This window comes from Cricetulus griseus (genome assembly GCF_003668045.3).
Source record: "Cricetulus griseus strain 17A/GY chromosome 1 unlocalized genomic scaffold, alternate assembly CriGri-PICRH-1.0 chr1_0, whole genome shotgun sequence".
NCBI lineage: Eukaryota > Metazoa > Chordata > Mammalia > Rodentia > Cricetidae > Cricetulus > Cricetulus griseus.
In genome coordinates this window covers 59206643-59326198 of record NW_023276806.1, presented here as the reverse complement: position 1 = coordinate 59326198, position 119556 = coordinate 59206643, and the positions used below count along the sequence as shown (strand labels likewise).

The following is a 119556-nucleotide window of genomic DNA, read 5'->3' as shown; positions in this document are numbered from 1 at the left end:
CTCAGGCACTAGCACGCGACTGGGCCCAGTTTGAGAACTCATCATCCAGCAGCTAAGACTCCACAGCTCTGGGTGCGCAGCGGAAAGCAAGTGCTTAGATCTCGGATTGATTTGTGGGGCTGGGTAGGCGTCTCCAGGGGAAGTCACTCCCCAGGAAGCTGGGGAGCTTCTGTGTGGGAAGTGAGAAAAATGAAAGCCCCTGGAAGCGTGTTAAAGAAGAGAAATAAACACAGGCTCCCCAGAGGCTTTAATAGAAAGAGCTTCCGCCGTGGTAAATAAATAAACGCAATCTTGAAAACGTAAATTCACACTAATTAATTGAACACTGGATAACAGAGAGATTTGTAAGTTGGGTGCCCTCACCTGCACTCCAGCCGCGGTAACAAGAGACAGGAGAAGCTGGTTTAGCTAATGCAGGGGGTTGCTTCCCCCTGCATTAAAATCCTCACAGAGCCTCACAGATGGCCCAGCTGCCCCTCCACCACTGAGCACCAGCCCGGCAAAGAGCTGCACCTTCCTTTCCCAGTAGGACTCTAACCTGGCGTTGACACTGTAGGGCATCTCATAATTGCTTGGGGCCCTGAAGGAGCATTTTGCAAGGGACACCTGTTCTTTTGTGTTTGGTGAAATGACTGAGCTTTCCCAAGCTTTAGATATGCGCAAGGCGTAGCTTCGGAGCCATCCAGGCTCACAGATCAGCGCGCCTTCTTTCTCTAGCAGTGCCTGCGGGTTGCCAAGCACAGTTAAGCATTGAGCCAGAAAGCTGAGAGCTGACGTGGTCACCTACACAGAAGCGGGAAACACTCCCGTTTAACAGGAGGCTTTTTATCATGATCCTTCTAGTGTATCTCCCTTGTAACTTTATTTTCCCGTTTAGCTCCCTCCAATAGAAATGTTGTCTACAAACTGGATTTTGTGTATTATCTTTTTAAAGATTTATTTATTATGTACACATTGTTCTGTCTGCATGACAGAAGAGGGCACCAAGTCTCTTTGTGAGCTACCATGTGGTTGCTGGGAATTGAACTCAGGACCTCTGGAAGAACAGTCAGTGCTCCTAACCTCCGAGCCATCTCTCTAGCCCATGGATTTTGTGTATTGTTAATGATCTGCTTTAAATGTGTCATTATGAGTCTACCAACAAGTTAAGATTCTATTACTTTCCTTAAAAATACGGGTTTATGACTTTGAAAAAATTACAGAAAAACTAAATACAAGAAAGGGACAGTACGGTTGAAGAACTTGGGAAATAGGATTTTTTTTTTCAGAAGAGATAAGTTTAAGGATTTTATAGAATAAGCAGGTTTACCGTCTTCCAGGTCTCTCTTCCCACCCAGCTTTATATTCTTCCTAAGCCAATCCAATCACCTGATTTCCTGGCCTAAAACTTATTTATGGTGCTGGGTGTCAAACCCTAGCCTTGTGTAGTCAATTAACTTTAGAGCAATACTCCCAAGCCCTCCTTTCCTTAAAACTTTAAGCTCCAAGTACGAGAAGGCCACACCAGGGTCCAAATGATCCAGCCCTTCCCTGTGAGCATTTTTCCCACATCTGCCTTCCTTAAAAGAGTCCCTTGCTGTTTGCTTTCTTCCACCATCTTCCAGGAAACCTCCAGTTAGTTCAAAGATCACTTTTCCTTTGAAGAAACTTCCTTTCCGACGGCTTGTTCCTTTTCTGTTTGCACTTTCTCTGCAGCAGTCACCATGCTGTATTGTAACAGATTTACACTGTTTCTTTATCTTGGAGTCGGGCAATTCTTGACACACAGTAGGTGCTCTGCCAAGTAAATAAGTCCTCAGGTTAAGGCTAACTTCGTTTTCCTTTCAGCACTTTAAAAGCCCGCAGAAAAGAGAAATGAGGAGCACAGCAGCCATCTTTTCCAGGGTGCCCCTGCCTGCCGGCTAAGCATCAAGGGAGCAGACCCCAGCATCGCTTAGTTACACCCTCCACCCTCCACCGTGAGCTAAATAATATGTGGAGGCCAGGGAAAAATGGAAACATGGGAACTCTATGCTAACAATGCTAAAGTAATACTCCCACCCCACCCTCCCCCCCAACTATGCTGGGGTCCCGTCTACCTGCACAGACAATACAGCCCAGAAGCCAACCCTCAATGTTGTTGAACTGCATTTACAACATTAAGAGGTGGAGATGTGGAAGGCTGGGAGAAATAGATCAATTGTTTTAAAAGCAACTTCAAACATTGAGGCTGTTTAAGCATTAGCTTTAGGCTGGGGTATACAGCTCAGTGGAAGATCACCTGTATAGCAGGTGAGGTCTTGGGGTTCAATCCCTTTGCACGCACAGGTATTTAATTTTCTCATGCCACACCCTACATTAGATGACTACAATTATGTATTTGTCTATTTTCATTTATAGCAGCAGGCTTGTTTTATATCACATTATTTTAGAGAAAATGCTACATAGTCCTTATCGGCCCCTAAAAACTGCTAAGACCCGTCCTGAAGCAAGCTATGATTTCATTTTCTTCATTAAAACCCAAACTGTTTGGGTGGAGAAACCAGCTGAGCCTTTACTACATCACTATCCATCTTTGCCACTGTTTTTTTTTTTTTAAAAAACAAAACAAAAACCCTGCATATTAAGTTTTCCAAGAACCTACATGCAGTTTCTTATTAGTGTGGTTTTATAATAAGCCTAGAAAGTTAGAATTCACACCTAATCCCACATAAACTTGGCTTATCAAAGCTAGCTGTGATGAAGTGTGGCTGGGGCATGCTGATGAGAAACAAGGGTTTACTTCTTTATGAAGTGCTCAGCATCTGAAATGGGGACCCAGACCTGCACCACTCCAAGTTTTCCAGCAGGGGCTGCAAGAGAGCACCACCACACCCACGGTCCCCCCCCCCCCAAGGCTGTGGCTGCCTCCACACCCGGAGACCCATCTCTTGCTGCCCCTCCACCCTCCAAGTGAACATCTGCTTTTAGATCAGCCTCCTGCTTGGGATAGTAGCCATGGGACCAAATTCCACTAGTGACTGCAATACTAGAATACAGTAAGGAGTGGAGCTGCCCCCTTACATCAGACTAGCTGACCAGTGTCTCTTGGGGATTTCATCTCATGGTCCCCATGCTTATTGCCCTGTGCTCCACTATGTAATTCAGGGCAGAGACATCGAGCTCACAAATCATGGTCATTCCCAGCCTCATGTTTCTACAACATAAAATGTACTCCCCAACACAACAGATCAGATCAGGTCACTTGTTAAACTCGTGGGTTCAATTGCCCCATCTATAAAGATGATTAGGATGTATTTCATAGGCTGTCTTCAAACTCAAAAGCAAGCACACACTGAGCAGACCAGCAGTATGGACTCCTCAGTGTTCACATCCACTTTTTGTTGCTTGGGGCTCCTGTGTTCCTGAGCACAGACACTACAGCTGAAGACGAAAGCAGCTCTCAGAAGCTCTTGTCAGAGAGAGCAGCATTGACCGCCAGAGTGAAATACCATCGAAGTCTCATTTGTACAGGTCTGTCTGCAGCTAACTCTACACCAGCTGCTCCTGGCTCAGCTTCTCTCACCTGAGAACTCTCTCTCTCTGAGCTCCAGGTGCTTTCAACTCAAAAGAAATACACACACCTGAACAAAATCACCCATACAGGAATACCATAGTGAATTCCAAGTGTACCTTGCAGGATACACACCCAGGTCAGGCCCTCTTGGCAGGAAGTGGATTGTGCATAGACTGTGTTCAGTCGGCAGAAGGTACCAGGGGCAGGCTGCAGGAGGATGGGCAGAAGGGACCACACAATCTTGTGGATAGTCAAAACGCAGGATGTGTAGGTGTGGTGATATTTTACCTCAGGAAGATCCAGCAAGGGCTCAGAACTTATTTAAATAACTAAGATAAACCTTGGCCTGCCTAATTTATCTACATCATTTTGCTGGCTCTTGCTCAGGACCCTAGGGAGGGCTAGTTCTTGCTCTAGAGGGAAAGGTCAGCTGTGAGGACAAGGTTGCTCTTCTGCTATGACTGGATTTCCTGAGAACAGAGCAGGATAAATGGCCACAAGGAACAGTCGTTGACAGCAAGGTGTACTCCTTCTGAGAGGGCCCCTTTTTCCTTCACCAATATGAGGACTCTGGTTGTATGGCAACCAAAACATGTGCTACTAAAGGAACAGGAATCCAAATGCACAAAAAAGCAGTTCAGTTTTGTAAGAAACAATATATTTATTTTTCTGACACCACAGCTCTGGCAAGTGGTTTTGTACCAAATTTAATGAAGATTACACAGAACGTTTCACGCATGGGAAGAGGGAGGAAAGGGAAGGAACACAAAATTTAAAACAAAAAACAAAATCCTGGATAGCTTTTAGCATTGGTTCCATTCCCACTTTAATAAAATTCACTTGGGAATTCCTAAGAAAAGGAGAACAAGAAACAAGGTGGGCAGGAACAGCACAGCAGGGGGGTAGGCTAGGAGGGAAGAGAGGCCAGTGGGCATGGGAGGCAGAGGCCAGGCCTCCCTAGAGTCCCCCAGAGAACCTGGGTATTGCAGCTGCCAAGGGGAAGAGGACAGGGGGAAGCCCAGGGTCACCAGTGGGGTCACAGGGAAGGAGACACACTTAACCAAGGAACTGGAGGAATACAGGAGAGGAGGGGAGAGAGCCGTGAGGGTGGGTTTGTATACCGGGAGACAGGCCGCGCTGAGCGCACGGGAACTGAAAAACAAATGTCCCAAGCGTCAGTATTTTTAAAAAGAAAATTTCCCCCCTCCCCCCACCCCTCACTGAACTTAGCTCCTTTTTTTGTGCTTTTCATTAATACTCTGCTCTGAGGTCGTAGTTTGGTTTTTCTATACACTGGAGTTGAAAGAAAATAGTCCAAGGTCTGAAGATGGATTCTCCATCCAAAGTAAACAGCCCAGCACTCCTGTTCTCCTCTTGCCCCAAAGACTAAAGTCTCTGCTAAAATCCCTTTTACAATATAGTACAGTACACACACACACACACACACACACACACACACACACACACACACACACTGAGAGAAAAAAAATAAAGCCCAAATCAAAAGTCAAAAACAGAAAAGAATCCTGGGAGAAGCCAGTTCAAAGGACGTAAACACACAAGAGAATGGTGCAACACGTGACGATGGCGATTCTCAAAGCACGGCTACAGAGTCCCCAAAGTAGGTGCCATCACGGGATCCCCAAGTCCACAAAAATAATTTTTAAAAAATAAATCTTAAAAAAAACACACCTGCTGATTAAATGAATAATTTGTTTTCCGGTAAATCCATACATTCTCGGTTCCCTATTCCCCCACAGCAGCCCCGGGTCGCTCTTCTCCTATTGCATGACCAACAGTGAGGACTCCTGGAACTCCATCAGAGCAGCTCGCAGGGCCTGGAATCTCATGTTGACAAGGATCGGCACATCCAATCGTAGCAGCTTAAAACATCATGTTTCCTGGGTTGCCAGGTCCTTGGCTAAATCCACCCATGCCCACATCCGCAGCCATGCCCCGGGGCCTCATCTGTGGTGGGATCATGATGTTCTGTTGAGGTCCCATCATGCCCTGCATGGACATCATCATGCCTGGAGAACCCACAGGCCCCGGGTGGGTATAGAGCCCAGCGGGCCCCCGATCCTTGCCAGGAATCATGCCCACAGCAGCAGCTGGATTGGTCATCAGCGCGGCCTGGCCGGGCATTGTAGATTGTGCTGGTGACATCATCCGGTGATGAGGTCCCATCATGCCTTGCTGGAGAAAGGCTGGTGGTCTCATTGGGTTGTGGCCTGGCATGGATGGAGATGTACCAAGAGGAATGTCTGGAGTTCCTACTGGCCCGGGGCCTCCCATGCCAGGTAATGCTAGTCCCATTCTAGGGGCTTGATCGCTCATCATCCCCTGCATGTGTGAAAACCCAGGTCCAGGACCCTGTGGCTGTTTGCGGCCTGGGACTTCCCCTCGAGGGAAATACTGCAGTGTCTGGCTGGGCTTCTCTGAAGGGATAATTCGGGAAAGATCAAACTCAGGTATTCCGGTGGCTCCAGGTCGGATTACCTCCTGCAGATCTGGGTCTGTAAACACCGAAGGCATGCTGTTCCCCAGGACAGTGAAGGAGTCGGGAGCCCCTGGGCCTCCAGGCTTGCAAAGTGCTGCATCTGCTGTACTTTGGGGCAGGTTGCTGGGGCGACCAAGGGGGCCTTCTCCTGGGAATCCTATCCCTCCTGGGAAGTTGCCTTGTCCCCCAGCGGGGCCATTGTGAGGGAATGGAACCTGCTGAGGAGGGGACTGTACTGGAGGGAAGCCCTGGGGGAAGCCCATCCGTCCTTGAGGTACCATTGGAGGTTCCTGGGACCCATGCCCCATGATAGGATTGTGTGACATCAAGCCAGGCCCCATTGGGACCCCATGAGGAGGTATGCTGGGTCCCATGGCATTAGGAGAGGGCATCTGATTGGAGTGAGAAAGTGGCTGGGTCATTCCCATCGGGCTGAGGGTTGGCATCGGAACCACGGGGTTTGGACCTGAAATTCGAGGATTCTGTGTATTAATGCCCATTCCTAGAAAAATAAAGATATCAAAGGAATCAACTCAACCAAAAGCAACTTGTAAAAGCTGTAACAAATTACACTAACAAAAAATTATGTATCCAATGTTCATTGTGCTGGGAAAATACATAATCCCTGTTACCACAAGTTGGTAACACTCTTGGAGGCACACAGACAGAAGCACCAGGAACAGACAACATGTGATCAAGCCTTTCACTGTGCGACTAAAGACAACACGGAAGACATGCTCTCTGGAAAGATCTAAGTTAACTTTCAAATGAGCATGGTCTTCTTCACTGGAGCCTGGGAGGCTCAAGTATTGTCCGTGTGGAGAAAGGGCGCATCAGTCTCTAAGTTCAGGTAGTACAACTATCAGCAAGAAAGCCATGCAGTTTTTTTTTTTTTTTTTCAATTGCAATTTAGTATTGTTTTGTACTGTCATCAAGATGGTATTAAAAGCCCAGGTTATAAACTGTTACAGAAACAGTAACTTATGGACGAAGAACACTGCTGCAGACTCAGGGATATATATTATTTGTTCTCTATGGAATAAAAATCAAATATGGTAGTGCTGTTGCTAGTGACACTAACAGAGATGTCCCAACCTGGTTAATTACAATTACTGATGAATAAACAGCATGCCTAAGAATCAGGATGAAACTGGAACCAGATACTCATGGTGGAAAGTCATGGCTTCCTGCTGATCAGAGTCACCATTCCAGGTCTCTTCCCGTCAGCAAAGCTGGCAGGAATGAGCACGGGAGGAAAAGCATACACAATGAGAAGCTAGGACTGGGGTCTGACGCTGCCTTCCCAGAAAAACAGCTTGGAAATGAATGACAGTGCAGTCACAAGTTAAAAAGAGGCTCTTTGGTACTGCTGCAACAGAACCCAACCAAAATGCACCCTCACACAAGATCACCACTACAAAGCAGACCACACCCACCTTTCCTTCTCATAAGCTCAGAGCCAACCACACTGACCCAGCATCATCCCCCTAGTTAAGGCACTTCAGCTTTACAGAAATTGAGAGGGCATATCTTTTCAGCTTATCAAACTTCCATCTATGTAGGTGTTCAGCTGTTGAAAGATCACTTTATGAAGTTGCTGCTTTACTCAAGGCCAGCTCCAGCTCCATGTCTTACCTGGCATATTATTCATTGATGGCAAGTTGGGTGAACGAGCTGGAGGGGAGTCATCATCAGAGCTGGCCACAGTCTTGATGGCGTCGTGGTACAGTGGGGTGGAACTGGGCATTGCAAACTTGGACATTCTCGACATCATAATTGAGAGTGGGTTCTGGGAAAGGGTTGGCTCTGGAGGCATGGTGTAAGGTGTGCTTGAGGGAAGACTTCCTGGGATGTTTACAGAGGCAGGCTGGCTGGCTGTAGGAGGTGGGGGACCACCTAAGACAACAAAGGAAAATAAGGCAAAAGTAGACATGGAATCAGATGCATCTTAAAGGGTGCTGGGCACTACGGCTATGACCCAGCAAGGCTGAGAACAGAACAGATGAACAGGACAGTGCTATTAGAGCCAGGGCAGGAATCATCAGTCTTTCCATCAAGCTCTGTGCAGAGGAGACCACAGCATGATGTAGAGGTGACAGATCAGCAGACGTGGAGACAAACATGCCAGGAATGTGCCAGAAATATTAGTTCAAACTTGGGGAAAACATAGCTTACAGACAACTGTTTCAGGAAGGGTGTGAAATAATTGGATTTCTTTCCCTGGCCAATCGAAATTTAGAAAATTCAACTCAGGAATTTGCATGCCAAGAAGATAGGATTGTACTCTAATCTCAGGTACTAACCTTAGCACTCTGCACAACTCTTGACTAATTTCCACGAAAACCATGTCTGAGGTAGCTGACTGTTCCACCCAACTGTGCTAGTGAACTGCTACCCCACAGAGAGGTATTTTAGCTTTGCTATGGTAAATCGCCTGGCTTATTCTGATTCTAGTGTTTCACAAGTGGAGATGGCACCAACCTAGTAGTTAACACCCCAGGGCTACTTCACTGGTCACCTCGGTCCCATTTGGCAAACTATCATCATCAGCCAGATCCTCTCCTATGAAGAAAACCCTGTAACAAACTGTAGCTGATGTGTGACTATAGCGGTTTACCAAGAACATTTCACAGTTGATACACACGTCCTAGGTCTTAGAGCAGCACCCTCACTCTGATTGGGCTTATATTCATTCTTTTGATCGGACAGTAAGCCCCTGAAGTGAGTGGCTTCGGTACTTTAGGAAGCCACATTCAACCACTGTTTACATTCTATTTCACCATCATGTATTCATGTGCAAATGTAAATTATTCAGGGAACAAACACATTTACCATCTTCCTGCCTCTCAACTGTCCCTCATACACACTCTTCGCCAGGAATGGATGCCTGTGAATAACTCTATGGAAGTATTGACAATCATGCACCTTAGAACAAATTTTGACAAAGGCCACACACACTACCTTTGACTATACGATCAAGACCTAAGTTTTCTTAAAACACAAACTTGGGTTCTAGCAACCTCCAGCTACAAGGGTGAGGATATAGGCACACTCACCTGACTCTACACTTCCCAGCATGGCTGGGGAGGCCATGGTGAGGGGCGTTTTGTGGTTTGGAGGGATCCCAGGACTCTGAAGGGGAGGTTTTGGAGAGGAGGTCCATCCAGGGGATGGGGCAGGAAGTGATGGAGACTTGAGGTGAACAGGCGAAGCAGCAGCAGACCCCAAGACAGGAGGGGACTTAATGGAAGCAGCAGCAGCTGGGCCTGCCAGCATGCCTGCCAGCTGTGATGGAGTCTGAGGGGACTTGAGGTTCCCAGAGGGTGAGCCCAGCATCGGAGACTGGACTTGGTGCATTGTAGGAGACTTCAGGGGGTTAATACCCGGGGAATGCACCTGGCTGCCTGCCACAGATATATCCAAAGGCTTCCGCCCCAGGCCACGCTGAGCTGGAGGAGCTGTGTTGAGGCTAGTGGGGTTACTGGAAGGGTTGAGAGGTAGTGGTGGCATGTGACTGAGCCGGCTGTTAGTCCTTTGGTCGGGCCCAATTGGTTCTCTGAGATTCCGCAAGCCACTGTTGCTGCCTGGACCCTGAGACATGGGAAGGAATGGCCTGGGGCCCACACCATACTCCTGCGGAGGGTGCTCACCAAATGGCAGGGGCACCATTTTCTGCTGGGCAGGCAGCATGTCTGAGCTACCAGGGCGTAATTTCATCATCTCCTCAGGGCCTGCCCCAGCCTCTCTCATCTTCTGAGGTATCATCTGAGAGCTGGATCCCATGCTGACGTTTAGACTGACATCTCCCTTCATCCCACCAGGAACCATCCCAAACTCAAGTTCCCGACCAGGGCCTATCTGTGGAGGCATTCCTTTTGGAAAGTCACCCCTGGAAGGGCTCAGAGGGCCCTCGACTGGTATCCGAGGGAAAATGGGGTTACTTCCCGGCTCCATGTGGCGCTGGGAGCCTGGAATCATCCTGTTCATTTCCATGCCAGGCCTGATGGCCTCCATGCTCATCCCTGGGGGAAGAGCCAGCTGCTTCTCTGCCAGCTGCTGTTGAAACATCTCTTCAGAGAGGCCTTGGGGGTTTGGGAACCGTTCCCCTCGGCCAGGACCACTGAAGACACCCTGGCTAGGAGGGAAATTTCGACCATCTGGGATTTTTGGCACATCATCTGGCCAACTGACTCCAGAAAGACCTGGTCTGGATGCCGGGTTGGGCACATTTGGCCCCTCCATTTCAGAATTTATCATTCCTGCAAACCCAGGAAGGCGCATCTGGCTCCCTGGCATGTTGGGGTGGGGAGCCATGCCCCTTGGGGGCAGAGAATGTGAAATGTTGATACCATCAGGAAATGGCTCTGCCCCAGGTGCCCAGCCTTCACTAGGGGCCATCTGGTATGGAGGGGGAGGCCCTCGGACCACTCCCCGGGGCCCATGCTGATGGACCATCATGTCCTGGAGCGAGCACTGCTGGACAACCACCTGTTCCTGCTTCCTCCTCTTCTCTTCGTAAAACTCCTGCTGAAGCTTCAGCCATGCTATCTGCTCAGGGGTCATATGGTCCAGGTGGTCCGGTCCGATGGGCCCAGGCTGGGAGTTCATAGAGGGTGGAACCATTTCATCTGGAGAAAAGGGCACATCTCTATGTCCTTGAGGGCCAAATGGAGCTCCCACATCTGTCCGGGGCCCAGGTCCCTTACCTAGGCTTTGGGATTGAGACATCATGGCCTGTATTGGCCCTTCTGGTTTTTTCTGAGGTCCATCTAAAACCCCAGTGTTTGGCTGGGGACCCCCTGTTTGTCCTGCTGTGAATTCTTTCTCATCAGGGAAAAGCATACGCTGGATATCTCGCAGAGTTTGTAAGGAGCGTTCCCGGTGCTCCAGCTGCTCCTGAGATAGGCCGTCAGGGTTCTCTCCCAGCGTTGGGGGCTCACCACTGGACACTGGTGGAGGTGGGGGGGCTTTGGGATCTGCTGAAGAGCTATTGCTCCCCTGGGAGACAGGGGTCACTGCTCGATTGTTGGGTGTTGAGTTTGGCCCAGTACCATCTGGGGGCAGTGGAGTGGAGCTGGCAGGACTGCCCACAGAAGGAATCAGTTTGTTTTCTACCCCAGGACTGTCTCGGTCCAGGGAACGTGGGGCTGCAGCAGGCTTGGGTGCTGGTGCCTGAATGGGCGGAGTTGGCTGCAGTCTGGCATTCTGCGAAGAGTTCTGGTCCTGGTTGGTGGGCGCTGGAGGCTGCTGGGGCAGAGGTTTTGGATCATTCCGAAGGGTAGGTATCTGTGTGTTCTGAAGACAAATAAGATGCTTTGTGTCATATAATGGTGAACTGAACAGAAGCACAATTAAAGAAATAAGATATAAAAGCTGTGTCCCAATAACATAAATGCATACTGATATCACCTTTCAGACTGTTCACAGATAACCCATTTTTGGACATGGAAATATGTTTCTTTTGTTGTTTGTTTTGTTTTTTTATTTTCTTCCCCCTTCTTAAGCCTTATGCTAAATAGCACCCTTTTCCTTCCTGAAAATTAGGCTTCAATACTCATACATGTGACAGGCAAGAGCTACTCTACTGAATACCTAAGATCACACGCCTACCATGGGCTTCTGATTTAGGGAATGACTTGTTTCTTGGTTATGTGGGTGGTTATACCCAACACCTCTCCCCTTTTCCATGGTTATATAATATAGACTTGTCGCTATCAATCAAAAGGTCTGATGTTTCCAACAGAAAGAGAAACTAAAAGTCACTGTGGCTTTGTGCTCAAACTCCATGTCAACATCTCCTCTGGCAGAGTGACAACCAACTTACTTCCTCCTTGAGTTTCCATGGGCCTGGTGTCTCTGGTTTCTGTTTTCAGTTTGTGATCACTGATTCCATATTTGATAAGTTTGTATATTGGCTGCAGTAAGATAATCTGCAGGCAGGAAGTGTCTGTGGAGAAACCTGAGACTATCTAGCTCAGTGTCTCTGGATCTGTTGTTTCCAATCGATAAGGCTGCCCCATTTAACAGGTTGGAAGACTGCTTATCATTTATTGAGGACCACTGCTACACTACATCCTAGGTAAAAGCATGCTCTCCGACAACATGCACACTGTTTGGAAGATGTCCATTTTCTTGCTCAACTGAGCTGGAATGTTTGCCTGTGTGCAAATTGTACCTATGCATATGAATAGTTTATGCTTCATATATAAGTGCATACTTACAAGTGTCTATTTGTGATCTGAATATGTCTTTGAATGATCAAAAGCATACATATCCCATGTTTGTGATTCCACAGGGGAGGTCACCTTTGCTCAGCTGCTATTTCAGGTTTGGCTTTGCTGGCCAGTTTTGATGAGTTTGCTGTAGGTGTGTACTGGCTTCATAAAGCAACTCCAGCAGAGGAGACCATTCAGTCTTTACCAATCCCTCCTCAACTCCTATTTCAATGACATTTTAGTACCAGATAAGGTAGAGGTGACAGTTGTATTAGGAAATGTGGAAGTCAGTGAAGCAGTAGACTGCACTGCAATATACCCAGTGCACAGGACAAGGGGCTGTTACCCATCCTCTGCCACTGCGTAGTAGAGGGGCAGGGGTGTGAAGGGGCTTCCTTGAGCTTAGGAAAGCCCAGATGCTGCTGTACCCTGGAGATGGAGCCTCTTCGATACACAAACTAGACAAGAAGCCATCTTTTCTATCCTGAATTATAACTGATCACTTATTGTCATTCAACTTTTTTTCATGTTTAAGACTCATCCCAGGATTGGACTCTATGCTCTTTGAAAGCAGGGACTGTGTCTAGAACTTTTAAATCTCCACCCAACCCCAGGATCTGATACAGTGCCTCTTTACAACAAATAGATTTTGATTTCACATGGAAATCTATATGACTACAAGAAACACTGCATATTTTCTGCATATTTTCTCTAATGTAGTTTATACTGGGTGCTTAAAATCCAGGTAGGAAACAGGCTTATTATAATCTCGAAATTATCAAGCAATTAAAAAGCACTTGGTTCAGTGATTAAGAGTACTTGTTCATGGAAAAGACCTAGGTTCAATTCCCTGCATCCACATGGAGGTTCTCCACCTCCTTGGGTACCAGGCAGGCATGTGGTACACAGACACACATGCAAACAAAACACTCAAACACACAAAATAATAAAATAAATTTTATAAAAGCACTCAATGGGCCTCAATTTGAAACAAATAAGATCCATTTGGAGAGTCACCAGACTCCAATTATGGTGCCATTAGGTTGCAAAGTCACTTTCTACCATGTTCTTTAGCCTCTTCTGGTAGAAGAGACTAACTAGGCAGATGATATGCATAAGATCCTACAGTTAAATATTCAGACTGCTGTTTGTGCCACCAATTTAATTTACCACCTCTTTTCAGGCATTGCAGAACCTCAATGCCATTTATTCCAATTCTAAACAACATACCAGGGGAGCTGTGCTTCTCTCTGTCTTGCTGTTGGAGATGTTCTGGATATGGAAAGAGACGATAGTTTCGACCTGGCCCTTCAGTACAGCTTCTGCAGCCCTGCAAAGACGTAAGAGACAATGCATTAGCACTTGTTTCTGTTCTGTGAGCTGCACGTGATTCTAGACATGCCAACCATGAACTGGGCTTCCAAGGCTCTGGGTGGAGTATACAGAACCATTAGGAACATTGAATGAGAAGAAATCAAAGGAAACATACTTCATTATTTATGTTTATCGTTTGCCATCAAATATCTGAGGTTAGAAGATGGCCAGGAGTGAATTCCCACAGAGGCATTTAAAAAACAACAACAAAACACTAGGAAGCTGAAGATCTTCAATTCAGTCCAAGCCACTTAGTTGATTTACAAAGCATCCTCATTCAAACACCAGCTAGAAGGGCGAACATGGGATCCCAAACACCTAGAGACAGGGCAGGCCTGTGAAGACCCACTTGTGAGAGGAGAGGTGAAGTGTATGAAGGTATTCTTGATAAGCAAACAAAAACTGTGTCTTCTAGAAACTTGAAACATACAGAGCAAAATGTTCACAGTAGCTACTTTTTGGTGAATTCAGAGATTTTTCTCCTTATAATCTCATTATTCTAGTATAGACATTTACTGTGTGTGTGTGTGTGTGTGTGTGTGTGTGTGTGTGTGTGTGTGTTTTTAAAGAACATACAGGTTGCAGAAAAGTGTATATGGTGCACTCAACCTGTGTTTCACATATCCTCACTCTCTCCCAACATAGCCAAGGAGGCACTGTCAGGGGCTGCCCCTGCACAGTGCAGTAGAAAAAGAACTCTGGTTTCAACACACACACACACACACACACACACACACACACACACACACACACACACACACACACACACACACGAGGCACACTCAACACTAAGACATGGCACCAACTTACTTATTTGCCATCTCAGTAGAAAACACATACACCACTTTGGCTGGAGTCTTCTGAGCAGGTATGGGGTCTGGGGCAGTAGTTTGGCCATGAGAGGGAGTGGAAGACGTGGGGGCTGTAGCAGTTGATGGTGTCATGGAGTGTGGTGTGTGCTGGGAATCCTGGGACTTGATGTGGTCTGCAGAATTACATTCTAAAAGAATGGAAGACTCGCTGTCATAGAGAGAATAAACTGCCCTGCCCCCAGTCTTTCCCACCAGAGCATCACAACACAAATCTATCTTGAAAACTCGAAGAGCAAGTTCCTTGCTAAAAGAAAACATCTCTTCTACTCAAACACTCTTTTCCCTAAACAACTCACTCTATAGCACTCCTCCGTCCTCTAAAGTCTATAGTGCACATATGAGCATATGTCCATAGTACACATATTAGCCTATGTCTATAGTACACAAATTAGCATATGTCTATAGTACACACACATTACCATAAATGACCTTCCTTCCTGGCAACCTTTCTGAACAGTCTTAAACATGACAGGAAGGCCCTGTTAATCAAACTCATAGCCCCCTTCCAGTATTTTGGCATTTATCATATTTCATACTGATGGTCTAATGATTGCTTTCTATGAACTCCAACTCTGAAGGATGACAACTATTTGTCCTGCTGCCTGCACCCGTCAGTACCCAGGAGAGTGCTGGGGTTTGTAATGGGATTCCCAAGAACAGTTCAGGGAAGAAGAGGAAAAAAGAGAGGGAGCAAGTACTCAGGTTTTCACTTTCATTTCGGGCTGGGGAAATCTCACTTTCACTTCTTAAATAGAACTTCACATTCTGGCCTACTCCTAAGATTTTTTTTTTCTTCTTCTTAGTTTTACTATAGGAAGAAAAAAGCCTAAAGCTCCACACCAATACCCTTTCCTGGCTCATTACACTGTGGTGCCTGCCAAATTTCTACCACATCTGGTAGCCACTCATTCCTGCCACACTGAAATCAGCTGTGACAACTCTGGACTACTGCCAGGGTCATTAAGGCTTCCCCCTGTGTCTATGAGTCTGGTAAAGTGGCAACTAGCAAGCACAAAACCCAAGTCATTGAGGATTTCTCCAAAAGGAGGGAATGCCAGAAAACCTGCTCCAGTGTGGGCCACAGACACAGCCGAACTGCAGCTACTGGCTTGACTGAAGACAATAGCACATAGGCCAGAAATATGCCCATGAACATGGCCTAAGCCTGTAAAACATCTGGTCAAACTACATGGACCTTCAAGTGCAAGAACTTCTCACTCAGCAAGGTGTTCTAGACTCTTCTTCAATGAGGAGAAAAATGAGAAGCAATGGTCCCTCCTAGGCTGTGACGGTTCCTGACTCTGCCACCACCTCTCCCACTTCATCGACAGCAGCCTCTGGCCTCTAGTAAATGTCAGAAGCCTTCCCCAGGGAACAACTACTTCCCTCTGAGTCTCAAAGAGCTTATAGACATACCTTTAATGTCAGAGTCATCGTTTGGAGTCCCAGGATCTCTCTGATCAAAGGAGTCGGCGGAAATACTTCGCTCCCTTTTCCCCTTGCCCTTGGCACCATTTCCAGCCCCATTCTTCAGCCCCATGCTCCCACCTGGGCCAGGGAGTGCTTTAGGGGTATGGCCCCCACTCTTGGAGTCACAGGGGGATGGCTGGGATTGGCTGGCTGAGCCCCCCGGTTTACCCTGATTGGAGAATTTGGAATCCAGCTGGGGGTTTCCAGATGGGGACATCACTGTAGGGGGACGGACCATCACCTCCTGCTTTGACTTAGGGCTACTAAAAGAAGCAAATAACAGAGAGATCAGATATCAGATATGGTCAGTACAAATTAGAGTTTCTACAATGGGTTAAGGAGACCCTGCATGCTAAATAACCACCCCACATTGCACCTTGCCCACATGCTTGTCCCTGCCACCCTGGCCCCCATCTTGGAGCTATCAACAGAGAGCAGGATCAAACAGAATGGCCTCCAGGGCTCAGGAACACTAGAGTCACATGGGGACTTATCTCTAGGGCTTCTGTCAATAAAGGACAACCGTTTCTATGTACATAGAAAAGTGACTCTCACACTAAGACTAGCTCAGAGTAAACAAACAGACATCGTTAAGATGAAAATACTCCCACCCCCCAGGCTGATGACAAGGAACAGCTGTAATGAAAGCCTGGCTCTTCTGTTGAACAAGCAAGCAGGCCCAGGAGGGCAGAAGGAAAACCCACTGTACCATGAGGCTAGGGAAATCCTCCAGCATCCAGACTCTTGCCAACAGCAGCACAGCACTAAAGTAGGGTGAGCTAACTATGGCCCCCAGGGAAGACAGAAAACATTCTTTTAAATAACTGTCTGAGTACTTAGAAACCCAGCAAAGGCTCTGGGTGGTATTTTAGTTCTAAGATCTAATCACTCTATGCCTCAGTTTCCTCAAATGGTACTGCCTGGTCTTTAGAGTCCTTCTGTTTGTCCTTTGCAAGGGCTAGGGAAGTGGTAAAGGTGGGAAATATGGGAATGGCAGCTGAGAGAGCAACCCAGAAAACTGTAGCATCAGGGTTGGCTACCAGCTGTTACTAATCCATTAGTTTCCTCCTCCTTTCCCACTTGGGACTATGCTGTTTCTAATCCTACACATTGATCCACCAACGGGTGTTCTCGGTGTCCCTGAGGGGGTGGCAGTGAGACCTGGGCCTTTACCTCTGTGTGTTTCCTGATGGAGAGCTCCTCACTTTAGGGTTACTGGAATGCATTGATTGGAATCCTGAGCTTTCGGTCACTAACTGGGACGGGCTCCCCGAGTTCCTCTCGGGCTGCAGCAGAAGTAGCTGCTGGGGGCACAGGTAGGTGCCCACTGCTTGATTTGTATGTCCCTTAGTGCTGGCTGCCGGTTTGCCTTTTTCCTCTTCGTTTTTCTCTGCTGTGGAAGTGGGTCCTTCCCCCTTGACGTTCCAGCATTCTCTGAGTGTGTGCCTTCTGCTGCCAAAGGAAAATCTCGCATCTCCAGGGCACACTACAGGAAAAGGACATAGAAGGAAAAAGGTGAGCATCAAAACAAAGACAGAAAACACCTTCAAACAAGATCAACGCAACAAGAAACATCTGGGCCATGCTTCAGTTCCCACTGGATAAAGGGAAAGGTAACAGCCACGTCATAGGCACTGGCTCTGGTAATAAAGCAAGTGAAGAGGACTACGAATCTCTCATCAGCACTCAGGCCTCCCATCCAAGCAGCCTTTGCTTGAAAGAGAGAAAAAGATTCATTTTTAGCCATTTATTCTCCCTTGTGTTTATTTCTGAATATAAAAGTCTCAATGGGTTTGAGTTGTCTCCCTCCTCCTTCAAATAATGCTTTCAAATCAGAAGGTATTGACCTCTGGTGTTTGGGCTATGGTGGCAAACAATGCCAGAGAGGTATAACAAACCCACCCCAATTTCAAACCATGGAGCAAATCATGGATGCTTTTACTCTGCAGGCAGACTTGAGGGTGATGGGGCACTGAAGGAGACACTTATGAAAACAAACATTAAGCTAATACCAATACAATCAGTTCTGCCCCCTGATTTCCATGACTCCTCTATTAAATTATGTAGATTTTGTGCTTGTGTTCTCACCTTAATGACAGGGACATGGGCAAGCATGGCAATGAGCCACAGTTTTGAAGGTAAAAGAAGATCTTTGAAGGCTAAGATATTTTTGAGCCAATTTGCAAGGCTAATTTGAAGCATAAAGGTCAATAAAATATTCCCAAACCTAGCTATGGAACAAAAGAAAAGGCCCTTTATTTAGGGAAGCCCAGAGAGTGGAGGAGGGAACCACGGTATACACTCTACTTCACGGGTTCCTCCTAGGGTACCCACTGTGACCCGCTCTTCTCTCTCCTCTACCTGCTGACCAAGTATGGGACTGCAGGGGTCGGAGTGTCAGGTGAGGATTAATGGCTACAAATGAAAAGGAGCTGGAAGCAGCTCAGGTGCTACAGCTTACACTTATTTCAGGAGTCTCAAAGACTTGAATAAAATCAGGAGAATCCTTAGTTACATTTAAGTCATGGTGGTATGATAATGGCCAAGCGAAAAATTCTTTCAATTAGGCATTTCCAATAGTTCCCACTATTTTACCTGGACCAGTGAAGGGAATTTATGGAAGTTTTGAGTGGAGGAGACAGGAAGAAGAACTAGGAAAAGATATTCTGGAGTGGTTCTATGCAGGCATCGAGAAGCAAAATGTCAAAGAACACACTGATCATATTACATTTAAAGTCATATTTCTATCTCCTAATACATTCTGTCTTTTTTTCTTTTACAGTTTAAACCACAGGATGGACTGTGGTTGTCAAATGCGATCAGTTAAGATCATAAACCATTTTTTTACATTCTCTTTCAAGAATACGAATCACTGGTAAAGTAGAAGTAGCAAATGAATTCTGAGTGGACAAGGTCTACGTCAGCCAAGGAAAGCGGGTATCCAAACTTTCAGTACTGTCTGCATCACAGTCTAGTGCCCAGCCCCTGGTACTAAGCAATCCTTTGTGTCTATTTGCTCCCTGTGAAGAGCGTGTTCTTTGAAGACAAGAACCTTATTATAAGTTCTCTGGTTTCTCCATAATACTCAGTATGATGTACTAAGGATACAGTTGGGTCCTCCGTGGCTTACCAGCTTCTCAGAAAACAGAAACACCTGGCATTTGTGCTGCACTTCTCTTCCCAAGAAATGCAAAATACATCACAAATATCAAATTGCTTCATTAATCTGCCAGGCATTTATGATGAGCTGGTAGCAAAGATTATTTCTAATAATGATGCCATGAACATAAAACATTTTTATTTTCGAAGTACTTCTACATACAATTTGTTATTCTCACAATTTGCCCGACCTTGATGGGCAGGTATTTTCCACCTGAATGAACCAGAATGCACAGGCACAAATGGCTTCTCCAGCCAATCAGCGTTCTCAGACCCTGGCTCTCCATCCTAACCCACTTTCCTCAACTTTAGTTTGTGGATGGACAGACAGAACAGAGACTGAAAGGGACAGGAGGCCGTATGCAAGGACTAAGAATGAAGTCCAGGCTTCTAATTCCTAACCTGAGAGGTGTTCAAAGACATCATGCCTAGCTTTAGCCTGCCTCTGAGACTAAGAACAACTGAGCAAATGTCTTATGACAGGCACAAAAGAAGATGAGGCTCTCCAACAGGTGAAGGACTGGGAAAGATGGTACACAGACTCATCAGAGCCCAAGATGGACTGCCCTCTAGGACGAAGACTTCTCCCTCCTCAGGTCTGCTTCCATGCTTCTCCCTTCTCTTTTTCAGAAACCCATCATGTTTTACTAAGTCCCAGACATTGTTCTAAGACTTCATACATGTACCAGCTCACTCACAGCTACCCCATAAGACAGCTATTACTACACCATCTTAACAATGAAGAAATTGCTGCTCACTGTATTAGTGGTAGAGCTGGCATCTGGCCCAAGCTCCTGGGCCTGAGGTGGGTATTCTTCACACTGTAGTGCCGAGTACTGGCAAGTCCTCCAGCAGTGCTTCACTAACTCTCACTGTGACTAGTACCTCACTGCGCCTTCTGCCAGGCACCACTCCATGCTTTCTCCACATGCTCCCATCTATCTGCCCTCCTCTCTCCCTCCCTCCCTCCCTCCCTCCCTCCTCCCTCCCTCCTCCCTCCTCCCTCCCTCCCTCCCCTCCCTCCCTTCCCCTCTCTCTCCCTCTCTAACCCTAGTTTGTGGGATACTGGTTTTTGTAGCTGTCATTGTTGTTTTGTTTTGTATTAAGACAGTGTCTCACTCTGGCTGCCCTGGAACTTGCACACATCCTCCTGCCCCCACAGCCTGAGGGCTGAGATTCCTGCCTGTGGTCTTGGCTAGTACTTACCAGGAAGATGTTTTACCCAGTGGGACATCCCCACACTAACCCATGCTGGTTTGCTTCACTGTATTCAAAACAAACAACAAAACCAGCCACTTTCACCAAAGTTCAGTCCACCAACAGGTGGTCTGGCTCATGCCTTGGGTTACTCTGCCTGCTGGGGGCTCTTACTCTTGTTCTCCCTTCTTCCTCCTATGCCCATCAGATCTTGCCAGCTAGCATTCAGACCTACTATGGTATCCTTCTAGAACCAAAAAATTGAAGAGGGCCAGTGAGATTGCTCAACAGGCACTTGCCACCAAGCCTTACAACTTGAGTTTGATCCCTGGGACCCACATGCTGGAAGGAGAGAACCAGTTCCTGAGGGTTGTTCTCTGACTTCCACAGATGAGCCATGTTACACATGTGCCCACATACAGCCACACACAGAGCGAATAGATAAATGTACAGAAAAAAATAAAAATAAATAGAGCAAACCAAAACCCAATCTAGCCTTCTACTCCCCTTAGAACCAAATTTCTCTGTGGGCGTGACACAAGACACATGTTTTCTTGTCATTCACCTTTCACCATATGGAATTAATGTCCATCCCCAGATCACAGGGCCACTATTTCTGTTGGGGCTGTCCCAGCTCTGGTCTAACATCTCACCCCATCATCTATCAGGTGTGTACATGGTAGCTATAAATGTGGCACAATACAAAAATGAAAAGCTTACTACTTAAAACATTACACAACTCTTTGTTCAATCAGAAAAACACTCAATTATGTGCTTCTCAAGCATGGACTCTACAGATGACAACATTGTAAACCTGGCAGCAAAAGGCTGGCCACCCCAGCTCATACTGTAAGCAATTCCTTCCTTCTGGAATCTGCACTTTCCTCTTGCTTCTTCAGCTACTCCTGATATGTGTGCATCCCGAGTCCCTTCTCAACCCGCTCTAACACTCTTGAGTCCCACAAAACTGGGTTCTCTTCTTCTTCAATGAGTTCCTGCCATGTCAACAGCTCCCAGGTTCACACATCTGGCTTGGCTTGTACTCTGTAAACCTGTAAGCCCAACTGCTAGACACTTCCCCGAAAGCTCAAAACTGACAGTATTGAACACAAATTAATTCACCTTAGTTTAGCCTTCCTTCCAAAACTATTTCCCTCATCTCAATAAATGCCTCTTCCATCACCTAGCATGGAGTCACAGGTTAAATATTTCTTCTTCGGAGAAGGACCCCTGAAAACAGTGGTTCTCAACCTTGGAGGTTGATGAACTTTACTCTTTCTTTCTTTCTTTCTTTCTTTCTTTCTTTCTTTCTTTCTTTCTTTCTTTTTTTTGGTTTTTCGAGACAGGGTTTCTCTGCGGCTTTGGGGACTGTCCTGGAACTAGCTCTTGTAGACCAGACTGGTCTCAAACTCAGAGATCCGCCTGCCTCTGCTTCCCGAGTGCTGGGATTAAAGGCCACCAATGCCCTGTGGTTGATGACCTTTTCACAGGGGTTGCCTAAGACCATCAGAAAACACAGATATTTATATTACATTTCATAACAGTAGCAAAATCAGGTTATAAAGTAGCAAAGTAATTTTACGGTTAGGGGTCCCCACAACATGAGGAACATATTAAAGAGTCAAAGTGTTAGGAAGGTTGAGAACCACTGCCTTAAAATCACCTACCTACATGAAATCATCCATCACAGTTTTCAGAGCATCCTGGGTTTTCCCCACAGAATTCTCTCCATGTTTCCTAATCGTATAGATCACTATGTGATCAGCTGTCAACATTCATCTCCCCACTAAACTATAAGCTCCATGAAGGTAGGGACCAAGACTAACAATATTCATCCTTCCAATTCTACACTTACTATGGAGCCCAGAGCATTAGGCATTTGTTCAAAACTACTATTCAAAACAAGAAAATGAGTATGTCCAAGAGGTATCTTCACAGCAGAATTCTTTTGTTTTGTTTTTTGTTGTTGTTTTTTATTTGAGACTGGGTATTACTGTATAGCCCTGGCTGGCCTAAAGCTATATAATATCGAGTCTATCCTAAGCTCAGACAGATCCACCTGCCTCTGCCTCCCCAAGGCTGGGATTAAATGTATGAGCCACTAGATCCTGTCAATTCCTAACAGCAGCTAAGATACAGAAGCTATCTAAGCAGCTATCAATGGATGAATACATTTAAAAAATATGACAGACTCCCTCCTCCCAGACTGGGACTATTTGGCCTTAAAAAACATTATAATCCAGTCATTTATAACATAGATGAATTTAGAAGACATTAAATAAAATCAGCCAGGCACAGAAAGTCAAACACCATATGATTTCAGACACATTTAACAAGTTGAACTCAGAAGTAGGTAACAGAATGGCAGTTACCAGAGATGAGGGGTAGGTAGAGCAGCAGAGCTGAATGATGAAAAGAAAAAGTATCAACTATTGAGAGAAAGCTAAAGGATTCTACCGAGATCATCACATTCCTAAGGCAGGCGCATGTCTTTGTGCTACCAGCCAAGTGTACTCACCAGAACCCCAAGGGTCAGGACACTGCAGAGTTCATCCTGGGGGTGAGGAGTTGGGAGCCCCTTCCTCAAAGATGACCCTCACCTAGAAGAGAATAAAGTGGGTGATAGTCCCCAAGTAGATCTGAAAAACATCAACAATACCATGTGACAATGGTGGAGTAACAAGAGAAAAACAGGCTTCCTGTTTCCTCCAGGATTCTAAAAAGGAGCGCGCCATCTCCCATGTACACAGAATCAACTTCCAACTGTTAGGTTTATACAGAACCTGTAGATATTTTAAGGCCCTTGGGCTTTTCTTTCCTTCCCAATTACACATTGTTTCCAGAGACTGGAGAGACACTAAGTGCAGATAAAATCACCTTTTCTACTTTGAAATTTCCAGGCATTTAATGGAAAAAAGAAAGAAAAAGAAAGCTCACTTTTTTTTTTTTTTTTTGCTTCTAGCACTTCTTACTAGTATAGAGACTGAACTGTGAAGGTGCAAACAGACAAAACACCAAGGGGGCTTCTGAATCTACAACCCGAGGCTCACACAGCTACTCTCTCTGCATAGCTGCAACTCTATGTGGCAGCAGCTAGGAAGAAAATGTATTTGAATACTTTGGTAGGAACTTAGGACTGAACAAACTTGCTTTTTTATTCAATGCCTACTGTGTGCAAAGTGATGAGATGAACAAAGGAAAGCTGGCAACCTGAACGATTTCCAACGGCGGTCTCTGAAGACTAGAATTATAACACTTTACCCAAAATCTATAGTTTAAAGAAATTGTACTTACTTTAATTGTAAATTAAATTGTAAATTGTAAATTTAATTGTAAATTAAAGTAAATTGTACTTACTTACTTTAGTATGTATATGCATGCGTGCATAAGTGTGCTATGGTGCATGTGTGGAGGTCCAAGGAAAATTTGTGGGAGGCAATTCTCTCCTTCCACCATATGGGTTCTGGTCTTGGGGATTCAACTCAGATTGTCAGACTTGACACAGGCACCTCCACTGGCTAAGCCATCTCACTGAAGAAGCTACAGTGTTGTGATTGCAAGGAGAACAAAGTTCTAGAAGGTTTTAGAGCCAAATTATTTAGGGATCTTAAAAAGAGCACTCTATAGGATTAGTAAAGTTTTAAGTAAATCCACAAATTAATTTGACTGAGCTCAGAAGCAAAATTCCAACTTCAATTCTTCCAGTGACGCTTTCCTACTTCCCTGCTCTACAAAGTCAAGTTTATTAGAACTATGTCATGTTTAACAAATTTCATTTCTATGCTATGACCACTACTCCATAAAAGGCATAGTGTCATACTTAGAATGTGGAACTAAAAGGCCTTAAGATTCCATTCCTAGCTCATTCTTAACTTCTGGCTTGCCAACAACAAAACGGCTTCTTCAAGCACACAAAAGGAAGAGCGATCTCTCTCCAGAATGTAGAGAAAAACAAATGGTTCAGTGGGCACATGCAGAAAACCTCAGTTCACACGAAATATTACTGTGTTTTAGTGTTCATGGGGCAGAATGCATCTATTGTCCTTCAATGGCTACTAAACTTTAAGGGAACAAATAAAATTCATATCAAGCTAAAGAATTCTGACGAAATTCAAGTTTCAATGTAAATTCTAACCACCATCCTTAGGAGTAATGGCTACCTATATCCCTTGTCTGTGAAATTTTCTTAGCTTGCCAGATACCCCTGTATGTCCTCCAGGGCACTCTAGTATTCATATTTCACATTATTTAACTCTTTGAAAACAGTATCACTGTTCTAGTTAGACAGGGAACTCCCCGAGGACAGTGTCAATCATCGTCTCAGCAAAAAAACAACAACTGATGGTTGAACGACATTACAGTGAGTTTGGTACTCTTAGCTCACATTCACGAAAACCTAAGTGGAAATATATGCACTAGCCTCCACTTCTCACTGTCTTTCTCCTTAGCTTTCTGAGGTGAGTCATGCACCAGGCCCTGGATCACACAAAGCACAGTGTAATGGCATCTGTAGTTGTGACTTGCATCTAATTTAACGAGTTTCACTTTGGGAGACTTCTAGATAGAGAGCAGCCCAGTTTTACAAGAAACTCCAAAAAGACAAAAATCTAATGGTGAGGTTTTTACCTTTCACGTTGTCTATGTTGCTTTGTCTTCTACATTGGGGCAGGGAGGAACTTACAGAGAAGGAGAACTGTCACCCCACCACATAGGAGTTTTTAGGTCAATTTGAAGCGACACCAGTTAGTTCCACATCCAGTCCTATGATGACAAGAAGAAAGGAAAAGTTCACACTCAAATTCACACCGACTCCAAGGAAAACTACCCATTCCCTAATGGAGGAAGAACACAAACCCAAGAAAACTTTATATACAAGTCAGAGAAAGGGACTGCAATTCTACCCTGTGGGGGAACGACGTATGCTAATGGGGACTATGGAACTTGGAAAAGTAAAACCTACCAAGCACAAAAGTGCCCTTTCAATTCTTGTTTTTAACCTTTTCTACAACCAAGAATGGCCATCACAGGTTGCAAAATGGTCTTTGGCTTCTCATGTGTTCTGTATGCCTCTGTTCTTAGCATGATGGAGATAATTAAAAATATCACAAAACTCAAAATGTAAGTGGCCTTAAGCTAACTTTCAAAAATCACAGGGAAAAACAAAAAACAAAAGCAGAATCAGTTGGTCTAGGGTAGTTCTTAACTCCATGATTCACAGCTCCCACGGAGTCTGTGCACAGACCTAGGAGAGAGATGGCTTGGATCCTTCAGGGAATAGATAACACAGATCTTCATTTTGACTAATCTCTAAGTAATGAAGTTAGCACAGCCTTCAACAGTGGGTGCAGCATTAGCAATACTGTGACTGTGCCACCAACAGTACCACCACACATTTTCACGTCACATTAGTTGTTGAAGATACGCTGACATAATGACACATACTTTTCTCCCATCACTACTTCAAAATCACATTCTCATTAGACATTATTCAGCGTGTTACAAAGCAGCAGACACATTACCATATCACCATGAACATTTTGACAACTCATTTGTACTTACTTCTATGTATTTTATTTCCTGCATTTAAGAAACACTCTCAGGTGGGGCCCTATAACACTTGATTGCCAGAGTACTGGGGTATACAAACACTAAGATCCCTGGAGTTAGAACAAGAAAAGCTTCCACAGACTCTCCCATCATATTCATGAAGGCAAAGAGAGAAGTTATTTTTCCCACACTATCTCATGGCTGAGGAGGACTAGCCAAGAAACCAAGGAATATGCCTTAGGCCACAACACCAGGCTCCTGTAGCCTAAGCCAACATCACAGCATCTATCTTCTTACTCACCACACTTGCTGACTTTTGCTCACATAATTTAGAATTGCCATCAAAATTACTATCTTGCCATTGAAAACTAGAAGGAGGTACTATCTTTCAAAATCAATATAAATCCCTAAATTCAGACAACAGACCAAAACATGTATACAAAATACCCCCTTTTGTTCTTTGATTAAATATATTACTATAATTGTACAAAAGTTGAATTTGAGAGAGACAGTCAAAATAGGATTTTAAAAAAAGTTGTGCTACATAATCTCTCATCCTCAGAAGTGTTCAAAGAACTTTTTGGACAGGCATTAACTTGCTAGGCTGAAAGGCAGCTCCGAGTGTTCAGAGAAGCAGCACCACTTCACAGGCAGGAAAACCAGAAAACCAGAGATCTGTCCAAAGTTGAAAGTAAGACAGCCAGAGAGCTAACATCTTGATTCCAAGTTCAGGGATTTTTACCATTGTACCAGGTCACTGTGATCCAATATCCCTGGCTGGTTACAATGCCTGTGAAAGCTCTGGGTCTTTCCCCCTACAAACTGTACAGCATTTCCCTTTGGTTCACATGAGCAGACATTGCTGAAGGTCAAGGGGAAAGCACCCATAGAAGAAATTCCAACATATATAAGTACTTTTTTGCTTGTGTTGGTTAACTAGAATCCAGAACAAAACATTCCTTTTGCTCAAGAACCAGTTCCATGGTACTTGCCCTACAAAAAGAAAACTATACAAACTTCGTGCTTTCATCTTTAGGCCAATGACTTTCCTATCCATCTATCATATACTTTGAAACAATTATACTCAGCACATTGATTACAAAGACTTTCGCGGCTCAATATTAAACTTCTAGGTCACAAAACTATCAAATGTCATACACACACCTCCACAATTCTTCAACTTATCCAAACCACCAGTTAATGGAGCTCTCAATCCTCCAAACACATTTGTAACACCTAACCAACAGATCCTTTTTAGTTTGTTTGTTTGTTTTCCGAAACAGGGTTTCTCTGTGTAGCTTTGAAGCTGGTACTGGAACTCCATCTGTAGACCAGACTGGCCTTGAACTCACAGAGATCGGCCTGCCTCTGCCTGTGGTTGTGCTGGGTTAAGGGCGTGAGTCACATGCCTGTAGGAGTCAGGCCTGTGCTGTGGGAGTCAGAGCGCTTGGCTGCCTAACTTCACTTAGCTAAAGAATGGAATGCCTGCCGGCCAGACCCTCCTCTTCTTTTTTAAAAAATTTTTTTATTAGTTCAAATTAGGAACAAGCTTGTTTCACATGTCAATCCCTTCTCCCTCTCCCTCCCCTCACCCCCACCCCGACCTACCTCCCACCCCATCCACCCTCCACTCCCCAGGCAGGGTAGGGCCCTCAACAGGGGCTCTGCAAAGTCCACCCCATCATCCTGGGCTGGGCCTAGGCCCTTCCCCTTGTGTCCAGGGCCAGAGTGCATCCCTTCACGTGGGATGGGCTCTCAAAGTCCCTTCTTACACCAGGGAAAAATACTAACCACTACCATGGGTTCCCCCCCTGACTCCTCATTGACATCCATGTTCAAGGCAGACCCTCTTCTTAATCCCTCTCTATCAACAGAAGAAAGAGGACTTTGTTACTGGCCCCCAGGACTATCGGATTTGTACACAAACACTTCTTCAACGCTAAACTTCCCGATGACTAGTGTCCAGTCAAAAACTTGTAAACCAACAAGACAACCATATTGAACAACATCCAGTCACAGGGTCTAACAACTCTTACCCCTCCCTCCATCACCCTTTGGTACCACTTCTCAACTATTTCACTTACTCTTGTTACCTGCGAATAACTAATTCATCACTCGTTCCTACACAAGAGCCCAAATCTCTGTTACCCAAACAAGCATTTAATTCCATAATATATCAAATGCTAACAAATACTCCATCAAACTGACTTTTTACATGGCCACTTGATCATTTTCCTACTGAAGTCACTGCTAGGGGTTGACTTGTGTTCGCCTTAACTAAAGTCTAACTTTGTATCAACTGCATCCTGCCTTGGAGACTATCTCCACAGACACTTACTTCCCTTCATTTCTCTACCCTATCTAATGACTTTATCAAATCACCACCCGACTCCAACCTTAGCCTCAGAATCACTCTTAACACTTATAAAAACACCTTCCTTACCTCCCGCAGACCAAAGCTCTTGGGGAACAGATTTCAAGACTTCTTTCTCATCCCTAGCAACCTTAAGGTCCCCAGCAATACAGGCCTTGCCCTTCCCTCCCGACTAACAACCAACTCTCAGGCTATCTCCATTTCACCAAGCTCACCCAACACTTACCAGTGACATCTTAATAGTCTTTGCAACTTTCAAAGGCCAGTCAGCGTCTAGGGCTCCACTTTGAAAATCACTGGTGTGTTCTACGACCCCCACAATGACTCAGTGACCTAGACATAGCCAACTCACCTGCTGGAACCCTTTACAGCTCAGACATTCCTCTAGGCTTTTCACCTCCCCCAACCCCTCAACAAGTCACTGGCCTGCAAAGTCCCCTTTCTCCCTACGCATCTCCGGGGTCTTACAGACCCCACCAAACTCAACCAGAAATCCCTAGTTTCGCGCTCCGTCTCCGCTCCATCGCCCCTCTATCCCAGGACCCCGAGGCGGTCCTCTCCCCTCAGGTAACCTCTCCAAGCACAGCTTTGGGACACAATCTCCAAAACCCCGAGAGATGCCCCGGTCTTTCCCACAGCTCCCGCGGCTTCCCTGCCTCCCCCAACAGGTTCCTCCAGACTCAACTCGCCAAGCCAGCGCCCCGACCCCCGGAGGCCCCCGGCCACACGCGCACGCGGACCCGGCCCCCGCCGCGCCGGCCCGCCCCTCCCCCTCCCGGGCCACTTACCCCGGGCCGGAGCCTGGGAGGGGCAGGCGCGGGCGGGGGCTACGGTCCCGGGCTGCTGCACTCAGCCCCGGGGGCCGGGGCAGGGGCCAGCGGCAGCGGCGGCGCAGCGTCTCCCCCAGGCGGCGGCGGCAGCGGCGGCGCCGTCCACCTCCGCAGGCACACATAGGCTCCATTGTCCGCCGGCGCCTCCCCTTTCCGGCTCCCTCCCGGGCCCGCCCCTTCCCCTCCCCTCGGCCCTCCCCCGCACCGCGCCACGAAAGGTACCGCGGCCCCGCCTCGGACGCGAGCGGAGGCCGCCCCTCCCCCCGCCCCGCGGGGAATGGGGCCCTGGCCCCGCCGCCGCAGGGCCCGCCCCCTCCGGGGGAATGGCACCCGTCCCCCTCCCCGAACGTGCTCGATGGTACCAGCCCGCCGCGGCCTCCACCCCCGTCCCGCGCCTGGCCAGAGAGAAGCCGCCCTCGCCCCGCCCACCAGGAGGCCCCGCCTCCGCTCCAGCGCTACACGAGAGCCCGCCCTGCCGGCACCGCCTCCTGCTTTGCATAACCCCGCCCCCACACACCCCGCCCCAGCTAGTCACCGGGTCCCGGCGGTGACGCCCACTCCCCCGCTTTAAAGCCGCAGAGCCCTCTTTCTCAACTAAAAGATCCTCCCGCAGGACCCGCGGGGCGGGTGGTGTGGCGGCGAGGTTCTCTCCCTTCCCTGACCCTCCTCCGGACGCTCACTCAACCGGACTCCCCACGGCCTCCAGCAGCACTGGGAGCCAGAGGACTAGAAAAGGCGCGGAAGGGGGAAGGGCAAAGTGGAATTTGGCCATCTTTGACAGAAACTAATTGGGAGCTGCTAAAGGAACCGGTCTTCCCTCACTCTCTCCCGCCGCTCAGGTCCAGGCCTAGCCCCCAGTCTTCATGCCACCTCCTCACACCCCGATGCGGCGATTCCGCCCTGCTTCTACCAGCCCTCCCAGCCGCCTCTCGGTGTCTGCTCTCTACCTTGCCAGTGCCGCTTTCTTCCCTCTGGAGAGCAGACCCCCTCGGCTTGCACTCTCCTCCCGCTTTCCAGAGCAGACGGGGGTCTTGCAGGCGCGGTGGCTAGTGCAAGGTCTCCTTCACCTCGGGCCCTGCCCCGCCCAGCCCTGCCAGGCCATCACGACCGAGGGTCCCCAGAGGGTACCTCTGCCCGGGCCCCCAGGTCTTCTTCTCCCAATCGCAGCATTACTCCCTTAATGTTTCGGAAGAGCTTTGTTGTAAAAATTCGAAGCCGGTGCTTCAGCACTGTCCCCAGTGAAGTGATTGTTAGCCCATTAGATTGCACTTTTTCACATCATGGCTTGACGCTCAGATTCCTGTTACTCCTATTTTGTGGGGCCGGTGTTACTACCGTGACCAGCCATCATTACTGTCTCCCCTCCCTACAAAGCCCTACTAATCTTCGAGTTTGTACTTTGCGGAGTTAAAGATGTTGCTGCAACTCTGTGCACTGGTCCAAAGCTTTTCTAACATGGTTGGATGGATTCTTTCTATCTGAGAAGGTGCACAATCTCCCTGAAGGTGGATGCAAGCAACACAGCCAAAAAGACCTACATCTATTCTTCTATTGCCCATGTATTTTACCAGGGCAGCCCACAAAATAGGGAGCCTTCCTTGTAGTGCTCTTTTAAGGAAGAATGCCGTTGTAAAGGGTGGTATAAGAGAACCCTAAAAGACAAAGTTCATTCACCGCTTTCCAAACTATTCAAAACTCATGACTGGCCATGTGGGTTTCCATACAGTTTCTCCCTGGGCTTAGAATCTGAACAACTGTGGCAGGATATTTTCTCTCTGTGTTCTGTTGAGACTGAGTTTATAAATTTTTTAAAGAGTCTGGTAGATCTAAACAAAATAAACCCAAGAGCAAATGGAGTCTAAATAAGAAATTAATTGGAGAGGGGAAGCTGTCAACATTTGACTTTAGAAATTAGACTCTACATAGCTAAAAACCTATGTAAAAGAGGCACAAGATAAGGTCAGGTATGACTATGAGAAAAGACAACCAAACCAGAAATATATGAGACATTTGGGATTGCTAATGTAAATAAAAGGGTATCATAATATAGATTGTATTCCTAAAACAAAATCACTGCCAAAAGACTTCTTTTCCTAGTTAGGGTTATACTGCTGTAATGAAACACATGACCAAAGCAACCTAGGGAGAAAGGGGTTTATGTGGCTTACACTTCCACAGCACTGAATTCAGGAACTCAGGAAGGAATTCAGGAACTCAAATTGAGCAAGAATCTAGAGGCAGAAGCCGGTCAGAGGTCATGGCCATGGCGGGGTGTTGGTTACTCACTTGGCCCACATGGCTTGCTCAGCCTGCTTTCTTACAGAACTCAGGACCACCAGCCCAGGGTCGGTACCACCCACAATGGGCTGGGCCCTCTCCCATCAATCACTTATTAAGAAAATGCCCTTCATCCAGATCTTATGAAGACATTTTCTCAATTGAAGGTTTTCCTCCTTTAAGATAACTGTAACTGGTGTCAACTTGGTTTAAAACTAGACAGCACAACTAGGATATTCCAGTTTAGGTCACTGCTAGTCAGCAAGCTAAACAGCAAACAATGACAATAATGTAATTAAAAGAGAGAGAGATACTTAACTGCTTTTTGCTAGGTATCAGTCTCTCATGCAGCCATGTGTTAAAGTTCAGAATTACTTATTGAACCAGAAGGAAAATGAAGATGAGGATCACACACACAACACTGGGGTAAAGGCAATAGCATCAAGACGTTAAGCATGCTAAAAAGCAGGAAATGTAAAGGTTAGCTTCACAGTAATGTTAGTTTAGCTACATTGCACAAAGGATAGAAGTGTACCTTAAAATATCATTTATTCTGCTCAATAGTTTCTTTTACTGGAGCAGTTGCTCTCCGAGTTTTCTGACCTCCACACATCTCCTCTCATGGGACAAGACTTGCCTTTGTTGTAGAGAGGACTTCACACACTGGATATGCATAAAGGCTAATGGATAATGGAGACATCCTTCCAAAAGTATCTTGTAAACAGAGGTCTCTCAGGGTGTTTCTGCTACTCTAGCAACTCTTTGAAATCCTTCTTCCTCTCAATGGTAAAACTGCTAAAAAGAAAGGCATTTTATAACCTGGATTTGACGTTTCTCACTGAATCTTGCTTCTCATAAGGACAATAAACACGCAGTGGCCTCCAAGCTGGGATGATGCAAGTCTGACTTCTTAATTCTCCAACAGATCACAGAATTTACAGTATTATTTAAGTTTACCCCCAGGCTCTCTGAGCAACTATTTTTTTTTTCTCTCTCTCTTTTTGTTGTTGCTGTTCTTGAAACAGGTTTTTCTGTGTAGCCCTGGCTGTCCTGGAACTCACTCTGTAGACCAGGCTGGTCTCAAACTCAGAGACCCACCTGCCTCTGCCTCCTGAGTGCTGGGATTAAAAGCATGGGCCACCACCACCCAGCCGTAGACACCTATTTTCAAGTTAGAGGGACAAGTGTTCCTGTTTCTTCAGTTCTTGATAAGCATACCCAAAAACTATAATTGAAAAGAATCCATCTTGTTTCTCAGATGACAGGTTCTTAATATTTTTAAAAAATTTAAAAAAAAATGTGTGTGTGTGTGTGTGTGTGTGTGTGTGTGTTTTACCTACATATATGTCTGTGCATCACGTGTGTGCAGTGCCTACAGAGTCCAGAAGAGGGTGTCTGTCAGATCCCCTGGAACTGGAGTTATAAAAAACTGAGAGCCACCATGTGAGTGCTAGGAATTGAACTTGGGTCCTCTGGGAGAACAAGTCAGTGCTCTTAACTCCTGAGCCATCTCTCCAGCCTCTTGGGTGATAGTTTTACATGGAAACTTAATGCTTTGCAAAGATTGTACTCACTGTGAGGGACTAGGATTTGAACCCAGTGCTCCACTGTCCCAATATCTAGGAACTGCTCATTCCCAACAGTATTTATGAGTGACAACTGTAGGGGATGACAGGCAATTACCTTAGGAGTCATGGAATTAAAACTAAGAAAGCTTGAGTCACTCAGCCAGCTGGTGGAGGGTTACTGGAGTTTCCTAATAAACTCTTGCCATGGTCAAGACCCTCAGTGTGCCCATAGGTTCTTATTGCCAGTGTTCGTTCACTTCCAACCCATCCTCTTCACTAAAACTGGTGACTTTCAATGCTAAGGGAATGCCACTGAGGGTCACACTGACCTAAAAATGCAGGATTAGATAAGAATGGCATCTTGTCACTTGCACAGCGCTGTGGTGAGGTAGCCCAGAGACCACTTCTTAAACTGCCATGAAAGAGAAACAGCTCTCCATGAAAGTTCATGGAAGAATCTCAGAGCTTCATCCTTGCCTGAAAAATGAAGGACTAACACTTTTTCATGAAGTAGGAGTCTGTGTTCCCAACCCCCTCCCTTCTGCCCCTTCCCCAGTGCCACCAGCACTCTGCAGAGACTGGTCATCACATCATCCTAAATGTGAAGCTCTTGTGGACGTGACATGCAGATCCCGCAAGAAAGTACCACCCACCCTGCTTATTCCATGTGCCAACCTGTATGGTTGTGTCTCTTACCTCATCATCCTACCCCCTAAAATTCTGACTGTGTGACATTCAACGCTCTAAGTGGCTGGCACAGTGCTGATGGTCTCTCCCACCTTTCCCAATCTGACTGTAGCCCACATGGTCTAACAAGCGGCAATCTAAGGGCTTCATGTGCTTCAGCGTCTTCTGCCCAAAGCCCCTCATCTTCATACATAAAAGCAAACAACAAAAGCTGTGTGTATGGATATTTAGCCTGCATGTATATCTATGCACCATGTGTGCCTGGTGCCCTCAGAGGCCAGAAGAGTTGAATCCCCTTGAGAGGGAATTAAACAGGATCTTAAGACACCATGTGGGTGCTGGGGATTAACTGCTGAGCCATCCCTGCATTGCCCAGTATTAATCCTGGGGACCGATGCATGCCAACAGGTGCTTTACCGCTGAGCTACAACCTCAGTTTTCTTACCAGTTCCTCAAATCTGTCCTTAGAGCCCCACTTCCTCTCCCTTGTTAATTCCCACTAATTTGTAATTCCACATTTTTGTTTTGAACTGCTTCCCCAAGCAACGATTCTAGACGCTTCCCCTATTCTCATTTGATTACCTTCCAGACATTTTCTTAGGAATCTTGTCCTTGTCCTTGCTCTTGGGTCCTTCCCATTTCACTCAAACAATGTCTTCTCAGTTTCTCTGGAACTTCTGCCCAATCATTTCAGCTTGATTTTTCACTACCATGGTTTGCATGCAGGTTGCCATCCTTAGCCAGGCAGCCTCCCGTGAGCCCTTGACCACCCATCATTCATTCCAGCAGTGAAAGTCCCCACTGCCTGCGTGTACCTGTACTTTGTTTCTACATTTGGGCTGCCAGACAGCACTAGCACAATCTTAAGCCAGAAAGTGGATCCAAGTGAAATTCAGACAACAAAACATAAACTGAATTTCGTCACTTACTATCTAGTGATCCTTTTATATGTTCTCATCGATGTCTGTGCCATTTCCCTAGAAACCATTCCAATTTTGATCTGTACTGCTCCCATGTTGCAAGGCCAGTTTTGTCTCATCCCATGTTGGGAGAACCGTGAAGTTTTTTGTTTGTTTGTTTTGCCTTTTATCACTTTTCTTCAGTAAAATCTTGAAGTAATGTCCTCTTCCCCTTTCTTTTAGTCCAAGGCCATTAAAAAGGCGAGGAGAGATGGCTTAGCAGTTTAGAGCACCGGCTGCTCTTCCAGAGGTCCTGAGTTCAATTCCCAGCAACCACATGGTGGCTCACAACCATCTATAATGAGACCTGGTGCCCTCTTCTGGCCTGCAGGGACACATGCAGGCAGAATGCTGTGCACATAATAAACAAACAAATCTTAAAAAAAAAAAAAAAAAGCCGAGTGGTTTCCTAGTTTGTAAATACTCCAGCCAGGTTACTGAAACAACCTCCCAATACAGCCAAACCCAGCTGTCAAATCCACCACCACTGATTTCCCCACCTCAGCCTTTTCCTCCAGTTCTCAGTTCCCAAGGGACTGCTATTCTGGGTTTGTCTTCTTTATTGACTTAAGCTCGGCTGCCTGTCCTTCATTTCGGTTACTTCCAAAGGTCCTTGATTCTTTGATCTTCTTCCCTCTCATGCTCTCCCAAGCTAATCCATCCTCTCTTTGAATAGGATCAGCAAACCCAAGGTCTAGTTCAGGCCTCACTTGAATTTGATGCTGCATTTCTCAGCTTCTCTCTGTGAAGAGGTCAAAACTGAATTCACCATCTTTCAAAACCAATTCACCCTTTTCAATTCCCTGTATTTTCACTTAGGCTCCAAACTTTGGGGGTAATCCTGACTCTACCTCTCCTGCTCCATATATTCCTAGTCACCAGTGTTCACAAGTTCCTCCTTTAAACAGTTTATTGGTTTTGTTTTTTTTTTTTGTTTTTTTTTTTTCTGTTTCTAAGATTGGACTGTTGGACAGACAATCCTGGTCAGTGTCTTCCTTTGTCGGTCAGTTACATACTCTTTCCTAACAGAACTTCCTAAAGATGTCTATACATACTCTAGTTTGTGCAATGCCCATTCTTCTAGCCCAGTCTCATTGCAGAGGTCACCTTGGTTCTTTGGTGCCCATCTACTCTAAGAACTTAACAATATGGTATAACAGCAATAATACTGACTTTAGAGCTTCGTCAACCTGAATATTGAAGTTTGAATATTGAACTACACTTTTTAGCCAAGAAACTTCAGGTAACATCCTCACCCCCCTTTTATTTCTTTCTCACTCATCACAGCTCTTTATATCACCAATTTGAAAACACGCCTAAATACGCAGCTTTGAATACCACCAACCTCTTACTGTACATCCCTGTTCCCCACCCCCAAACCTGAGAGCAGACGCTTATGCCTGTTTTGTTTTTGAATCATTTATCATTGCTATATTTATCAAGAATCTACTAAATGCAGGACATATTAGGGTATCAAAAAAAAAAAAAGGATTTAGATGTGCAATCCTGTGTTTGAGACTCATCAGACTTGGAGAATTCATTCATTTAAAAATTAAAATGTGAGTAAGTGCCCATTATGTGCCTCATGAAAAATACTAAAGAATTTTTAGTATTTTTTACTAAATACTAAAATAGAAAAGGAAATACAAGTCATTTCTTTCCTGATGTTGGGATCCGGGGGTCTACCTAGTTAACAATACTGATAAGTAAACATTTATAATCAATTATAATAATTGATACGTATAAACACCGGGTGCCGAATGCAAGCAAAAGAGATGTATCTAGGTAGACAGGAGACTTAATGTAAAAACACCCAAGCGCACTCTTAAGGTCTGCATAGGAGTCAGCTAAGCCAAGGACTCAGCAATGGGCTAGGGCTCAGCTGTGTGACAATGTATATAAATAGCCACAGAGCAAGAAAGGAGGTGATAAATAAATAGCAGAGCTGAGGCAAAAAAGCAAAATGGCAATCAGAATAGATCTGTTATTTGAAGGGGGGGAAGAGCTAAGTAAACCTTACTTCATTGAGGTGTAGGTATTTGAGCAAACTGAAGGTCGGGTTGGTTCAGACAGGCAGTGTCCTGACTAACAGAGGGACAGCACCTTGTTTGCTATGATGACATCTACGTTTTCCTCTGCTTTCCCCAATGTGTATCTGGAGAGGGCCACTTCTGGGTGGAGGGGCTCTCGTTCAGACTGCCTGAATTGGACTCCCAGCTCTGCTACCAGTAAGTAAGCTGTGACCTTAGAAAAAGAACTTGACAATGGCAGACCTCATGGCATGGAGTAATGATATTTTTCTTCCTCAAGCATTGTGGGAATAAATGACTATGAGTGGCTTCATACAAATAGTGCCTGAGACAAAATAATTACTCAATAGATGTCAGTTATTTTTATGTTTGGTTATCTCCAGATTGTCCAAAGTGGGATGAGCTGGAGGGAGAGCTTGTAGGGGCACCAAGAAATCTCCCACAATGTCCCCTTCATGCTCCTACCCAGTCTCACTCATTGATATCTCCTTAATTAATGCTCCTGGCACATTAGAAATTCATACCTTTGCATACAAGGTACCACTTCCCCAAGCCTTTTCGGGGAACACAATAAAGGGTTAACTCTGCTTTATTCTAAGAAGTTATTTGGCCATAGTCATCTCCTCCATTGCTGCAGACTGCACCAAAGTAATATTACGGGAAGAAAGAAAAGGCTAACTCTGAAGCCTGGAGGTCCTTCTTCAGAAATTGAAGCCAGGCAGATGCTCAGAGGGCTTTCTGAGGGCAGCCCTTCTGGGATCAGAGGAAGGAGTTGAAATTGCAGAGAGACGCCAAGAAGTCAGAGGAAAATAAAAACAAGGTTTTTAGTGCCTAGAAAGGCAGGCTTTGCCAACTTAAGCAGCTCTGATCTTGATTTGGGGAGTCTTCATCAACCCTCTTTCTCTACTCTGTGCTGCCTGAGAATAAGTAATTTTGGTCAGCATCAGTCTTGACTCATAGGAACTGAGGGCACTATACAGATAACCAAAGCCCTTATTTTAAATTTTTTTTATTACTTTACATGTTTGATCTTTTACCATTGATCATTTGTGTTAAATTAAGCATGAGTGGGGGGAGAGCGGAGTAGAAGCTGAAGAAATCTTATAGTTCAATTGAGGAAACAACAATAAAAAAATATTTAATAACAGTTAAGATCTTAATTGAATTAAAGGCATGCTAAAAACCACAGGCTTCCAGAGAAAAGAAAAGCAGACCATGAGTCAAGAGTCTGGGGAAAAGAGTGACAATTTCTCGAAGGGCCAAAGGTTAAAACGGCCTTGTAAGACTGTGACTTGGTGGGTTCAGGAGGAAAGGACAGTCAGGAGGGACAGACAAGGTGCCTTGTCAGACTCTGGGAAAGAACACAGTAGATGTGTAGCTGTGAATTATAAAACAGGAACAGCAAAATGTATTAGATATGATCAGAGTGACAGCTGCTGTTTACAGAGCAGTTAGCACCGGCCAACCACAGCCTAAACAATTTATTTTATCTTATTTAATACACAGAAAACCCCATGAGAGTTGAAGCGCTTTATGGGAAAAAAGGGCCTTTCTTATTCAGAAAGGTAAGAGACTGTTCTAGAGCCTGTAGCTTAAGTGTGGAGTTGAGGTGAAAACCAGTCAGGTTGAGGTGGAACTGGCTCTGTCTGAACTGAAGCCTCTCTCTGTACACAAATAGAGTCACTGGGGAGTACAGTTGGGTAAATAGAATGGGAATTGGAGCTGCAGAGGTGGCTCAGCAGCTAGGTGGAGGACCCAGGTCTGGCTCTTAGCATTCACTTCAGGTTTCTCACAACCACCTGCAACTCTAGCTTCAGGAGATCTTATGGCATTCTTCTGGCCTCCAAGGGCAAGGGCACACAAGGACACATACATCCTCAAAGGCTTATACATGTACACATAAAAGAAAAAACTCAAAAATCTTTTAAAGATGAAGTGAGAATTAATTAAGACAAATCTAGGGAAAACATATAAAAAGATACATTGTTAATTTAAAAAAGAAATGAAAAGGTTACAGTTGACTCAACACTGCAACAACCTCCTTCTTACAGCACGCAATTGTGTACCCATTTTACAGATGAGCAAACCAATGTGGAGATGGTAAATTTGCTCAGGTCTCACAGCTGTTAAATAGTCCAGAGGTTCAGACCTAAATGTGAGGCTAGTGGCAAAACCAGTGTTGTAGCTGCCTTCCCTTGAGCAAGGGAAATCCATGTAGCTGCCATTCTCGTGGTATTCGTCAAAGTATTTCCACATTCACAGCCGTGTGTGATCCTTATGCAAGCCATGTGACAGGACCAGGGAGTGGCTAGTTCATAAGAAGCGATAATAATACAGTCATTAGCACTCTAAGCCAACACTGATTTTGAGTGCTCTCCCTGTACCTGGCATCATGCTAAGAGCTTTCTAAGCTAATTCTATTAGAGAACAACTCTATAACTCAGCTTCTATTATTAGCTCACTTTGCTCAAGAGAAAACGGGGGCTCAGGGAGGTTAATGAAGGAACTGGGCTTTGAGAAGTTTCAGGACTAGCTCATAGCCACGTGATGGGGAAGGTTGCTGCTGAGGATGTGCAGAGTTCCCTGGTGTCACACCCATACCTGCCCTTGCTTTGCATGTTGCTCGTCTAACTGTTAACCTGCAGCTTCGGGAAGTGAGGTTTGCAGAGTGAGCAACTGGCAAGGAAAGTAGCTAGACAATACATCTGGCGTTAGATACCTGGGTATGAGATGACGCAGACCCTGAGAGGAAAAGGGGCACACTACAGCAAGGAGCAAAGCTGTAGCAGTTCTCTTCTGCAGTGTATCAGCGGGGGGTGGGGTGGGGTGAGGTGGGGGGCAGGACAAGCATAAACTGTATTTCTAGCTTAGAACCTGGTTGAAAAGGGCCGCTGTGGTCAGAAAAGGAAGGGTTGAAAAATTCCCTGATCTGCAGTGAGATACCAAAACATACCAACCAGAGATGGCTACAATGAAAAGCAGATAATACCAATGTTGGTGAGGACAGACCCCATAAAACACTCTCTCTCTCTCTCTCTCTCTCTCTCTCTCTCTCTCTCTCTCTCTCTCCCTTTATCGCTGTCTCCTGTATAGGGATGTAAAATAATGCAGACAAATTTGACTACAGTTTACTTGTTTCTTAAAAAGTTAAGCCTGTCTGGATGGTGGTGGAACATGTCTCTGAATTTGAGGCCAGTCTGGTCTACAGTGTGAGTTCCAGGACTGCCAGGGCTACACAAAGTTAAACCTGAGTTTTGTTTTCCATGTGCCCCAACAATTCAACATCTAGGTTTCTACCTAGGAGAAGTAAGAACATACTACACAAAAACCTTGCCTGTGAGGGCCACAGTCTCATTAGTCTTAGTCAAAAAGTAGAAACAACCTAAATGCTCAGTGGATGTATGTATAAACCAAATGTGACATCTCTGTACAATGGAATAGTATTTATCAGAAAGAAAAAAAAAACTGACACATTGGAGTGTAAATGTATCTCAAAATCACTATACTAAATGAAAGATGTGAGGTACAAAAACCAAAACAAACCCCTGCGTGTTACTTGATTTCACTAATGTGAAATGCCTTGAAAAAATTCATACAGGAAGTGATTGGTTGGGAATGAGGACTGACCACAATAGGGATTTTGGGGGTGGGTAGTGTGGAGATTAAACGCTGGGCCTTGTGTGCTGTGTGTGAATCATCTATTGAGTTACATCTTCTACCTACAAACAGGCAGAAATCATATGAAGCAAATGTTCTAGAGCCTCATGATGACAGTGGTGGCTAATTTGCCAAAAGTATATAAATGATAGAACAAGGAACTGGCCATTTTAGGAAAGTGAAGGTCATTTAGGAAGAAGTAGAGTTAAAATTTAGAATTATGAGTGACATGGAAGAGGAGAGACCCACACACACACACACACACACACACACCTGGAGATGATAGCAGAAGCTGGCAGAAAAGGCATGCAAAAGACTAAGAAGATGCCACATGCAACACCTCAGTGTCACTATCTTTAAGAGGATGATTGAAGGCCTGGGGAGATGGCTCAGTAGTTAAGAGCACTTTCTGCCCAAACATGAGGACCAGAGTCCAGATCCCAATACCCACATAACAAGCCAGTGTTCTGGTGGTCCCGTGCCACCTGTAACCTCAGCTCTGTAGTGGGGGGGGGAGACAGAAGACCTCTGGGGTGTGCTGATTTCCAGCCCAGCTGAGAAAACACAAGCTCCAGGTTCAGTGAGAGAGCCTGCCTCAAAGGAATAGCTGGTGAGTGACAGAGGATACTCAATGCCCTCTTCTTGTCTCTGTATGCATACGCAGGCACAGGCTACTGTACACACATGTACACATATACCAAACATATAACACATACATACATAAATAAAATCTTTAACAAGCATTTTAGGAAGACAATGTCAACATCTTGGTAACAATGTGCCCAGCTCCTATTACACCCTTAAAGCCCTGGATGCTTAAACTGTGAGCTATGGCATAGCTGGAAGGTAGGGAGAGAGGGGTATCACAAAACATTGGCAACAGTGAAAGGCTTCTAAATGCACAACAATCAAAAGTACTTCAAAAATCAAATGCATAACGAGCCCAAGTTGGGCACAAAACATGCTCCATCTGCCCCACTCATATCAAATGATACCAATAAAGGGTGCTTGAAAAACCTCAGCTCACCATTGAGACTATCTTATGCTATGCAATTCTGAACTGCAGTGGTTTTGCTCAAACACACAAAGATTTCTGATCTTGGAGGAACATAATGGCTTATGGAAAACAAAGACTATTCATATTTTCCTACTGTCCTTCATCAGCATGTAAATATCAAATTAGTGTAACTTTGAGCAGTATAATATTAGTGTGCTTGGTTTAGAAATTCCTTACATGCCCTGAGTTTCACCCATATTTAGTAAGATCATATCTGTTTTGCTTACATGAGAGGTAGAACTGTACAGATTAGCTGTTGCTTTTAGTGGGGAACATTTAGAAAAAGTCATTTGTGTATAGTACAAAGACATGTGAATGCACATACCTGTTTTCATTCCATTTTGGAGTCTGTTAAAGTTATAGCCTCAAGATTTTAGTTTGAGTAGCTTTTTGTTGTTGTTTCTTGAAACAGGGTTTCTCTGTGCAGTCCTGGCTACCCTGGGACTTGCTCTGTAGACCAGGCTGGCCTCAAACTCAGAGATTTGACTGCCCCTGCCTCCTGAGTGCTGGGATTAAAGGTGTGTGATGATGCTGATGCTGCCACTGACAGCCACCACCACCACCTAGCTAATTTGAATAACTAAATCTGTCAGACTTTGAAAAGTGGAGTTTGCTGTTCTCTTGGAAAACTAATTTGGAAAAAAAATGTGGCTCTAGTTGATTGTCATCTTGGACATCTGTCTGGCAGCAGCTTAGTAACTGATGTGGTTTCTTCCTAAACAGCATAGTGCTTGTCAAGGTGCCTGGTAAAACTGGAAGAGAACCATTGCTGTGTTTGTTTCTTCTGTGTATTGAGTTCAAACAAAAGTCTACCACTCTCCAAAAAACCTGTCTGAGGGGCTCAAGTTTCATAAAAGCCATTAAATGAATTTTGATTTGGGATTCGGACAGAATTTCCAAAATGGCCTTAAACATACTTCTGTCATTATATACTGAATATTTAAAGGATGCGGCATTCTCGACATTGACAATCATAAAATCAAAAATATCGACCAACACTGAAAAACACTGGAGAGGCTCCTCATCCTGCAGTATCAAGTATTCAACCAGGATTTAATTCTTTATATAAAAATAAACAAGCACATCCATCTCATTCATATGCAAATTTGCTTTCATCTTTAATAAATGGTAAAATATATGCATATCAAAGAACTCTTGAAATATATTTTTATGATAAATTATCAGTAAATGCTTGAGCTGTTTGACTATTTTATAGACCTATATATCCAGGGTGCCATACAAACGTGTCAGATGAAAAGAGGTCACAAATAGAGAAGGTTTAAGAAGCCATAATTCTTCATTCACTGAGAACAGAGTATGTGCCCACCTCTGGTCCTGCCCCAAATCCCAGGCTAAATCTGCCTGGGGAAAATCACCTCTGAGTGACTGAAAATACAGGGCAACTTGAAATGGATTGAAAACTCTTCTCTGCGCTTTGTTGTTAAAAAGAGAACTATTAGACTACCCCCAGCAACGGAATGAGAGGCCCTCTCAGTCTTCAACCACCAAGATGGCTGCCTGTGGTATCACCCTGGGATCAAGCTGTTTGCCCCAGTACTGAACTCTGAAACCAGAAGGAACGCAGAGAAGGTGAGGTGAATTGTGTAAGCAACTCATTTCCTTCAGTCATGGCTATGTAAAGGAGCTGGAGCTATGTCTCAGTGGCAAAGGGATGGCTGAGCATGCTTAACGCTGTGGTTGGATTCCCAGCACCCCCATCCCCCACCCCAGATCAATAACCGCAGAACAAGGTAATATGAGCAGTCTAGAATTTTGTTTTGGCCAATAAAGTCACAGATAATCCAAATACCATAACTAGTCATCACTATGACAATATTACAGTAGTTATTGGACCTACTCATAGACTTTATTAATGCCTTAATAAGAAACATAAATATTGTTATATTGCTAATTTTGTTTGTCTATTTAGACCATTGTATTTCATTACAACTAGTTTTTAATCGTATGTATTTAATTTTATGTACTTAAAATAATTCTGTTCAAAAGCTTTACAAGACTGGGGTCCCATTGCACATAAGCCCTCAATGACCCTGGGGTAGAGGAACTTTCCTGGTTCCCATCTTGAACCACAAAAAAAAAAAAAAGGAAGAAAGAAAAAAGCCTTTCCCAACGCCTGAGATCCCACCATTAGAGAACATTCCCTTTGGGTTTTTAAGATTCCCATTAAAATGCAAATGCCCCCGAAGGAGAAGAACTTCTCTGAGTGTTATTAGTTAACCCCTTAAATGGGGTTGTTTAGCAGCTAGCTGAGCACAGCATCCTACAATTCAATTAAACAAGCGTTTATTGACCTGCGGCCACGGGGAAGGATCCAGGCTTGGGGATAGGGAGCCCATCGATCCTCCTCTGTTCCTCCCCTCAAGGATGTTTGCAGTCTAGCAGGGGAAATAGAACAGGTTCAAAAGAGACAGAGCAGAAAAACCCGCTTTCCGAGACTTGCAAAGAGCAAAGTCAGCTCTGCGGGAGAGATGGCTGAGAAGACAAGGCAAGAATTTGTGTGTGTGTTGGGGGGGGGGGTGTTCTGGAAGGACTGAGTATGGACTAGGTGCTAGGCCCGTGCTAGGTCCTCAGAATGCAAGCCTTCCAAATTCACTAGGGTTGAGGATGAACAGGTAACCGCAAGTTAGTTGTTGTGGGCTATTGGGAAGGAACCGTCCAGGGGAACACACAGCAGGAGTGACTTAGGGCTTCCGGGACTAAAGAGAAGACTCTAGCACGGTGATAAACAAGTGAGCTGAGTCCTGTAAAGTTCCTGAAGGCGCAAGAAGGGCCTATGCTGAGGATGCTGGGGGTTGTCGGGTGAGTGGGGGAATGGGACAGGGGGTGGACTAGATGTAGGACCACACTGTACCGAGGAAAGACCCGACACCAACGTGAGGAGGAGGTGCTTACCCTTTCCAGACAATCAGAAAGCTCTTACAGGAGCAGGAGATACTTGATTTTTCCTTAAATTTAGAGTGAGAAAAATGTCAGCAAGTGGGGACAAGGCTGGGAGAAAGAGTTTCCTGGCTTGATGAGCGAGGTACGAACCGAACCTCGAACCGAACCACAGAGCACTGTGGGGTCCCGACAACACAGAGTGGGTGGTCCACCTAAAAGCTTCGTGACTGTGAAGGTGGGGGCCACAGAGTAGATCTGTTGATGCAGACCAACTGTGGGCAAAGTGGGCTTGCCTAACTCCACTGGTGTTCTCGTTGCTCTGTGCCTGGAAGAAGGTCGAGAAGAAAGGTGGGCTGGAAAGGAAGGGAGCACTTCTAACACAAGGGGGGTGGGGGCGACGGAACCGGAAGGATCACAGCCATGATGTGACTTAGGGGGGTGGCTAATTTAGGATGCTGCGTGTGGAGACTCAGCTCAGGACTATTCCACGGGGCCCACGTAAGGGTAAAGGGGGCTGGATTGTGGAAATGGCAGAGGAAGGGAAGGGAAAGGACAGATGGAGCTAATATCCGGGTGGCGAGCTTTCTTTCCATGCCTCACTGGGCAGTGAAGTGGGAAACAAAGCTGAGTCACACACAGAGTTGAGATGGGAAGGAAAGCTGAGTCACAGCTGAGATGGATGTTGGGAATACCTGGGGCTTCTCTGAGGAAAGCAGGGGACTAAGATGCTTCGGGAGGAAGATGATGTGTGTCAGATAGGAACTGTTCATCGAAGAGAACCCACTAAGTCATAGTTTTGATTTGGGGTGAGCATCCCGCTGTAAATTAGCGGAATGCAGGATGGAGCGCAGGTGTTATAATGACACCGGACACAAGCTGAACTTATTACCATTTTGTCAAGGGGCCCCTAACAGGAGGGCAGACAGGAAGGCTGTAAACCCCCCCCCCCCCCCGCCACTTTCCGTCTCAGGAGCTCCTGGTCTGTTTTCTTGTTGCAAAAACCAGGCAATGATAAAACTTATCACCCACTCATCTCTTGGGAGTGCTGCAAAAAGCAACCGATAGACGTACATAAATAAGTTTAAAGCTCTCAGAGAGAACGAAGTGTGCTAGAACTGCTAAACAATAATAAATTCAGCCACCCCTTCACCAAGATAGTAAACAAGGTGTCTTTTTAAAGAGCAAATGTAGTTAACCAGGTACTAACTTTGAGTTATATGGCCTCTAATAACAGGTAATTAAATCTAAACTCCTGATTTGAGTTCTCTTGTTAGACGGTCTCAGAGTGACCCTAATACCTTCATCAGACTGAGCCCTAGACTATATAGCAATTAATTAACATGAACATTACTTTACCATTCCTTTCCTTTCTTAGTATCCAGCTATGCCACTAATGTCAACAGACACACAACAGGCAGTCCCCACCTCCAAGCTGCACTCTTTGTCACACCCCTGAGGTCCATTCTTGGCAGAATGGTGCCATAGAAAATATTCAGACCCTAGGTAGAATGCATGCAGGCTACAAGGGGAGATGGCTGTCAGACGATAACATAGGGAAAGGAAAGAATGCAAACCCAAAAGGATCCGCTGCTAAAAATGACAAAGACAGCAAATCTAGTTTTAAAGTAAGGAGCATGTCTCTAATTATAAGTTCCACGCATAGCAAAACTCTTCTAATAAATCCCACCACAAGCTCGGCTTCCCTGAAGAGCAGAACTGGTAGGTAATAACTCCCCTTCTCGGTGGTAAAATCCAATTTTCACACCTGGTAAATGAAATAACTCCACTGCGAACCAAGGGCAGGTTGGGGTGAGCTGCTAACAGAAGGTTAGGGGCTCTGCATCCTGTAACTGCTCTTCTGGGAGCCCCTTCCTGAGATTTGCTCTTTTTATGCTGGTTGATGCTATTTGGCCAGAAAACCTCTAACCTGTGAGGTTATGAAGCATAAGCCTTTATCGCCTGGAGTGGTTATGAATGAGCCCTGTGGCTTCTGGTTCAACTATGTGAGGACCTGGCCCTTGCTCTGTCTCTGGGTTGGTAGAAGTGCTCATGATACTTTGTGTACTTTTCATAGATAAACTTATTCGACATTTCTGACTTACAGACCATGAGAAGGGATGTTGCTGCCAAAACTCACAATTCACAGTGGACGAGTGAGAATCAAGACCCACTCAACAGGCAATTCCACCCACATGGGAAGAACAGAAAAATAAAACATAAATCCAAAATTCTAGCCAAAGTATGTGTTTTGTGTTGGCCAAAGGAAGAAAAACAAAGTGGATGTCACAAGGAATTAGCAATGACTCTGTACACACACACACACACACACACACACACTTGACAATAATTAGAATGTGGACCAGACACATATCTTAGGACAGTAGGAATTCAGCAGAGGTGATGTAAATGAAGAAAAGTTATTCCTCAACAAATAATATTGGAACAATTGTTCTCCTGTTCAGGAGTAAATTTAAGATCTCATCTCATACAGTGCAAAACTCCAGAGCTGAAGACATAGCATGCACAGAAATCAATCTGTTAAAATAAAAGGAAGAGAATGCAGGTATCTAGTTACATAAACTTGGCCACAGGAATAGATGGACATTCTTAGAATAAACTCAAAGAAAAGAAATAATTGGATTTTATTTCATATGAATAACAAATTCTGTAAGTGAAAGTATCACAAAATTAGAAGGCAGACAACCTGATGGGAACAAAGCATTTCCAACAACCGTGACTGAAAATTAATTGATATTTTAGTATATAAAGGACTGTTGGGCTGGTGAGATAGCTCAGCATGTAAAAAAGCACCTGCTGGTCGCTGGGCGTTGGTGGCGCACGCCTTTAATCCCATCAGAGGCAGAGGCTGGCTGATCTCTGTATGTTTGAGACCAGCCTGGTCTACAGTTCCAGGACAGACTCCAAAGCTACACAGAGAAACCCTATCTTGAAAAAAACCAAAACAACAACAACAACAAAAAAGCAAAAAAAAAAAAAAAAAAAAAAAAAAAAAAGAACAAAAAAAAACTAAAAAAATGAAAATTAAAAATGGCCTGGGTCCAATCTTAACATTTCATACTGAATATTAGCAGAAAAACATCACTTAAACTTATGAAAAAACTTATAACTAATAATCAAGAAAATATACCCATGTTTTATTTTTCATGCGGACTTGGCACATGGTAAATATTTGTTTGTTTCTTCAGATACCATCTTGGGTAGTACAGGCTGGCCTCGAATACAATGTATTGAAGGGACCAGCCCCCCATTTCTGCGGCCATGACAGTAACATGTGCTCGCTATGACCTTGCCTTAGTCACTAGAGGTTAGGTGCCTTCCTTGTGACAAGGAACCAATCAGAAGTTAGCTGGTGGCGCTATGCTTTATGACTCTGGGTGTGCTTTAGGACAAGCCCACAGCAATGACTATGCGGAGCATAGCAACCACCCTGGGAGAGCCTATGGGCCATAACAACCAGTTGGCCAATCAACACAAGGCAAGCCCTCCAAGCCTGGAGGCACACCAATCCTGAGCCTGTGCGTACCCCTAAACACTCCCCTTACACTGCCCTGCAAGATCACTATGCAGCCCCTAGGAGCTGTCTTTGCCATGGCTGGTGGATGAAAGACCCGAGCTAACATGGGGTTAGCTCGTTAAATTACATTAAAGCCTCAATGAGTTTGCATCAAGCTCTCGAATCCGCCTGGTGATTGGGGTGGCCGAGGTCGTGGCCTGGGATCCCGGATACCTGAGTTTTTCCGGGGGGTCTAACAGTATAGCTGAAGATGACGCTGAACCTCACTCTCTATGTCTGTTTCCCCAGAGCATTAAGACTGGAACAAAAGCCTCCACACTCAGTTTATACCATGCTAAGGGGTTGAGTGCAGGGCTGCGAACATTCAAGGCCACCACTCTATGTGTTATCAAATGGACATGTTCATAAGCGGTGTTGAAGATTGTATACTTGGGCACAAATCAGTAAGCTGCTTTCTGTAGAGAGTTGATAGTAATTATTTTTGGGCTTTCAGGTCACACAGTCTTTGTGGTAAAACAACCATAGATGGTACGTAAATACAGAACTATGGCTGAGCTTCAAATATACTGCATTCATGGACATTCTAACATGAATTTCACACCACTCTTATGTGTTCTGGAATGCTACTTTCTTTTTGTACTTCGCTAAGCATATAAACAGGTGAAAGAACATTTGTAGCTCCTGAGGTGTACACACACAAACAGGGGACAGATATGGTCCTCAGGCTTCTTTTGACAACCTCTGTACCAAAGCAGTCACCAGAGCCCTTAAAGTTGGCGCTATCTACAAGACAGGCTTCCAAAAGGCCATTCTCAGGTTTGTTGGCAATAAAGTGATTGGGTACAAACATTATTTAAAATAAAAAGTTCAAGTTCATCTTCCTTCTCTTAATTGCTGTAATAATTCTTTTTCTGGGGATAATTTATAAGCCAAAAGGAAATAGGAAATGCAGTCAGAATTTTATGCAAAGGTATCTAGAATCATTAAACCTCAGTACATTCATATGATAAAATATTATACAGATATAAATCTTTATGGTATGCAAGAAAATGCACAGGACAAAAAAAAAAACTACCTGAAAAAAATCAGGATAGGAATATATACTCATCTTTCTATGCCAGTTTGCAAACATGTATGCATTTAACGTACTCGGATAGGGTTGTTTTCTTCCATTTCCTTTTCAATTCAGGTTATTTGTAATTTTTGTCTTTTCAGGAGTTCTTTTTAAAAAGTTCTTCTTAAATTCAACTTACTTAATTACCATTCTGATTCTCTACTGTGAATGCCTTTAATTTTTTTGTGATCAGGGAAATATACAAATATTACATCTTAAAAAAAAAAGATCTGGAGAAACATCCAGGTTTGGAAGTTGGTATAGAATATTCAAGGAAGAAAAAAAAGAAAAGCTTTTCAAATTCAACCTAGATGTACAATCCTGATAAAACTGCAATGAAAACCAGACCCAGGCAACTGAGAGTCACCAGGGTCTACAACTCAAGCAAAATCACCACAGAAGTGGTGGCGGCGGCGGGGGTGGGGTGGAGGTCTGATCAAAAGCAGCTGAGGCCTGGAATCTGCAACTGGCCTCCGGTGAACGCATCCAGAAAAAGCAACCTGAGACTAAAGGCTTCTTGAGGGTCCAGGGTCTGGTGCACAGGGAGGCAAGCGGACTTAGAAGCCGCCTTTCCCTACTCCTCCAATACCGGAACAATAGAACCCAAACAACCCCCCTTTAAGACTCAGAGGAATGGAATTCAGCAGCCAACTCTTTTGTTTTGTAGTTGAGAAGCATGGCTGTCTTCCTGGGGTTAACAGTCCTTTGGACCTTGATGAGTGGGAGTACAGGGGGGTTATGGAATGGAGGGCTCTCCTAAGCAATTCAGCATTTCAGTCTCGTTCAGGTGAACAGGTTTTGGTACCATTTGGGGGGAGCTCACCATACAACAGGCAACATGACCCTTGTGCATCTGCCACTTCATTCAGTTCTAAAAGTCTCCCATAAAGAAGCTTAAGTGGTTATCATACCAGGCAGACATAACACATCACCTGCCGCTTAAAGGGTTCAATAGTTAGCCTCTGGTCATCTTTGTAATTATTCACCTTTGAAAGTGGAATTTCACGGGTGTGACACTGATGCCTGAAATACTTCTAAAGCTAGATTTGAAAGTGGCAAAATACACCTGAAGTACAAAGTTAAAGATCACAGGGTGACTTACTGGCTTTTTTTTTTTTTTTTTGGCTTCAATTTCTCACCTATAAAAAAACAGGAGCAGTAATAACACCCACACCTCAGAAGTAATACAAGAAAACAACAAACCCACAGCACACAATAGCCTTCAATAAAGGACCAGAACTACTAACAACCTTTGCTAAGTAAAAACAGTCACAAGGTCTCTATTAAGAAACAAAGACGAGGTTGGGCGTTGGTGGCGCACGCCTTTAATGCCAGCACAGAGATTCACAGAGGCAGGCAGATCTCTGTGAGTTCAAGGCCAGCCTGGTCTCCAGAGCGAGTGCCAGGATAGGCTCCAAAGCTACACAGAGAAACCCTGTCTCGAAAAACAAACAAACAAACAAAAAAGAGTTGACATGAAGGAGGGCAACTGTTGGGGGGGGGGGCGTGACGTACTTTCCTCCCCCTTCATTCCCAAGCCTTACAAGTCATTCGTTTTCTCTTTTAGGACAGCAGGTGAGGAAAAGGGTACACTTTATGGCTTGTTTATCCTTTTAAAACCCAGTCTAAACTTTGTAAGACCACAGGCAGCTGGGTGTGGTGCCTGTGGAGCTGGATAGGGGTGAGCAGCTTTTCCTAGAGGCAGCCTGAATCTCACAGAGCCCCAGAGATGGCCAAAGGACAGTCTGGAAAGTGGTAACGTCCTTCATTTCCTTTGCGGTTTAAACCTAAACCACAGCTCCTCCCTGGTCCGTCCGAGTGTGTGTTTTATATACATTGAGATGTGAGTTGGGCTTTCTTCCCTCTACTGTCCCTTGCTTCCCCACCACATGGAGGAAGGCGCGCATCTCGTCCCGGGGGGGGGGGGGAGCTCCAGCACACAGCAGCGGTTTTGAGCAGTTCTCCCCGCTCATCTATTTTATGCACAGCTGCCGGCAGGAGCGTCTTCTTCAGAGTGATTTCAATACCCAGGCCGGGGGCACCGAGGCAAGAGGATGAATAAGCGGATTGTGCATCATTTAGTGAAAAGAGGAAACACATTCTGCTCTGAAATGAATGAGAACATCGGGATTTCTAGGTAGAGACGAACGGAGGAAATGGGATGTGCTGTGTTTGCTTCTTAAGAGAAAGAAGGATGAATGAAAGGAGAAATGAATTCAATGCTCCAGCCAAGAAAAGGAAAACCAGAGAACACCCCAAAGTGACAAGGTAGCAAGCTTGTCCCCTGATGGCTGCTGCCTGCGCTCTCCAGTTAATATCTGCCAGACTTAGCATTCCTGAGAGTGCTGTTGGGATAATGGGCCCCACTCAACATCACGTGAGTTCTCCATCTCAGGCCAGGGACAGGATTTCAACCATATCACACACAGCTCTCATTACTTGCAAGTAATGATCTTACTGAGGAAGGCAGCACAAACCATAACGCAACCGCTTAGGAAGGCAAAGCTCTTAGGTGTGCCCCTGTGCAAGTAAGTCACTCTGGAGGCTTCAGCTGCCCAGCATTTCCCAGACTGGATCTGAGAGGCCCTTTGGGAAGCAGGGGCTGTAAGAGGCCCATCCTCGGGTGTAACTGCCTCACTCCAGGGGTGGAACATGGGTCAGACCTGAAGAATCTACTAAACAGCATCTACGTAAAGAGCATTTCTCTTTCAACTGGCAGAAAAGGAAGTCTGCTTCTGGGAGGTTTATGACCTCTTCAGGGAACCAATACACCCTAAGTCAGAATTTTCCCTGCAGCTGTACTAGGGACCGAACCAAAAATCAGAATTTTCAAGTCCAGAGAGGGCCTAAGGCATATTGGTCCACCCCAGCCCAGTCTTTCCTTCCATCTTTCAGATGAAAACTTGAAAACTTGAACCTAACGGAGTTGAATGACTATCCCCCATTCACAGTAACTTAGTAGAGATGGAACCATATGCCCCGATTCCAAGTCTTGGTGTCCTTCCCTTATACTTGGGATGGAATAAGTAGAACAAATAAGAAAATAAGTATGCTTGCCGTGAGTGGGACACAAACCATGTGTGCAGAAACATAGCAGAATGAGAGAGGTCTCAAGTGAGTTCTTCCAGAAAGATTTCTTCAGCTGAAAGCCTAAAAAAAAGTAATGAGTACGGACTTTCAGACACTCTCTTCAGCCCAACAGACATCTTTGGAATGCCTACTATACGCAAAGCATATGACACAAGGAGAGGAAAGCCAGGAAACCTCACTGCAAGGCCCTGCCTAATGACAGCTGTGCCAAATTTATCAGCCAAGGGAGTAACTGAAGTCATGCAGTCATTTGCCAACAAGAGGGAAAAGCTGACCCTTGAGAGCGGATAGAACTAGCTGGACTGAGATGGAGCCAGAGCCAGAGTTGGGGCTGAAGTTCAGAGTGCATGCCTTTAATCCCGGCACTCAGAGGGCAGAGGCAGGCAGATCTCTTAGTTCCAGGCAACCAGGGCTACAGAGACCCTGCTCAACAACCACACCACAACCACAACAACTGCCTGGGAATGTTGAGGGAATATAACCTGAGAGAAAGAATTCAAATGGTATTAAGGCAGCAGTTCTCGACCTCTGGGTTGCAAACCTCCACAGTGTTTGCATATCGCATATTTACATTGTGATTCATAACAGTAGCAAAATTACACTTATGAAGTAAGAACCAGATAATTTTATGGTTGGGGGTCACCACAACACGGGGAACTGTATGAAAGGGTGGCAGCATTAGGCTGAGAATCACCGGATTAAGTCCTCAGAGGGGCAAGCTTTTCAGGTTTGAGTGAAGGTGGGAGTGTGTGGTGTGGGGGAACCAACTCACATTTTTAAAATACTTGGCTGTGGGGGCTGATATTGGTCATCAACTGGACTGTGTCTGGAATCAGCTACAACACAAGTGGCTGGACACTCTTTCCCGGGGATTTTCTGAATCGGTGTGTTTGATACCATGAAGACCCATCCTAAATGCAGGCGGCAGTGACAGCTTAGACAGAGGGTCATGGGAGAAGGAAACTGTATTTGGCCTACTTGCCCTCACTCTCACTGACAAATTCATCTATCCTGCTGCCACAGCACTCTGTCACCGATATTAGAATTAACTTCTTCAGGGTTCAGACAGAAGGAAGTACGGACAGAAGGCCAACAGAATCCTGCAGGCCTCTAACACCTGATCTGGACATCTGAGACATCCAGCCTTGTAGAATGAGCAACTACTGGATTCTAGACTTCTCCGGTGGGAGGCAGCCAATGTTGGGCTACCTGGAACTACATCCGATGAACCAATATAATAAGCCACTGTTTAAATACATATTTACACTCTCAGTTCTGTTCCTTTAGAGAACTTTGACTAATGCAGTCCCTACAGGTATGATTTTATTCATCATGTTGGTCATAGTCATTTTTAGAACTGGAGAATCATGAAGACATTTAAATGCACATACACAGCACACACAATACATATCTCTTTAAAAAGCTCAGATGCTAGGCTCAGAAAACTCTGGAAGTTGGTCCAGCATTTCAATACAAACAGAAAATTCAAGATCTAGAGCTAGGAGCGATGGCACATGCCTTAATTTCCAGGACTGGCTCAAGAGGCAGAGGCAGGCAGGTCTCTGATTTTGAGGCCAGTGTGGCCTACAAAGAGAGTTCCAGGACAGCCAGGGTTACACAGAGAAACCCTGTCTCAATAAAACCAAAACAGAAATCAAGGTTTGCATAACAAAGCAAAAACTTTGCCTTTTTGAAGTTTTTTGTTAAAGACAAAAAAGTGTTTGGCCAAAACCCAGTACCACACCATTCCAGCCATCAGATACATTTTTGAAGCCAAAAATGAAAGCACAAAATGAAGTTGTGCACACACTGGTACAGAATATTTAAAATAAAGATTAAGTGTTACAACAGTCTGAGATAATGTTTTCAGAATGTTCTGCTGCACTCACCCCCTTCCCTCCTCATAAGGGGGATCGCACTTGGCTCAGTCATGAGAGCCTTCTGTAGCTACGAAAGAAATACCGGACTCTAGAGTCAGATTCCTTCCACGGAGAGCCACTGGTGAAACGAAAAGCCACAGATAGCAGAAAGGATATTTGATAAATACAGTGAGACAGAAATAACTTGGGACCACCAGACCACACCAGCTTTCTCCAGGGCTAGCATCTACAGGACTCAATAAATCCTAAATATAACTGTAATAAGCTGACAATGACCTTGGCTAGTGTGCTCCTTGGGTGCCATAAGATGCCCACATTGCCATGAATTAAGCTCACGTCACTTGTCAAATGCAAATCTAATTATTTTACTGTCATGGTTATTCAAGAGGAAGAAGAAGAAGAAGAAGAAGAAGAAGAAGAAGAAGAAGAAGAAGAAGAAGAAGAAGAAGAAGAAGAAGAAGACCCTAAATTTTCATGTAACTGTTGCAGAGAGTTTTGTGCATATTTTTGTGCTCACATCGGTTTCCTGTGGCTCCATCAGGCGCTGGCCCCATAAAGTAATGCAGCAAGGATGCCCTTTGTAGAAACGAGACACTTCCCTTTTGGTGGTAAATAGATTTGTGAGACGCGTCTTCACTTTCTCACTTCACTCCTTCAACAGGAGACCGGGAGTCAGTGAAGCTGCAACAGTGATCCTACCCTTTCGCCTCAGCCTCATTATTGCTGGTATTGAGAGAAACATCTAGAAACATTATCTTGAAGTGAGTCTAAGCAAAAACCCTAGAAGATCCAGAGCCCACTCAGGACGATGCCACCGTCAAAATGCTGCAGCACCTCTTACTCATTAGCACTGTCTCTAAACAGCCCCTACATGCCAGGTGTCGCCACCAAGGTCCAGAATCATTACGCAAGAAAATTGTCTTTAGGAGCTTTTGTGCTTTTGGTTTCTATGTAGTGAGTTTCTGTTCTCATTCTCTGTTTTTTTGCCCAGACTAGAGAGTGAGTTAATTTCCCTTTAAGTTCAGTGTGAACTATGATGTTTCATCAAAAGTCAGGGCCTGTGGCCTCAGTGACACAGAACTTGTGGTGGCTTATTATATTGGCTCATCGGATGTAGTTCCAGGTAGTCCAACACTGGCTGCCTCACACGGGAGAAGTCTAGAGTCCAGTAGTTGTTCAATCTATAAGGTTGGATGTCCTGGCTCCTTCCCAGCTAAGCTAATACCTTTAGATTTGGCTGGGGATGTGAGCTAGTGTTAAAGGATTTGCCTGCAAGAGACCTAGGGCTCAGTACCACGTACTGCCCCTGACTAAAATATATATGAGTATAAACACAGAATATAGAGAACTGCTTATGTTATGGAAGATGGAGATTTCTACTTTGCTTGTGAGCTTTATACTTTGGACAAGTATATATCTACTAAAATGGGTTTTTAAAATCTTTTAAAATATTTGTATTTTAAAAGAAATATTTTAAACATTTAAATAAATAAAATATCTAGATATTTTAAGTATCTATTTAAATATGTATGTATGTATACATATCTGCATGTACCACTTTATGCCAGAAGAAGGCATCAGATCCCACTATATATGGTTGTGAGCCACCATGTGAGGGCTAAGAATTGAACTCAGGTCCTCTGGAAGAGCAGCCAGTGCTCTTAACCGCTGAGCCATCTCTCCAGCCCTCTACTAAGTTGATGTTAATCTACGTATTTTTTAAATGTGCTTTAATTTTTTTATTTAAAAGTATGCTTACTCATCAACAATGACATAACTCAGAATTGTAATGTTTAGAGAAAACATAAAGTTTTTTGGTGTTTTCAGATTCCTGGCATGCTACTCTTTGAGATTCAGGAATGACACATCCGCATTCCCAGGTAGTCTCGGAGTTTTCCTGACATGTTTCAAGCACACTTATAGCAATCCTCACTCGCTATAGTTTGAATAGCTAAAATCCTTGTTTAAAGAATGAAGTGCAGTAAGTTTAGTAGTGCTCACAAAGAACTGCATCCTGCAAGAACAGTCAGTGTGAAGCATGATTTAAAAGCCAGGTTTCCCAGCAGGAGAATAGCCCCTCATGGAATCATGTGTGGGCATCTCTGTTTATGGAGGTATTTTGCAGCGACAATGTGTTGTACCTTTAGAGAGCATTCAAATGATTTACAGGAAGTATACTGTATATATGAGTTTATTACTAAGCATTTTGTCTTTTTTATTGATTTGATTGTATTAGTGTTCACCTATATAAATGTGTACAGGGAGCATGCAGTGCCTGCGGAGGCCAGCAGAGGGCGTGAGGTCTCCTAGAACTGGTGTTACAGACAGTTGTAAGCTGTCATGTGGGTGCTGGGAATTGAACCCAGGTCCTTTGGAAGAGCAGCCAGTTCTCTTCACTGCTGAGCCATCTCTCCAATTCCTGTTTCTTAAAAAATTATTCCTTCTTGTCTTCCTAAATGTTGCATTACAGCTACCTAAATGTTTGTTTACTTATGTGTGTGTATAATATAGGTTAGGACCCACATAACCAGGGAGACCATCCATATTCTTTTCCATCTGAGCTAATGTGTCTGACCTTGCTTAATTTTACATATTTTAAGTCCACAAATTTTTCCTGGAAATTTTGTGATTTAATTTTTTATTGGAGCTGGATAGTATTCCATTTTATGTATGTACCGGATTTCCTTATGTGTTGTCAATAAACTGTGGTTCTAGATGGGCGTAGTGGTGCACAACTATAGTCCCAGTTACTCAAGAATCTGAAGTAAAATGGTCTGGTTCCAGGAGAGTGGGGGCATCCTGAGAAACACACACTAAAAATAAATAAAACTATCATTGAGTCTCCTCATCGCTAAATACATTGCAGTGGGGACTGAAGTTAAACAGCAATGCTTTGGAGGCAAGGAGCCAGCACAGAAGGTGAAGAAAGGTGCTCATTGTTGAGCCCGACAGCTGTGGTCCCAGGATCCACTTAAAAGGCCGGATGTGTCTAAGCCGCTCATCTTAATCCTTGTGCTTCTGTGGTGAGATGGGCTGGCAGAACTGACTGGAAGCACAAGGCCAGGCAGCCTGGGATACACAGCACAGCAGCACAGAGACATCAGCAAGGTGAAAGCAAGAACCAACCCTGGAAGCTGTCCTCGGACCTACACACACACACACACACCATGGGACAAATGTGCACCTGCACACACACACACACACACACACACACACACACACACACACACACATACACATACACACACATATACACACATACACACACATACACACATACATACACACACACACACACACACACACACACACACACACACACACCATGGCACATGTGTACCTGCACACACACACATTAACTAAATAATTAAAAATAAATCTAAGAGATTTCCAAACTCTAAAGCCATTTGCTTCCATCCTGATCCAGCCTGCCTCTTATTACTCCACAGTGCATCAGGTAACATATTTTTTAAACATCTAGCAAAATTAAGTAGAGGAAAAAACCCTGAGATCATAATAACCGAATGCTCTTGAAATGCGTCAGAACTGTCGCTGCAGATGCCTGAAGTACAGATTCAAAGAGTGCTAGGTACATTTAAAAAAATCTGCCGACTCCAGTGATGTGCAAAGACACATCAATTCTATCTGGTTTATTGCAATTCTCTCAGGACTATTAGATTCAATTACCAATTATTAGATATGGGTTAAAAAATATCCCTAAATTGTAGCATAAAGTTGAAGCATTAAGCAGATAAACACAAATGAGAAGTTAAAGCGTCTCCTAAAAGAGTATAAGACAGCATAGTGCAATGATGAGACTTCCACTCTCTCACCCACCCCCCAGACGCATATTTATTATACTTGTATTTACTTAGAAATGCCACGTTAGATTTGTTGCCCACAAAAGGAAGCGTGGAAACCAGACCAGAAAACCACCAGATCTGGGTTTGAATCCAATAAGGCAGGTGACTAGTACGTGGGGGGATTGATAATTAATTTGGCTTTCATTTTTTTCAATAATCTCTATATTGCTAGCATGCTGTTAGGTTCTGGACATAGAGGAAGAAATGGAGCAGAAATGTCATGGTTTTGTGGGGAAAAGAGAAAAAAGAAAAGAGTGTCAAGGAATTGCAAGGATCCTTGTGAGGAGCTACTCCGCTGAGGTAGTTTGGATGTAATTGGCCCCCATAATATCATAGGGAATGGCACTTTCTTGGAGTGGGTATGGCCTTGTTGGAGGAAGTGTGTCACTGTGGGGCTGGGTATATGCTCAGGATACCACCCAGTATTTCAGGCAACTTCCTGTTGCCTGCAAGATGTAGAACTCTCAGCCCCAGCATCATGTCTGTCTGCCAAGCTCTATCATAATGGTAATTAACTGAACCTCTGAATTGTAAGCCACCACCTCAATTAAATGTTTTCCTTATAAGAGTTTCTGTGGGGGCTGGGTGGCTGGAGAGATGGCTCAACTGTTAAGAACACCGGCTGTTCTTCCAGAGGTCCTGAGTTTGAGTCCCAGCAACCACATGGGGGCTCACAACCGTCGATAAAGAGATCTGATGCTCTCTTCTGGCATAAAGTCTTACATGCAAATAGAGCACTTACACATAAAATAAGTAAATAAGTCTCTTTTAAAAAGAGTTGCTGTGGTCATGGTGTCTCTTCACAGCAATAGAAACCCCAAAACACCTGATGTACAAGGGAGAGTTAATCTGGTCTGTTTAGGGGAGTTAACCCGCTTTGCATGCATTAGCTAACCTGGTCTGTATTGGGAGTTAGCCTGCTCTACATAGATGAGCTAACCTGGTCTGTATCCAGGAGTTAACCTGGGCTGTATGAAAGAGCTAACCTGGTCGGTAGGGAAGAATTAACCTGGTTTGTGTGGAGTAACTGACCTGGACTGTATCAGGGAGCTAACCTGGTCTTTATGAAGGAGATAACTTGGTCTGCCTGAATGGGTGAACCTGTTCTGTATCTAGAAGCCAACCTGGGCTGTATATGGAAACTAACCTGGTATGCCTGGGAGAGCTAACCTGGTCTATATTGGGGAGATAATGTCGTCAGAAGTAACCCAAAGGGTAACATTCAGGGGTAGCCAGAAGGGGTAACCTAGAGTTAACCTGGGAAAGCCATTTCCTCCTTTTCAGGTCTTTGTTTTGAATTGGGGATTCTAATAAGCTATCTCAGAGGGTTCCTCTGAAGTTTTAATGAGTGTTGATATTTAAGGCAGTTAGCACAGCTTCTGGCTTGTAGTAAATACTCAACAAATGATGGCTGTCATGACTACTTTTTTTACAGCCTTCTTTGAGTTATATCAGGGATCTTCTCTGAAAAATGCAATACTTACAAAGTGGTCCTCCAACCAAATACTTATGTTTTCCTGCACTGGCATCATGGGAGAGAGGGATGAGCAGACCATGGAAGAATCATCCTTCCCTCACCCTGCCTTTGGCTCTGTGAGGGACGCACACCTTGACCAAAAAGGCAGGTCCCCAAATCTCCTTAGTCACAGGGTTAATATGTTACATGAATCAGATCTGAAATTCTGGCCCCTTCAAAGGCTGCAGTTCCTCCCTGTTTAATCAGACATGAAACAAATCGCGTGCTGCGGCAGAGGCGTACAAACACGCTTTAATTACAATATTGTAACACCAATTAGAGATCTATCTAATCGAGGACTCGGCACTTCCTGCTCGGATATTACTCCCATGTTGGGATAATTACTGCTAATTAAGCTTGGAACTAATTAGGCTAAATGATCTCATTTATACCAACAAAGATGACTTCTAGGAGTTCATAAGAAAAACTAGGGTGATCTTATCATTCCTGGGCTATTTGGCTTTCCATTCTGGGGAGGAAGCACCTTGCCTTGACATCAAGGTACGTGTGGCATTTGTCCTGTGGAATTCTGGGAGAGACAGTAACAGGTTCTTCATTTGTCTTCCCAGATTCTCCTACACAGGGAAACCAACCCTATCCACTCCTATCCACTCTAGGCATATTGTACTCCTTCACAAATGTGTGGAAAGCAGCAGCCACTGAGAGACTGGAGGTGGCAAAGAGCCATCCAGTGCAGCCTTGTTCTGGCTCCCATTTACCTGCAGTTCTAACTGATCTGTGTCAACATTCCTTCTCTATCCCCCACAGGGCAGAGGACACACCCATGGGGTTGGGCTCAGCCAGACTAACTGAGGCTTGTGCACGTTTCTTTTGCTACCTAACCCTCACTTTCCCTTTCTAGGATAGGGATAATAATAGTATCCTAGGGTGTGGTATTTTTTTTGTGTGTGTGTGTGGGGGGGTGAATAGCGTCTCCAGCATGGAGTGGAGGGTAAGGCTTGGAGCATGGTACTTATCAATAAGTAACACAATTCTTTACTTTCCCCTTCAAGGTCACCATAGTACCCAGTTCTGAAGTAAATCTCACTTTTACCTGCTGTGTATTCTTTTAGCTAGCTGTTCCACTTGAGGAAGTCACTTCTTCCTAGGAAGTACCACACCCATCATGTCACATACTTGACCAATTGTTCTACCCGAACTTTCTGACTTCATCTTTACGACAAAACTCCCCATTCAAGGTAAGAAAGCTGAAACCACAATAAATAACTAGCTTAGAAATAAAAACAACTGCCGGGCAGTAGTGATGCACACCTTTAATCCCAGCACTTGGGAGGCAGAGACAGGTGGATCTCTAAGTTTGAGACCAGCCTGGTCTAAAGAGCTAGTTCCAGGACAGCCTCCAAAGCCACAGAGAAACCCTGTCTTGAGACCTCCCCCTCCCCCCCAAAAAAAGAAAGAAAGAAAAAAAGAAAAAGAAAAGAAAAACAACCTTCACTGCTACTAAATGCCAAGTCCAGGAGCAGAACTCAGTCAGCATCTCCAAGTCACCATTACAATGGATTGCCCTCATCCCTACCTGTAACTGAAGGGATTGAAATCTTTGTCTTTGTAAAGCCTGCAATATTCACCAAGTACAAAGTCTTTATTGTGTGTCAGATACATGCTCCATTTTATGGAGAATAGCATGCTCCCCAATACAAACACCCTGACATATCAGTCTTAACACTAGACCCTACAGATACACACGTGCCTGTTTTCACATGCATACACACACCATGTATATAATCTTCACTGTATGGTTCCATGGGGACTATGCTGTCCTTTAGTATCTTCCTGGCCTCTGGAGGGTTCCCCCACACACACCGGGAATGATTTTTACCCCATTTTTCTGCTGCCCACATGCTGTTTCCTCATTCTTCCTAGAAGAACATGGTAAGCGAGGCACCTGGGCACAGAGCACCGGTTGACTTATTAGATGAGCATGCTTTTAAGGAATCTGGAAAGAGAGCAGGAAGCTGTCTCAAGAACAGGCCTTAAAATATATTTGGTGATTAATTAAAGAACATGAAAAATAAATAAATAACTACTTTGGCAAATGGGGAAACCTTTTATAAGATGATTCATCAAGCCGCCCTCTCAGCTCTCACATCCCCGGTGTATAGACAGAGGCTTAATGTACCATTTTTGATTCCATAAGCTAAGGTCCTTGGCTTCTCATACCATAAAGACCTGCCAGAGAGCAGAGGGCCTCTGTGGCTAGGGAAATATGCAGAACCAAATCACGGCATAGCGTGCCTAAGGGAGAATTTGGTTAACTTAACCATGTCCTGGCTGTTCTGTCCCCCGGTGGCCAGGATGAGTCTCAAGGGGGCGGGGTTTCTTCATGACTGTCCCAGAACTATTTATTATCCACTATTATTTAGGTAGGATCTACATATTAAATATGATCCAGTATTATTTAAGTAAGATCTACAGCCATCACTGTCATTTGGGGACCAACAGGGTGGGCTCTCCCTAGCAAAAAGCTTAATCTGAAGGTTCAGTGCTGAAATGAGTCTTCCTAAACAGTCTTTAAAATACCCTCAGTGATGGTGTGCACTGGTTCTTTCACACAGGGTCTTTTTCAAATTCCCCTCAGTATCCGAATGCTTGCTTATTCATTTATTCGTTTGTTCAGCTGACACGGGGCTATTCTGAGCTCTATTTGGATGGGCCTTGGGAAGATGATATGCTGGCCAAGAAGGAGTGACTGCTCTCCTGTGATTGTTCCCCACCTCCAGCCCCCGAAGAGTAGGTTATGTGTCATTCTTATCTGAGAAGTGTTTTTTCTCTCTGGGAGGACAAAGGAAGAGAAAATTCAGAAGTAGTTGGTTTAATGCATTCGATCTTCTTCCGGCAAAAGTGGCATGTCACCCACCAAGGGGATGGGAAGGGGCTAGGTTGGCAGGCAGCTCAGAGAGCAGAAGGGCAGAAACACAAGTAGAGGACAAAAAGGAAAAGGGAAAGCCAAATAGCAAGAGGTCTTAGCATTCCTTCAAACAGTATGTGATGAGCTACAGATAAGGATGCTAGGCCCAGCACTAGGGTTACACACAGATCAAAAGTAAGGTGAAATGTGTCTTCTAAGAGGTATGCAATACTAGATGGAGAAAGAACATGATGAATTTGGAGATGTTTCTCAGGTAAACGGGTTCTCAAGAGTATTTGGATGTAGAAATTAAGAGAGGAAAGAACTCAGTGCCAGGTGGTGGTGGTGTACTCCTTTTAATCACAGCACTTGGGAGGCAAAGGCAGGAAGATCTCTGTGAGTTCAAGGCCAGCCTGGTCTACAAGAGCGAGTTCCAGGACAGGCTCCAAAGCTACAGAGAGAAACCCTGTCTCAAAAAAAAAAAAAAAAAAAAAAAAAGAATACAGTGAAGGGTTTTCTTGGGAGGGGGGACTGCATGGAAGCTGGTGTGGTTAATTAACCAGGAAAGGGGATGCAGGTGATTATTCTGCCTTTCTAAAATAAAGTGTATGTGGCTTCTTTTTGTGTTTTTGCTTTGCTTATTTTTTTTTTGCCAAAGATGCCCGTGGGAGAGCAAGGTTGAGGTGTGCATGGATAACTAACAGCAAGGGGTCTGGAACTCTGAGAAGCATGAAGGTGTTGGGGAAATGGGACAGTGGTGAAAGCTACAGAAAACCTTCGGAGAAGTAAAGGAGTCACTGGTTAGCAATCAATGTGTAATCAATATTCCAAGGCAGAGAGGAGGGGTAAGGAAAAAGGAGCAAAATGTAGAGTGTGCACATGGAAGAATTTAAGAGCCCTGTGTCCTACCCACTGGGTGACCAGGTAAGCTGCACATAAAAATTGGAAAACGTAGTCCCTGCACCTGGAAGATGATCATGCCAAACTGTGCCCACTCTACTTTGTAGAAACTGCTTTGGCCAAAGTCACAAATGGCTTCAGGTGGGCAAGCCTATGAGGTGCCCGCCAGCCTGCATCTTGCCTGCTTTCTCCGAAAGGCTTGCATCACTGCTCAATACCTCTTGACATAACTCTGGGGACACTATCTTTTTTATGTTCTGGTTTTTTTGAGACAGAGTCTCTCTGTGTAGCCTTGACCATCCAGGAACTCACTGTGTAGACCAGGCTGGCCTCTGAATTCACAGAGATCTGCCTGCTTCTCCCGAGTGCTGGGACTAAAGGCGTGTACCACCGCTGCCCAGCTGACACTACCTTTTTTTTTTTTTTTTTTTTTTTTTTTTTTTTACATCTCCCATCTTTCACCTTTTCTCAGCTTTGCCTTTTAAATTAAATATCAAGGATTCTCCCACATTCCACCCTAAGACTTCCCTTTTCATTCAATAAGCTCTCTGTGGCTGATTTTACAGAGCTTCCAGATGGCTCTCAAGTTGGTCTCTCTACACCTCCCTGAACAGAGCACCTGATATAGAAGGAAAGCAGTGAAGGTTTGCTGAAACTGAGTTCGATCTTTCCAGCCACCAGCCATCATGGAGTCTTCACACTCATGAAAAGAAGTCTTCATGCCTGCCCTCCCCCCCGCCCCCAAAAGGACAGTTACTAGGGAGAATTTACTCTTGTGTCTCCAGAGATGATTTGCTCTTAAGCACTGCCATCCTAGGACAGAGGTCTATTGGAGAAGTCACAGTTAAGAAGACAACCTGTACTCTACAAAGATAAGGCCCTGACCATGGAGGTGGCGTCATTAGCATATCTAAAGCTTGCTAGGCAAACACTTTCTTAGGAAAGGGGCCATCGAGCTGGGCCTCAGAGAGGAGCACACAGAAGGTCACTAATAGTTCGGTGCATGGTCGATGAGTTGCACACACCTTCAAAGTGTGGTTGTCAGAGCTGCAGTGGAACCTTAAATTTGAAACAGATGGCCAGGAGTTGAGCAGAAAGGCAGGCAGACCTGCTGGGCCACTAGCATAACCACCTGAGCAGATAAGGGGGCTCTGCGATTGGAGGAGGGAGAGATTGGCTCCTGAGATTGTGGGACTGGGGTGGGGGTGGCCGAGAACTGGGGGAGACTTCATTGTGCAGGAACACTACCAGCCTTCACTCTGGTCTCATTATTTCCCTACACATTTTCCTCCTTCCTCAGAGTCAGGATCAGTTATATGCCAAGCTTGATGCCTTAAAAAAAAAAAAAAAAAAATGACTTGTATACCACTAATTGTTGAACACATCTTATTATTTTTTAAAGTGAAATATTTTTCTCATGGCTTTTACTTGACTTAGGAATAAATGAATGGATTCCATTTTGTCTCTCCCTCCTAAATTTCCCTTAGGCATAGGCCAAATATGTGTGAAATGTCAGCTCAATTAGGGTATGTTGGAAGTTATCTCTGCTTGTGAGAAGCAGGCGAGGGTAGAGGTCTCTTCCTAACCTGCAGATGTCACTGCTACTGCAGTGGAAGCAATAATGATAATCTTTGATTAAGGAAATTAAACAACAGCAAAACTCTTCTCTGCAAATAACGATCTCCTAAATTTCATATTGTCTATGAATTCACATGTTTAAATGAACCCATTACCACAGCCAATGGGTTTGGAAAGTCCACTTGCTGGAGTTAGTGGGTGTCAAGACGAGGAAAGCTAGGAGCAGTGTGCCTTTTGGAGAGAGAGAGAGAGAGAGAGAGAGAGAGAGAGAGAGAGAGAGAGAGAGAGAGAGAGAGAGAGAATGGGGTTGTGGAGAGGTGGCTCAGTGGTTAGCCAGAGTTTTGTTCCCAGCACCTGCATCAGGCAGCTTATAATGGTGGGTACCGCCACTCATGTGCACATACCCCCACCACCCACACACAATTTAAAAGTAAAAATTTTTATATTTTTGGTTGTGAGCCTAGCCTTTAACAGCTGAGCCATCTCTCTAGCCCTAAAAGTAAAAACCTTTTAAATACTCTTAATTAAAAGGAGGAAAAACAGAATATGAGACTCCTTTGTGAAGTGAAATAAAACCGCAATCACAATCAGTTCAGAAGTGGAAATCCTTCCCACAAAGGAAGAAGCTCCTGGCCCCTTCTGGGGCTTCCCAACCACACAGCCTCTGCTTCCCACAGGGCCTAATTTAACATCACGCTGCCCCCCCCCCCCCCCCGAGCCACCAGCATCCATAGAAGATGACGTAATAGGGCATCTGATGCAATAGCCTCAGGTATTCAAAACCTTTCTGTGTAGATTTCCCCCAGATCATCACACATACACATTATCACCATTTTAAACACAAAGTTCATAGTTAGGCTTATATAGAAATGACAATAACCAGTGGCACTTAAGCTCCAGAGCCTGCCACCTTCGTGGGCTCCTCCTGAGGAACCACATCTAAGGAAGTTTGACTCTTTTTCTTCTGGTGCCCTATCTCCTAGCTGAATAAACCAGGGATCCCAATCCTGGACTCAGCCCAGCCTGCGCATATATATCTCCTCCTCACGTTAATCCTGAACATATTGTGCTCTGCTATCTGTTGGTGTTTTTATACCAACAAAACACTCAATGTCTCCATGGTAAACTTTAATTTCATTTGTCTATCCTGAGACAAGGTCTCTCTGTGTAGTTCTGGAATTCGCTATCTAAACTAGACTACCCTTAAACTCAAAGAGATCTGCTCACTTCTGCTTCCCAAGAGCCACCATGCCCAGCCCTCTCTCTTTATTGCTATTAGTACACTGGTCATTTGATTGTGGATTCTCAGTGGAGCTTACTTTAAGGGATAAGAATTTTAAGAAACAGTAATTTGAGATTTTTAGCAACTAAAACAAATTGTAAGTGTTGTGTTGGCCATCCGGGAATGGCTGGCAGTTGGTGAGGATTGGGGTGGAGGTAGGTCTAGCCAGGGAGAAAAGAATGAAATCTGCCAGGCACCTGCTATGTGCCAAGATCCATGGACAAAAGTCTTTTACATCCACACCACATGTGATCCCAAAGAACAACAATCCCATCCCAAATGTCCTGGCAGTTTGCATCAAGATTCCCTAGTTTATGGTTTAAACTCATGTGTGGAAGGGGATGGAGCTGGGCCTGGGGAATTTGTTCCAATTCTGAGTTACCCAAGTCCCTAAGCAGCCAGCCTTCTAAGGCGCACGCGCGAGAGCACCCCCCCACCCCCCCACACGTCATTCCACAGAGGCGCCAGTGCTAGGGTTCCCTTTCCAGCATGAGCTCAACAGCCACTAGTGGCCAGGCATGGGGAAGAATGTCTGCGGGCAAAGCAGGCAGCCTGAGGCAATGTTTCTTCCTTAGCAAATGGTATGAGGAGTCCAGCATGAGGGACAGAAACCTCTGCCACTCACTCACAGTGACACTGAGAACATCAATGGGGAGCCACTGAAGATATGCATGGGGTGGAGTGGGCAAACTCTTCTCTTTAAGTTTTCTCATGCTGAAAAGTTAGGGTGTTGGAAGACACAATAGTCAATGTCCTTCCAACTCCTGTTATTCTATGCTTTTGTCTTAAGAAGTCCTGATGGTTGATCATGATTGTCAATTAGACTGGACTTACAGTCAGCTAGAAGACATACTTCTGGGTGTGCCTGTAAGGGTGTTTCCAGAAAGGGTTAATTGAAAGGGGAGATGCACTCTGAATGTGGGTGACACCATCCATGAGGTCCCAGAAAGAATAAAAGGGAGAAAGTAGCTGAGACAAGTGTGTCTGCTTCCTCACTGTAGATGTCCTGTGAGCAGCGGCCATATGTCTGGCTCTTCACTGTACATGTCCTGTACTAGTCTCTCATGCTCCTGCTGCCGTGCTTTCCCCGGTATTCTGGACTTTATCCCCTCAAACAGCCCTTCTTTAAGTTGCTTTAATTCAGGATTTTGTGACAGCACTGAGAAAAAGTAACTAATAAGGAGTAAACAGAAGGTATTTGTCAACTGTGTAATGAGTCTGTTGGATTTTGTTACAGCTCTAAGGTCATGAAAAATGATAATTGAAAAAATCCACAAAGGTCCTGTCTAATAGAAATTTTCATAAATGTGGACCTGTTCCCTACATGTACTCTCCAGTATGGGAGTAACTGACACCAGGCTATATTAATATTTAAAATAAAGGCAATGTGGCTAAGATACTGATTTTTAATGCCTAATTTCATACTAATTAATTCAAGTTTAAATGGCCCTATGTAGCAAGCGACTCCCACACCAGACAGGACAAACACCAACTTTATTTAAGCCAGGCACCAGGTACAAAGATCAAAGAACATGGTGAAGGGTTGAGAATGGTCTTGGAGTAAAGAATGAAGGCAGACATGGGTTTGATTTAGGTAATTTACAAATAGAGCACAATTACTGTTTTAGGCCTTCTAAAGAGGACGCTCACATTTTGTGATGAAGACAGTGATAATAGGTTCTTTGCAACTACCTAGAACTTTATGCCCCGCAGAGGTCTTTCTTGGGGTGTGGTTTGAACCTCAGCATAGCTCTGCACTGCAGAAAACAAGTAACAGTTTCTCATTTTACAGACAATGAAATCTAGACCCGGATATTTGCCTAAGGCCACAGACTTCAAAGAGTGAGGAAGGAATATTTTGAACCAAGCTCTCGACTTCATTTTTCACTAGTTCCTTTCACAGACAAGGTAACTTCCAAGCTCCGTCCCCAGTTGCCCTCCCCCACTAGCCCCCTCAGTCCTTCTTCGTGGAAATTAAATGTAAGAATGGGAAACATGAGGAAAGGGAAGGGACAGGAGAGACCCCTCTAACAGGTAAAACTGAAGCCTGAAGAAATCAAGAATTGGTTTTGTCTCTTGTGAGAGAAGGTGTGAAAAACTGTCCCTTGCTAAGCACTAGGAGTAGCTGTTCAATGAAAAGAGTGCATTCCCTTCGTCCTTTGGCCTGGTTGTCCAGCCAGTGACTCCCATGAGATCACAGAGCCATATTGTGTCCCAAGGCTTCTACTGTTTCCAAAAGTCACAGTCCCATCAAAAAGTAAAGTCTGTCTCCCACCCACTGAGCATGCTGCAAAGGGCTTAAAGCACACCTCCCTGGGGCCACTTGTGCTGAACTTGAACACCAGACCTGATGCTCCCTGAAGGATTTAATATGTCTGAGTCTCAGTTTCCTCCACTGCAAAAGCAGAGGATCATTGCTCTTCTATCCTAGGTGGCCATGGGATGCATTAATGGAGATACACTATGAACCCCCGGGGCATAGAGTTTGTGAGTGGTGGTTATTAATATTTTACACAACCTAGGGACTGCAGATTCTTGTGGATTCTAAAATAGGACCTGCAGAAACTACATCCAGACAAGGTAGGATGGAAAAGATCCCCTGCAAGACAAAGGACATGGCTTGGCTTGGCTATCGAAGGTGAAAGTGAACGGATACCCTGCAGGTACTAAACAGTGGCTGGTAGTTCAGTAACTGGGGCAGGTGGGGCGGCTTTCTCTTGACTTTTTATCACCCTGTACAATGATGTCAAACCTTGTTCTCCCTGCCCCCAAGTTCTAGCCCTCCATATACAAGTACTTTTTGGCTATTTACTTGAATGTTATTAACACCCGAATGGGAAATCGGACTCCCCAGCACACAGCACCCTCTCCTTCAGTCACTGATAAGCTATCAAGTACCTGGCATGTGCTATGCCCCGTGGTTGTTTTTGTTGTTGTTTTCCCATTGCTTTGTTTTTTAGATTTATTTTCATTTTTATGTGTCTGCGTGTTTTTCAGTGTCTGTCTGTCCATCTCACGTACACATTGCCTGTGGAAGCCAGAAGAGAGTGTGAGATCTCCTTTGGACTGGAAATACGTAAGCCACCATGTGGGTACTGGGAATTGAACCCAAGTCCTTTGAAAGAACAGTCAGTGCTCCTAACCACTGACCTACTGCAGATTGTGTAGGAAAAGTTCTGTGAAGAAAAATGCAAAGGGGAATGACATGGCAGAGTGTCTATGAGTGACAAATGATGTATTAGGAAAGGCCTCCGTGAAGAGGTGACAGTGGAAACCTGACCAAGAAAAAGGGGCAGCCCTATGAAGATCCGAAGGCAGAATGTTGCAGTCAGACAGAGAGAATAAGACAAGCAAAGGCCCGGAGGCAGAAATGAACTTGGTGCCCTTGAGGGACTGAAAAGGCTTGGATGGCTGAAGCTGGAGCACTGAGGGTTAAGAGATGACAGTGAGAGCAGAGCTGGCCAGGTTATTCGGGGTTTATATGAGGCCACAGGAAGGAGTTTGGCTTTTGTTCTAAATGCAGGGAGGGTCATTTGGACATTAAGTGGGAGAACAATGAGATCTGCTCTGCCTTTTAAAGAGATTATTCTTAATCCAGCCACCCTCTGCCCAGACTCATGTGCGTGCACAAGTGCTCGATGGGTTGGTTGGTCCTCCTGAGAGCATTCCCCACGAGGCCAGTTACCTGCCTGTTGTCCCGAGCCACCCTCCACCTTGTGCAATCTGTTGCTGGATCTCCACAGTGCTTACAGAGTTCAGCCTTCCCTCTGTACGGCCAACACCCTGATGTCGGCCCTTGAATAAGGGGTTGCTGAGTCATCTCTCCTGCTCAAGAACGTTCAATAGCTCTCCAGCACCCAGGAAGCCAAGCTGCAATTCTCTAACCCTCCACTGAGAAGCCCCCAAAATCAGTTTGTCAGCTTTTCTCTATACTCACCTACAGGCGTCCTGTAGCAACATGGCTTTCTTGAGCATGGCTTGTTTGTACTTGGGCAATTTTCTGGTTCGGCATTGACTCTTTCCCCAGTTACATCTGTTGGCATCCTATGCAGTGCATCCCCCCTCCCCCAGTCCAGTGATCCCATCTCTCCTGGATGCTTTCTCTGCTTTTGCTGATCTTGTGTGGACTTCCCACAGGATTTCACCTGAACCTATTTAAAGCATTTATTGTATTCTTCCTTGTGTTATAGTTGTCTGTGTGCGTGTCTTACTCCCCCTCCTAAATCAGTTTCTTGAGGATGGGGACAGAATCATAGTCACTCTTTCTGTCTGTCAGTACCTAACAGAGCGTGGCATGCAGGAGGTGCTTGAATGAACTGTGAACAAATAGATCCTAAAATTCATCTTTAGGCCCCTTGGCTCAATTTGATGATTTTAGTAAGTTGTGAGAGGGAATGAGAAGGGGTAACCTTTTAATCTTTACAATGGTGTTTTCAGAGCTCCAGGGAAACACAAGCATGGAAATAGTTCTCCATTGTTTTCCATGGAGTAGATGTCAGAAAAGGCCACTTGGGAGTTGCAGAGAATCGCACACTGTGCCCACAGTGCCCTAGGACACAGATTCGGTGTCTGTGGCTCTTGCTACTCACAGTCCTTCAAATCCTAATTTGGTGGGTTTATGGGAAATCATGTAAAACCGTTTCCCTCAGCAATTAATTTTGAGTTGATCAGATCCTTTTCAGGAGAGAGAGAGAGAGAGAGAGAGAGAGAGAGAGAGAGAGAGAGAGAGAGAGAGGATGAAAGTTTCAGCTAATTCCCTGATTCTTCGGCCTCATATTAGCATTCCTGAAAGCCTGAATTAATGTGTTGGGGTTTACCTCAATCAATGGAGCTGCAGGGTCCATTTGTCTTCAGTGATTTTGCTTTGGAAAAAAAGGTGCTGATGAACTTCACAGAGCAAAGACTTCTCTTTACGAAGAAGATGTGTTGGGCATCCCCTCTGGAAGTGACAAGGCGGGCTTTCCTCCTTTGCCATCCCTTGCTTTATGCAAAGATCTGAACTCCTTTTATGAATAGGACAGAACTATACACCCGTTACTATTGAAATCACACATACTTCTCGTACACTGTTTAGCTGCAAGCCATCTGTTATTAATTATGTCTGAGCATCATAAAGACCCAATGAAGAGTTCCTTGTTGTTTCTCCATTTTAATAGCTTAAGATATCCAGCCCAGAAGATGAAGATCATTCATGACAGTTCCTTCAGTGAGAAAGAAACCTGGCAGGTGATGCTTCCTGGGTGTGAGATGGCTCACCCTGGACTCCCATCTATGCCACACCTCTCTTGCCTAGCAACAAGCTTGTTTAAATAGATGGCATTTATGTGCTTACATTCACTTTCCCTTCTCTAATTTCACACCGGTGACTTATTCTGAAATTTGCAGTTCAACCAGCACGACTTAAGTGAAGGGTGCCTGTTGTGTAATATTAGTTTGAGATGCATTCCATGTTTATGCTGTGGAATACATATTTAATGATGCAAAGATGTGTTGCATTCTTTTATGCTGCATTTGTCTAACTCTGTAAAGCTGTGTTACTTTGCCTGTTTAAGACACCTGATTGGCCTAATAAAGAGCTGAATGGCCAATAGCTAGGCAGGAGAGAGAAAAGGTGGGGCTGGAGGGCAGAGAGAATAAAAAAGAGGGAGACACAAGAAAAGAAGGAGGAGAGGGGTCAGCCACCCAGCCACAGAGTAAGTCATGGAGTGAGAAGGAAAGAAAGGTACATAGAATAGAGAAAGGTAAAAGCCCAGTGGCAAAAGGTAGACTGGATAATTTAAGTTAAGAAAAGCTGGATAGAAATAAACCAAGCAGCTGGGTAGTGGTGGTGCATACTTTTTATCCCAGCACTTGGGAGCCAGAGGCAGGCAGATCTCTGTGAGTTCAAAGCCAGGGTGGTCTACAGAGTGAGTTCCAGGACAGGATCCAAAGCTACACAGAGAAACCCTGTCTCAACAAACAAAAGAACAAACAAACATACAAAGAAAAAAACCAGCCCTCCCCCCCCAAAAAAAGAGAAAAGAAATAAGCCAAGCTAAGTCCAGGCATTCATAAGTAAGAATAAGTCTATAAGTCTCCGTGTATTTATTTGGGAGCTGAGTGATGGTTCCCCCAAAGAGTAAAAGAGTTATAAACAAACAAACAAACAGCCAGGCAGTGGTGGCACACATCTTTAATCTCAGCACTCAGTAGGCACAGACAGGTGGAACTCTGTGAGGCTGGTCTACAAAGTTACACAGAAAAACCCTGTCTTGAAAAACCAAAGAAGAAGAAGAAGAAGGAGGAGGAGGAGGAGGAGGAGGAGGAGGAGGAGGAGGAAGAGGAGGAGGAATAAAGAAAAATATGCCTTTCCTGACTGATTTCTAGAAGGTTCCATCCACTGAGTATGTATGTGAATATATAGTTATTTCCAAGAGTTTAGTAACCAGCTTTCTACCAGGTTCCTCTCTGGGTCCTAATTCCTGGTCTTTTTTTGGGGGGGGACTGGACAGGGTCTCATTACGTAGTTCTGGCTGTCCTGGAACTAACTAACCAAGCTGGCCTTGAACTCACAGAGATCTGCCTGCCTCACCTCCCAAGTGCTAGGTGGGACTAAAGGAGTGCACCACCACACCTGACCTAATTCGTGGTTTTACAGACCCAACTATTGTTCCACAGCCCCGGAAGTCCCCCACAGTAATCTTTTTCAAGAACTAGTTTTGTATCTCAGAGAGCTCAGCAGGAAGGTGAATACTGGGGTTCTGCTTTTAGAGTGAGGGTCCACTCTTGATGTTGGTTCTCCGAGGGAAGGAAGAAGAGAGTGCCTCTATGCTACAACGCTCTCAGGTACCCTGAGAGAGCTATCATGAGCTAAATCAGAAAGGCACACCTGGTGCCTGCAGGGTTCAAGCGGGTTACAGTGGCAGAAGAGATGTAAAGCATCTGTCCTTTCAAGCTGGCTAGAGAACGTGAGGGTGACAGTTGAAGCAGGGGATTCGGTCAATTAACACCTACAAGATTCTTCCATCCCAAGCCCACCCTGCTCCATTTAAATAGCAATGATTTGCTTAAAGCTCTAAAAGGCATTTTTGGATAGATCATTAGAAGATGAAAATCAGGGATGATCTTTGGCTAGGCATCACATCACAAAGCTGACACTTAAGCTTCTGACAGAAATTTTTTTTTAATTCTCATTTAAGAGAACTATAAAACTGGGGGCTAGAGAGATGACTCAGTAATTAAGAGCACTCGCTGCTCTTCCAGAGGACCTTGATTTGATTCATAATACTGCATGGTGGCTCACAAACTATAACTCCTGTTCCAGGGGATCTGACACCCTCTTCTGGCTTCCATGGGGACCAGGCTCACATATGGCACACACACACACAGAGGCAAAACACATACACATAAAATTCTTTAAACTCAGAGATCTGCCTGCCTCTGCCTTCAGAGTGCTGGGATTAAAGGTGTGCACTACCACTACCCAACTTTGAAAAAATATTTTTAAAGAACTCTATAAAATATGAAGAATGGCTATCAAAAGCAAGCAAGACCAAAGCAAATGGCTCTGAAAATGTCAAATCTGGGGCTCAGCAGTTAAGAGAAACGTTTCTTACAGAGCTCCTGAGCTTGATTCCCAGAACCCACATGAGAGTTACAATCACCTGTAACCAGCTCCAGGAGATCAGAAGCCACTGGCCTCTTCAGGCACCTACACTCAATATGCACGCACACACAATTAAAAATAAAATGTCAACTCTAACAAAAATTAATTTCAAAATTGAAAAGAGCAGACACAACTTAAATCTAACAAGTAAATGACTAAAGTCCAAATTGCCTACATAGTGGCATATGGAGAGAAAGACAGGGACAGAGAGAAACGAGAGGTAGAGAGAGAGAGAGAGAGAGAGAGAGAGAGAGAGAGAGAGAACGCAAGCGAACTCACACCGGGGGAGAGGCATATTTGCATATTTACACATTCGGATAAGATGCTGGAAAAAACAAAAATAAGTACACTCCCAGGCTGCACCAAGGAGAGAATGTACCTAAAGGAAGTGAGGAGACAGTGCTTTCCTCCAGTGAAGCACAGCCATCAATGTTGACTCCTCCTTTTACAAGGAATTTGATAATAATAGGCATATTGATAACCATAGGCCCTCAGTATAACAGCCACCAAGAAAGCAAATTTTACATCACCGCCTATACGGAACTTCCAGAGGGCCACCCAGAGAGTCATAAGGGGGACCCTCACACCATTTCCATATGCTCAGGGCCAAGTATTGTTAACATGGATGAAACTGACTGTGTGTCTCCAACAGAATCAGGACCAGGGACAGATGAAAATTAAGCCTGCCAAAAGGCACTGAGCTGCCCAAGTGGCCCTGTACCTACTGGTCCTTTCACAGCTTCTGCAGGGCTCCCTGGGGAGGGAGGTGTTATTATCAGTTCAGGCTCAGGAGAACAGACCCCAGGAACTCAGAATCCCTTCTAGCCCTAACCAGCCCTGGTTAACTTAGGTGTCCTTCAGTCTTTCTCAGGGGAAAGGTATTTGGGAACTAGATCCAAAAGGAAGTGTAGATCCAAAAGGAAATGTTCTTGGCAGAACACTAGGGTGGCTTTGTTGGTTTTGTTGTTATATCTCTGAGCTCTGGGAAAATACTGGTTCAGTCAGTGACATGGGGCTGTGAAAAAGAACTGGACATTGAGACTGGCTCTGATTGGACTTTAAGCAAACTACTTGACTTCTCAGAGCCTTTCTTCTTCATCCACACACATCACTACTTTACAGTTGTTGGAGGGTTAAATAAAATATCATATTTCACTTATTTTAGCATGCATATTTTTCACATTTTAGTAGCTCTGAAATCAACAATTTGATATTTAAAATCAAACATTTTAATATTGACAGTATGTACAGCACACATGCAATTTATTTGGTAGTAGTTTTTCTTCTTTCACAATGGCACATTCAGTAAGTCTGGTAAAGAACTCAATGGCAGCAGGCATAGTGGTGCACACCTCCAACCTCAGCACTTGTAAGGCAGACCCAGGTGAATCTCTGTGAGTTCAAGGCCAGCCTGGTCTGCATAGTAATTTCCAGGCCAGACAGAATTACATAGTGAGACCTTGTCTCAAAAAAATAAAAATGGCAATTTATATTCAAAGGAAAATGCTACCACTTACTAAACGCACAGTGCTCAGTACAATGCTAATTCCACTTTTCTTTTCCTAGAGAACCAACCATCTCACAACCTGTTGAAGGAAGGACAGGTCCTCCAGAACTAATCAGTGAAACCCACCTGCAGATCCCCAGTATGGAAAATTGATGAGAAAGGTCATACCCATCTAATCTTACCAGCGTTTCTATTCTGTTCTGCACACATGGGCATGTGTGTGTACACACACTTAAATGTAATATGTATATGCTTTCTCATCTCATTTTTCCTATGGTCATGTAAACATTCTGTAATGTTCCAACTGTGCTCACTCAGTATATTTTGGTTCAAATTGAAACTCATTTGTTGAATACAAGCCTAAATGTGTTATCTGGTTTTATTTTGGGAAACAGGCTCTGCCTGCCATCACCAACACTCTACCCCCATTTTTTGCAACCAATCACGTACCACCGAATGTCTTTGTCAGGTTTAATATCCTTCAGGTCTGACTTTTCTCTCCTGTGCTCAATTCATGATGCTTCACTTTGCCACAGAAGCATATAATAAACTGGATGCTGCAAGGATGCATCAGTAGGGGAGATTTTTTTCCTTGACCTGGCTGGCCCTGAACATAATCATCAGAGAGGCTTTTTGTAGCTGGCCACCGTGTTGTAAGTACAGATTTTTCCCCATGTAAGAACGTACCTAATCCCTTATAAAATGTTATCAAGTGCTGTCTCGCTGTTATTTTATGTTGGTGAGTTACCTAGGTTAATTACATATTACTCAGAATCCATTCCTTAATATCTGCTTCACATTATTTAGCTACCTTAAAGTGTATGTGAACTAATCTTGCAGCAACATTAGAACTTCATTTGCTAGCTCTTTCTACACAGCAGCATGAAGCTTGGCATCCCTACCAGAGGGTATATAGTGGCCAAATTGAGTTTTGGTTTGGCCTATTAGCTAGTTGGTTAATCAATGTTCAGTAAGCGCCCAATATATTCTCATCACCATGCTGTGTTATGGGAGTTACTACAGAGATGAAAGTTAGAACTTCAAGGAATTCAGCTTTCATGGCAGAAGCATGAAACAGAAGCCATGTTGAGCAGAGGTACTCTCTAGTGACGACACATAACTGATTCATGTGTGGCCTCCATTGCCTCTTTTGATGCATATACATAGAAGGCCTGTGGCATGCTGAGCCACCTCAGCTAGTAACAGGCTGCCCTGGGACACCTATCCTCTGCAGGAGCTGTCTGCTCACCAACAGTCTATGTTTACAGACTATTTGCACTGGTTCTTTGCATTATTATATCTGTATGATTTAATTAAACACATTTGAAACAATATAGGTGCAGAAAAGAAACCATGTCTACAACTCTCAGTGTAAGATAGGCATTTAGAGTGAGTTACTAAAGGCCTAGCATGGTGGAGCAGTGGTTAAGCAGCATACTGCTCTACAGAGGGCCAGAGTTCAGTTCCCAGCACCCAAATTGCATTACTCACAGCCACCTGAAACTCCAGCTCCAGGGGACCTGATGCCTCTGGCCTCCTGGGACACTTGTGCTCATGTGCACACCCTCTCCTAGCGCTCTCTCTCTCTCTCTCTCTCTCTCTCTCTCTCTCTCTCTCTCTCTTACACACACACACACATACACACACACACACACACACTTACAAATAAATGGTGTGCTGTCAGTAGTGTGGGAAAGTCAGCTGTAAAACATCATTACATCTGGAAAAACTTGATTGCTTCTCAAATGTCTTTCAGATATTACTCCATTTTGAAGACAACAAGAAAGAGAAAAAAAATCAAGAAAATGTCAATTCTTGCGACTTAGACTACAATTAAGAATCAGGGTTCTCCCTGAAGACAAAGCTTTGGCCCACATCAAAACCCCAAGTGACGTTTTAAGTTAAAATAAAGACTTAAGGAATGATTCTATTGTCTTGTAAGACTCTGGGTTTAACTAACTTGTGTAACTAAATCACTAACTACTATTTGAATTGGGTTTAGGAGCTTCTACATTTACGAACATAATACGTTAAGAACTACAACTAGGGGTGCCTAGGCAGACGTGCTGGTCTTTTATGGAGGACAAGGCTCAGGGCTTATGAGGAGGTTGAGTCCTGTACTGGATGCTGAGAAACAAAGCAGGAGATTCAAGGAAACCACTAAATGGCTAGCTACTTTACAGCAGGGGTGTCAGGGTCACATAACTCCATTTTCTAAACTCTGTAAGTCAACCCAGAGGCCAGCAGCATAGGTGTCCTCTTTATTCTGTACCTGCTATCCATTCTAAAGCCAGTCACCTAGGCCTCACTGGCTGTATTTGAAAGATGAGAATAGTGGTCCCTACCTTGGTGGGCTGTTGGGAAGATTATGTGAGATGACCTCAAAGTCAATGGGAAATGTATGCAAAATTCTCCCCAGGTTCCCCAGGAACCAGGGGAACAGAGCTGTGGAGGATGCATCTGAAGATGAAGGGCATTTTTCTCTCACCTTCTGAAATTGCTTTCCAAGAGTGTAAGCAGGACATTTAGTGAAGGGACTATGGAGTGTAAGGCCTAGGAGCTAGGAACTATGCCAGCTCCTGAGGCTGGCATGCCAAATGGGAATCTGGCACAGCCATCCCTAACACAGAGTGGTGCAGCTCACCAACATTTCCAACCAGCTCATTTAGATCTTCCAGCAAGCCTAGGCACGGGGACAGAAGCTAAGCATATCACTCAAGGTTGTGCAGATGATGGACAGAGAGCAGGGGTTGGAATTTAGGCTTCCTGTTGGCATATTGCACAGGTAGCCTGCTACCTCAGGCTGCCTTTCTCATGGCTGTTCACTTCACACCCCCTGGACTGTTGGGCCTTGCATTTACTCATTTGTTAAGACTGTGCCAGGGCAGGATGCTACCGCTAATGGCTAAAATGAAGGTTGGAGATAATCGGGGATTTCAATTATCCTGCCTATCTCTGACCTCCATTACCAAGGATAATCAGAAGCTAGCTCTAGCCATTTTCTGAAACTTTCATTAATTTTAAATAAATTTATACAATGTCAATCCCCCACCCTCTTTACCCAAATTAAAATGCCCTTGTCTTTTCAGTTTCTCATTACAGGCGAATCCCTTGCACGTCTTTGAGATTGCCTGTTGTTTTTCTCTGGATCCTTTGTAATTCTGCTTTGTTTTCTTTGAAATGACAGAACCCAATGCTGAATTCTGATTTTAAGGTGAAGTCATAACATCAATGTATATCATTAAAATGTTTTATTGTAATTACAGAAATAGTCAATGCCAAATTATGTGCACTATATTATTTTCTGCATTCTTCTTTATCCCATTCTTGAAGTTAATACGGCCTATTATATCTCATTCATTCTTCTGACTGCTGCTGCACAGCGAGCAGATGTCTCCATTGAGCAATCCACAATGAATCTGAGATCTTTTTCCTGAGCACTTACAAGTAGAGTAATTCAGAGCCCATCAGTGAGTATGAGCTGCTTCAATTGTTCCTTCCAGTGTACATTAGCTTGCACTTGTCTACATAAAATTTCAAAGAATCATAGATATTAAAGATGGAAGGGGCCAGTTAGCTTATCAAGACTTCCCACTCTGCCTGCAAAAGTAAGCAAAGGAAGCAATTTCATCACTTCATACTGATGCTTATTAATAATTACAATGAATGGTTACAGCACATAATCTCTTTTATCCTAAAAGCATTGACACTTTGTTTGCTTGTTTATAACTGGGGTCTTACTCTGTAGCCCAGGATGGCCTGGTTCTTGTAATGTAGCCCAGGTTGGCTTCAAACTCATGGAAACTCCCCTGCGTTAGCCTCCCAGTGCTGGTAATATAGGCATGAGCTACCACACCTGGCTTAAAATACTCCGTCTCCCAAAAGAGAATTGAAGCCCAGACATCCAGGTAACAGTGCCCAAAGGCAGGTCCACCAAGGCAAAATATTCAATTTGGTTGAGCAAATAAGCAATTTTAAGTACCACTTGCTAGTCAGGACTACCCTTTCATGGTCTGTAGGATGCACAGGTAGACAGAACCTAAAATCCTTCTGTGTTTTCTGTTGCTGCAATAAGCATCACAACCAAAAAAGCAACTTGGGGAAGAAAGGGTTTATTTAGCATCCATATCCCAGGTCATAGTCCATCACTGAAGGAAGTCAGGGCAGGAACTGAATCAGAAGCCATAGAGGAACACTGTTTAATGGCTCCCTCCACCCGCTTTCTTATACAACCCATGACCTCCTGCCCAGGAATGGCACTACTCATAAAGTCTTCCTGCATCAATCATTAATCAAGAAAATGCCCCACAGACTTGCCCACAGGCAATTCAATGGAGGTATTTTCTCAGTTGAGATTCCTTCTGTACTGTCCCTGAGTGACCTGTAATACAGGAAGCTGTCATGGCTACTAGAAAAGGAGTAGAAGATGTCATGGGTGTGCTGGCACCACGGCTCCTCTATCTCTAGGAATTGAGGAAATGTAGCTTAAGTTGGGTCTTTGGAAGAAAGAAAGAGAATAATGCCCATCAACAAAAGTTCAGGAGCGGAGACTTGAAGGGAGGACACACCTACCCGATCAAGAGCTCCCTTTGAGTTTCTGTCTTATAGTGCTAGGTTGACTATGCCGGTGAACTGAGACCAAATGCAGCAGATGTCTACACGGTGGCTGCTTTGAACTAGATTAGGATGTAGCCAATCAATTAAATCAACAACCAGAACACACAGACCTACCATTACAATCGTGCTTAGCGAGACAATATAGAAGAGCTTCAATTAATGATATCTTTTTAAAAAATCCAGAAAACCTGGGGCTAAATGAATGGAAATTGAGAATTTTGCCAGGCAGTGGTGGCACACACCTTTAGTCCTGCACTCTGGAGGCAGAGGTAGGGGGATCTTTTGTGAGTTCAAGGTAAGCCTGGTTTACAGAGCAAGTTCCAGGACTGGCTCCATAGCTACTCAGAAACTCTGTCTTGAAAAACAAAACAAACAAACAAAAAACAAAAAAAAAAATTGAGAATGTATAACTACAACTAAAATCTCTAATCAAAGAATGTATAAATAGGGGCTTGGAGAGATGGCTCAGTGGTTAAGAGCACTTGTTCTTGAAGAAGAACCCTGTTTGATTCCCCGAATTCCCATGGCAGCTTACAGCCATCCATATCTCCAGTTTCAGAGACTCCTACACTCTCTTCTGACCTCCAAGGGTACCAGGCAGACATAAAACACACAAACACACATGCAAGCACAACGCTCATAAAGAAACCTTAAAAGAAGGAGAGGAAGTGAAGGAGGAGGAGGAAGAGAAGAAGAAGAAGAAGAAGAAGAAGAAGAAGAAGAAGAAGAAGAAGAAGAAGAAGAAGAAGAAGAAGAAGAAGGCGACAGATAAATGACCTCCTGGATTTCCCCAGGACTTCCTTAATGCCACAGAGATTACCTTTTGGACCCCGGGCAGCTGTTGCACAGCTTTGGAGCCCCAAACTTGAAAGCATAGAATGGAAGTTTCCATTTTCTGACTCCATTAATAGGTAACTGCATAAATGCAGACCAGAGAGATACCACTACTGTCATATGATGAAGAACTTCTCCATTTTTTTCCCTCAAAGAACCTAATCTTTGGAAACACTACATGCATATTATGTGCTTACTATATTGCAATGACGCTATCTTTAGAAAGTCACTAGTGTGAAGAAAAAGGAAATTATAGAAGGCTTCTGGTACTTCCATAGCTGTCCCTAAAGGACAATTGCAAATGTCATCTCCTGCATGAAGCCTTCCCCAATTCCTCTCCCATGTTCATCACTGCCAAATTAATCTTTCTCTCCCTTGACTGCTGCAGTTCTTTGATCCACTGCCGTATGGTTCCTAATTAGTTGTGTGATTATCTGTCTCCCTCCACCAGGATGAAAGCACCTTAAGGGTGGGGAAATCAAACCCCACTTGTCTTGAATTCTTCACAAGGTCACACTCTTTTTTCATTGCCGGATAAAACAGATATCCTTCACACGTTTGTTAAATCTTTTCTTCAGATCACAGGGACCTTATGTTGACATAGTTAAATTATTTTTTGAAATAGTCTGTACCCATTCCAAAAACACTCACAATTTGGTGCACATTCAGGTTGTGTCTGCCACGGTCTTGCATTCAGTTAGCATACGTCTCTGGGAGTGAATTGAACTAGCACCCTTAATAAGACCTGAACCTTAACTCAGATATATATATATATATTATATATATTATATATATATATATATATATATATATATATATATATATCTGGAAACTTCTGGAGTCAGCCTGCCTGGGTTTAAGTAGGCATACACTGAAGCTGTGACTATCATTTACCTAGTTTTAGCACCTTGGGCATGTTACAGTTCAGCACTTGAGCACCCTTAACTATGAGATGGAGATATTAGTAACAGCGGTGCATGAAAAGGTTCCGATTAGTCCATTTGGCACATGTTAAATACTTAAATACTCTTTCACTCTTGCAGCTTTCATTGTTGTTGTATTTTCTGGATTGGGGATGGGGTGCTAGGAGTCAAACTTAGCAGTTTGTATGTGCTAGAAAGATGCTCTATCACTAGGCTATATTCCCAGCAACGTTGTTATTGTTTTATCATTCATAAAGAGAAGCACAAGTCCCTCAGGATTGCTCTAAGGAATCAATGATGTAACAAGTGAAATTCTACTCAGCATATTATCTCATCAACATTTCCTTCCTTTCTGTGTATTAGAGTAATTGCTACAATCAAATGAGGACTTATTAATGCCAGGTAATATATTACTCACTTGAAATATATGGTGCCATCTAATTTAAATCATATTACAAGGTACTGAGATAATTATTATTGTCCCTATTTGACAAGGGGATAAAGTGAGTTGGAGAGAGAATAAACAGTCCAAGGTCACATGACCAGTTCAGGTCAGGTTATCCAGAACTTCAGATCAAGGAAAGGGCTAGGGAAACGTAGGGGTAAACACCCAGGAAGAAAAGTCCAGGCACTAACTTCCTGCAGAGTTTAATATTCCTCTTTGTCTGCCTGGTCTTCAATTCCAGGGTTATGCTTGCTTGTAAACTAGCCTCTGGGATCCATGACAACATATGTTCATGCTCACTACTCACCTACTCTTGTTTAACAAGCATCCAACATGATATCATTCAACTAACAGCTACCTCGAACTCACTTGTCTCCCAGTTTCTTTCTTGGTTATGAATTTGCTACTTGTTCCATGGCCTTCTTATCACAGTTATACTAATTATCACTGATGAAACATTTTAATTTTTAATAACCTGGTTATTCTTAACTTAGATTCTCATAATGGATTTACATTAGCTATGTCAAATATGTTGTTGCCAGCTACATGGGTAGGAAGGGAGCCTTCCATCATTTTTACCAAAAGGACCCTTTGCTTACATCAAACAGAAACAGTTTTGCTTCCCCCTCCTCTATACACTGTGGGTGAACTTTGAACCCTTGAACAACTACAACCACAGATCGACCGAGAGTTACAAGTGTGCCAAAGAAAAGATGAAGGGGACTAACTGGATTCTTAGGACTATGCACTAGGTAAAAGGAACTCTGAGATAATAAGGAAGCTATCAGGAAAAGTACAACAGAAAGACTATTAACCAAGAAACCACGAGGAGGCAAATAAAAGCTGGACACAGGAGTGTAGGTAAGTAGGTAAGTCTAACAAGCTATAGTTAGGTATCAGCAAAATGCTGCAAAATCAAAAGATGCCCCTGTAATAAAATGCAAAGGCTAATGCTACAAGGAGTCAAAGGAGACAGAAAAGCAACAGGGACACTGGGAATGGCAAGTGACTGTCCTTGGAGCTGGCACCACCCTGGAAAGGCATCTATTCCCGAATTCCACTTGTCTGAGCATCCTCACCACGAATGCCCCTTTGCTAGAGGAAACCTGAGTGAGTCAGTTCTTTGCAACTAAAAGCCCTTGTCCAGAGGGTTCTTCACTCACATCCATGTTTAGAAAATTAAAGCATATAATTCCTTCTTATTTCTGGTGGTCCAGATGTCCAGAAGCCAGGTATTCAACCTACTGTTTTCTTGTCCAGCCTTTCTTGGGACACATCCCTTCTTTAGCTACTGCCTAGATACCAATAAATGGTCCTACAAAGAGTTAGGCAGACAAAGGTAACCAAATCATATTACAAGGTACTGAGATAATTATTATTGTCCCTAATTGACAAGGGGATAAAGTGAGTTGGAGAGAGAATAAACAGTCCAAGGTCACATGACCAGTTCAGGTCAGGTTATCCAGAACTTCAGATCAAGTGATCAACATCAGTGATCCTTTGACATAAAGAATAAACTCTTAGAAATTATAAGGCTCAAGAATGAGAAGCCAGAGAAACAGCCTGACATAAGACAAAGAAGGATTCCGGGGTATTCTCAATACTCCAGGGTGAATGAGCAATTCATTCTTTTGCAACATTCTTTTACAAGGGAATGAATACCACATGAAACGTTTCCCCTTTTTAATGTGATAGACGATTGCATGGTTTCATATCTTTTCCACCACTTTTTTATTTGTTTAAATTATTAGTTTCTTTCTTGTGTTTTTTGAGACAGGGTCTCACTATGCAGTCCTAGCTGGTCTTGAACTCACAGAAAATGGCCTTCTCTGCGTCTCCAGTACTGGGATTAAAGGTGTGTGCTACCACACTAAGCTACTTAAGTTATTAATAAGCTATTTCCTTTTCCTTTCTCATGTGTATGTACACCCATGTATGAGGGCGCCCTCATCCATGGATATGCATGTAGAGGCAGAGATGGATGTCAAGTGTCTTCCTTTACCACCCGCCACACCTAGTTTTTGAGGCAGGGTCTCACACAGAACCTGCAAAGGTTTGCTGGGCCAGCAAACCTAGGAGATCTACCTGTCCCCACACTCGCCCCTCCCACCCACACCCCAGCCCAGTGCTAGGGTTACAGACACATGTCACAAAGTCTGGCTTTTCACATGGGTGCTGGTGATCAAACTTGGGTCCTTAGCTCTTCATGCTTCCATAGCAAGCACTTGACCCACTGATGCATCGTCTCCTCAGTACCAAAATAAGCTATTCCAATGCACATTGTTTACTCTTAAACAACGTTGATTTGTTGCCTGTTCTGTTTCACCCTGCCCTGGACACTAAGATACAGAAACTAAAAACTTGTCCCAACCCTTGAAGATACAACAACAGTGCAGGACTGCCTGGGTTCATTTGCCTACTGCAAGTGGTACCAAAGGGATGAAGTAGCATGGGTCTAGGAAATGCCAGGATAAGTTCTGATGATTCATCAGGAGCCAGTCTGGGAAAGATAAAGCAGAAGACAGTTTAGGCAGAGGCCTCCTGGGCCCTGACATGTGTGTTCATGCCCTGATTCTTTAGACTATGCTGCCTTAGACGCTTGAGTACATCATGTATTTCTATATACAAACCACCAAACAGCCATCATGAGAACAAGCAAGTTCTTGACCATTCACTCAGCTTGTCCTGTGTCCACAGCCAGCCAGCACCAGTACCACCTGTCTCCTACCTGCACAAGTCAACACCTACTACAAAGTCCATCTTACCTAGATAGCAGGATGACCACCTCAGGGGACATAAGCATTCCTTTTTAGCTGGTGAGGACATGGCTTCTTCCAAATGTCATTAATGGCAGTTTGGGTTCTGAGTTTATTTTTCAGGAAAAAAAGAGTGTTTTTTTTTTTTTTTTTGGTGTGTGTGTGTGTGTGTGTGTGTGTGTGTGTGTAATTATAAAGCTTTCCAAAGCTTTAAACATCAAGGTATTTTTAAACGTAGAGTAACATAAAAACACTTGGTAACTACTTGGATCATCGGAAATGGGCTAAGCAACAGTGATACACAGTGCTTTTTGTTTATTACCAGGTTAGCATCTGTCAATAACTAAACATCCTACACAGGTCTACGGAACACAGTCATACTGCTTAATATGCTCGCTGGTAAATCCATTCCTTACCTCTGAAGTCACTAATATATTTCTGTTATTATGTATGTCTTAGGATGATTATGAAATAAACAAGAGACCCAATGTTATGAATTTTAAACAACCTAGAATAAAAGAGTGAGTAAAACATAATTATACATGGTCTTCAAATCCCCCTTTCTGAGTTAGAAAGTAATTATAGCTTAGACACTATTTTTTTTCAGATAAAAAAAATTAAGACCAATTAAAAAAGTCGTTGGTTTACTAACTGTCAATGCAGGCTTGAAACAGGCTCCCCTGCTGTAAGCAAGATGATATTCCTAAAACATGGCAGAAGAATTTACTATGAGGTTTTAAAAATTGCATTAAGAGCCACCATGTAAAAATTTAAAATTATATCCTTCAAAGGTTTATCCAACTCTAAATGACTCACAGAGGTGACATGATGAATGAAAATACCATTTATTCTCCAGCGTTTCTGTCACCATTCAGTTTGTTACTTGTACCCTAAGACAGGGATATAGTCTATACTAACACTCACATAATCTATGTGTAACTTAGCAGCAAGTCTTCGACAAGACCTTTTGTGAGTTGCACTATTATAAAGACTGTCCCTAGGCCTGCCCCAGAACAGAGTATAAAATGCACGGCATGTATCGTTAGCACTATGCTTGCTTAAACTGGTCCTTTTCACCCTCAAAACAACACAAGAACACAATACAAAAATGAACTGCACGGTTGCCACGAGAAAGCGGGTGAGAACAGTGAAGCTAAGAGATGTACCCAGTGCCCGTCCATTTTAAATTCATACTTATTATACAGGAAGACGTGCATTCAAAACAGCTTATTCTTTTGAAAATGGTTCTCTAGTCTCTTGCACATGTGCCTGCATGCTGACTGGCAAATTCTCTTGCAATCCATAAATTAAAATCCCGCTCTTTCTTAACGTGCTTTCACTTCAAAATGTCAATATAGTTTGTATGTATGCATATGGGTATGGATTTATCCTATATATCCACAAAGCTCATGGTATTTCTTATTTGGCAACCTTGCCTCTTGAATTGGGCATCGTGTAAATGACTAGACTGTCACGTTAGCCTCTTCACAGAATCAGAAAAACAACCGACTAGCAAAGCTGAAAGGAACCTTAGAGATGACTTACTCCAAATCCTTCACTCCAACAGGGATCCAGAGTGGGAGAATGTCAAAACCAAGCCAAAAGCTGGCATAATGTCCTTTATGGAAAACGTGTCACTATTAAATCAGAACTGGGAATCCCTTTCTCTGGAAGGCAAGGGGTGGGATGCCCAAATTAAGCCTATTCTGTCATGTCACCACGGCCTTCGATCTAAGTGGTGTGGCCCTCAGTTCTCTGCTTCTCATCTCCTGAAGAGACAGCCAAACACAGTGATTCTCAGCCTTCCTAGGTCGTGATCCTCTATCACAGTTCCTCATGGTGTGATGAAAATGGTTTTCACTGCTACTTCATAATTGTAATGTGGAATCGGAATGTAAATATCTGTTTTCCAACAGTCTTAGGTAACTCCTGTGAAAGCATTGTTTGAACTCCCACAGGGGTCATGACCCACAGTTGAGAACTACTGACCTAGTGGAGACATTTAATTGGTTAGCCATCTCACCCTGGATTGCCTCAGGAGTCCTTGGATGAGTCACAGAACCTTACTTAACTATATCCCGAGGTGAACAACCGTACTTAACTCCTAGAGCTGCTAAAGCAGAGGACTAAACACCTTCTTAGTGCGCATTAAGATGCCAAAGCTTAAGAGGAATGAAGAAAGTTTCCACTTTACATCTTATATTATGTCTCTTGTGGGGAGAAAAACCACAAATTTCCTTCTATAAAACTACATGCAAAAACAACATTTGTGACTAATGAGTTTAGGGAATGCCCGACACCCAGTGTTGGTTTTGCCTGTAGTGGGACTAGAGGCACTTATACAAGTATGTAGACACAGGGCCTTTTAAAATGTTGCAACGGCCTTCACTTAAATTCTCCTGGAGTTAAGGATGATCTGTATCCCTTCCACCTAGGTCTCGTTTTACTCAACCTTCAACTCCCTACTCTCTTTGGGAGACTCTATCCAATGCCAACTCAAGCTGCCTCCCCCACAGGTACCGCCACAGTGAGTGACACAACGGGGGGGGGGGTACTATGTCCGGAAATGATCAAAGACATTGAGTCAAGTGCACCCTGCTGAGGAGAGAAGGCCTAAGCCACAGGTTCCAAATGCAGACATGACAAGGTTGTAGCTCCGACGTGGGCTTGAGCACGTCACTGTGGAACAATGCTGGGTGCATTGAAATGACTCTCATTTTGCCCGTGATATGACTGAACCACAGAATGTGTGGGGGGTTCCTGGAGTGTAGGCACCAAACCTGTGATTTATGTGTGTGTGGGCACGTCTGTCTTCTTTTTAAACCATTAATCTTTAAAAAGAAGAAGAAGTAGAAGATTGACAGCCCCAAAGACAGCACTACCCTGAGTACTCGAGAAAGAAACGATGGAGACGTTAGTACAAGCACTAAGTTCCTCCTTGGAAGTGACTGGCATCGCAGGTGTGTGTTCTCTCCAAGGCAGACTATACAGAGGAAGTAGGAGGGGTATTTCTGATGTCACCAAACCAATAAAAGTTTAATAATCTGACCCAAAATGGGATTGGCTGAACTGGTTTTTGATAATATTTTGCCTTATAGTTAGATAGCTGGCACTGCCGGGAGGGATGGGGAAGGCCGTTTTATTGCAATATTGTCTTCGGAGCTCCAAAATGACAGTGATGATGGTGGAGTTTCCTGCAGCTGAATCTTTAATAGCAGCCCAGGAACCATGGAAGAAGTAAAGGGAGACAAGAGCCTTGCTAACTCCAGTCCTCCAATACCCATTAGAGTTTAACAGCAGAGAGGCCACAGCCAATGCGAATTACCCAGATAATGACTGTTACATAGGCTGGTTCACAACAAGTGTGAAGTTATTTAATAGCAAGGGTTTGCAGATGTTATGTGTGTCTCTGCTGTACTGGGTGTACAGTGTGTGGGGGTTGGGGAGAATTTCCTTTAGTCATTAGAATCCTTGGGTCCTGTGACACTGGGACAGGGGACCTTAACCACAAAGACAAAAATGACAGTTTGTGCTTGGTTATAGAGTTTTATGGCACACTATAATGCCCACGTGTTGGTTTGTGTGACTGTGGTTTTTGTGGACCAAACTGACAAGACTGGACACTGCCTGAGGATGGGAACCTTGCTTTTCCTTCATCCTCAACATGGTACCCGATGCAAAACAGGGGTGCAATCTATGTCTCTTGTATCTGTGACATGAACCTGGCAAGGGATGCTGCTTGAGCCCAGAGCGTCGAATGACACTGAAAAAGACTCCTACTCATAAGTGTGCAAGATTGAGTGGGGGGATGAGGTTGGAGTGGACGGCACATAAGCCTTCATGGGGCTTGGGACCCTATGGAGGGGTCAGCTTCACTAAGCACCCTCGTCTAAAACATGACGAGCAACCTTTCTTCTGCCACCCAGGTCTGAAGTGCTAACATTCTTAAAAGATGTCTGGACCCTGAAGCTTGCCAGAGACAAATCATAGCAAGCTCTGCAGCCTCCTCAGCGGAATGACGATTAAGACTGAAGATGCAAAACATTAAAATAGAATAAAGAAGTTCTGGGACCTTCGTGCCAGATGGAGGCCCCTAATGCCTTTCTCTCATCCTCTCCCACACCCAGCAACTAGGTTTCCAGGCCTCTATAGGAAGAACATGAATACTCTTAGCCAGGGGTGGCTCTTTGCATCCATCTCAGGCTATCACAGACCGTCTGATAAACATTTGAGTTAGAATGGAAGGAGTCACAGCTACCCAGACTTCTATAGATATTTTTTTTTCTTTTTGACAAGCAGTAAGACAGACACACACACACACACACACACACACACAAACCTAAAACTGGGTAAGCCAACCAACCCCCCTCAGAGAATTTCAAAAGGGCTACAGCAGAGAGCCTCGATGCCATCACTGGGTAAAGGCAGAAGAAATCCACAATTGAAAAACAGAAGCAGACATTTTTTTCCCTTCCAAGCAAACATGTGAAGGTTGGATAGCAGGTACCGACCGATTCCAGTCCTCTCCTCCCAGTTCTCCAGACGCCACTTTAAAAAGCAAAAGGTTTTAGCCACCAAACCGCCAGATAATAAACAGCATCACATTCTTACACCTTCACCCTGATCTTTACTCTCTGATAAATGGCAACTGTAAATAAATTTCATTTAATCTCTAAAAGCCACAATAAAAATCTTTAACCTCCAAGGTAGTTTACAAATGAGCACGCACACCCTGCCAGCGCCAGAAAGCACAAGGTCTTGAATAAAGGGCTTTAACAGGAGGCACGTTTCCCCTCTGAGAATCTCGTGTTGACTTTAGAAATACATATATACATACATGTATATATGTCTGCATATATGCACGAAGGAGGAGGAGAGGGGAAACCCAACCCCTCCCACCCTATTCTCTGTACAAATCGGCCAATAAATCTAAGCAAAAGACACAGAGAAAGGACAGAAGCCAACAGGTGGAAAAGGGGGTTTTGTTCATTAGAAATGGCCAGACACTTGATCTGTGCTCGCGGGGTCTGTTTGTCTCGGGGTGTCTTTAATGACGGTTTTATCATCATGACGCTGATAATCAGGAATAATGGTCACACTTCCAGTTTGTGATTCCACAGCAACGCCAGCCTGAAGATTTCGCCACACAGTTACATGGAGTGGGCTGCTCTGTTTGGCTTCACTCAGGGAGGCGTGCAGCAACCCCAGCCAGCTCTCCCGCTTTCACAGATGGGGTAAACTGAGGCCCGAGGCACCCAACTACTTCTTTACAGCATCTCGGAGCAGAGAATTCCCCCAAACTGGAAAAGTTTGTGGATGTCTCGGGGCAGTCCTCTCGCTCACCCTTCTGGCCGGCCATGCCACTCTCTTCCTCCGAGTCTGGGCAGGGTGATAAGGACTGGGGTACCTCCCCTTCACTACGAGACACGCCAGGGCAGTGTGTGGGAGGTCCACACACACACCCAGACCCACAGGCATACTCGCACACACAAAGCGCCATGCAATCTCTGCAGTCACTTAGCAGAGCTCCAGCCAGCCTCGCTCAGCCTGCGAATGCACAGCGCAGAGCTTGCAAGGCCTCCTTGGGCTCAGGGCTGGGGCTTCTCTGAAACAGGGCTCTGCCCTTCTCTTCCTCTCTTCCAGGCTTCTCTCCCTCTCTCTTTTTTCCCTCCCACCCTCCACCCTCCCATCCTCCTCCCACCCCTCTCCTTCCACCCCTTCCCCCCCCCCCCAACCCAGAGGCACAGATCGTGTTACTGGGGTTCCCTGGAAAGAGGGGCCATCCCCAGCCTTAAGCGGCTAGCAAAGACTTCAGGGGCACAGCAGCAGCTCCAATCGCGGGACCCAAGCGCTCCTCCTGAGCAGCGCAGGAATGAGACCCCACTTCCAGGCACCGGCGAGCAAGCTTGCCACAGAAGAAGGAATTGTTAAGAGTGCTTACCTTTTTCATGAGCAGAGATTCTGGAGAATCATTGCAGAAACTGGAGGGAAGTGAATGAAGACAAAAAAGACCCTTTTCCAGCAATCCCTGGCCTCCTGGTATCAAGACACCAGGACAACATCAAAGCAACTTAGGGGGAACACTTTAGGGGCCTATTGTCTGCTCTGGTCTGATCTGTTTTTCTTCTGTCTCCCCCTCTTGCTGCGGTGACACTTGGTACGGCCCAGGCATTCATGCCAAGTAGCTTTCACACATGGAAGCTTGTCTCAAGCAATTGCTGACAAGCCACAAACAAGACATTCTCCCTCCCTTCTCCGCACCCCCCCACTCCTCCCCCCTCCACCTTTTCCTCCTTCCCTCTTGTCTCCCCTCCTCCTTTCTTCTGAATGCAAACTAAAACTCTCCAGTGCCAGGCAGGCTCGCAGGCTTGGCCTAGCTGCGCACGCAGACACACACACACACACACACACACACACACACACACACACACACACACACACACTTACACACACACACACACACACACACACACACACACACACACACACACACACACACACACACACTCGCTCACTCACTAGCCAGCAGCTCGGCTAGTTGCTGCTGCACTGGTGGAGTTAAGAGACAGGAAAAAGCCCAGGCTGAGTTGGGGGCAGGGAGAAAAAGAGGGAGAGTAACATCCCACGGGGCTACCTCTTGTGCCCTAGCAAAATGGCAGTAGAGAGGTGAGCCCTTTGGGAAGCCAGCAGTGGCCACACACGTGTGCACACATACAGACTCAGAGGCAATCTGAGCTCACGAAGAGTGGAATAAACGACCCAGCAAGCCAAGGCCTGTGGGTTCGGAGTTGGGGGAGTGGGGAGATCCCGTGGGTGGACCCCCATTAGGTGATTTTGTTTTGTTTTGTTTTTCTTTCTACTTCGTTCGTGTTATTCCCTGAAGGATCTAGTCGTCTCTCACCTTGTAACAGAGCATAGACCTAAGCCACTGGTTAAAATAAACCATGAAATGTGGAACTGTGCGAGGAAACTTAACTGTAGGTTCAACTTGTGCCCAGATTTTTTTTTTTTAAGCGAAGCCCCTGCCCCCAACCCTAACCCTCGAGAGCAGCAGCAAGGAGCATGTAAGTAGTGTAAACTCTGAGAGCGGTGAAGTGTGATGCTGGAGTTACTGAGTGCCAGGCTGCTGGAATTTGTGGAAGGTGGGCATGGGCGGGAGGGGGAGGGGGGCTGGGTGAGCTGTTTTCTAGGAATGAAGGGGAGTGAGTTAGGATAATGAACTAGGCTGGAAGCAAGCAAGCAAGCAGGAATGTGATCGGTGTGGAGGGAGGGGGAGGGGGAGAGGCATGGCTTAAAAAAAAAAAAAAAAAAAAAAGAAGTCCATAGGCTGAAACACTGAGGGCAAATGCGGTGGCAGAGGAAGGCACAAACTGTGAGCAAAGGAGACAACAAAGAACGTGAAGATTTGCAGACAGCATGAACTCAGGAGGGCTGGTGGAGAGTGGGAAGGGACATGCTTGTTACATGACACTCACATCTCCAGCAAGCTTTGGTGTCTTACAGCGAGAGGCCTACATGGCTGGCTGTCCTGGTGAGCCAGGACCTGAATGGAAACTCCTCCCCCACAAATGCTAAGCCTGAGCTCTGTTTTTACTGAAGGTCACTTGTTCTCCCTCCCGAATCTTCTCCAAAATGGAAGTTGTGTGAACACAAATTGCCGCTTCCTTGACAGGCAAACAGTAAGAAATAAATAATGAGTTTTTACACATTTAAACCTAGCTAAATGGTTTTGTCACTGCCTGAAACAATGACAAAGACATTCATGTCCTGTTACTTTCCCCACTTAGCCTGGTCCTTATTACTACTAGTCCTGGGAACTGTGTATTTGAATTCCAACTTACAACCACAATGGTGATAGTAACAATAATTACCCTGATTCTCAACGTTTTCCCAAGCATTTATATCATGAAGTAATTTTTACTAAGATCATTTCCACTTACAGATATATTTCTTTGTTTTGTTTGAGACAGAATCTCACTATGTAGATTCTGGAACTTGTAGACCAGGCCAGACTCAAACTCACAGAGATCTGCCTGTTTCTGATTCCTATGTGCTGGTACTGCCATGCCAGGCAACATATATGCATATTTACACACACACACACACACACACACACACACACACACACACACACAGAGAGAGAGAGAGAGAGAGAGAGAGAGAGAGAGAGAGAGAGAGCACACAGACGAAGCTAGAGAGATGGCTGTTCTTTCAGAGGACCAACATTCTATTTCTAGCACCCATGCAGCAGCTCACAACTGTCTGTAACTCCAGATCCAGGGGAATCTGATGCCCTCTTGTGGATCCCTTAGGTACATGTATACATACCCACATATATACACTATATTCTTTTCTTTCTTTCTTTCTTTCTTTTTTTTTTTTTTTGTTTTTTTGGTTTTTTTGAGACAGGGTTTCTCTGTGTAGCTTTGGAGCCTATCCTGGCACTCGCTCTGGAGACCAGGCTGGCCTCGAACTCACAGAGATCCGTCTGCCTCTCCTCCGGAGTGGTTGGATTAAAGGCGGCTTACACTATTTTCAAATAATAAAAACAAATACATTTTAAAGTGAGACTTACAGAAGGTGAAGAGTGTCTGAGGCCACAGAGTAGGGCAGGAATGGAACTCAAACCGATCTGTACCTGACTCTGAAGCCCCACCTCCTCACTGGAGGAGTCCCCATTCTCCGAGGCACTTCATATCCAGGCACTCCAAGCCCCACCGGCTGTCCACCCAAGTGTGCTATTTCTTCCTAGACCATGGGCTTGGGTCCTCTAACTTGAATCCAGGGGAACTTCTGACCTCCTTACCAGGCTACTGAGTCACCCTGCCTGTCTGAGTGGTGATGACTCACAGTACACAATGAGGCCTTCAAGACAATAATTGCATAAAGGGTCACCTTAACCTTTAGTGACCATTTACAGTCTGTCCTGCAATAGAAATAGGCACCTAAGACCAGGAAAACTTCCCATTTTTAAAGTATTTTCAACATGTAAAAACACCTGCAAAAGTGTGGATGACAATAGCTAGCACAATCACATATGTATGCACACACAGTATAAACTCATGCACACATACAACACAATACAAACACGTTCACACACAATGCATACACATGAACACACATACACAAATATAGGGATATTCACACACACACACACACACACACACACACACACATATATATATACATGTGCAAACATATATACACATAATACATGCACACATAATACACAGAAGCATGCACACACACACACACACACACACACACACACACACACACACACACACAATCCCATCCATACATCTACAAACATAGGTACACGTACCCACAGAAACTCATGCATACACATGAAACAACTCCATGAGGTATGAACTCTCATTGCTTGTTTTCTAGATGAAGATGTTGAGGCATTGCATCTCTGTAACTTGTTAAGGTCATTGAGAGAGGAAGTTGTGGCTGAGACGCTGCTCAGGCAATCTTCTGAGTACCACTATCTTCCCCACTAGGCTGCCGTTATGGGAGTGAAAATCAAAACACTAAGCAGAGAGGAGAACCACCATGACCCTAATACTTGGGTCCTTTTATACCTTGCAGTATTTTTAGGACCCCTGGAAAACCGTAATTGTCCATTTCTTCCTCAGTCCCTCCTGGCAGAGAGCAGACTGTGCTGAGCCTCCTGGTCTGAACTGGTTGGTGGACATCAGTGCCTCCAGCTCCAACTGCCAACTCCAAAGAGAGAAAGGGAACCCAAGTGGGTGCAGGAACAGGTCACCACATGAATGTTCCTAAGTGTATTTCACGAGGTCTCTGGATGCTAAGCATCCTGCAAAAGCAAAGGCCATAGACTCTTGGGCAGGAGGACAGGATGCTGGTGCCCCCGTGGCTGGCCAGCTGTTCTGCCCAGCTTCCAGTTGGCTTCTTCCAAAAAAGCATTCTGCCTAATGGCCATTGGCTACTTTGTTAAGTTTCACCAGAGTGAATTCTCAACAATTACAAATTAATTTGCATTGAAAACAGTCTTTTTAAAATGCAAATACCTGTGAAGAAAATAAATCAAATCAGCCATTCATACTTTAGTGTGAATTATTTCGTTACTTGTCTACAAATAGCCATTCAGATTAGAGGAACAAAACAGGAAAGCAGGCGAAAGTTTGGGATCTTAGAAGCCTCTGGTGTAAACCAGGTCTGAGGTGGGGGTTGCTCAAAATAATAGAGAGATAAAGAACACTATGAAATGGAACAAATTTTGGAGAAGCTATGGAAAGTAAAGACAAGCTTTTATTTGCAACAAACCTAGACTGAAGAGGCAGGGGCAGGTGGAGGGAATCTCTTGGAACGTGCTCTGGAGAGACGGCACCCAGACCATGAACTCACGGTCATCCCAACTCCACCTCCCAAGTGCTGGCAACTGAACCCAGTGCCTAGTGCAGGCTCAGTGAGCTTTGCTCAGCCCTAACAGCCTTGATTGACAGGAGAGGGGGAGCCCCGGCTTTATCTTCTTCCATATTTGGTTTCCTGTTTTTGTGTCTGGTACAGAGGATGGGTTCCTCTGGGATCACTGTGGGGCTAGAGTCACACTCAAAACATGGGGAAATCCTCAGAGTTCCAAAGACCCAACTTATAATAAATTAACCTTTAAAAATAAAAAGCCCATTCGTAATTTGATATCTACCTACCTGCATCTATTTAACTGTGGAAAGGAACGTGGGTGTCAGACACATGAGCTTCCCTCTCCCGGACATCACTGGCTGGAAGGAGAACCCTCTGACAAAATGGAGAGAATCAAGCAGAAAACAACAACAAAACAGTTTCCAGATTTACCAAGCTAAGGAAGCAATTTAGAGGCAGACAGGACTAGGATCCACATATAAGCAAATAGCCATATTTCCTAATAATAAGTGGAATGCATTATACAGAAATAGCCCCCCCACACTGACTGAAAGTCAGACATGTTGCTGTACTCTGGAACCAAAAGAGTATTTACAAACTAAATGACCCAGCTATATTTTAAAATTTTTTATTTATTATTATTGGATGCACATGATGTACTCGTGGGGCCATGCATGCATAGCACATGTATGGAAGCTAGAGGATGACTTTGTGGAGCTGGTCCTCTCCTTCCACCTTTAAGTGGGTTTGGGGGATAGAACTTGGGTCTCTAGGCTTTTTTGTTTTGTTTTGTTTTGTTTTTGTTTTTAGAGACACAGTTTTTCTGGGTAGTCCTAACTGGCTTCTAACTCATGCAGATCTGCTTGCCTCTGCCTCCTAAGTGCCTGGGCCAAAGGTGTGAGCCACTATGCCCAGCCAGCAAGGTCTCCAGGCTTTTGGATCATGAGCCTTTATCCACTGAGGTGTCTTCCTTCCAGCTCCCTCCCTCCCACCCCCCATCCCTGCCCCAATCTCTGTTTGCACTTTTCTAAGCCAGGTTCTAATGGTTAACTGCACAAATGATCTTTATAAATGGTAAAGTGCTGTGCAAATGCTAGCAGGTAATGTGAAAATAAGAATGCTATGTAAGGCCTGGCATGGTGATACACGCCTTTAATCCCAGGACTAGGAGACAGAGACAGGTGGATTCTGGTGAGTTTGAAGCCAGCCTGGTCTACAGAGTGAGTTCCAAGCCAGCCAGGGTTATATAGTGAGACTCTGTCTCAAACAAACAAACAAACAAACAAACAAACAAACAAAAAGAATACTAAGTAATAGGAATAAGCACTAACTGTATATAGGCACACTCTTTGCCCGTATTATCTCATTTAACATTTAATCCCTACAACTATCCCTTCTAAGACGAGTACTGCCAACAAGGACATAATCTAATGTTTTGTTTCTGAAACTTGATGCCTGCGATTTTAGAGTAACTGCCCAACCTTTCTGAGCTTTGCGTTTTTCATTTTGTGAAATGAAGATATTAATAGCACCTCCCTTATGGGATTATTTGAAGGATGAAATGAGATAGTGACTGCATCTGACAGATTTAGCTCAGTGCCCAGCACACACAAAGTAGCCAGCAAATGTTAGATGTTATCAGTTCTTAGCCCAAGGTCACACAGTTCACAATTACAAGGGATTCATACTTGGCTCTGTTTGACCCCAACCCCCTGATCTTTACTGCTATTTTATCTTGTCTACATTGCCATTGATTTCTGTGACCACAGGCGATTGAAGAGACTTCAGCTCCTGCCTTGAATTCTAGTCTGCAAATGTAAATATTCAAGGAAAGCATTTTCTGTGTTGAGTGTCTTAGAGGAATGATGCCAGTATTCAGAAATATTCTATGGAAAGGCCCAGTAAGGTAATCCTTAGACTTCAAGTGTCTGAGACATAGACATGCATAGTGCCAAACTCATTCGTGGTGTGTTTTGGTTTTTGTTGTCTGCTTTATAGAGATAGGGTTTCTCTGGGTAGCCTTGGCTGTCCTAGAACTCGCTCTGTAGAGCAGACTGGCTTGAACTCAGAGATCTACTTGCCTTTGCCTCCGGAGTGCTGGGATTAAAGATCACCATCACCACGGCCAGGCTCAAACTCATGTTATAGGCCTTGCAAAGTATCACTTCCCCTTCTCTCCTCAGTTAAACTATGCATCAGTAAAGAGCATCACAAGTGGCTGAAAGTGGCAGTGTAGAAGGAACAAGAGCCAGGTGTCTGGGTAACCAAGCTCCAGGTTGTTAAGAGATGGAGAACCATGGTTTTAACAGGTAAATAAAAAGGAAAATGTCCACTAGCTCAAGAGTTGAATGCATCATTTTTCTCTAGACAGTTGTTATCTTGCTGTCTTTCTGGGCAACTAGGCTCTGGTTAAGTTGTAATTCCTACCAAAGATCTATAGAAGACTTTCAAAAGCCCTGATAAAGCTTAAAGGACAGAGAGATCTGCCTGAACCACGTGCAGTTGGCTCCTGATGGTAATGCTATTTGAACAGGCTAACGAATGGTAATTTGGAGTTTTACAAATTTCATCACAAGGTAGGTGTGTGCTTTCATGCACACAGTCCTCTGCCAAGGAAGACCAGCCCCAACTGTACAGGGTGCAGTAACCCAATATGAAGCTCTTAACACATTATCACATACAATAAATAATATAACGGGCTTTTCAGAGAAGCCGTTCTGTTCTTTTCTCTCTCCTGTGAAAATAAGTGTGGAAACCCCTGAGAAAGCTTTTTGCTGTTAGCTGAGGCAAGGCAAGAACACACCACATTCACCATGGGCTGGCTTTGTAATGTTCTTTCCCTGAGACTTGCTTCTGTGTAGTTCACAGCTCAATGGAGCACAAAGGCGTGGCAGAGCTACCAGAGGGAGCAACTGGTTGTGGTAAACAAAGCGACTTCCCCAAGGGAGAAGATGAGAGGAGGCACACTAAACTGTGGAGGGAACTCTCCAGCAGTTCTTGGAGACAGCCAGACAAGAGAAACCCTATCTTAGTTGGTTTTCACCATGAACATAGACTCCTCACAGCAGCTCTGAATAGGCAAAGAGACTGAAGTGTGATCTCCCAGGTCTGTTTGGACACAACTACCCAGATCACTAGCTCCAGCTAAATGGTCTGCCAAAGTCCTGAGTTCAACTTAAAATCATTCTGCAATGGGTACTTAGAGGAAGATTTCCTACCAGCCTGGCTCAAGGGTTCATGTCATTCCGCCCTACAGATCATCGAGGAAATAAAAGCTCCCGGAATATTCTAGCTGTGTTCCTAGTTCCTCTGGACCTGAGGGTGCTTGACCTCAGGACACCCAAAATGGAAGTCATGCAATTATCTCCGTGAAAGACTGTTTAATAAGAATAGAAAGGGGTCTAAAACCAGGGAAAGGAAATTTATCTTTGATATTACATCTTTTGCCCAGCAATGAAATGTGTATCATCCATAAAGATGAAAGATACATTAAAAGTTGAACCAAAGGCATTGTTTTGAATTTAATTCAGCAAATGCTTGCCATTCTCTCTTATTCGAAATCATTGTGCCAGGACTGTTGCCAGGACCAGCGTAAGAAAGGTAGTGTCTCTGTTCTAAGGGATTGTCCTGGAGAGCTGGAGATGGGGAGGGAGAAAGAAGGGGAGATGAAGGGAGAAGAGAGGAGAGAGAGACGGGGTCCTTAAGATAGGCTTCCTCCCCACTCTCTGATGCTCTTGCACCCAGGGTGAGGGTGAAGCTCAGGGGTTGACAGGCCAACTGCTCTGTCACCTCCAGCATCGGGGGAATGTAGACGATTGTTTCTAGCAACAGAAAAGAAGTGCAGAGAAATGGGGAGAAACCAGCTTTTACTTCTTCAGAGAAGTTTGGGAAAGTCTTCACAGAGGTTGTAGTATTTGATGCAGAAGCTGAGTCAGGGGTTTTCAACAGGTCCAGTGGGAGGTGAGGCCCCCGAAGTCTCCACTGAGAATGTGTAGAGCCTTCCTTGCTCCTCTAATCCTCAACCAGGTTCCAGAATGGCAGGTCTCTTTGCTCCCTGTGACCCAAAGGCCAAATCCACCCTGATGCCTTTTACATAGTACAGACTGAAAATTGTGGGCATTTTTTTTTTTTTTTACATTGTTAAGTAGTGGTTGTAAAAGGAAAAAAAAATCAAAGAAATAATGTTTCATGATGTGAAAATTATATGAAATCCAAATTTCAATCTCTAAGGTTTTACTGGGTTCCTCTGCTTTCTTTCATCCGAGTGTTGTCTTTCAGTGCCAACCACACAGGTATGTAGTTGTAACAATCTGAAAAGCCTCAGTTATTCCTGATTGGCCCTTTACAGAGAAAACACTGCTGATCCATGCTCCACACTTTAGCAGCCTTTAGCTGTCCCCTTTAAATATTTGCGGTGTGAAGATGTGGCCACCTCAGATATGGCAAAGACAAAATGGCATGTTCATATTACTAGGATTACCAATTTCATTTTCTATACGTGTGGATAGTTTAGGTTCTTGTACATTCCAGGTAAACACTGTCCCACAGAGCTATACCCTCAGTCCCATGGGATCATGTTGAGAGTCAACCATAATGTTTGGCAAGTGAACAAGGACATGTGAAATTGTGTGTGTGTGTGTGTGTGTGTGTGTATGTGTGTGTGTGTACCTATGGTCTAGTCTGTCTTAGATAGGGTTACTATTGCTATGATGAAACACCATGACTGAAGCAACTTAGGGAGGAAAGGGTTTATTCAGTTTATGCTTCCAGGCTATAGTTCATCATCAAATGAAGTCAGGATAGGAACTCCAACAAAGCAGGACCCTGTAGGCAGTGGCTGATAGAGAGGCCATGGAGTGCTATTTACTGGCTTGATCAGCCTGCTTTCTTATTGAACACAAGGACCACAAGCCTAGGGATGGTACCACCCTCAGTGGGCTGTGTTACAATAAATCTTTCTGCCAAAAGCCGCCTGAGCCCCACCGCCACGTGTGAGCTTTACGCCAGCCGCCTGCCCGAGTTAGGGCCCAAATGAATACACAGAGAGACTTGTATTAGGTTCAATGCTGCTTGGCCAATGACTAGGATTCTCATCTGTTAGCTCAGTCTTAACTATCATAAACTTATATATTTTATAAGACTTATCTTATCAGATGCCTTATTGGCATCCCTCCTTGCCGGTGGATCACATCGTGCCGTTGGAGGGCTGGGATCTTCCCCATTAGTCACTAATTAAGAAAATGCCGTACAGTCCAGACTCAAGAAGGCATTTTCTCAATTGAGGCTTCCTCGATAACTATAGCTTGTGTCAAGTTCACAGAAAACTAGCTAGCACATAGTCTTGGAAAAAGAAGTGTGATATGAGCTCTTACCATTGGTTTCTTGCTCCTAAGATTTAGGCTATATACAGTGTGAAATATCAGCAATGGTATCAATAGTGACCATTTTATGCTGACTACTGACCACGTGCCAAGTGCCATTTCAGTAATTTATGTATCTCATCTTATTTAAAATTTCCAAGAACTGTTACTCCTGTGGGTGGAGAAATAGCCTCTTGCAGAGAACCCAAGTTCATCTGCTAAGTTGGGTGGCTCATGACTATCTGTAACTCCAGCTCCAGGGGATCCGACTCCCTCCTCTCATCATCTCCTCTGGAACCTGCACTCAAGGGTACATAGACCCTCAGCACAGACACACACTCATGAACATAACTTTAAAAAATAAGTCCTTCAAAAGCAAAAAGCCATTATTGTCTTCATTTAGCAATAGGAAAACAGAGGAATGGAAGCCTTGTGTGTCCAAGATCACATAATTTCGGGCAGGAGAGCCAGAATGCTCTGGCTGTGGTGTGTTTCCTCCTTCCACCGCCTCACATTCAGCTGTCTTAGGTTAGGAATGCATTTCTGGTTAGAGTGTTTTCTTTTCAAATACTTTTATGGTCAGGGAAACCATATAAAAATTAAGTATTTATTACATAGAGTGGTCCCTGGCCCCCAGTGAAGACAATGGCAGTGAGGAGGAGGAGAAGTGGAGGAAGAGAAGGCTGCACGTCTGTCGTCCAGGGTTTTAGCACTGTTCGGGGCACTGTGCATGCCGGTTCAGGTAAGACGGCATCTGGCAAATTGTTAGTGCTCTTATTATTTCTGTCACTTCCAGGTGCCCCGAGATGTGCTGGACTGTGCATGGGTAAGGGGTGGGCCATGGCACCCCAAGTTCTCATTCTGAGGGTTAGGAAAAAGCTATTCTCAATCCTGCGTTCCACCTGCTCCTCACACATTCAGGGGGTCAGGGAGTGTGAATGGATGGGTCAGACAGATGAGTTTGAGGGTTAAGCTGAGCAAGACTCTAAATCTGGCCCTACCACTTATTAGCTCCATGACCCTGCTCTAGTCCTTCCACTGTCACAGCTGGGTGTATTTATCCTTCCTTTCCCACCTCCACTTTGTGCCACTGGGAAGTCCTTGCTGCTCCACTGGCAGGCATCTTCCAGCCTGAGAGATTCTCATGGAAGATTCATTTCTTGGGGCTTAGAGCTCTGCCAAGGAGAGGTGACATATTAAGCTGGTGACACCAAGGCAATTTAATTCCATGGACTTAGTGCTGGGAGTCACCTAAAGTCTACAGCCTCATTATTCCTGTATCTAAGCCCATCTTTTGCTTTTTACACCTACAGCAGGACATGTGCCCCTGCCCTGCCAGCCCCCCCCCCCCACTCTGGATCCCAGTTTCCCTCGCCCCAGGGGCCTCTGTCTCTCTTTCCCACATTAGCCTCCTTCCTGGCTTCCCTCCATGGATATTTAAATGAGCTCAAATCTTTCTCTTCTTAATTCAGTACAATACTAGGCCTTCTGGGCCTCCCATCCTTCTGCAGGGACTGATTATCCTGCTTCTCTCCTCTGCCAAGCTTCTTATAAGAATTACTTATAACCGTTGATACACAGATAGGAGAAGTCTTAGGATTTAAGAAAGCACATGTTTATTGCAAAGGAAAGACTGGATAGCCCAGAAGTTGGTTGAGGTCTGGAAGAAAAAAAAAAAATAGCAAACAAAAACAAAGTAGAATGTTCCTGAAGACAGAACGCCTTGTTCCATAAACGGTACCTAAAAATCAATATGAACTCTTCACGATACTTGATACTTCCAGTGGGATTTGGGTACCTGTTTTGAATAAGCGAGGTGCCGTGAAGGGCACAGTCTAGGACCCATCATATACCTATCTTCAAACTGCTCACAGTTTCACATAAACACTCAGTTCCAGTCTCATTATAGGCTAGAGCATGATTAAGGCTGAATGGACAGTAAATGCTAGTGTCCCCAGATCATGAGAATCCTTTGGGTACCTACCTGCCCTGTAAATTCTCGGAGGACTTGCCAGCTCTCAAGCAGGAAGCCTTGGGCTTGACCCCCTGCAGAGTGCATAAGCTGGATCAGGAGGTGCAGGCCTGTGACTCCACCACCAGGGAAGTGGAGACTGGAGAACCAAGGTCATCCTTGGTTACAAGGTGAGTTTGAGGCTAGCCTGGGCTACAGGAGACCCTGTCTCTAAACAAACAAGCATTGTTCCCTGCCAGTGATTCTGGTGCATGGTAGAGTTTGAGACCTGCCTTTGTAGGCAGTAAGGATACCTGTGGGCTGGAGGTCAGGCTGCTGGGGCATCCGGCACTTGCGTTTGATTGTGATCCATGAGGTGGAACAAAGGAAGGCAAGCGGGTAACCTGGAGAGCAAGCTAGCACAAAGGGGCTGGGAGGCTTTTGCTACCTGAAGGGCAAAGGGAGGGGTGTTGCAGGGGTAGGGATGGGGAAGGTGTGAGGCTAGAGGAGCAGCCCCACAGACATGGAGCTCCCTGATGAGGGTGCTGGAGGTGGTAGGAAGCCTGGACTCCCAGAGATCCCCTGGGGGAATCTGAAACTGCTTCTCTGTCCCACACACTTCTAATTCCTTTCTCTCCTCTCCTCTCACCCCTCCACCCTCACCCCTCCACCTTCACCCTTCCACCTACTCCCCCTCCCCTCCCCCGCCCCTTCACCTTCACCCCTCCACCCTCACCCCTCCACCTCCACTCCTTCACCCCTCCACCTCCAGCCTACCTTCTCCAGAGGTGGGGCTCGCCTCTATCCTTTGATCTTCCCAAAATCTGATCCAGTACGGCATCTTTCCCCTGCCTCCTCCATCAGTGTTTCCTCCTCAGAATCCACCCCCTCACCACTGCTACAGAGGAGAAATTATACACCACTCCTTTCAGAAACTGTTCCTAGAGAGGCTACATGATTTGAACAAGTACCTACTCAAAGCATCGGGGGAGCTACACCTGCCTTTTACCTTCTGACAGTGTATGCCAGGAATTCATTCAGCATGAATCACAGGGTGGTTTTTTGGAGCAGGCTTTACGTGGCGCCCGACAGTGAAGTTACACAGGGACCCGGTGGAAGGAAGGCTCAGTGTGGTGTGCCTGGAAACAGCTCTCGGTGGGAAGCCCAGAGGAGTCCTTTCAGGTGGTGCGGCCCTGTTTCCCCGTGGGCTCTCCTCTTCCTTGCACTTCTGATGGTGCTAGCACGGTATTCCCTGGTCCGCATCTCCCTCTGTGGGATGGGGGAGGGTACGAATACACTTGCAGAAGCCATTCTTTTCTCTCTTAGAAGCTTTTGGGTGAGCCGACCCAGGTTTTCAGTTTGACCTCTGATGTTAGTGTTTGCTAACTTCTCTGGGCCTATAAAATGGTCCCAATAGAACCATGCCGCAGAGTCCTGTGGTGACCAAAGGAGAAGTGCATTGTGGGTTTTGCCACCGTGTACACTACGCTACCACTACAGAAGTATCTATCTGGATTGGTGGCCCTGCTCCACTGCTCTCTTGGCATGTCACCGGGCCTTATTAAATATTGTTAAGCGGTTCTCCCGAAATACGGTCTTTACTGATGGCAGGCGGGTGTTTGGTGGGATATTAACTCCTATCCCCACCTCTACTTGCTTCCTCAGTTTCTTTCACCCTCTGCCTTTCTCCAAGCGGCATGCTGTCCTAGCTTCCTTCCTATTGTTGTGGGAAACAGTGACCGAAAGCAACCTGGGAAGGAAGTTTGTCTCAAAAAATAAAAACCCAAGTTTATCTTACAGTTTGTGGTCCACCATCAAGGGAAGTCAGGTCAGGACCTTAGAGGGGGAACTGAAGCAGAGACCATGGAGAAATGCTGCTCACTGGCTTGTCCCCCATGGCTTACTCAGACTACTTTTTTTTAAAAGATATATTTATTATGTACACAGTGTTCTGCCTACACACCAGAAGAGGGCACCAGATCTCATTATAGATGGTTGTGAGCCACCTTGTGGTTGCTTGGAATTGAACTAAGGACCTCTGGAAGAGCAGCTGGTGCTCTTAACTGTGAGCCATCTCTCCAGCCCTCAGCCTAATTTCTTATACAGCCCAACACAACCAGCCCAGAGATGACATCACACACAGTGGGCTGAGCCCTCTCACTTCAGTCATTAGTCAAGAAAATGCAAACTGGGCATGGTGGCGCATGCCTTTATTCCCAACACTCAGGGGCCGAGGCAGGAGGATCTCTGTGAGTCCAATGCAGCCTGGTCTACATGGTGAGTTTCAGGCCAGGTGGGGATACATAGTGAGATGCTCTTCAGACAGGTCACTCTCAGAATGTGAACACCAAAGAGGCTTTTAGCCTCACAGAGCACAATCACATTCTGCCCCATATCGCAGCTGTTGTCACATTGAATGACTCATCGAATGTCAATGAGACAGACGCAGGTTCCTAAAGGGCCAGAATGCAGCACCCTGCGCCTTAGGCTTGACCCACAAATGAAGATTATTATTATTATTTTTTATTCAGGTGTGGTAGTGCAGAACTGTGATCTCTGCAATTGGTAGGCAGAGACGGGAGGATTGTGAATTTAAAGCCACTGGAGCTACATAGCAAATTCAAGGCCAGCCTTCACAAAATAAAACCTCATCTCAAAACAAAACAAAACAGCAAACAAACAAAAAAAGAACCCCCCAAACCAAACAAAAAAAAGCAAAGCATGGGTACACTGGCTGGTTTTGTGTCAACTTGATACAAACTTGAGTCATCAGAGAGGAAGGGCCCTCTGCTGTGGAAATGCCTCCATGAGATCCAGCTGTAAGGCATTTTCTCAATTAGTGATCAATGTGGGAGGATCCAGCCCTTGGTGGGTGGTGACTTTCCTAGGCTGGTGGTCCTAGGCTCTATCAGAAAGCAGGCTGAGCAAGCCATGAGGAGCAAGCCAGTAAGCAGCTCCCCTCCATGGCCTCTGCATCAGCTCTTGCCCTCAAGTTCCTGCCCTGTTTGTGTTCCTGTCCTGGATTCCTTCAGTGATATGGAAGTGTAAAGCCAAACAGCTCTTCTCCCCAACCCCCACCCCAACTTGTTTTTTGGTTATGGTATTCTGTTGCAGCAATAGAAACCCTAACTAAAACAATGGGGATGTGGCATAGTGGTGCAAGGCCCTGGATTTGCTCTGTAGTAACACACACACACACACACACACACACACACACACACACACACACGCACACACACACACACCAGTCTGTAGATGAACATGTGTAAGGTGAATAACTGAAGTGATGTCTCCTTTGCCTTAACTGATCACTGCAGTTAGCCATTTGAGGGTGTAATCATAAAGAACCTTGCCTTAGCATCTAATGGATTCTCTCAGCAAGAGCTTGTGAGCCCAAGAACCGGAGCAGCCTCCGGCTCTCCCTTTTCCCACGCCCCTCATGCTAGCATGAAAAATGTAGCAGAAGCAGAATTGTACCTGCCCCTCTGACCGGGAGTGGAAGTAACTGTATAGAAAAAATTGGTCTGGTGTATTAACAACCAGTTCTAGCCAGTGTGTCTGCTGCTTCACAGCACTGCTTTCCTCCTGTTTGCTCTTACTCAAGTCTGTTTCTATAGCCTGCGGCTAAGCTGAACATGACAGTCAGCTCGGCTCCCTCTCGGCTCATTCAGTTCATGCCAACAGCAGTTTTCCTGGGGATCCTTCCTTCCCTCCGCCCCCATTGCCTGCTCCCGCGCTGAGCTGATCTGGAAGGCAAACCTCTGGCTTTGTCATCATCCTGCAGGGCTGCTAAGGTCAGAATGACTTCAAACGTAATGGTGATGGCCAGCATTTAGTGTGAGCTGGCATGTGGCAGGTCATGAGGTGGCTGCTAAAAAGTATTCTCTCCATTTAAAACTAATGATACTTGGTTACAGTTTACCAGAGTAGGATAACGTGTAATAGATGAGAAGACTGGGACTAAATGAGATGGTGAGCAGTTCTCTGGATTTTTATGCCTTCTTATAGTAGCAACAATAGCTAAAATACATAGCCAGGTATATATATTTTTATGTATGTAAGTATTTTGCCTGCATACATGCCTGTGTACTGTGTATGCCTTGTTCCTACAGGGGCCAGAAGAGGGCATTGGATCCCTGGAACTGAGAGTTGTGATCCACCACGTGGGTGCTGGGAATTGAAGCCAGGTCTCCTGCAAAGCATCCGGTTTGCCCTTAACTTCTGAGTCATCTCTCCAGCCCCAGATTCTTTTTCTTTTTCTTTTTGTTTTGATTATTTGTTCTTGCTGTTATTTTGAGACAGGGTCTCACTGTGTAGCTCTGACTGGCCTGGAACTCTCTGTGTAGCACCAGGCTGGCCTTGAACTCACAGAGATCTGCCTGCCTCTGCTTCTCAGGATTAAAAGCATGCAACACCACAGTCAGCCCAGCTATGGTTTTATGTATTTTATTTATAGTAAAGTGTGTTAAGACTTCACATAGCACTCTTAGTTTAAGTCCTCATTTTTCCAATGAGGAAACAGAAAGATTATCTAACCTGTAAAAAAAAAAAAAAAAGAGATGGCTGAATCCTGGCATCTAAATATTTTAATTTAGCTTATCATAATTGTGTGTATGTGTGTGAGTACGGGCTCACTGGTGCCGTGGTATATGTGGAGGTAAGCTGGCAGTTTGGGGGATCCGATTCTCCTCTTCCACTGCAGGTGACAGGGACGGAACTCATGTGTTACGAGGGTACACAGCAAGCGTGTACCCCCTGAGCCATCTCACAGAGCCTGAACCCCACTTCAATGCAGGGGGTTGGGTTCCAGGGTCCAGGCTCTTTTACATTGTAACTCGTTGCCTTTGGAGGTGTGACAGTACTATTCTGGTTTTATACATGAATTGGTTTACCCACAGATAGATTTACAGATAGATACACTGTGAGTCTCTAGAGATACTCCAGTGAATAAGGTGGACAGAGCCCTTGCCTTCATGGTGTTCTTTTCTAGTTCAGAGGAAACTGAGGATGGGGTGTAGATAAGTGCTTGTCCCACAAGAACTGGCCAGTCTATAACAGTGGCTCTGTGCCCCTTGGTTCTGATTCCAAAGCCAGTGTTTTGAATCTCAAATTCTACTGTCTTTGAAGACAGGCCCTAAAAGGAGGTGTGAGGATGCTGGAGGCATTATTTTTGTTTTTTCCAGACAAGGTTTCTCTATGTAGCCCTGGCTGTTTTAGAACTCACTCTGTAGACCAGGCTGGCCTTGAACTTAGAGATCTGCCTGTTTCTACCTCCTGGGTGCTGTGTTAGGATTAAAGGTGTGCGCCATCACTGCCAGGCTAACTGAGCACTTAAAGAAAATTATGTGCATTGGTGTTTTGTCTACATTCATTTCTGTGTGAGGGTGTTGGATCCCCTGGAATTGTAGTTACAGACAGATGTGAGTGCTGGGAACTGAACTTGGGTCCTCTGGAAGCAGTCACCGAGCCATCTCTCCAGTCCAACTGAGCATTTTTAAATACTACCCCAAAGTGCTGAGTTGCCCTCCTTACTTTAGTCTTTTCCACTCCCACTTTCTTACCAAATTCAAGGCCTTTGTTTTCTTCACAAGGGGAAAATTCAGTCTTGCCTTCATCTTTCATGCACTGCTCCCTTCCGAGGACTGGGGTGTGCCTTGCACACCTCTCTTTTTCTCTAAATCCACTGTCCTGACTCCTCTAGGCACTGAGCACATAGCTTTTCTCAAACTCACAGCCCTATGGTTGCTGTAGAAACCCCCAAGGTTCCTGTGAGCATGCCACTTGTGTGGCATGAAATTCAACCAGGTTTGTGTTCAGAAACTGTGCCATGGGCAGGATAGAGCCAGGTGGCTGCTTTCCCTTCTTAGTGCAGCATTTGGGGAAGACAGGACGGGGTTGAGTGGCCTGTCTAGCTTGTCTGTCAACAGTGGATTCACCAACAAATACTAGAACTGGGACTTGAAAACGCAGTTGTGGACAAGAGGCCTACAAAGTATGCCCCCCCCTTTCCTTTTCCCTCTCCTTCTTCCTCCCCCTCTCTCTCCTTCCCTCTCCCTCCCTCTTTATCTTCCCAACAGCCCACCAAAGCAGGGACCACTATTCTCTCTCTCTCTGATTTTTCGAGACAGCGTTTCTCTGTGGCTTTGGAGGCTGTCCTGAAACTAGCTCTTGTAGACCAGGCTGGCATTAAAGGCATGTGCCCACCACCAAAGCCTGGCCCACTATTCTCTTATCTTTCAAATACAGACACTGAGGCGTAGGACTTGACAGATGTCTGAGGAGATCGGCAGTTTTGCTCTCAATGGACTGTCCCTATACCACACAGAAGTGAACTGCCCCTCACTCCCAGGGTATTTCTGGCAGCTCTATTATGGTAGCACCTGTACCTTCTCCTGTGACTATCAGTTCACTTCCTCTTGTATCTGGAACAACTACTTTTCATGGATATAGGAAAAATGCCAGAGGTTAATTCTTAGTCTTTATCCACCTTCCTTCAGAGCAAAGGCATGTACGTAAGTGGTCTATTCCGGAAGTAACACCATACGTAGGAATGGGGGCTTTGCATCTGTGAAGACAAACAAGGAGCAGGATGAGTCAGTCTATGATTCCTTTATGTATCTTTTTTTTAATATAATTTATTTAACTTTATTTTATGTGTATTTGCTGTGAAGGTGTCAGATCCCCTAGAACTGGAGTTACAGACAGCTGTGAGCGGCTATGTGGTTGCTGGGAATTGAACCTGGGTCCTCTGGAAGAACAGCGAGAGCTCTTTTTTTTTTTTTAAGATTTTATTTATTTATTATGTATACAACATTCTGCTTCCATGTATATCTACACACCAGAAGAAGGCACCAGATCTTTTAACAGATGGTTGTGAGCCACCATGTGGTTGCTGGGAATTGAACTCAGGACCTCTGGAAGAGCAGTCAGTGCTCTTAACCTCCGAGCCATCTCTCTAGCCCTCCTTTATGCATCTTGATCTTCGCTGGAGATGACCGGAGCTCAGTCTTTCTTGGGAGCCTCTAGGAAGGCCCTATAGGATATGTGTTAGACCCAACAGCCTGTAGCAGGGAAGAACAAAGCGTGAATCCATAGAGTTCTGCTCCCTGTTGACCCTCAGCTGTCTTTGCTGTTAACTTCCACACCCTTCCAGGCTTGCATATGTAGCAGAGTGGCTGAGAAGATTCCCATAGGTGGCAGAGACAGAGCAGCTCAGGAAGGATGTGGATGATGCTCTGTCAGGACACCTCACTTGCAGTTGCTAACTGTGGCAGTGGCTGAAGGTGATCCCAGGGGAAGTAAGTGTCCTGAAGGGAGATGAGCCTCCATTCATGCCCTCAGCTTTCAACAGTGAAGCCTACAGTGGTTCAAAGCTCACTTCAGTCGTTTCCCACAAATCTTACTCAAAGGGGTCTTCGACGCAATCCAGTCACCCTGACATGCACCAAATGGCTCCCATGTTTTGCTTGGTTCTGTGGTTTATTATTATAATCATTCCACTCCACACACCTGAGGAAGGACTTCATGAACTGCACCCAGTGCCATTTAGATCAGAGCAGGTGTGTCACTAAGCTGTTACGATAAATCTTTCTGCCAAAAGCTGCCAAGCCCCACCACCACCACGTGTGCGCTTTATGCCAGGTGCCAACCCGAGTTAGGGCCCAAATTAATACACAGAAACTTGTATTAGGTTCAAATGCTGCTTGGCCAATGACTAGGATTCTCATCTGTTAGCTCAGTCTTAATTACCATACATCTGTATATTTTATAAGACTTATCTTATCGGATACCTTCCATTGGTGTCCCTCCTTGCCGGTGGATCACATCGTGCCACTGGAGGAAGAGCGGAGGGGAAAAAAGTATACTTCCTGTTTCTCCTTGCTTAAATATGAGTCTCCTTGCTATGTAACTTCCTGCTTGGATCACCACTTCTCTACTACATGTCCCAGAATCCTCTTTGACTCCTAGTCCCGTCTAACTTGCTGCCTCATTGGCCAAACAGAACTTTATTCAACAATCAATAAGATAAACATACACAGAAGTACTTCCCCCATCACTCAGCCCTCACTGAGTTTAGTGGTATGAAAATGATTAATGACAAGAAGAGCTCTTTGGTCTTCAAGTCTGCATCTTCATCAGGACCACAGGCCAAGTTGTTAGGAATGGAAGATGAGAACTCAGTGGACTGTTTGGTTTGGAGTCCTGAATGTGAAATTTGGTTGACACAGATGTGGCTCATTCCTGTTTCTCCAGGGCTTTACGATTTCCAGCAGGAGGTGCACCCTGATATCATCTGTTTGCAGCTCTTGCCTTTGCTGGCTTGAGCTTCCCAGACACCCTTTCTTCTATCTTCAGTCTGGCACCTGCCTTCCTTCAAGAAGACTTTCTGTACACAGTGGTGGTGGTGGTGCACACCTTTAATCTCAGCACTGGGGAAGCAGAGGCAAGCGGAACTCTGTGAGTTCAAGGCCAGCCTGGGCTAAAGAGCTAGTTCTAGGACAGTCAGGGATACACAGAGAAGCCCTGTCTTGAAGAAACAAACAAACAAACAAACAAACAGGCAAAAAAGTCTTTCTGGACCAGATCAACCTAACTCCCTGAGTTTAGTTCCACTAATGTCCACCTAGGGCCTCCTAAGGTTAATTTTCCTTGACAAGAATAAGGACTTTCTTCTCCCTGTCCCCTAGAATTGGTGATGCATTTTTCTGGCTCCTTCCAAATACTTTGTCTCAATCCCCAATGTTGATCCTGGCTATTTCAGATGGTGGCCTGGACCACAGAACCAAGTTTGCTACCAGAGACAAAAGCAACTTATCTTTGGGACAACTAATCCAATGTCCCTGACTTCACTGACCTAATGCATTAGCTCACACAGCTAGAACAACATTCACTCCTTGTTCTGTACACTAAAGAAGGTGCACACTGGCTTCGAGTAACAAAAGGCTTGGACAATCCAACTCAACAAAAAGCTAATGAGCACTCATGGCATGACAGCCTTGTGCTACACTACAGAGAGGGGTTCTTCATGTGTGGCATCAGAGATCCTGGGTTCAAATGATGGCCCTGCCATTTGTTAGCTGTGTAGCCTAAGGGGTATTTCTTGATTTCCAAACATCTGTTTCCTTCTCTGTAAAATGAGAACAGTAATTCATTTTCCACAAAAAAGTGTGTGTGCACACTCGTGATTCAAATGAGATACTATATGTGAAAACACTTGTAGCAGTTGAGTGTGAAATATTACTAGTTTTATGCAAAGATGAACAAGACCCAACAACCACCTTACAACTCGACTTCAAAAAATGATTTTAAAAAACATTTAAAGATTTGTGTGTGCATGAGTGGTGTGTGTGTGTGTGTGTGTGTGTGTGTGTGTGTGTGTGTGTAGGGGTGGTGTCCATGGAGGTCAGAAGAGAGCATCAGTTCTTCAAGAGCTGGAGTTACAGACTGTTGTGAACTTTCTAAGCTGGGTCTCTAACTCTGGTCTTCTGGAGGAGCAGAAAGTGCTCTTAACTTGCAATCCCAAGGGCTCAACTGAGTTGATTGAGTCTGCTTGATCTGAATTTTTCCCTAGAAAGAGAATTCCATTGGGGAATAAGCTGAGGAATAGCTAAATTGGTAGATTGCTTGCCTAGCAGGCATGAAGACCTGAGGTCAACTGCCAGCACTGCATAAGCCAGGTAGATGATGTACACCTATAACCCGAGCACTCCAGAGGTAGAAGTAAGAGCAGGAGGAGTTCAAGGTCATTCTCTGCTACATAGGAAGCTTGACTTCAGCCTAAGATACTGAAACGCCGTCTTGGAAAACAAAAAATAAAATAAGAACAAGTAAACTGCGAGTACAAGCTCACTGGAGAAGAGACTCTTCTTGTGAAATCCTTTCTTTCTCTCCACATGGTTCCATGGAGCGTCCCAGTAAAGACTGAACAGTGGCCCCCAACACTTCGAGGCAAGCTTTGGCAACATAGTGTGCTCAGTGCTTCTGTAGCCAGTGCTTCTGTAGCATCTGAGAGGTACAAGTTAATTGCTACTTTTCTCACTGTTGCAACAAGATACCCAACAAAGGCAACTTTTAAAAAAGAAGGGCTTATTTTGGCTCTCGGCTGCCCTTGAGAGAATGTTTCCTGAGGCCGCTGGTCACATGACATCTGCAGTTAGGAGGCCTGGTGGATGCTGCTGCTCAGCTAGTTTTCCCCTAACTCCTTCCAGGACCCCAGTCCATGGAATGGTGCCACTTGCCTTTAGGGTGGGTCTTCCCGCTGGAATTGATTCAACCTAGAAGTGCCCTCACAGATGTGCTTAGAAGTTTGTGGTCCAGGCGATTCTACTTCCCATTAACAGTCCATATGAACCAGCAAGGGAAGATGCTTTTTTTTGGGGGGGGTCGTTTTCCAGACAGGGTTTCTCTGTGGCTTTGGAGGCTGTCCTGGAACTAGCTCTTGTAGACCAGGCTGGTCTCGAACTCACAGAGATTCGCCTGCCTCTTCTGGGACTAAAGGGGTGCACCACCGCCCAGCGGGAAGATGCTTCTTGAACTCCCTTCAAACACCCACATCTTTGAAAGCCCTTACATAAGATAGCATAGTGTTTGTGTATATTGCATGCACAGCCTGTTATGTTGTTTTGTTTGTTGATTTGCCTCTAGATTATTTGTAACACCCAATATGAAGTAGATACTATGCAAGCTGATGCTCTACTACATTATTTACGGAATACTGATGGAAGCCTGTACATATTCAGCACTGACAGTTATTTTTCTGAATACATTTGAGCCACAGCTACTTGAATCCATGAATAAGGATGACTGCTTCTAAAATTAATGCAGAACTGAAAGATATCTTAGGGTGGACCCCAAATATATGAAGATTTTTGTGGAGTAAATTTGTTCCAGTCAAATGGTTTAAAAGATTCAGTTAGGACCAGGAGATAGCTTAGTGTATAAAGGTTATGTATCTCATAACCTAAGTTTGATTCTCAGAACCCAGATGGTGGAAGGAGAGAACTGACTCTCACAAGTTGCTCTCAGACCTACTCGTTCAAACTGTGACACACAAGTACCCACATCTACACACACATCCAAAATTAGTAAAAAAGAATTGGCCCCCAGCAATCTCACTTTGAGAAGCCAAAAATATTCTGACTTGGGACGAGTCACATCTTTAACTGCAATGAGTTAGGGCTGGAGAGATGGCTCAGCAGTTAAGAACACTTACCACTCTTCCAAAAGGACCAGAGTTCAATTGTTCATTCATGCACACATAGATTGACTCTCTCTCTCTCTCTCTCTCTCTCTCTCTCTCTCTCTCTCTCTCACACACACACACACACACACACAAACACACACACACACAAATAGCAAGAATCAATCTTTTTTTAAAGATTTTATTTATTTATTATGTATACAATATTATTCTGCTTCCATGTATATCTCCACACCCGAAGAGGGCACCAGATCTCATTACGGATGGTTGTGAGCCACCATGTGGTTGCTGGGAATTGAACTCAGGATCTCTGGAAGAACAACCGGTGCTCTTAACCTCTGAGCCATCTCTCCAGCCCCAAGAATCAATCTTTTAAAAATGAACTAAGTTGTAGAAACACTAATAACCATGGTCACGTTCATCTAGTTCTTATTTTGGGTGGGGGTGGGGTTGAGTCATGGCTTCTCTTTGTAGCTCTGGCTGTCCTAGAACTTGCTTTGTAGTCCAGGCTGGCCTTGAACTCAGAGCTCCACCTGCCTCTGTTTCCCGAGTGCTGGGACTAAAGGAGTGTGCCACCACTGCCCAACTTTGTCTAGTTCTTAACAAAACCCAAGAGGTAAGAAACTTGGAAACCTTCAAAAGTGGTTAGAGTTTAGGGAAAGTTGAAGAAAATGGAGAGCCCCCCAAAAGTCAAGATTGGGGAAAGGAGGGAATTTGATCCACTAGAGAAATCATTAAGCTGGGCATAAGAGAGAGCTAGGGAGTGGATGAAGATTGTATGCCCTTTGTTCCTTTGGCATCTACTGAGGGCCATGTGACAAGAAGCATTCTGTGTAGACCATTCCTATTACCTGGTGTGTGTGGGGACCCATCCCACCTGTGAAGGACACTAAGCCACTCCCTTTGATAGAAGCTTGCTGGAGATAAAACTCTCCAGTGGGGTGTGACACTTGTGTGACTGACTCCAGTGACTGACTGGAACTGGAGAAAACAAAACCTCATTCCTATGACTTCAACTAGGCCACATCTAGTGTGATTTGAGCTTGAGAGCTCTTCCTGGGATCAGGATGAGGCTGGACCGTTGCCTAGTCCTATAACCCTTACTTCCACCTGCTCTGTCTTCGAGTGTCCCCCTGATAAATCATGGTTGAGTAGCCCCAGGGCATTGATGAATCAGTCAAGCAGCTCCTCCCCAGAGGCTTTTCTGGGATAGAAACAGACAGGCCCACAGGCACTTACAGTGCCCAGTAATAATGGCACAGACTGAAGACACACTGTGCTCTGGGATGGGAGTGGTTCACTGAGTGCTCCTTTGGAGGCAAGAACTGAAATGTGACTAGGAAAAACAGTAAAGAGTTTTAAACGGACATTACACAGTAAGACTTTAATTTAAAAGACAAATCCCAGGTTTCAAGTGCAGAAAGGAGTCAAAAGTAAAGGCTGATGGAAGGATGCAGCCCTGGTTAATGTCCCCAGGGTGATGTCAAGTTAAGAGCTGCCATATCAGCAGTAGAGAGAAACAGGCTAAATGTCAGCTCTAAGGCTTGCCAGCCTGGGCGAGCTCTCTCTAAACTTCAACTTCTCTAACTGTGACTGGGGTAACTAGCGGAAATGCTGGATCATAACTGGAGTGGTACCCACGGAGCTAATGAGCAAAGAGGACCTTGCTATTTTTTGACACACAAGGCATGCCAGGAGCACCAGCAGAATGGTGTCATCCATGTGATCTGAAGTTGAGCATGAGTTATGGAAATGGAAAAACATAGATGGAGTCAGGGATTGTCAGAAGGGGGGTTAAAAGCATGTGATGACTGGTTGAAGTGGAAACAAAGCAAAGAGAAGCAACAGGACTTCTGTCTTGGCAGCAGATAAATTGAGACTTTGCAAGGAGGAAGTGAGGATTACCGAATAGAAGCCACCTTTGGTTCCTGACCTGTTGATTTTGAAGAGCCTGCGAGGTGCCAAGAGTAGAACTGTCTGGCAAGTGACTGTGTATGTGAGCCCAAACTTCCAGAGGTCTGAGTAGGGCAGAGTGGGGAAGAATGGAGGAGAGAATCCAGGCAGGTTGTACGGAGCTCAGAAAGAGGCAGGGAGAAACTGCAAAACGAAACTGGACACTGCGTTAGACCCAGAGAGCAAAGGTGATAATGGGTGGTAAGTCTCTGTCTCAGGGAATTCAACCTTGTTAGAGAAAGCAGATAATTAGATTATTAGAATATGGTAGATATGTTTGCATTGATGTTTGCATTGAAGCTATTCCATGAATCACAGAAATTGAGGGAACCTAGGATAGATGAGGATTCTGAAGAGCAGAGATAAATAGAGCTAACCTGCAGGGTAGGGAGAGACAAGGAAGAAAAGGGTGAACCAGCTGGGAAAGGGGAAAGGATGTCTTGCTTGCTTTTTTTGGTTTTTGATTTTGTGAGCCAGGATCTCATTGTATAGCCCAGGATTGCCTTGAACACGAAAACCCCCTGCCTCAGTACTAGTGGAAAGTGCTTTTCTTTTTAAAGACACTTTTTAAAATTAATTTTTTAAAATTAAAAACCAATCTTATTTTACATACCAATCCCAGTTCCCTCTCCCTCCCATACTTCTAATTCTCCCACTATCCCCGCATCTCATCCCCCATCCACTCCTCAGGGAGGGTGAGGCCTCCCAAGGGGATCATCAAAGTCTGTCACATCATCTGGAGCAGGACCTAGGCCCTCTCCTGTGTATCTAGGCTGAGAGAGTATCCCTCCATAGGGAATGGGCTCCCAAAGCTCATTCACACACTAGGGATAAATACTGGTTCCACTGCCAGAGGCCCCATAGACTGTCTAAGCCTCCCAACTGATACCCACGGTCCGGCGGCCTAGTTTGGTCTTATGCTGGTTCCCCAGCTGTCAGTCAGTCTGGAGTTCATGTGCTCCCACTTGCTCAGGTCAGCAGTGTTTCCCCAGCATGGTCTTGACCTCTTTGCTCATCGCTCCTCCCTCTCTACATCTGGATTCCAGGAGTTTGGCTCAGTGCTTAGCTGTGGATCTCTGTTTCTGCTTCCATCAGCTACTGGATGAAGGCTCTAGGATGGCATATAACATAGTCATCAATCTCATTATAGGCGAAGGGCATTTAACATAGCTTTTCCACTATTGCTTAGATTCTAAGTTGGGGTCATCCTTGTGGATCCCTGGAGATTTCCCTAGTGCCAGGTTTCTCATTAAGCCTATAATGTCTCCCTCTATTAAGGTATCTCTTTCCTTGCTCTCCTCTGTTCTTCCCTCAACTGGGCCTTCCTCATCCCTCATGTTCTCCTCCTCCTCCCCTTCTCCCTCCTCTTTCTCCTCCCCCCCCACCTTTTTTTTGGTTTTTCGAGACAGGGTTTCTCTGTGGCTTTGGAGGTTGTCCTGGAACTAGCTCTTGTAGACTAGGCTGGTCTCAAACTCACAGAGATCTGCCTGCTTCTGACTCCTGAGTGCTGGGATTAAGCACAACACCTGGCTTCCCCCCCCCCTTTTAAAGACTCTTTACCTAGAGACAAAATAATTGATTATAACATCATAACATCAGGAGGAGGCCATAGTGCCCTGGGTTCTATGCCTCTCAGGCTGTGCCACACAGAATCCTCAGAGTACCAAGGTAATTGGTACTTGGAGGTCGCCTTAGTGGGTGTGGGTGAAACCAAGAAGAAGCCTCTCTAAACCAGAGTGGCTGCCTTCCTTTGCAAATTGGGACTCTGTGCATGCTTCCGAAGGGGGGGGGAGAGAGAGAGAGAGAGAGAGAGAGAGATTGACTTAAGGCAAATGTGAAGTGAAGATAAAGAATCTGAGCCCAGAGCTGCAAAGTGACTTGGTAAAGATGGTCCTGCTAATTAGGGATCAAGCTGGGTCCACTTAAGGTTCGGATCCTCAGGCCAGTACTCTTTCTTGCTGTGACTGAGAGCGAGGACTTTTAATTTGTATGGTCAATGTTTCTATCTTCAGATTTTTCTGAACCATAGTAAAAGAGAGATATGTACTTGCCGGTGTCATGGAAGCAAAAAGATCTATCATGGAACAGGAATTCAAATCATTACCCAATGACATCTTCCCTCCTTTTGATTCCTTAACAAGCAGCAGCAGAAAGTTGACCCAGAGAGAAACCCTTCAGGGCTTGCTAACACCTAGGCTTGCCTTTATGTGGAGGGGCTTTTTCATTACACTTGACCTGCGTCTGAACAGCCACTACCACCTAATGCCGAAATGTTCCACCACCACCTTCGTTAAAAGGGAATTAAAGAAAAAAAAAAAAGAATCTCAACTCTCACACAGATTTAAAGGAACACATGTCAGAAAATTGATTTAACTCAATCAATGAGAGAACTAGGCAGATACTCTAACCGACTCAAGGAAGATCCAAAGAACAGACTCACTGATAGTCAGAAATACTGAAATGGATTTACACCGAAGGGCAAAACTGGCGCCTTCCACAGGGGTAGTCAATTGCAACTGTACTAAAAGGGCCAGGATTTGCATGTCTGCAGACAAGAATTATTCCGAAAAGTTATCAGTGATCTACAATTTACAGAGCTGTAAAACAGCTCCTGAGGAAGCCAAATCAGACAATGGGGACGAAAAAGTACAGTTTCCCAAAGATGCACACATTTCTACCTGCCTGGACTAGAAAAGCAGAGATGTATTTGACGGATGACACAGGAGGCCTTCAGGCCCTCTTCCTTTCCTGCTACATTTACAAAGATATACAAAGTATTCATTTGTATATGTTTACATACACTGTTTCCAGTGAAAGTTTAAGAAAATAGGACTCACTTTCAACATGTGATACTTTCTATTTTATTCTTCCATTAATGTTTAATTTTTTTTTTCTGTATAGCTTGGTTGTCCTGGAACTCATCTGTAGACCTAGCTGGCTGTGAACTCAAAAGATCCTCCTGTCTCTGCCTCCTGAGTGCTGGGATTAACAGTGTGTATCAACAAGTCTGGCTTTTACTGCTCAAATTTTGTATCTACTAAAATTGATTTCATAACTCACTGTAATTCAAAAAATATTTATCATGGGGGGGTTCGTGTGAGTGTGAAAGCTAGTGTGTGGAGGTCAGAAGACATCATTTGGGTATCGGTTCTCTCCTTCCACCATGTATTCTAGGGGTTGAATTCAGGATGGCTTGCTTAACAGTTTTACCCACTGGGCCTTCTTGCCTAACCTAATTTTGCAACTCACTGATGGATTGACACCCACTAATGATCAAGAATTCTTGTTTAAAAGCAAGGAACTAGATCAGTGTTCCTTGATCTATCTGCTGTGCAGTACCAGCTTTGAAATACTTTATCATTTCTAGTTTTTCACATGATGATTGATACTTTATAAAACACAAAAATAAATTACTACAAAAATGAAGAGGAAAGCTCCAACAGACTTACAGAATGTGAGTTCACTTTTTTTCTTATTAGATCAACTAGACATAAAATTGGATGTAGAGGCAATGTCATGTTTCCTTTTCTTTAAAAAAAAAGATTTATTTTATTTTAAATTGCAGGTGTGCATGTGATGCATGCTTGAGTGCTGGTACCCAAGGATGCCAGAGACATCAGATCCCCTGAAGTTACAGATATTTGTGAGCTGCCTGATTCGGGTGCTAGGAACCTAACTTTAGTTCTCTGCAAGAGCAGTAGGTGTCTCTAATAGCCAAGCCACCTCTCCAATCCCCACCCCACCCCTATATCTCATTTCTATTTGAATGTTTCCATATGTTTATTCCCAGAGTCTATATTAGTTCCCCCCACACTGAAACAGTAGTCCTTGGACTACTGGTCCTTGGACCACACTTTCAAGTAACCCTGGCTAGATGACCCCTAGGGCTCCACCAATGCTGATAGTACAGGATGTTTTGCTTCCCAGTGATGACACTTGCCCAGGCTACCTCAGTCACTGGAGGCTTATTGTGGCATAACTGGGCCATTTGGAGATGCATCACTAGAGATCCCTGGTAGGAGTGACATCCCAGTAAATGGAATGTCATGTGGGCACAGGATGTGTCCAACCTTAGGAAACATCTTTCAGTCCTGCGATGTTTGCCAAAAGCATGATCTGGCTGTTCTCTCAGGCTGTACT

The 119556-nt window shown here is 44.7% G+C and overlaps 1 protein-coding gene and 1 non-coding gene across 9 annotated transcripts; one reads left to right on the top strand and one right to left on the bottom strand.

The window, feature by feature from the left end:
• Positions 1 to 4171: 4171 nt before the first annotated feature.
• Positions 4172 to 93336, bottom strand: Bcl9 (BCL9 transcription coactivator). Of its 8 annotated transcripts, XM_027393737.2 has the most exons (11): positions 93139 to 93336; positions 90505 to 90544; positions 24949 to 25083; positions 22841 to 22922; positions 17140 to 17452; positions 15913 to 16229; positions 14435 to 14624; positions 13481 to 13580; positions 9092 to 11330; positions 7671 to 7931; positions 4172 to 6537 (listed from the first exon to the last, which is right to left on the bottom strand). In XM_027393737.2, the coding sequence occupies exons 5-11, from the start codon at positions 17190 to 17192 to the stop codon at positions 5420 to 5422; spliced, it is 4278 nt and encodes a 1425-aa protein (XP_027249538.1). In that variant the 5' UTR covers positions 17193 to 17452; positions 22841 to 22922; positions 24949 to 25083; positions 90505 to 90544; positions 93139 to 93336; the 3' UTR covers positions 4172 to 5419. The 8 variants fall into 8 exon arrangements, with proteins under 8 accessions (XP_027249538.1, XP_027249541.1, XP_035306599.1 ...); XM_027393740.2 differs by lacking the exon at positions 90505 to 90544; XM_035450708.1 differs by lacking the exon at positions 93139 to 93336 and having other exon boundaries at positions 90505 to 90814.
• Positions 72910 to 72994, top strand: LOC113833232. Its single transcript, XR_003480798.1, has one exon. It is a non-coding gene; the product is annotated as a small nucleolar RNA SNORD71 (small nucleolar RNA).
• Positions 93337 to 119556: the final 26220 nt, after the last annotated feature.

What these genes read in the sequence shown, in the direction of transcription:
- Bcl9 (XM_027393737.2), bottom strand. Translation starts at nt 17,192, where the DNA reads ATGCATTCCAGTAACCCTAAAGTGAGGAGCTCTCCATCAGGAAACACA. An exon ending in TCTACTGAGATGGCAAATAA is followed by an intron (nt 13,581 to 14,434) that starts GTAAGTTGGTGC and finishes ACGTCTTTGCAG; the next exon opens with GGCTGCAGAAGCTGTACTGA. An exon ending in GCTGGGAAGTGTAGAGTCAG is followed by an intron (nt 7,932 to 9,091) that starts GTGAGTGTGCCT and finishes TTGTTGTCTTAG; the next exon opens with GTGGTCCCCCACCTCCTACA.